We start from the raw sequence: 144,179 nt of genomic DNA on the forward strand, positions 1-144,179 counted from the left end.
CTTATAAAAAATAATTTTTCGTGATGCGCTAGCTCCACCTATATTGTACTGCGCGAACTATTTACTATCTGTACACCCCTTGTGTTATGTAGAAGTTTTTTTACTAGATGGTTTCCCCTCGTTTGTCAACACCGATCAGCTGCTTGCAGGGATGCCTGATCACAGACTAACAGACAGGACACTTAAATTAGATTCTTCAATCATTTTAACAGTCATTTCGAATATTCCCTTATTTGGGACAGTACTCACATGTGTCATGATGGCGCCACGTTACCCTATCAAAAACATCCTGTCTGTCATCTAGACTGTGTTTATTTTTTTCATTTACCAACAAAGTTGCCATTCATACAGAATTACCTGTAATGTATTGATTTGTATACGTCCATGCGAATTTCATACAGGATCCAGATTTAATCTCGGATTTAATACATATTGCCTATATTCATAACTATATACATAATTGTGCCTACTTCTCATCCTCCAACGCAATACAAAATCGAACCCGTTTTGTTACAATATTTACTTGCTTCTGGTCTGCCGCCACTTAATTTCGGGTGAAAACTACCAACACAATAAAAAATAGTCTAGATGAACAACGTTGAGTCAAATAAATGGTTACCTTCCAACATCGCGAAAAAGTTAAATGTATTATCAACGTAATCCAACAATTTATTCTAACGATTCATTTTCAAATATTTTGATGAAATCAGGCATCCCTGCAAGCAGCTGATCGGTGTTGACAAACGAGGGGAAACCAACTAGTAAAAAAAACTTTTACATAACACAAGGGGTGTACAGATAGTAAATAGTTCGCGCAGTACAATATAGGTGGAACTAGTGCATCACGAAAAATTATTTTTATAAGAATTTACTCATACTGTCATGTCTGTTAGTCTGTGGCCTGATTTCATCAAAATATTTGAAAATGAATCGTCACAATAAATTATTGGATTACGTTGATAATATATTTAACCTTTTCGCGATGTTGGAAGGTAACCATTTATTTGACTCAACGTTGTTCATCTAGACTATTTTTTATTGTGTTGGTAGTTTTCACCAGAAATTAAGTGGCTGCAGACCAGAAGCAAGTAAATATTGTAACAAAACGGGTTCGATTTTGTCTTGCGTTGGAGGATGAGAAATAGGCACAATTTATATATAGTTTTGGGAATATGTATTGAATCTGTATCCTGCATGAAATTCGCATGGACGTATACAAATCAATACATTAAAGGTAATTCTGTATGAATGGCAACTCTGTTGGTAAATGAAAAAAATAAACACAGTCTAGATGACAGACAGGATGTTTTTGATAGGGTAACGTGGCGCCATCATGACACATGTGAGAACTGTCCCAAATAAAGGAATATTCGAAATGACCGTTAAAATGATTAAAGAATCTAATTTGAGTGTCCTGTCTGTTAGTCTGTGGTTCAACGTTCATGTGAATTGAAACTGAAAATAGATAAATATTTATCATCTCTCCTTCTGTTCTGGCAACATTGGCCAAAAAACTTCTAATTCTCGGGTAATTTTTCAAAAGGGCGTATAAGCAAGTGACAGTTTCTCTTTAATCACTCTCTCTTTCGATTATTGTGATGTGATTAAAAAGATTTTCTTTGATATCACTATTCTGTTTGAAAGTCGAAAGTTTCGGGTATCATTTCATGCAAAGAGTTGAGTGATAAACGTGGAAACCGCTTGGTAATTAATAGAAGAGAGAGTAAACAAAGAGAAACTGTCACTTGCTTATACGCCCTTTTGAAAAATCAACCGGATCGAAAAAATGCTTCAATTATTGTCTTCATATTTTATTTATTTGCTAGTTGGCTTGATCAACTAACCTGCAGAACAATCAGTGAAAATGCGTGAGATACTACGACGGGAGAATGTTTCATATCATTTTTGGCCATGACAGCCGTCTTTGAATCGGTTCTGGCAGCTGTTTGGTACCCATGGTTGCAAAGGAGCCAAAACGCCATGCGGGTAGTATTAACCACACAACCGCTGAGAATAACCACACCAACACATTCACGCGTTGATTGGTCAATAGACAGCGAAAACGAGAAGATGCACAAGCAGAAAAAGGAAGATACTGGTTGTTAATGTGAGAGAGAGTACAACAAACCAGAGTATGCTGCGTTCAAATTACGTGTATCGGTTCTAAAGGTAATGATAGAACTAAGTACGAGAAATAAGTGAGATGGGCCGTAAGCGGTCTATGCTATCAAGAAGACACAACAAATAAAAAATAAATACTGGAAATAATACACCTGGCTCCTGATACAAACAGATCGCCAATATTTGATTCACCAAAAAATCAAATCTCGGTTGATTTTTCATTAGGGCGTAAAAGCAAGTGACAGTTTCTCTTTGATTACTTTCTCTTCTATTTATTACCAAGCGGGTTCCACGTTTATCACTCAGGTCTTTGCATAAAACGATACACGAAACTTTCGACTTTCAAATAGAGCAGTGAAATCAAAGAAATTTTTTTATGTCGTTTATTTATACCCGGATTTAACCAAGCTGCGGTCGTTCGCCGGATCGAAGAAAATCTTTTTAATCACATCACAATTAGAGTGCCTATAACCAGAGTGACGACTCCTCATCCGTAATGTTGGTAACAATTCAAAACATTCCGTTAGCTTTACATTGAATTGACAGGTCGTTTGCTCGTTTGGAACTGGTAGCTGTCATTCCAAACGAACAGCTGTCGTAACTATAATCACAATGATCGAAGGAGAGAGAGTGATTAAAGAGAAACTATCACTTGCTTATACGTTCTAATGAAAAACTAACCGAGAAATAGCCTATTTTTCTGTTTCCAGTGGTAACATGAACATAATGAGAAGAGAAGTTAGAAACATATAAAATAAAAAAAGACGCCAAATTGCGAAAACTTTAGTGGTTGGTTAACAGAAAATTTATTTGGACACACTGGAGTCAGTGTACTAAAAATTAGACCAGAAGAGAAATAAGTTTTTCTCTCTCTCTCTAACTCTCTCGTTTATGACACACTGGGAGCATTCGATGCGTTTCCTAGGCAAGCGAAATGCAATCAAAAGTTCGAGCCGAGCAGAGACCGTCGTTCTCGTTCGGTTTGTTGAGTTGTGTAAATATTTTCAAGATGGATGGTTGTATTTCTCCGTTGCTCCGCTGCGTGTGTTCGGTTCGGTTCATGTAAAGAACTTTAGTTGCAACTACCGATGTTGCTAAAAAATTATGTGGTTTCTATTGAGTGAAAATCTGCTGTAGAAAAAATTGATTCTGAAAGGAATTTTCAGTAATATTTATTGTGTTCTCATTTTCATTCTCGAACCTATCAGGGAATTTAATTAATTTTCTCCCTTGATTTGACACATCCGAAGAGAGTGTTGAGCAGAACTAAAAATCGTGAGAATCTCTAATAGATTCTATTCGTGTATGTGTCGCGTTTAGTGTGAAGTGGACTGTTTTGTCTTGTGGAGATCATCAAAGGTTACTAACGAAGGGGGTTGTTTTGTCACGGATGCTGTTTGTTTGATGTTTCTTTTGCTTTTAGAGTATAATCGAAACATGTTTTTAAATGATAAGTGAGTGATGCGAATTACAAACCATTGTCACAAAGCCGCGAATTGAAATAGCATAATTCAGGTGAAAACACGCAATTAACTGCCTGTTTATGAGTGAACAGTTTAGTTTTTTCATTCTATGGAACGTTGGACCTACATAGTGAAAAATACCCACTTCTCCCCTCGTTCGAAAAAAAAGGTTGCAAAACTCCAACCTGAGGGAAATCAGTAGCAGTGGGAAAATAGTGTGAGTGTCAGGAGAGAAAATTTTTCACTCTGCCGATGGGCGGTGTTGTTTTTTTAAAAATAGCTGAAAAAGAGCAGAAGATGCTTGTGCCGTTTGTTTGATTTCATTTGGGTTGACGAATTTCCACGATGCCCCAGTGAGAATTTGTGTAAAAGTTCCGGAAAGTGATCAAAAGCACAGTGTCGAATTCGGTGGAAGTATTCTGGACGTCACTAGTCTATCGAAAAGAAAGGAAACTGTCTAACCTCGGAGGTCGAAGTATTTGTCCATGGAAGGGAATACTACATAGACGGTTGTTTATCATTGGATCGAATTTCACCCAATCCCCAATCGAAAGGTAGGAGAAATTTTGTTGTTCAAACTTGTTTCTACTTACTGTGAATAAGATGTTGGTTTGTCCTGACGTTTTCTAGTATCAACAAATATTAAACTATGTTAAATCAATACTAAACTTTCTTTGGTCCTTCAAGGCTAGTTAAGATCCATTCAATTGAAATCTCTAGAACAATTTAAAATAGAGTAGCGCTTTGCGAAAATATTTTATCAGCTTAGACTATCTAACTAACGCATGTTACATGTAACAAATGGGTATATACCAATTATTCCAAAACTAAGATGAATTTCATAGCTTATTTGCCCTAAAAAAATCAGAAATTAATCAATGATTCACACCATTGTTTAGTATTTGGCACCGAAGAAAATGACAAACCTCAATCTGCCATCCCCGATGTTACGATACAAACGTGCATCACATCTGTTGCACATTCTTTTACCTCGCTTTTCCGTTCGCTTCTCTGTGCATGCTCGTAACTTCATTGTACCCATTTCAAAAACTCTACTTTTAGTTACGGAAGATGTCAATTTCAATAACATAACTTTTTAACGACATGACAAGCAAAGCAGAACGGATGAATGTTCGGTTTTGTAGAGTAGTTAGAATCAAAACTGAAAAGTTTCTACGGTTGACAGAGGCGGCTTTGCTAGCAAATGTTGGTAGTTGCGACTCTAGGAAAATCAAAATCATACTTTTCAACTGTTTGTCGATGTAAGATAGTAATGCCTCCCTATAATAGCAAGTCTTTAATGTACTATGATTTGGAATAAACACACCTCGTCGTTGTCGTTTTACCTTACGTTTTCAGCTCTCGTCGACATTCTGTCGATAAGCGCCCAGGCTAGGAATTCGCTTTATCAAACTAGTTCCATTTAAAGACATTTCTCGGTGACAAAAAGAACATCTAAGCAAATAAAGAGACGAAGAAAGACAGACAGACACACACAAAAAAAAACGCGCGGCTTGCTCTACGAAGCGGAACCGATCACTCACACGAAAGTGGATGCAAACTCTCAAAGCAACAGAACAACCCATCAGCCAAGTTCCGAACAGCGAGTTCTGTTTCAGGCCCAGCTGCTTCAACTTTAACATACCGATGGTACTGCCCGTCTTTGTCAGTTCCATCCACAGTGACATCGCTAGCTAAATATCCGGGTGCAGCAGCAACGACTTTTTGGGGAATCGGTTGTTTTATGTTGTTTTTTTTTGCCTTCGTCGGGGAAGCCGTTCATGCTCTTCGTCAGCCTGAATCAAGCAAAAGCAGCAGTAGGAGTGGGTCGACTCGTACCTCGTGCTGCTAATAGAAAAGGGTCAGTTTTATAGGGGCCATTTAAACGTGTCCAAAATGATTTTCTCCAATGTATTAACACCGTGAAAGGCAAAGTTTCGTTGCAGACAGGAAAAGAAGTGACCCACATTTTCGGAGCTTGTTAGTTGCATGGGCCCCAACTAGAAGATCGGATGCAGTTGCATCGAGGTCAATTTTAACAAGCTTATTTCCCAACCGTTGCCTCAATGGCGCTGAGCAAGATGTCAAAATTAGAAAACAAAGATGTCTATCAATGCTTTGTACAGCCTGAAACCTGCCAGAGGCTCCAAAGATTTACACTTGAAAAAGCAGGTAATCGTAAAAGGGAAACCTAATCTTCCTGGCTGCTATTCCACGCGGAATGAGATCCGAAAGAAGAGAAGAACCATTCCTGCGGGAATCTGATATGAGCAACTTGGCTCCAGATCAAAAAACTGACCAGAGACGATAAGACAATGGGGAAACGAGAAGTCCTAATACTGGCAGGTTCCGTCATCGCAAAAGTGGTTGGGTAGCGACTTGCCAAGGAGTAGTGGATTACACCCGGAAGTTTCAGCTTCTTACGCTATGAATGAGCTCGTATCGGAAAATCTTCCGTGTAGGGAAGTCCCTAATAGCTTAGATAGATTTCGATTTCAGATAAAAAATCTGTTGAATGTAACACTTATTTGACAGAACAAAAATACTTACGGTAAGATCAAACAGTTAAAAATACTGATGGCTGGAATTCCTTTAACATCTATTTTCAACCTAACGTATTTTCCTAACCTACGAAACGTCACGTCATTCGTTTTCAAAGATTATTTTCAATTGTCGGAATCGACAAAAGAAGCACTATTTTCTGTCTACAAAAAGATCTGTGACAACTAGCAATAAATGCCTCTGCCTAACGACACTCTCGAGGTACTCTCCCGAATCCTTTATCATCATCTATCACATCGAGCAAAGGAATTCGGCACATATGGATAGGCGGAATTTGTTGGAACTCGTGTCTTCTACGATTCGTCAATTACGTAAGAAACATCTGATTCAAATTCAATTTAAATCTTCCGAAAGTTCCTTAAGATAATTATAAAACAATACATCCGACAGAAAGTCAAAGCTTAACGGTTCGGATTGTTCATGAATGCATCGAATACGAAATACATGAGCTTCTAGAAATAAAATAAATAATTATACCTGCAAACAGAATCAGGAGAGTGTGTCAATAGAAAATCGTACGCATTTCTGACTCTAGACAACCGTTCGGTTGAAAACAAAACCGTCACCACACTCAACTCACCATCTCGAAAACTAAGAAAGATGCAAGTTTTGGTTACGGTTTTGAATTATTTCCTATTCGATCAGAAATGACGTAATTTTCGAAAAGTTCCTCTTTGTAGTATATTATTTACATTCTATGAATTGCTTAGTTATTTGGTTTGTTTCGGCCAAAATGGAAAAAAAACTCAAATTTTGTACGCTCGCAAGGGAAGTCCGAAAATATCTCATCTTACTTAGAGGAAAGTGCGGCAAATCTACAATTCAAACATCTCAAGAGTACTCAAATCGTTAAACGATCCGTTTACTATAGACTGTCCCAGAAAGTATGGACGCAACCAAAAACCGCTGCCATTTCGCAATGGTTCAGAATCTGTCAATTTTTATGGCTGCGTCCTGTTGTTTACACTCTTCTCTAACCACTTGTGAACTTGTTTATTCGTTTTCATTAGTTTGTTTCGAAATGCGTGGACTTTCAGCAGAACAACGCCGAAAAATTGTGTACAAATGGTACACAGAACGCGGACTGAGAAAGATAGTAAACATAAAATGAGTAAGTGAAAAAGCCGTGCGAAATGCAATCAGGAAGTTCGGTGAAGATAACACCTTTGAGCATAAACCGAAAACGGGTCGAAAAAAAGGTCCTGCTAACCTTCAGTTGGATAAACGTATACTGAAGGCGTTCGAGCAAAAGAAAGAGGTTTCAGTTCGGGATGTGGCCAAAAAAGTGGGCACTTCGAAGTCAAATGTTCTTCGTGCTAACGAACGTTTGAATCTTCGAACCTATAAGAAGCAGAAACAACCAAAACGTAGTCCGAAGCTGTACAATACGATTCATGCTGGAAATTTGAACTGCATAATCATGGACGATGAAACCTACGTGAAACTCGATTACAAATCCTTGCCGGGACCACAATATTATACGGTGCGATAAGGGCAAGTTTTAAACCAGTCCGAGACATCGATTGAAGTCGAAAAATTTGGTAAGAAAGCTATGGTCTGGCAAGCAATTTGTAGCTGCGGTAAGATTTCGAAACCCTTCATCACCACTGCTTCAATGAACAGCTAAATATACATCAAGGAATGTTTACAAAAACGACTTCTACCCATGATTCGAAGCCACAAGGATTCTGTTTTCTTCTGGGCAGATCTTGCTTCTTGCCAATACTCGAAATCAACGGTAGAATGGTATACTACCAAAAATGGCACTTTCGTACCAAAAGACATGAATCCACATAATTGCCCACAACTTCGACCAATTGAGGAATTTTGGGCATTAACGAAGGCACATCTTAGGCAACATGTCTCGGCTGCCGAAACCATTCAACAGTTCCAGGGTTGTTATGGTCGCGCGGATTTAGCGCGGTTTCTGCTCAGATTTAGATGCGATCGCGCGGATTTCGCGCGAATTTCAAGAAACAACATTTCACATTTGTGAATCATTTGTTCGAAGAAAAAAAAGTTCTTTATACATTTTTGAAGCTTGTGAGTTTTAAGAAACCCAAAAAAAAATAAAAATGAGCAATTGGTCGAGCTGGCCGAATTAAGGAATTTTCACCTTGATAAAATCAAAGTTTACGAGAAGGCGGTTCTGGAAAATGTTTTCTTCAGAGGACAAAAGTTTGAAATTATAGTTCTGGATTTTATAACACATAATTGATCTGACTACATGTCTGAGACTCAGCATGGATTCAAGCCAAATCGTTCAAATTCCACAAATTAAGTAACCTACACTTCTTTCATCATACCTTCTTCACAAGTATGACTACAAGTAGATTCTATATACCCCGATTTCGCTGCTGCGTTCGACAAAATCACTTATCACATAACAATTTCCAAGTTAAGTAGACTGGGATTCAACGGATCATTTTTGAATTGGCTTCGATCATATCTAACTAATCATGAAATGATAGTGAAAATATAAGACTGTACAACCTCATCATTTGCTGTTACCTCTGGAGTTCCTCAAGGAAGTCACCTTGGACCGTTTATAATTTTATTGTATGTCAACGATCAAAATTTTTCGATCAAGTGTATTAAAACTATCGTTCGTTCTTGATTTTAAATAAATTCATACAATCACATATGCAGCTGACTCAGAGTTTCTACAAGAACAGTTGAATAATTCAACTAATTGGTGTAACATCAACAAAATGGAAGCAAACTAAATGCCACTAAATGTTCCGTTATTTCATTTTGTCGCAAAAAGTCTATATTCAAGTTCGACTATAATATTTCACAAACTGTTCTTGAACGCACATCGTCTGCTAAGGACCTGGGTGTTCTTCTGAATTCCAAGTTAAATTTTAAGGAGCGCATAGAGTTTACTATCACCAAAGCCTCTAAGCTATTCGGATTTATTTTCCGCGTTACTTAAATATTCTCTGATGTACATGCTTAAAAGCTCCGTAATTCACTTTAGTTCGCTCTACACTTAAATATGCTGCTGTTATCTGGTCACCTTATTACCAAAAGAATATCCAACGCATTGAAGCGACTCAAAATCGTTCCTCATGTTATTGTCTCATTAGATTTAGTTACCATAGAAACACTAGATTTAAGGCAATGTATTATTCGGATGATTGTAATCTGTTGATCCAAAAGATGAGGAGGTTTTATGCCTGCTGGAGAGCACAGCTGAACAGGAGGCGATAAATAATTGAAACTAAAAAGAATTAAAAAGTGTAAATTAAAAATAATTAAAAAGAGCAAAGAAGAAAAAAATTGCCGAGCAAGAAGATGTTGAAGCAAAAAAATAGTCTTCGCTGAAATCTTTTTAACTTGTTTCAACATCACACTTGTTAGCAATTTTTTTAACTGTAACTATTTGCGTACATCTAAAAGTATAAATTAACTAAGGACATCGAACTATTCCTCAAGTAACATGTTATGTCTAGTCATGCGTAAATGTGGGGGAGGGCAACATGAATAACATAGTCAAGATTTAAATATCTTCTCTACATTTTTCCAATTATTAGTTAAAAATTGTACACATCTTTGGACTAATTCTTAACTCACACAGCAACAATTGATTACGGGCTATATATTGCTTTCCTATTCCAACGTAGTGATCGCGTTTTATTTCGCGTATTCAAGCTCCCCTCGTGCTCTCGCTTTCCCCCCTCGCGTGAAACAGGTTAGTGCAGAGGAATATAGAAAACCGGAGGGATATAATCATAAAACATGTTGATATATTGCAATGGTGATAGGAAAACCTGCTCCGAAAAGTGAAGAGGGGAAACAAACGCGATTCAAATTGGAACCTACAAAGTTTTTACCCCGAACGCGGTCAACTAGTTGTGGTTTTTTCGAGTCACGCCACTCAGCAGTTGGACCAGGAGTTAAGAGAAGCGAACATGTGGGCACTCTCGATTTAAATAAATGGGAGAAGATCTCGAAAAATGAAAAAAAAACTTTGGTCTTTTCCAAGTAAGGCGGTTCTGTCCAACAGAAACTCCGAAAACCGCAAATTCAGTTCGAGTCATGGTGGTGGCTGTCAGTCGCCCGGTACCAAAACAATAATGTCGTAATTAAGACAATGATCTTCCGCTTCGTTTTCTGCTAGAAGTGCTGACCTGATCACATCAGACCCGTCGTTGTTGTTGTTTTTGTTGTTGTGCAGCTGCAGTGGGGGAGGTCTCAATTTATTAATCGTCGTCACAGGCCAAGCATATTTATTTATGATGTGTTCGGACGTATGACGGCCGTTCGTTTGGTTCTGGATCGTTCGGGTGTGTGTGTATTTATTTCAAGGTGGCAAGAAGCTTATTAAGATTTATTGTTATTATTTCGCCGAAAGATTGAATTAGGTTGAAATTGAATTCAAAGTTATATCGGTTTCTCGACTCGATATTGTTCACGAATACAGAGGCATAAATTTTTCGGCATAATATTTTCAAACGGGAAACAATTCAGTACATTAAGTTTATTATGTAGTTATTTATTTCTAATAATTATCCGGACCAAACAAGCGAGCCGAGAAGCTTATTGATGTCTTATTGTTTTTCCTCTTAACTTCTGCACACAACAAACAGTCTTAATTCTTTTTCTCATTTCGAATACAGCTGCTAGGAAGCTTCCAAAAGAAATACTTTCGCCAAGGGCGAACGCGCATCTACAACAACAACAACAACATCTACAAACCCTCTCGCAAAGGTCCCACAGCAAGCAGTCAGTGTCATTACATAACTTTTCCCATTCGACACGCACTCGACTGCCCGTTGCACTCAGGCGGACAGAGTGAAGGATATGAATAATGGCTACCGTGGTGTATGTACTTCGTTCCGCTGTGAGCTGCTGCATTTATGCATCAGATCAGGTATGCAAATTTCGATCGTACTCCGGTGAGCCCGGTTGCAACTCTATTCTTACCGGAATTCGTTGTCTTCGTCGTCTATCAGTTCCATCAACGCACACTAACGAAGATCGGTGTCGGTTATGCGCGATGTGGCACTGCTTATTTTTGTTATTGCCGTATTATGCTTCGGTGAATGGGAGAAATGTCGGCATGTTGCGTAAAGCGATCAGCAGAATTTTACGTTCGGATTCGGTCTGATTGGACACTTCAGGCACGGCCATACGAACTGGACACCTCTTCGGTGGTGGAGACCTAATTGAAACGAGATTATAGCTTCTGCAAAGGTCGATTTGGTATTGGTTCACGATGGAAGCGAACAGTAAATAATTGGTAGCTATCATTCTGACCAGTTCCCATCCTGCTGTCATCTTCACAAATTGTCACCGAACTAGTATTATGCTAATCAGTTCTGCATTCACTTGCCTGCCTGCCTGGTCAGTATAATATAGATTCGCATGATATTCGATGTGAATGCACTTTTCGCCGACACCAGACCCGATGGTAACGATTTTTAACTACGGTCTAGTGGCGCACCCTTTTTTCCAAGAGATATCCAGGTACCCTCAGGTCTTGTCTACTTGTTTGCCTATTTGTTCACGTTGCACAATTTCTGCATGCGAAAGTGGCGACAATTTCCTTGACGACTGTTACGTGCAGAGAAGACACCGAAGCAAAGAGCCTCTCGGCATTATGGAAAGGCAGGAAGTATCGGCTCGGGCGCTTTGTAAAGAGCATTGCTCTGAGGTTGCTAGGCAAACATATGCAGCGAATTTAATAGCGCAGAGCAGAGAAACAGAGCGCTGCATGCGTTCCGTCAACAGCCGTGAGATAGGACACTTACCTTTTTCTCTGTATGCTGCCGAATGGGGGGCTGCGAAAGAGCAATCGGTGGAAAAATGTCACCATAATGAATGCTTTTGTCACGCGGAAATAGATTACTGCCTGCACCGGTGGAAATCGCTTCGGAAGGCAGAGATTTAATTATCTAGTCTTTCTCGGGGCCGTAGAAACTTCTTCCGTGCGAGGGCACCGACTACGACTACGATGTTGGTGCCGGAGGAAATAACTCTAGTATTTGGTATCAATAACCGATTTTGAAACTGTCGGTGGAAAAAATCACTTTTTCAGATCAGATAAGATCACAAGCTTTAATTTGTTTTTTTTTCTGCAGAATGGAACTTATTCGCCACATGCCACTGTGATTCGTGTGATGCTCCAGAAAGTGTGGAAAAATGAAATGCTGCAAAAGCAAGTTTGCAGTGGAATCTGCAATAACTGCAAATGAAAATTTCATTATACGTGAGTGATTTCGAAGACGGATTAAAAATACATTGCGCATTTCTCTAGAACCAGATTATTATGAAATGGAAAAAAAACTATAAAGCCTTTATAATAAGCTTTCTTCACGTTTCGCCTTCGGCTCATCAGTGCTTAAAGCAGTTCAAATTGAACTGCCATCTCCTGCTTTAAGCACTGATGAGCCGAAGGCGAAACGTGAAGAAAGCTGAAATAAAATATGAGCTTTTCTGTACAAACCAAAAAACCCCTAAATGTTCCTTTATAATCGTCGTAAGAAAATTTGATATGTTAGATTTAAGACACACAATCGATTTTTGATTCCAGAAAAACATTCAACACAACGTAGTAATTACCAGTAAGCATTTTTTGTGTCACAATAAAAAATATATAAAAATATCAAATTTAGTAAGGACTTCTTTCCAAAATTAAAAGCTTTATTGCGAAAAAGTGCTTACAGATGTATTATTCAAAGTATTGTCTGTCGCTAGCGACAACTTTCTCCCATCTTTCGGGCAATTTTCGGATCCCAGCTCGAAAAAAGGAGTCCTTATTTGACGCTATCCATGAAGCAATCCAACTCCAACTCTTCGAAGGATTGAATGTTGATCTGTCAGGCCGTGTGCCATCGAACGGAATAGGTAGAAGTCAGAAGGGGCGACATCTGGGGAATACGGCGGGTGGGGCAAGACTTGAAGCCGAGCATTGTCGTGTTGGAGGATGACTTTGTCATGTCGCTCTTGATATTGTGGCCGCTTTTCTTATAGCGCACGACTAAGGCGCATCAGTTGTGTTCGGTAGCGATCTCCTGTGATGGTTTTTTCCCGGTTTTAAGAGCTCGTAGTAAATCACACCGAGCTGATCCCACCAAATACAAATCATAACCTTGGCGCCGTAAATATTCGGTTTTGCCTTCGACGAAGTAGCATGCCCGGGCTTTCCCCATGATTTGCTGCATTTAGAATTATGGTATCGAACCCACTTTTCATCACCGGTTACGATTCGATGTAAAAACCCCTTACGATTTTGTCTTTGAAGCAGTTGGTCACATGCAAATAGACGGCGCTCAATGTCCCTCGGTTTCAACTCGTACGGCACCCAGTTTCCTTCTTTCTGAATCAGGCCCAGGGCCTAGAGACGTTTTGAAATGGCTTGCTGACTCACTCCCAACGATTCGACAAGCTCTTCTTGGGCGTTTCAGCTGCAAAAGAAACACCAAAAAGAACAGAAAAGTAAAACTTCCCGCAAATGGCGAGAATTGGGCACATAAACAGACATTTTCGAGCGTGAATAATACGAAAACAAGAACAACTGTCGCTGAAACGGCGATGACAATTCGTTAGGCACTGTACACACTCACTTTAAAGGCATTATCATCTATGTATTTTGACCAACCTCAGCCTGTACGGCCACCTATCGGAAAACGGTGGAAGCAAAGTTGTACACCTGATATATGAAACCGTGTGTGTTGGATCACATATGCTAACCGACTTACATTATCTTAAAACACAGTGATGATTGATGTAACTCGAAACTTTTTATCATATCATTTATTTATACCTTTAACTTAGGCGTTCACCGGATTAGAACTCGAAACTAGATTGATACACATAAAGGATAGAAAGGATGTAATGAAAGAAATTGTTGATACTTCACCTGCTTAACGGGAGGACAACGACTCGTCAGACGCTTCCATAAATATCGTGTAGTAAATATACTTGTTCTTATCTAATCAAGTTTGAAATTTATTGGAAAAAACGAGGAAAAACACTTTATTATATTCTGAAATTAAATATTTGCTCGATTGTTTCAAACAGATATCATTTGTAATCAACCATTCGTAGTTTTTCGAACATAAAACTCACTCAACATCGAAAAGCTGCAATACAACAAACTCGCACAACACAAACACCCCACGAATAATACCTCTAAATTACAAATGCTCCACATAGCATATTTAGTTGCAATGTAGTTTGCTCTTTAACGACCGCATGACGGGTCTAGTTTTCTACTGTGTGCTTGGGGGCGAAAGTTCTGCATCGTTCCCAACAGAAATTGTTGTTAGTTGCACAGAACGAACAAAATGCTCCAAACGCATACCACCGTTCACTGCGAGCTTGGCTCTAGTTTCTGTTTTTTTATGAAATAAAAAAAGGCAGAAGGATGAAAATAAACGGAATAAGGGCATCGTGTCAGCCACATCAGAGTCCTCGGGTCACGATGTTTCACTAAAGGTTGTTTGGATGGTACAAATAGAACAGAATGTCATCAAAAGTTTTCTTTTGTCGCCGTTTTCTATTGCACCATTATACGGAATGACAGTTACGAGCGCACTCGCCTTTTTGTGGCCGGCTCTGACAATACGGGAACATGCTGATTCATATGTAAATTGACGGAATGGCATGACCTGTCCGGTAGCACACTCTCTGCTGGAACTTCAACCGTCACGGTTATTCCTTCAGTGTTAATGGTTGTATTATTAGGAAATTTACCAACTCTATGCGTTGAATCGAACGAATTGCTTACGACGTAAACATTAGATTTTGTCTTGCTATTGTACTACTAAATTTCAAAGTCGTATCGTTATAGAAAACTCAATTTTATTTTGATTTTGTCCCCGCATCGTCGCATACGTTTAGCAGGTCTGGGATTAATCTTTTCAATTGTTCTCCTCAAAACGCTTACCATCAAAGTCCCGCTGATACGGCCAACACGTTTGTATATATATTTTAAGCTTGAAATCCCTGAATAAATAAGGGCCGATGATACGAAGCTGTGAACAGATTTTGTAGATATGACTGTTTGGTCACTTCACACAGGCACACTTCTAATGGCATAATGAAAAACCAGATAAAGTGTATGAGTTCGAATTCCGTTCGATCTATGCTGCAGCATTGATTGTGGGTTTATTGAGAGAGACTGAGCTGTAAGACAACCGCAATCCAGATCAATGCCCTTAACGAGCTGGATTCCTATTCAGTCTCGTGTTCGTAATCCTATTCACTTACCAGCCAAACGCCAAGGATTACACTTTATTTGGCCACCCTTTTGGCTGCAGATCCCGTCACACATTGTAATTAATTTACTCGGAATGGTTTGGTTGTTGCCATAGACTACCGTTTCTAAAGCTGTTTCCTCTATCTTTTTCAACCATTTCAGTATTCACTTTACCGAAACCCTACCGGTTTGCTGCATTAATTGAAGTTCAAACTGAGCATCAAGATAAATTTAATTTGCATTTTATTATCAAAGTCTACAGCCAACTCGCACTCATACTATAGCAGCAGCAATCAGCGAGAGCGTGAGCGGGTGGTCATTCAAACCTACGGCACATTTGGCATTTGGGGTTGGTCGGTCGGCCTGAATATTCTAACTCTTATTTAGCACTGTGTGCTGATCACCAAAACCCGTTGCCGCTGTTGATGTCGAAGTTAGTGGTGGATCAAAATTAGCATCTAAATATGTCCCCCCGGTTCCAACCTGGTCTGAACTGAAAATGGTAATCGGCACCTTTAGCTGATGTTATCGCCTCGGAGAGCGAGATAGACATCGACTACCGCCATAAATGATGTGTCATTTCCCGGTCTATTATGGGACTGAGTTCCGTTCAATCGTCGGCCGAACTAAACAAATCGATTAGCCCGAAAGTGACGGACGGAAGAGGTAACAGGTTGTCATATATTTTTGTCATCCTCACGTCAGTGTCCTGGGTAGGTGGATATTTTTTTCTCTCTCTCTCTCCCTCTATGATGCTGCCTGTTCATCACACTTCTTTAGTCGCGTGTTCAAATCTGTTGCGAGGATGTGTTCACACCGGATGGGTTAAAAATATACGATTCTTATTAGGCGTTTTTCTTTTTTGAAAATTAGATGAGTGACAATTGAACACCATTGGTAAATGAGCTGTCGAAACGCTCACTCAGTGTTGAGTGGAACGCTCATTAACGTGCCTCAGTTCAACTGTAGACAGGAATTTTACATATTACGGGAAGTAATTATATTTATTTTGGTTGTGTTCTACGTATAATAAATAGGTTTTATTCATAATCCTAGAAACAGTGAAAAAAAACTAAACCGGCTTAGATCCAATCACCCAGAGCGATGAACTTTAACAAATAAAACTCTTTCAAAAATTTTCCAAATCCCGATAAGTCTAGGTACTAGTTGTTTCGCACGGTAGTTCGTTACAATACACGTAGATTAAATGAAGTCGTTGAAATTCATATTTCTTCGGAGCTGGCATTAAAAGTAAAACATAAATGAAACAACGTTCGCCAAATTTTTTAAATTGAAATTACTAAGTTGCACTAGTAGTTCAACTTGAACTGCTATGCCTCGATGAGTAGAAGACGGAAAATTTTTAAAAATCAAAACATTCATGTCGAATTGGTGGAGCGGGTATTGCTTTCTAAAGTGTCTTAGTCTTATATCAAAATAGGTCAAACGAGAATCTTTACACACATTTATGCTTTACCTTTTTTGATATTGTTAAAGGGGTTAAACACCCTTTAACGCTCAAGAGAAATATGTTTCCGTTTTCTAGAAATCGTTATCAATTCTTCAATTATTATTAAATCGATGTTTTTTTACTGAATTTTAGAAAAAAAACTTATTCAAAGGCGACAAATGTGTTTCTGAACGAATAAACAAAAAAGAACTGTCAATCTTTATTGCACTAAAAAAGTTTGTGCAAAACCACGTATAGAAAATAGAACACATAATAAATGTGTTATGTGCAACGTCCACTTGTGTTAAACAAATACACGAAATCGTTTCATAGAATACCATAACTAACTATATTTATTTTACTATTCTGATAATTAAAGCAATAAACATATAACGATATAACAAACCCAACTCGTTCGTTTATTTATTTCTATGAATCATAGGGAAAAATATTTCCCATGAAATTATAGGAAACTTATGCACTCTGCTATGATTTTCTGGTGATATTCTCTTACTTTACACTCACAATAGCTAAAATATTGTGTTGTTCTGACATATTTCGTCCTGGACATCTTATGCTCGTGAAAGAGTTAATAGAAAACTAAGATTCAATAGCAAATATAGAATAAAGAAAGTATTTTCATTTAGGCCAATTTTTTTGCCGGACCTTTCCATCGAGTGTTGTGCAATCTCCTTGGACACTTTCTCTTTATTATCTTTCACGTCTTTTTGAAGTACTCGATTGGCGGTATTACTGGCGTATTAAGAGGGTACAAGTCCTTAGGCATCACCAGGGTTTTGTTCGAAACCTACCACTTCAAGACCATTTTTCCGTAATAGCAAGATACCAAATCCATTCAAAAATAAACGATTGATGGTTCCATCAATCGATCAATGGATCGCATTGTAAATTTCGCTATTCATACCACAGAACCAGATTATTTGCTGCTACATGAGCTATTTCTATGTGAATTTCAACAGCCTAATGAGTTTGAATATCCGTGGCATTTTTTCAGTTGCCGTATTGGGACATATGTCCTGGAAGTTGTTTGAAGCCTGTCAAAGATTTCGCTTTCGCGATCGTACTCTGAACGACTTGTTTAGCTCGATGCACGATTATAGATGACATTCCCATACACATTTTTGCATCTGGTTTTCAATTTCCTTCGAACCAATCTTCCTGGTATTCGATAAACGTGTTCTCCGAGTTTAATTACAGTTGGTGACAGTTTATTTGACAACGGTTTATTTGACCATTCGACAACTTGCGAAGTTTACGGTTTTTGCGTATATTACGGTTTTTCGCAATGCACGAGCAAAATTCTGACGCATTGCTGCTTCGATGTCCATTGATCATTTTTTTATCGTAGCGCTCTTGACTTCAGTTCAACGAATGTGAGTTCCTATATCTGTATAAGTTTTAATTCATTTTTTTAATTAAAAAAAATTTGAATATGAAGTATTTATTTAAATAACGAATCTTAAATCAGTTACTATCTGAGCAAAAATGATCCACTGTACATCGGGATCATTGCAATGCCATTTGACGCCAATATTAAGTTATACACCTGGTTTAACGTGAACTAATTAGCAGCTCAGACTCAACATGAGCTGCAATTTATTATCAGTCAACTTACATTATTTGTCGATAAGATCCTAGATTGAATCAAAGTTGGATCAATATAGTTTTTTTTATTTGTATTGAAATTTCTTCCTGCTTGTTTCTTTACTATATTGTATGTGTCCCAAGTTTTACTGGATTTTAATCATTTACGGATTTTGGTACCATTCAACCATTTTGGTTTGTGCCAAACGCACATGATTTTTCTTAATTAATTTACGTTTCGTCTTCGACTCATCAGTTAGCAGTTTCAACTGTTCGCAGTTCACAACACCACCAGACGTGAAGTAAATATTTTTTATGAGGTGCCAACAAGTATTTTGGAAAAAACATTTACTTTACTAAGCAGACGTAAATTTAATGCTACATGCAAAAAAAGAAGTTTATGCCGAACCTTCCAAAGGACGCAAAGATACGATCATACATCCAGCATCGTCGATAAGGTCACGTTACTCTGCATATAATGGGATTAGAAGAACTACTTCCGTATTGTAAAACCATCAGCAATTGTGTTGAATCATACCTAGTTCGTTTAAAGTGAATATTGAAGGAAAAACGGTCTAGAATTTAAGATCAGGCACAAGTTTGTAATTCTTCATCACGGCAACTCCCTGTCACGTTTCGGCTTCGGTCGAAAACTTCTGAGACAGTAAAAAACTTTAGGAAAAAAGTATAACCTGACTAAATTTTATTCGGTTTTTAGAAAAAAAAATAGCTGTTATTAGCTAAAATTTCTTTGCTCGATATTACAAAGCTTAAACACACAAACAAATAATGCATCAAAAAATCTGGTTGGCGCAGTGTTTATTTTCCGAGAAGGTATCGAGAGCTCGGTGCCAGTTTTTTTGTCATTAAAAATGCCTTACTCTTCACTATATGGGTCCGTGTGTCAACTGGTCGCGTAACCCTTTTCTGTCTTAATTCTGAACGATAATGACCTAGTAATTTGATTATGGATTGATATATTTTACCAATCGATCGAATCTTCTCACATCTAACTTAAACATGTATAGCAACATCGTTTCAATATTTCAATAGCATATCATTGACAAATTGGTTTGAATCGACCTATGTTTCCCCGAACCAATCATAGCATGCCATAATGATGTCATCCACCTATTTTTTTAGTACGGCAGATTGACGTCCTTTATGAAAAAGTACTACTCCGTTCATCACAGTACGAACCTTCACACAGAACGGAATCAATAAATATATACTGTCACAACTTCCAGTTCAGTCGGTGGCTGTCTGCAAACAAAACCAGGTATCTTGTCTAGTGAGGAGATGACAAAATAGTAACTCGCTTTTGCATTGTGTGCGGTGTGTACTGCATACAGTGTTCGCTTGAGTATTTTGAATACCAATTAGCTATTGATTTTGATTCTCATTTCCTCTCCTAATTTAAAACTATCTGCGATAGATTTTTTAAACCTAATTAGGAGCGCTTGAATTTCGGTGATATGTTAATGGAATTGTCATATTTAATTTCATTCTAAAACACTACTTCAATAGTGTACGCTTAAAAATGAATTCATGAGTAGACGGAAGCATGCAATATATTTATTGATCAATTTTACGTCTTTATAGCGGTTCATGTTGAACTGCTAAGCTACTACACAAAATCAATTTCAACTGAAGAATCGAAAACGAAACGTTAATAACATCATTCTCTTTTACCACTTGTTTGACGGCTCAATCTCGTCGTTTGAAGTTCCCTTTTTTTAAAGTTTAAAATATTTATTTTGAATTTTAAAGCTTAGGAACCACAGTGACACTGTTGTCGTGTAACGCTGCCTGTTCGAATTTAAATGATGAGAACTTGCCAAGTCAGATTGAAAAACGTGCTTAATCCACCTAGCAGTGAGATGATACCTTTTTTATCAATCCGCATGAGTTTTTTGCATGAATATTCTTCGGTGTTTTAGTTCTCATGACATTATTTTAATGCCCGTCGTTTTAAGCGGCAATTTTTGATTTTAATCACTCAATACCCTGTAATGCCGAAACTGCAAATCGGATCGAATTTGAATCTAAACGTGTTACAATCGATTAAACATTCCATGAGATGTCGAAGAAAGTTTCAGTTTAGAGTTTACGGTTATTTACGGTACTTTCAGAGCCGGTATTCAAGAGCCAGCATAACCCAAAACGATTCGTATGGCCAAAAAATAAATATGACGAAATTGCAATAGTTTTCAGTCCAACTTTGAAGTTTTTCTAGAATTGGCATCTTCTATATCGGCTTGAATTTTAACAACTCAACATCCTGTAATTCCAGAATCGTCTAAAATTCATCATTTTTGCATGGGACCATTAATCCTTTAGTTTGAATTTTTGTTTTTGAAATTCGATTTTTTGAGAAAACGATTCGATACTGGAACCGGAATTCGAAAATCAGTTCGGCTACAGTCAGTTAAATTCACCTGAGGAGTTGTATAGTTTACATTTCATTCAAAATGTTCGAAAATCAGTGCAGACTGACTAAAAAAAAACAAGATGTTTTATAGAATCTTAAGACCTTTCATTTGAATCTTAGATCGGTTCAGCCATCTATGAGAAAAATGAGTTACACTATTTTAATTTCGTTTGACATATCATCCTGTAGCTCAGGAACCAGAAGTCGGATCTAGACGTAATTCAGGAACTTTGTTTGGAAGCACTTCTCATATTAATCTGAGTTTGCCAGCATTGCTTTGTCATACAGCGCTCAAAATTCCTACTACTGGAAAAAGGGGAAAAGTCGCTTACACAAAAATATCGATATCTCCGTTAAAAATGGACGGATTTCAACAATCTATGGCTTGTTGGATAGCAATTACCGTGTGAAATCTAAGTCTAAAAACATATTTTGTTTTCAAGGTCAATTGTGACAGATATTGAGCTTGAGCTTGAGCTTGAGCGACCACCCCTGGTTGCTACTCCGTTACTGATCGGGATTAGCTAAAATTGTACAGGGAGTTTCTAGATGATCCATCCTGGGACTGGTAAATCATCCTGTACATCTTCTGGTAATCCCAGAATTAATTGATCAGTACCGGCGCCGGCCAGGCCCGAACGTAGATAGTCTAAGGAATGGGAAGGGATGTTAGTCCAACACTTGTTGTTACTAGAGGCCGTATATACACTACTGCGCACTCCACAAGTGTCACGGGAGAAGGATATTTATTAGTAAAAATTTCAGTATTGGTAGTATTCGCGCGCGACTCAGTATGTTCCGGTTTCAAGATGCTTGGATGCACCACTAAACTCACTGATTTCCCGAGTGAACGTTTCAACAATATCCTATATTGAAGTCCCGAAAAGTCTTGATTCACAGCTCTTATTCGAGTAAACTGAAGGAAGATTTGCAATACTATCGCGTAACGAATAAAAACTTACCTATTTTTTATAAATGAAATTACGTGTTACAAAATAAACGAGTGAATATGATTTAGACAAAATAGTTGATTCATTGCATTGACATATTCTAAACAGTTGTTATAAAATCATTATTTATTATTTATTATTCTTTATTATTTCCGCTTTATTATTTTAGTTACTTACTAAAATTATTAATTGGTTATATTGGTTGATCTGGACAGCCGGCTACCGAGAAAAATCTTAATTTATTGTTTGAAATATTAATATCAAGTGTTTTTTTACTATGTATCCAATATACCGATATATGTTATCTCTGTTATTAATTTTGTAATATCAAAGGATTTGCGCAATAGTTTTAGATTATTTATTTTTTTATCATTCAATTTATAATCCTGACAGACAATCAATAACATGGAAGAAGAAAACATTCCAAATAAAACTTTTTTTCGAAGTTAGACGGAAATTGACAGGTTGAATAAAGAGATAATTTAGTAAAATAGAGTAATCAGAAGTGAAACATTGAAAATATCTGATAACTGAAAGGAAAAAGAAACTTCTGCAATTGTCGCCTTTTACGACATGGAAGCAGGAAGCCAGTGGATCTATTCTTGGTTAATTTTTTTCCGCCGGATTCCACACGGCATCTAGGCTGGTACTGTCCGGGGAGAGCTTATAGGTACTATCAATCTCCTAGTGGACTCCAGCCCCTTCAAGGTCATTGGCACAAAACTGAAAATTTTGACATAAACCTTCGTATAACTCAAAAAGTAAACATGTGATCTCAAAACCATTCAATAGCGTTCAGGATGACGGGAAGACCCTTCATTTGATCAAAATCGGTCCAGCCATCCCTGAGATCTCGACCTGTTAGTTGGCAACACACATAGGGGGACACACACAACATTTGCTCAGTTCGTCGAGCTGAATCGATTGGTATATAACACTCGACCCTCCGGGCCTAGGAAAAATTTTCTAAAGTTTGAGCGAATTCTATACCTATTTTTTATATTTATAAAATAGGTAAAAAGTAGTCAATCTCACGTTGCTTAAAAAAACGCAGTTTGAAAAGTATTTTCGAAAAATTTGCTGGTCACTTTAAATGATTATTCATAGAAGCCTTAGTCTGCAGTTACAGATTGCTTTCCAAACGATGGACACCTCCAAGACATTTTTTTCTAATCCTTTAATATAAGCTCAGAAACAATCGTGTTCCATAAAGACGAACTGGTTTATCATCAGCAATTTCCTATAGAGTTTCCGGTTCTGTCTCACTGCATCACTCACCACGGATTTTGAATAATGCAACAATCCAGTCAATTGAATTCCGGCTTGCACAACATTATTCGTGTTAAACCTTTATGAATAATTATTCAAAGCCGTTCGAATTAGTCATCTTTTCTACTGAACTACTAACCACGGAATAATGTCAAATCTGCCTCAACGCTAACCTAAGCTGTAGTTATTAGTTGGATTGGAAATTGATCACTTCTAAGATAGCTTTCCTACGTCTGATTCAACAACAGTGCTATTTCTATTTCGGATTAATATGTTAAATGAATTCAAAATGTGATTGTTTCGTTAGTTTATCCCAATTCCTCAACCCTAAACTTTCGGCAAACCCGTTAGGCATCAAACAGCATTAAGCCGAAAATCAGTACCTTTCAGCAACGCAACTACTCATTTCCATTTCACCGCACCTTCGGCGGACGTGGATCTGCTTATGACGCGCTTTACGGTACTGTGAATTCACATCAGATAAAACATTTTGTTGCCGTTTGTTTTGTTGGTTTACCCCGAAAAGCTACGCACTGGGAAACCTAACAAACTAAAGGTTTCATGTTTTTTGTGGTATTTCGAAGAAAAATGTTTACCTTCTACAGGTGCTTTTATTGGCACACTCCTGCGCTCAGCTTCCCGCCTGTTGTGTAAAGATCTTTAATCGTGGACTAACGGATGCTTAGAAAGAATTGAAACCTCATTGGCTTTAGTCATTGTTTCTTTCATTAATCCATTGAAATTTTTATGTTTAAGATACTATTAACGATAGCAAACCGGGACAAAATCGGAACACAGAAACCAACTTGGAATGATATAGGAACTTAAAAAAAATCGAGTAAATAATAAGCGATGGGAAACAAATATCAATTTTAAATTTGTTAAGATGATAGTGTTTAATATTCTTTTTTTTCATAAAGTGAAATATTTAACAAATTTTGTTTCTTTTTCTTTTTTTGCAGGTATGTACTTCAATCAAACGCGTTTCAAAGAACTTTTGGAAAGTATGTCCTTAACCAAAGTCACATGTAATACTGGATAGTTATTGCACAAAAAATCTATTGCCTCCAGCAAATGAAGAGTAATTATTAAATCATCATTACTATGATTACTGAAATAATTGTCTATTGAAATAATTTCCAATCATATCAATGCGATAGCTCGTGCCAAATCAATCCAGATCATGGCCAACTGATGGGAAGAACCAAATCCGCCAGCTGCTGCTACTCGACTCGATTGCGGGTGCCTCCAACGGCTCTCGAATTGCTCAAGTTCTATTGAATACTCTTCGATCTAATTAGCGGCCATCTTCGGTGGCTGTCTGAAGAGCACGAGCTACTCTCTTCCATTTCTGTTCGGTTTACACACCATCGTAAATACAGACCATGGACTAGGCAGTAAACCAGCTAACCTGAATTTGGTTTCGAAACTTTTGCTTTTATTTTTTAAGCACTTTTTCTTTCATTCATTGTTGTGTCCAATTACAATAGGCCAGTGGGTGTGTGTGCTGCTAGGTGATTTTAATAACTGTGTGTTTCGACTCTGTGCCCCGCACTGTTAGACAGTTTTCCATTGATCGACGTTTGTACGATCTATCATACAATTAAAAAAAAACACGCGATTTGAAGCATACCGCCAAGGCCAACGAACTCCGGGAAATTAAATGCGGAAAGACGAACGGGCACTTCGGAGGCGAACAGTCACAGCCGTGGTGGGTGCACATCTACCTCAGAATTTTGCCGTCCCTTATCAGCGCATTGACGCGATGGATGATGGGATGATGCGTAGAAGGCCTTGGCAAAAACTTGTTCTCGCGAAGTCGCGGTGGCATCGCCGGCGCCACTAACGATGCTGTCACTGTGTGTGCACGAACAACAAAATGAAGAGGATGAGTGAGAAAAAAAAACCGGCACATCAGATTATAATCTTCTCCAGACGAGCTGAATCAAGTGGAAAGGTTCGTGCTTGGGTCGAAATATTGAATTCAAGTTAGGGAGAGATGAGAGCGTGCAAAATGTGATCGAATACTGGGAATACGTTGATGCAGTTATTGTCTTCCTACCAGTCAAAATTAGCATAACGGGAATTACGTATTATTTAAAATTGAAAATGACATGAATCGAGTGATGTTAATAATACAAAGTCTTAAAATAACTAATTTCGTTATTTTTACCATGCTCTTTATATGGATCCTGAAGGTGCACCCTCAGGTACACCGTATTGTATCCTGTCCTAGAAAAGTAAGATGAACACACAAATAACGTTTCTTCGTCACTGATCAAGGCGCGATTACTGCGGCTAATATGATTCGTTGTTTTGGTATGCATCGGAATGATCGGCACGCAACAGCTTGTGGTTAAAATTCTATCTGGTGGAAACGATTAATCATCGCCTCGGGAATTCTTGGCACGTTCAATTGGCCCCGTTTCGCTTACAGCACGCGGTTGCAGCAAGCAGCACCCTTAGCCGAAAGGATGCCCCGCTGATTGCGGTACAGTTTGAAGTGCGGCTACCAAAGTGCGTGCAATGATGGAGTGCATGTTACGCGAAATTCTCTCCGAGCCGAACGACTCATCAATGTACGTAATAATGGTGAAATGATAGTGGTAAGCGAAACGAAGAACAATTAGAGGTCCATAAGTGGTGGAAAATGGACATAAGCCACATCAAAAGAGCGATTACTTTAGCTAATTTAGCAGAACGATAACATCAACGGAACGGATCGGTCGGTCCGGGTCTGCGATCTGCTCAGGATAGGAGGGCATCATTGCCGCTGTGATGATGGCGTGAGTTCGTTGGCCCCGCCGACCGCGATGCAACTTGCATCGAACAGCATCACATCACAAACAATTGCACCAGTCGAACTACTGCTAGTTGTTGCTCGCCGCGTCGTCGACCATGTTCATAAAAGGCACACTGATGAATGGGTAGCCATAAAGTCTGGCACTAGACGCGATGCCGGCTGTTCTCCTCCTTACTATTCTGTGCATAGAGAAATTCGCAGATTTCAGGATATCGTGCACAGCAGCAAACAAAAGCCCGCAAACAAAATCGGGCCATTAATCAGCGAAGTACGATAAATTTTCCAAAAACAGCCATCAATTGTTTGCAAAGTTCGAATCCCAACTAAGGAATCGCTTCTTTATTCTGTGGGATTGCGAACACGTTTCAAGTAGAATCGCAAATGTCAATAAATAGTGAATCCCTGAAGACACCTCTTCGGGTCGATGATTGCATAACGAGAGTGAAGCATATCTAAAATCTTCCACAAGGTACAACCTACTATTTCCATCCCCACATTGAGTACTACCTTGAGTCCTGCTTAACTCTCCGACGCCGGCACTGCCAGAATGTGAATTTACGAACTTTCACCAATCCCTGTCGGAACCCAACAGCAGATATCACAGCGATGTGTATGCAAATCTTCTGAAACCAGCACCCTTCGGCAGCACGGCTGCTATACACTCTGGCAGAAAGGCGGTGTCCGTTATGAGATGAATCTGCAATTCCCAGTCCTGTGCAATGCCAAGAGATATGATGATGATCTTGATGAGTGTATGTGTGTGTGATGGTGGTGGTCGGAAGCACATCCGATAACTGTCTGTGGGACAGACGTTGTCGGCGACGAATATCCATCAAACTGCTGGCACACAGTTTTCGTTTTCCCGAAAAGAGCTTTCTGTTGATTGAAACCAAGAGTATCTTCTTAATCAAGACATGAGGTCGTTTGGGTGTTTGTGGTCTACTTTAGCAATCGCAACATTTCAACGTAAATTGCTGTTGTCTTAAGCAAAGACGGGATTTGTCGAGCAACAGTTTTCCCGAAGCGGATATTCAATTGAAACACACTTAATCCGTAAAGATGCAATTATCAACACGGACACCGTCTTTATTTGTAATATACGAATATACGAAAATTCAGTCGCCCCATAGTAGCAAGTCGACCGTAACTCATCATGTACAATGCTCTTTGCCGTTTATATAAAAAGTAACGCTTCGTTCCCTCGTCTCGTTACTACAGACTTCGATACCCTCGGGGCCTACAGAGCAATCCATTCAATTCTTTCTTTGCGGCTGTCTTCTTTTTCTGGCGTACTTTATGCCGAACCAGTTTGTTTTATAGACGTAAGAGGGAGAGTTGAGTTTCCGTAAATTGTGTTTCTAAGTTTTGTATTTTTTTAAATTGGGCCTAATGCTATATTTGTTGAATCGATTGCATGGAAACATTCTCTTTCGATATTCGTTACCGCAAGATAAATGATATAAACGGCCTTGATATATTTTCGACGAAAAATAAACTTTTTCCATGAATATTGGGAGATTCTCACCAAAAAATGGGTTCTAATGTCAGTTCTTTACATCCCTCATGTAACGGTTATTCTTTTGGTCTTCCATTCAAACTTTTTAGATTTACAAAATTAAAATATGTATAAAAGAAAATATTTAGAATACAAAAACGAAATGTGGAACAAACGAGACAAAGAACGAGAAAATTTAAGAAAATTGTTTAAATAACAAAATGGGCTCAGTATTTACTGTCAGAGCTTACATTTCAGGCGGTTTCTTGAGAAGAACAAAAATATTATTTATAAAAATGTATTATATACAATTGTAGTTATTTTGTTAGTTTAGTTTATTTTATTTCAACTGCATACGGAACCAAAGCTATTTCATAACGGAATTATCAGGTGTACAACTTTGCTTCCGCCGTTTTCCGATAGGTGGCTGTACCGGCTGAGGCTGGTTAAAATACATAGATGATAATGCCTTTAAAGTGAGTGTGCACAGTGCATAACGAATTGTCATTTCCGTTTCAGTGACAGTTGTTCTTGTTTTCGTATTATTCACGCTCGAAAATGTCTGTTTATGTGCCCAATTCTCGCCATTTGCGGGAAGTTTTACCTTTCTGTTACAATTCGAAAAAAAATGCAACTGAAGCGCATCGAATGCTTTCAGAAACTTACGGTGATGCTGCTCTGAGTAAAAGAACGTGTCGGGAGTGGTTTCAACGTTTTAAAAATGGTGATTTCGATGTCGAAGACAAACATGATGGTGGAAGAGAAAAAACCTTCAAAGATGAATAACAATTTACTACGAGCTCTTAAAACCGGGTGAAACCATCACAGGAGATCGCTACCGAACGCAATTGATGTGCCTTAGTTGCGCGCTAAAAGAAAAGCGGCCACAGTATCAAGAGCGACATGGCAAAGTCATCCTCCAACACGACAATCCTCGCCTCACGTCGCAAAAGCGGTCAAAAAGTACCTGAAAACGCTGAAATGGGAAGTCTTGCCCCACCCGCCGTATTCCCCAGATGTCGCCCCTTCTGACTTCCACCTATTCCGTTCGATGGCACACGGCCTGGCAGATCAACATTTTCAATCCTTCGAAAGTTTGGAAAAATGGATTGCTTCATGGATAGCGTCAAAAAAGGACTCCTTTTTTCGAGCCAGGATCCGAAAATTTTCGGAAGCACTTTCTCGCAATAAAGCTTTAAATTTTGGAAAAAAAACGGCGGAAGCAAAGTTGTACACCTAATAGTTCGTAACGGAAATGGTTTAATTTGTTTGCTTCAGTAGTGCTAAATTATAAAGTAATCAAATATCACCTGTATGTATGTGTGAAGCCACCATCAGTTCAAGGCATTACCAGTGTATGCGGGTAGACTTACAGTAGATCCGAATTTAATTATCAGATAGCTTTCATATAACTGCTGTTAAGAAGGCCAAAATGGATTTTGAGGGCCCGGCGCCTTCCAGCAAAAGCAAAACATTGTTAGAAGGGTGCGTCTTACTCATTTCAGACCTTCAGGGAGAAACACAAAGCTTCCCCCACGTGACTCAGGGTGGCAATCCACTCCATCATCCAATCATTCACTTGTAAGATACCCTGATGCACTCCCTTCCTCCTTACCCTCACCCCTCGATTGTCGATATAATTGATATAAAATATTATATAATACAATATAATACAATACAATATAACATAATATAATATAATGTAATATAATATAATATAAAACTATATAATATAATTCAATATAACATGATACAATATAATATAACTACAGAGAACAGACATCCAAGCTAGTAAAATTTTTTGAAAACCCCGTTGCACACGACTTTGCACCCATGAATGTCTGTTGGATATCTATTCTCGGTGATGTAACCAAATATAAATTAATATTATATAATATAGCACAAAATAACACAATACATATGCTTATAATATTATATAATATAATATAATACAATATAATATGATATAATGCAATGCAGTATAATATCATATAACATAATATAACATAACAAAATATAGTATAAGACGATAATATATGAAATAACATTGTATCATAATATATAACAAATAATGCAACAAACAACAGAATCACATGTTGCATTATACTATGATAAATATTGCACTTTATGATGAGCTTCAACCTACAAGCCAATTCGCACCCTCTCATTCTGCTACTAACGCAGAAGGCGATAGCACCCAGTCGACGCTGTTCTATTGACCAAATGTCATCATAGACGCTCGGGGAGGCATGAAGAAAATCAGGCATAATTATAATCACTCAAAAAGAGTATGGGGAAAATCACTACAGATATGTTCCATTGGGAGCGGGTCATTTTGCCGAAAGTCTTTTCACGTCATTTAATTTTCTCTTAGATGGCTAAACCGATTTTCACAAACTCAAGTTCAAATGAAAGGTCTAATGGTCCCATGGCTATGGCTGTTACTAAATGTTATTCTGATCTGACTTCCGGTTCCTGAGTAATACGGTGATATGCACCATAAAATGGAAAAAAATAGTCTCTCACTTTTCTCAGAGAACCGAACCGATCACAAATTTAGATTCAAATATTCAAAGGTCCTATGGTTCCATAGCCGCTATTGAATTTCATCTTTAACCAATTTCCGGTTCCACAATCATAAGGTAATATGTGCAAATTTAAGAGAAAATGCGCACTCAATTTTCTCAAAAATTAGACAATAGATTTTCACAAACTAAGATGAAAATAAAAGGTCTTAAAATGTCGATCTGGATTCGACTTCCGGTTCCGGTATAACAGCGCGATAAGTGAAAAATTTTCAATTTCATGAGTATTTTTTCAAAAGTGATAGCTGAACGAGGTGCAAATTTTTATAAAACATACTGGTAAATTCATCTAGTTTGCAGATCTTGTTAGTAGGTGTTTGAGACTACTGGTCCTCGGTTTCCGGTTCCAAAAACTCCTAGAACGGAACTCACTACGACTTCTCAGAAGCAGAACCTTCCTCGGAATTATTTATTGATTTTTATGTTTCATAGAAAATTTATGTGGCGAACCGAAACCAATATGGCACAAAGCCCCCGACCCGCCGCCTCTTGCGTGATACCCTGAAACCGACTCATTCACCTAGACTACTCAAAGCTATGTTTATTTGTCTTTGTTAGGTCCGAAACACAGACAAAAATAATGCGCCGAATTCGCATAAGTCAAACAAAGCAAATAACTTTATCCGTTATTTAGAATGAGAAACAATGCAGTTGTATGATATTGGGTCAATAAAATTGGTATGAACACCAAAAAGGTAAGCTTTGGAATTACATTTCTTTTGTGGAATTTGTTCTTCAGTTTCAACAGACTTCGCAGTCAACTCTCATAAGTGAAAAGAACAATTTTGCATGGCTGGTGCTATGATCCTACTGACACTGAAAATCTTTCCAGGCCGGGACTCGAACATACGACAACTGGCTTGAAAAAGACCAGCGCCCTATGTATTGAACCGCCAACCCAGGTGTGAACACCAACAGCTTTCATTTTTGTTTATCTGCAATTTTGGGGGTACACAATCACTATAAAGATTTTTTTTCACACTCTTTATAGGTTCACTTTATAGGTTTTACTAGTTCTACTTTTTCCAATAATTTGATGCAAATTTCTCGTTTGCATAATTTAATTTATAATTTTGTAACGTAATTCAGGAATCAAGCATATCAATTATTATCATTGAAATATTTTACCAGACGGTCTCTAAACTGGTTCTGTCCGAAAGAAAATATTAAAATAATGGTATTATCAGTTGCGGGACACTAAACAGTCTGTCCTATCAATAACCTGAACTTGAAGGATACAATCCAAACCAGCGGAAGCTATCTTATCATTTTATTTTTATTTATGTAGATAAGCATGCAGCACAAAAATCACCATTGTTGAATATCCATCAGTACAGAAAAGAATAATGAAATTTGAACGACATGTAAATCACTGATGATATTAACAAAAAGGTGACGATTTTCATATTTCATATATAATCACTGCAACTTAAATTGTTAATTTTTACTGATTTATTGATTCTTTTCGGTGAGATTTTATTTTTCACCGAAAAGAATCAATAAATCAGTAAAATTTAACAAGTGGAAATTTTTAGTTGGAATTGTATTAAATGTGACGAATTTGATTGTATTTTTTCTCTGAGCTCGCAGACACATTGAAGTAAAAATCGATGCACATACTTCTCGGTGAAATGCGTTGATACAAACTTGACTTATTCTTGCTTCTCTGTATACGGGCACCTGTATTAATAACTTGTTAGATTCTCAAAGTGATATTTAGTGGATTTTATTGTAATTATTCTGTGCTGTTTCTGCGCAATATTCGAGGACACAATAGGGCAGAACTGTATATAATGAAAACATATGAACAGTATAACGATTAATGATGAAAGCAGGGAATGAAGAAATGCAGAAAATTTCTAAATAAATTATTCAAATTTTCTCCGGAATCAAAGCATACCAAAATGGAACACATTTCGATTTCTCCGAAATTATTGAGCAAATGCCAAGCTATTGAATAATGTCCGAGCCCGGCTTCCGGTCCCAGAGTCACAAGATGATGAATCTTAGAAAAAACTTCGAATCATCTTAGAAGTGAAGATGCATCAAATCTTCTAAAAAAATTGGTTTGTAGATCTTTCTAATTGAAGACCGAACAAACTTACTTCGGAGACGGCGGTTGTCGGTTCCCGGTTTCGAAAGCACTAGAGATAATGTCCAAAATACTACAACATGTGAATCGCATCATTTTTCTCTTATAGAGAAAGGTATTATGGTAGATTAAAACAGGTTTCATATTCTGGATCTCAATGATACCCTTTTCATTTGAATGGAAAAAGCAAAGCAAGTTCTCGGTATTACATTTGATTTGTGCAATTTGACCATTTTGTTTCAACACACTTTTCAACCGACTCTTAGCGCACAGAATGATTGCATGGTTAGTTAAGAAGTGTTATCGTCAGAAGTATTGAGATTTATTTAGGACGGCGTTAAATATTATTATTATTATTCGTTTATTTAGGGCCTCGGCTTTAACCGTTTGGTTATTCGCCGAGGTGACGGCGTTAAATAGTTCCATTTCATGTAATAGTAGGTTTAGTTAGTATGTTTTTTTTACAAGGTCTACCGTATGACCAGAAGGCTTGCAGTATTGTTATGAATCTAGCTGAAACGTAAGCAAAGTCAGAGTACTGCATTCCATGGACTATTCTACTGACACTAAGAATCTTTCCGGATATGGATTCGAACATACGACTAGTGAGGTCAGCGTCTTTCACTCTGGTTCACCGATCCAGTTTAAACGTTGGTAAACCAGCAATTCATATGGAAACCGTCCGTTCCAACCGAAGATCACGTATGAGGGAATGGGTATAATCTACTCTATTTATTCCTGATCGAACCCAACATTCATGAGCTATATGTGAAATTATACCTACACTTACTAAATTAGAAGAAAAGAATTTGAATAGAAAGCGCTGTTGTTAATTCCATTTATTTTTAAGCTCCGAAATGCTCTTGTTTTCATCTTATGTTTAGTAATTTCGAATCACCAACACAGGAGTAGGAGATGGCATCCGCACTTTGAACACTAATTGAAATTCTCATTTTCTTTTCATATGTTACGGTCACATGCCAATGCACTCTGGTGGAGTAAAAGAGGCCTGTTTTCAGGGTAGCATAAACAAGTGGCACGCGGAGTTTTTATGAGTAAATTTCTGATAAAATCTCCGAGGAGTACTTTTTTTGTATATATCAAAGCGTTTATGCGATGGAAACTTCGCGTATGTCCTTACTCATGGGAAATTAAAACACCAATAAAAAGATCCAACTTTTTTTTGTTACATAATGATTGTGTGTGGGTAAAATTTTTATGTTTCAATTGTGTAATCCTTAAATTTGTGGTCATTTGCTTCTCGGGACAGACTAAATTACGGAATAAAATTAGTAAGCGTATTTTTCTATTTTTTTAATTCAATATTGAATTTAGAAAATCAACATAAAATTTTCCTAGAACTAGAAACTCTATTATTCATCCCAACAAACTAGTTTACCAGCATTGAATTGAATAATACCCCGATCGCACGTACAGGCGGTTTACACGAACTGAATTGAAATTAGAAAAGATATGTCGACAGCCATAGTGTCCAACAACTCGAAATGTAAGAAACTCGGACACTCAGTTCGGTGGTTTATTTGCGAAAGCACAGCAGAAAACAAACAATCTCCCCAGGGAAATCGATGCCCGTTCGATGTGCGTGTTCTTACGAATTTACGATTGATTCAAAAATAAACAAAATTTTCTCGTCGGGGGGCGCCCACGTCGAACATTTTCTCGACGTTTGGAACCAATTTGCCAATAGCCCGGCATCATTCGGTCGGCCGGCAAAGTGAAAGCAGCTGATGTTCGTTTTCCCAGTTTTCTCATGGAATGTCAACGAAGGCGTTGTAAAAATACCACTCAACCGTTGTACAACAAGTCGGCGACATTGCCGAATTGGACATTCGCTTCCGGTGCACGGTGATACGGTCAATTAAAACTGTTTATGCTTCGCTCACGGTTAACACCTTTACTGCTGGGACCGCACCTACCCAAACCAGGGCGAGATCGAAGAAACGAATAAATAATCTCAGCATGAGTCTGATGTCCGTACACGAAAATTGGTTATGAAACACCAGCAGTACCGAACTGCCTGCACTGTTGAAGTGATGAGGAGGTAAATCTGTTAAATAAATTTAGTCCAACTGGTGCGCGGTGTCAGTGCAAGTAGCCAACGTGCTGCTGATGCTGTTGACTTTCGTAACGCACCTCGCGGTCAACAGGTAGAAATGGGCATAACTTAGGTCATGTATTTGAATTCAGCTCTGGGTGGAGTAGCACAACACAAAACGCTCCCAGGCGCGACCGCGTGTTACGTTTTACGGTACCTCGTTTTTACGGCTACGGATTAATGAGGAACATGATTTACGACTTTCGGATGCTTTAATCTTTGTGCAAACTTGACATCAGGCTACCCAAACAAATACTGTACAAAACGGCAACTTTGAACCACCGGTTCGAGCGCAAGACCCAACTCTTGGACACCTAACGAGAAAAGGCATTGCTGTTCGACTTCTTCCAATACACAATCGATTGTTGGTGGCCGTTCGTCTCATTTGTCAGTAAACAATCGTGTATCCGTATGTCGGGGTGTGAAGGAACAAACGAGACCATTTTGATCCGCACCCGTGCTTCACAAGCTCCGGCGAATTGAAATAGTCAATTAAGTTCGCTCGGTGTGGGGTCAGCAGAAGTCAAAACAATTGAACAGATCGTGAGGCTCTTGCTACGCATGGACGTTAGCTTTTCGATTGATGTATGCGGTGCGATGTTACGCAATCGATGTATATTTCAACCTAATGGGTGATATGTTAGCCATTTGTTACCATTTCTTAAATGTTGTAATATATTTTTATTGCGGTAATGTTCAAATCCGTCTTCTCGTACTCAATCACGTTAAAATTCAATCATCAGATTCGATTTGTAGGAAGAAAATATTTCCTTATTTTCAACGCAAGCGGTCATGCAATTCTGTCTTTGATCTTCGATTTCTAAAAGAATCCGAAAATCAGACAGATCTTCTTGTGTTTTGGAACCTACTTTGAGTTATTGTAATTGATACAAAAAATTCGTTTTATTCGAAATGAAAGTCGTCACTTCGATGGCATTTGATGTAGGATCAAATGTCGATTTTATTAATACCCACCAATATTGGGCATTCGCTCATTGGGCTAACTAACATCCTCCATGCGCATCACCCCTGATAATAATCAACGGGATTTGATTGATCTGTCTTCGTGCTACAAACGCTTCCCATAGATATCTTTATCTAGCCAAGCAATGATACCTTGTTTACACACTTAAAAAAAATCCCTGTGATTTTACATCTTATTACAATATTGTGCCTAAAACTCCATGACATAAAATTCGTTGAAATAAAAAAAGAATACTGATAGCAACCGCCGCGACTTGAACCGAGAATCATTGGATCGCATGTACGTCTGTGAATCGACTGAACTACAGAAGCATACATCTGCTTGATTGGTAAAAGGTGCATTTAAATTCATACAGTCGTACCTGCTAGCAGAATGCAAGTTACAGTCGAAACCAGTAAGATTCAAGCTTATCTAACATTAAGTCAATACAAAAGAAAATTTTCCGTCATTTGACGAATTAAGTCTTTATGAATTACATCGTATGAGGAATTAAGTCACCTGTAGTATTCAAATTTTTTTGGTGTGTAGGTATCAGGAATCAGGAATCAGAACAAATTGGCTCAAATGGCACGTTCCCCTTGATATTTGGAGATTTGTGCCTTGCCATCAATTTGTTTTTAGCATCATTTTCCGGATATATAAGAGGGAAGGATTGAAAGGAAATGGTAAGGGTTGGACTAGGAGGATGGGAAAAATTGACGACACAAAAACACATAAAAGCAGAAGTAAATTCTGCACCCCTAAGGGATGCTGAACAATCTGCTGAGGATCACATTTAGTGGAAGCAGAAGGAAATTCTGAACCTCTACGAGGTCCCGAACAGTCTGCTGTTAATAAAACCTCCAACCCCCGAGAGGATTTAGAGATCTTACAAAAGCGACACCATTCTGCACTCCCGGAAGAATGCAGAACCACTCGCAGTATGTACGAGCAGAAGTAAATTCGGTACCCCCCAAAGGATGCCAAACAATCTGCTAAACCCTATTTAAGGTGAATACAGAAGGAATTCATTCATTCCAGGAAGAACGATGAACCCTTCTGACAATAGCTCCTTACCACATTGGGTGAGAAACGAGAGAATATCCTTCAATTTTAGCTCCGCATACACAGACTCAACCATGTATGGAGAACCAAAAACCCGGATACGTAGCTGCGTCAATGCGGGACAGTTACATATCAGATGATATGAAGTACCATAATCGCATTTACACAAATCACACGAATAATACTCAGCACGTTGAATAGTAGCCATGTGATAATTGAGTTTGCAATGTCCAGTCAGAGCTCTGACCAAAATACTTCAATGATACTTGGAGAAATGATGTAGACACTTTGACATTTTCAGATTTAAATCTGGTAGAAATGCTTTTGTCTGAGCGCAAGTTTGCAAGCTGCGCCAGTAGCTGGCATGTTTGGAGGCAGCCCAAAAACGTATGTTGTGCTTTATCCAACTAGTTGAAAGTGGTAAAGCTGGTTCAGGACCAACGAAATCATTCGTTGCACCAGCTCTAGCCAACTCATCAGCCCATTCATTTCCAGTAATACCAGAATGGCCGGGTACCCATAAGAAGTAAACAGCATTTGAAATGCTGAGGTCTTCAATTTGAGTTCGACATGCGATCACTAGATTCGACCGTGAGTCATTCGAACTGAGTGCTTTTAAGGCTGCCTGACTGTCGGAACAAAAATAAATTCGTTTACCACAGATCCTCTGCTGAAGTGCCGATTGTACTCCACACAGAATTGCGTAGATTTCTGCTTGGAACACAGTACAGTATCTACCAAGTGAATGAGACTGCTCCAGCCTCATTTCACGACAGTAGACACCAGCACCAGCACGACCATTCAACAGAGAACCGTCCGTAAAACAAACTATGTGTTCATCAAGTTGTCGTTCCAGACAACCAGACAACCATTCCTAACGAAGAGAATAGCTCACATTGAATGTTTTAAAAGGAAAACTGCATGTGAGAGTTAGGTCACTAGGAGCGAGTAAATACTCATCCCACGTAACCATTTGAGACCACAAGCGAGTGTGGCTGGTAGCATAATCTAATGGGTTACTGTTCCAAAGCCCTGTAACCCTAAGACGGTATGCACAAGATAATGCTTCTTGTTTTAGGTAGTAGTGGTTTAATACACAGTAGCGCCTCTAGAGCACTATTAGGAGTTGTCGTGAATGCTCCTGTCATCGCCATTAGGACCATCCTTTGGAGATGATTTAGCTTTGACTGAACTGTCGCGACTTCTCCTTTCTGCCACCATACAAGACATCCATATGCTAAAATTGGGTTTGAGTCCTCATGATTTACCAAAAGCTCGTCTGCATTGGCCGAAAGCCATGCAAGCTCTTTCAATCCTGAAGTCAATGTGAGCAGACCAATTCAGTTTTGAGTCAAGAATAACCCCGACGTATTTAACTTGATCGACCACAGTGACCTCTGAACCAAAGAACTGCAACGGACGAGCTTCTGTAATTATCGTACGATGAGTGAAAAGCACCATTGATGTTTTGCCCGGATTTACAGATAATCCAACCTGACAACACCATTGTTCAACAGATCGCAGGGCTTGCTGCATTAAATCAAAGAGAGTGTTAATGCTTATACCGGTCATCAATATATGATAATCGTCGGCAAAACCATAAGTCGGAAATCCAAGGTTATTAAGTTTCCTTAAAAAACCATCAGCGACTAGGTTCCATAAAAGTGGGGATAGTACACCACCTTGAGGAAAAACCCAAGATATTCCGTTCACGACTGCAATGTTTAACCTCCTGCAGCCATTCAGCCATCGGCACGGAAATACACCTTGACTTAAGAGTTCCTATTTTTGTGGCCTTTTACGACATGGAACAGGAAACCAGTGGATCAATTCTTGGTTAAAAAATAATTCCGCCGGATACCACACGGCTTACCTGTTTGGTGGACTTATACCACCGGTACAGGTGGACCGTAGCGTTATTCTTAGCCAGTTGGGAAACCGCTACCGACACTACACGGCTATCTAGGCTGCTCAGAGAGGATAATTAACATTGATGGTCAACTTCCATGGATGGTCGAGCAGCCGAAAACTTTGTAGGTTTCATTGCATTTTTTGAAAAACTTTCCTTGCAATATATCGTGAATTTCGATGAAATTATGCGCAATTTCTGAAATATATCGCATATTTTTTTTAATACTCTGTTCGTCAACTTTAGTAACTATTTTAACTACAATTTCTTCATCTCTGAAACATTCTAGTCACTTTTCCATTATATTATTATTTTTCTGCTTAGCATATGCCAAATATTCCTACAGGGGGTGCAATTGGTTACGTTAACTAGCTAAATCACACAAAAATTTTACTGTGTCTATGTGCGCTCTGACGAACTGTAGAATGCGTTTTTTCAAGCACCTCTTTTTGAAGAGATTTGAGTTCGTAAATTCATTCGTAATGAAAACATGAGTATTTTTATCCGCAGCTCGGAAGCGCTTGCCGAATCAGAATTTTCCCATCGAATATATCTATAAAAACTACTGCTAACACACTAATAAGTCTGAGATGAAAAGTAAATGTCATAAAAATGAATTTATTGCTGTTGGAACCATCTTCTCGACCCACGGCCACTTAAAACTTTTTCCATGGAGTTTTTCGGTTACTAAGTGTCATAATTTATGAGCCATAACAAAAATTTTATGAAAGCGGCCGGATCTTTCAATACTGGATTGAACGCGACACTATCAACGTATGGCCGATTCGTCCTGAATGTGGTCATAATTATTGAGCTTGAGCGACTACCCCTGGTTGCTATTCCGTTACTTACCTTACCTAACAGCTATAGGCCTGGGGTGTCCTTTGCTGTATCAAGCATACGTCTCCACATAACTCGGTCCCTCCACTTGATCGATCCACCTTGCTCGCTGCGCTCCTCTTCTTCTTGTACCAGTCGGATTAGATTCAAGAACCATTTTCACTGGGCTGTCGTCCGATTTTAGCTGTCCGTACGATAGGTGGTTCTCCTAGCAGCTGTTGCAATTCGTGATTCATACGCCGTCTCCACGTTCCGTCTTCCATCTGCACTCCGCCATAGATGGTCCTCAGTACCTTTCTTTCGCAAACACTGAGGGCGCGTTGGTCCTCTGCCAGCATAGTCCAGGTCTCGTGGCCATAGAGAACAACCGGTCTAATGAGCGTTTTGTAGATGGTCAGTTTCGTGCGGTTGCATACTTTTCTCGATCGGAGGGTTTTGAATTTCTCTGCTGGTGTCATTATCGGCGGTCACCAGTGAGCCCAAATACACGAACTCGTCAACCACCTCGATATCGTCACCGTCAATCAATATTCGTGGTGGGAGGCGTAGTGTTTCTTCTCTAGAGCCTCTTCCTCTCATGTATTTTGTTTTCGACGCATTTATGGCCAGTCCGATACGCCTAGCTTCAGCTTTAAGTCCGATGTAGATTTCCATCATCTTCTCAAGGTTACGTGTCACAATATCAATATCGTCAGCGAAGCCAAAAAGTTGTACGGATTCTCGGAAGATCGTGCCACTCGTGTCCATCCTCGCTCTTCGAATCACACCTTCCAGGGTAATATTGAACAAGATACAAGAAAGTCCATCATCTTGACGTAGCCCTCTCCGAGATTCGAAGAGACTGAGCGTGCACCCAGATTGATTCCTGTGCCGTTCTCTGTATACTCCGTTACTGATCGGGATTAGCTGAAATTGTACAGGAAGTTTCTAGATTATCCAACCTGGGATTGGTAAATCATCCTTCAATGTACATCTCTTGGTAACCCCCCGAATTCATCTATCAGTACCGGCGCCGGCCAGGCCCGAACGTAGATCGTCTAAGGAATGGGAAGGGATGTAAGTCCAACACTTGTTGTTACTAGAGGCTGTATATACTACTGCGCACTCCACAAGTGTCACGGGAGAAGGATATTTGTTAGTAAAAATTTTAGTATTGGTATTATGTTCGGACGCACTACTAAACTCACTGACTTCCCGAGTGAACGTTTTAGCAATATCATATATTGAAGTTCCGGGAAGTCTTGATTTACAGTTCTTATTCGTGGAAACTGAAGAAAAATTTGCAATACTATCGCGAAAAAAATGAAAACTTCCCTATTTTTCATAAATGAAATTACGTGATACAAAATAAACGAGTGAATAGGATTTAAACAAAATAGTTGATTCATTGAATTGACTAAACAGTTGTAATAAAATCATTTTAAATCACCAAATAAAGGTCAACAGATTTCACGCACGTCTTGATTCTGTATTATTTCCGCTTTATTATTTTAATTATTTATTAAGATTATTAATTGGTTATATTGGTTGATCTTTGCAGTCGGCTACCGAGAAAAATATTAATTTATTGTTTGAAATATGAATATCAAGTGTTTTTTACTATGTATTTAATATACCGATATATGTTATCTCTGTTATTAACTTTGTAATATCAACGGATTTGCACAATAGTTGATTTTTATCATTCAATTTATAATCCTGAAAGACAATCAATAACATGGTAGAAGAAAACATTACAAATAAAACTTTTCTCCGAAGCTAGACGGAAATTGATAGGTTGGATGAAGAAATAATTTAGTAAAATAGAGTAATCAGAAGTGAAACATTGAAAATATGTGATAACTGAAAGGAAAAAGAAACTCTTGCAATTGTCGCCTTTTACGACATGGAAGCCGGAACCTAGTGGATCTATTCTTGGTTCATTTTTTTCCGCCGGAGAGAGCTAATAGGTACTATCAATCTCCTAGTGGACCCCACCCCCTATAAAAGCGTTTCGTATTAAAGACAGCTTAACTAGCTTCGAACTGGAAATGTTTATTTTCGGCTCCATAACCAAAATTTCTTTTGACTTTATACAGTTTAAGATCGGATGATAACGATTTCATCAGTAGACCACAAATCTCTCTTACAACGTAACAAATTTTTTCGAGAACTTGCGTTGATCAATTTGATTGATTGTCTTTCAATTTAGCATTATTTCGATGCGGAAGAAAATCGTTGTCATTCAGGGGTTAGCCAAATTTTGCACAGTTACTTTTGTGACTTTCCTGATGGCAGCTGTCCAGTTTTTTGAACTCCTGCATGTTTTGGGACACTGTATTTTTCTTCCGAAAGTGCCGCTTGACAATTGCCCAATACCTTTCAATTTGCCGAAGATCCGGGCAGTTCGGTGGGTTAATGTCCTTTTCCACGAATTGTACATTATTTTTGACAACCACTGTAGAACGGAGTTGGCGTAGTGGGCTGAAGCCAAATCCAGCCAGAAGAGAGGAGGAGCCTTATGCTTTCTGTACATTGGCAGCATTCTCTTCTTCAAACATTCTTCCTCGTACACCTTGGCGTTAATTGTGCCCTTCGTGAAGAAAATTAACGACCGCAAACCACAGATACAAATTGCTTGCCAGACAAACACCTTCTGCCCAAACTTTTTCATCGCCACCGTGGTGTCAGCGTCGTCCAGGTCCTGATACACCTATTTCGTATAATATTGCGGTCCGGGCAGCGCTCGAGAGTCTTCCTTGGCGTAGGTTTCGTCGTCGATCAGGATGCATCCGTCTTTATTCTGTAGAATCCGGTTATACAGTTTTTGCGCTCTTGTTTTGGCCTGAACTTGCTGTACCAGGGACTTTTTCGGCACTTTCTGTTTCTTGTACGTTTTCAGGGAGTTCCGAACTTTGATCCGTTGAATCATCCCGATGCTGGTGTTGAACTGGTTGGCCAAATCCCGCATCGACGTCGATGGGTTTTTCCTGAAGTACTCAACCACTTTTAAGTCCGATCGATTGCGCAGCTGTTATTGACATGTAAACAAACATGTCACCGCAAAACACACTGCAAAAAATTAAGCCATTTCAGAGTAATAACTTTTTGAATGTTGCTAACTACCTATCGATACACTCATTATTCGCCATTCTATTAACCCCATCATTTCATATACAATCGTTTCTTGCAGGGGTTGTTTCTATTTTTTTCCTACTTTAGCCTTCCGGAAATTCTCACTTCATCATGTTCCAATAAGTTCAGGATAATTTGGTGAGTTCATGTCTTTCGGCATAAAATCCACATATTAATTTACCGCATACTTATCGTGAATTGGAGTAGTATTATAACACCAAATGGAGACAAAACAACGCTTGTTGATCGTACTATCTCATGAAACTGGTTTCTTTAAAAAATCGAAGAGAAAAATTTTTGAATAGAATACCACAATATTATATAATGAGAAAGGCATCATTACACCATTAGGTGGATTAAAACAGGTTTTTTATAAAATTCCGGTTCTGTTTTGATCATAAGGTAGATTGGCTATCCGTTCGGCGAAACTTCCTAGAGCTGTTTTCGTGGCGGATTTTTTACAATCTCGAGCTGATTGCCCCGAATTGTTACATAAACTGAACCTAGCTATTACCTCTATTTTTCAGCATTCAATCTGCTCGCATTAATTATGGCTAAAACGAACCGTAGCCGTAAAAAATTATTTCTAAATTCTTTCTCTATTTCTCAAGTGTTGTGGTTAGCAATAGGGTTGGTTTATATTATTAGTAATAAGTATGTGACAATGTATCTGTTGGATTATTGTAATCTATTGATATAAAAAGATGAGGAGGTTTTATGCCTCTTGGAGAGAGAAACCATGATATTTCAGCTACATTCAGTTTTTCTCTGCTCCTAATAAATAAATAAATACTGGTCATCCGTCATTCGTATCTGGAATCTTTAGAAAACTTGGAAAAGGCAAAAAAATGTATACACTCTAAAACGAAATCGCGCAAAATTTTGTTTAAGTGTGAAAAAAGTTACCAAATTGTAGCTAAAATAGAATCAACACAATTAATCATTTCAAATGTTTTTTTTTGTTATCTAAGATGCCTGAATATTAAATGCGACACAACTAAGCACGCGCATAAGTTTCTTTAAAATTTTCAACGTTTAGCATGAATTGCATAATTACTATTCTGCGAACTCGATCTGCTGTTTGACAGTTGTCGACATGGATGACGATCATGGCTGTAATTAATCGCGCGATTGCAATCGGTGATTCGGAACAAGCACCGATGTTGGTGTAATGTCGACTCAGCTAGCTTTACCAGCCGAACGATAATGCTGATTGTATAGCGAGGAAACCATTTTCGGATCAAGATAAGCGTAGCACGCGTTTCGGTATAATCATTTGTCCCACTTTTCACAGTCGAGATCACACTTCTACTCGGCGAACCGACATCGAGAGGTTGAGTAATGTATTTGATAGGATTTGTCTGCATAAAACTGTCTGCACAAAGCATTGTGATTAGAAGAATTAATTCCGGCCAGCCGCAGTAGACCAGATGGCTACCGGGTGCATTTGTAACGAGTTTACGTTCTAACTTGTTATTATCGAGAAGCTATATCATGAAGAAAAAACATTCACTCGATCCCGCAGCGAAACAACAGATGGTGTCAAATTACACGATATGGGAAATTGGCAGCAGTGTCGTTATGGTCGGCCCGGAATCCCAGCGTGTTCCTTCTGCTTTTTTGTACGTCATCAGCTGAGGATCAACAAGCTGGTAAATATCGTGACATATTGCATGCATATTTACTCAGCGTGATGATGATGATGATGTAGTACATGTCATTCCTCGATAATTAAAAATGTTTCCATAAAGTACCTTTTAAATGATTAAGATTAAAAAATATTCGTTTACCTGATTTGATCGTGACTGTGGAAGAATTAAGTCAACGCCACAAGTCAATGATTTCCGGTTTTCTGATATATCTCGATACTTATATCTTCGTTAAGGCACAACTAAATTCGCTTGGTTGGTTGTGCGAATCGGATCCCACAGTGGTTCACCAGCATCCATCACTCGGAGTAAAATGACGCGATCGCAACCGTCGTTGGAAAAAATTTAAAAAGAACAGTTGCATGTACGAAACGAAGCACCAGCGTTAATCTCCGTGATCATTAGCCACGATGCGGCTTTTAGTGGGACGTCTGGCTGATCTCTTGCTGCTGCTGCTGCTGGGGTGCTCGCGGTTGGCGGTTGAATAAATATTGTGAAATTTGAGACATTTCTTTTTGGCCCTTGATGGTACAGTGCCGTGCTGTTATTCATATGTGACGATCTGGTTGGGCGCGTTTTTCATGCAGTGCGGTTTCAGAACAACCACAAATACGAAAAACAAGTGTCGTTGTCACTGACGTGAGTTTACTGCGCTTTGTGGTCTGGTGAGGATTTTAGGTTAACCTCTAGATGGAGGTTGACATGGAAACCGGTTGCATCGATTGCATCGTTTATTTGCTGTATTGATTCATGGATGTGATCCGAAGGTTTTCAGAGGCTCGAGATGAAACTTGTGTCATATCATGGGCTGTCTAATTTGTCAAGCAATTGACGCTGGAAAATAGTTGAAAAATTGGGCAGTTATTCGTAGTCGATCTCTCAATTTGGTTTTTCGGAAAAAATATAATCCGTTCAACATATCTTTAATTAATTGGTGTATGCCATCGAACCTACGGAATATATAGTTAACATTGACCAGCACATAGTCATCCAAGACAAAAGCAAGCTCCTCTGTCTCTATTAGATTGATGATGTCTGAACTCAACCTGGTTCCATTTTGTATGATATCATCGTAAAACGAAATTCTTCCTCGATTTTTATGTCGCACTGGAACAGACATACTAAACCAACGTCATCATTAACGTACCGATCTTTCTTATTAACGGTTCACTTGATACCCACGAGTGGGTGGGTCGTCTTTCTGTAGCAAAACATCACTCCGATAGGCATCTGCGCACGATTCCAAACCTCAATCCTGTCCCGCCGCCTTCCGAAGGCTGACGGCATAGTAGCAGCAAAGGGTTACTCGCTGTAAAAAGTCTCGTTTTCTTTTTTCATCAACTTGTTTCGAACCTGAACAAGTAAATCGTGGCCTCGCTCGTTTCTTTTCGCGTGCTTTTTCGTTCAAAGAAAGACGGAAAGGTTTCGTTGCAAGAAACTGTGTCATTTCGTATGTCCAAAAAAAAAAAAAGCTTCGCCCGTGCCACCTTATAAGGGGCTGTCGAGCCAATCTATTACGCGCGAATCGTCGAAGTAGTCCACCAAATGGACCAGAAGCTGCGAAGTCATCGCTCGAAGAGCGGAAAAACCCCTGAGTCGAATCGCTGTAGAGTGCCGTTTGATGCCAAAGGGTTTCAGTTGTGCAATCATTCGAATTCATTTCAGGGTCTTTCCCATCGTAAATTCGAGTTTTTCGTTTATTATGATACAATCGTTGAACCACATGAGTGTTACACAAAATTATTCGATTGAGTCGACCCTTTTTTTCTGTGTGTACACATCTGCAGGCACCAGTGAGAGTAATTCTCCTCCCGCACTAGACCAGCAAAATATTAAAAGTTGCAGTTGCGAGGAAAATTCACGCGTAATGAATAGCCATGGCAGTCCGGCTGGCTCAGAGCCAAGCCTGCGCGTTTGTGGTCGTTTTCCTCCATCAATTCTGCTAATGGTGACCTCATCCGATGACCTAGTCCGGGAATTGTTATTCAACGAACGTATCGGCGATGTCGCAAGGTCGTGCGATGCTAATTTGGCTGAAAGCATTATTATCCTCCAGTTGGCTGTTAATTTGCCAACTAATATTTATAGCACAACAGCTAATGTGTCGTATCCAATCATCAATTTACTTCAATAGTCAATAAAAAAGTGTATATTTAAACTCGAATGATATGTTTAAACTAGGGAAGATATGCAACACAGAACGATTTGTTGTTGCGTGAAATTTAAAATCATGTGTTTTATTTTTTATCCTGCAAAAACGGCACAGAATTAACACTACTCTCAAAAAATAAAAACCATTTCATATCAGCTCGTCTTTTCATTAACAGTACATCAGTTACGGCTATTGGCCATATGTTCAGTACAAAAATCATTCTTCGTCCTTTAATTTGGTTCGGTTTGTTCATGAAAAGTAACTTTGTTCTCCGGAAATAAAAGTGATAAGTGTTTGGAGGAAAAATTGATTTTTGTTGGTATTGTCTCGAGTGATCATGTGATTACTGACATTGATTTTATAGATCAGATTTTCAAAGCTACACTTCGATCAGTTTCTCAAAATAACGATTTTAGTATATTATAAACAGTTAAATTTAACAATAGTTGTTTCATTTATCAAATAAAGTCACTACATTATTTCTCTGATTAGTTGGCTTGCAATCGATTGCGATAAATTAGAAACCAACACGTTTGATTCCGCTAAAAAAATTAGCATTTCAAACGTAACAATACTTCTATTTTAGTGACATGAAAATTTGAAGCGAATACACTAATTGCAAACATATTTAAAAAAAAAACAGCGTTGAACACTAGCAATAGAACTGATCCAATTATTAGTTTCAATATACAAGACGAACGGTGGAGCTGTGTTCAGATGTTCAGTTTACACCTGAATATTGACCACAGAAGAGTATTGTTTTTATTGCCATGTGAAAAAAAATGAAAACTTTTTGTGATGGTTGAAAAACGTCGACGTCTTTGTTATCAAAATTTCAAATATGGAAAATAAAACCGTACAAACAGCAGTCAGAGAAGACATGTTATATTTTCTCGGCCTTTCGAGAAAAATGTCATCATCATTGTTAAACGTCATCGTAATGTAACGAAGTTGTTCTTTTAATGACCTAGAATTGATTCCCAAAAAACAGATTAGGATTTTCTTCAATTGGAATGCATGATTTAGCAGTGAAACAATGGTTTGTATTTACTTTGTGCGCCGTTTGCTTTACATACGAAACACAACGATACAGTCAGAGTAGGCAACACCTTTCCAAAGCTCACGAAATTTGAAAAAAAAATATTTTCCGAAAGCATATTTCGAATAGGTCTCATAATCATGTGTTGATCACAAAAAGAAATGCTCCATAAATATTCGAAACAATTTGACACAGAGATTTTGACAATAGTGTTGTAGCCCTACGTCAACAGTTCGAACAACCTTATAGGTGTCCCTTGTAGTTTGGTTTTGAATATGCTCATTTCTGTATTTCTCTTCTTTTAGATAAACAAACATATGGAAAATTATTTTTCGGGGTTAAGTTTTTAAATGAAATCTGAACGATTTAGGAAAGGGTGATCCAGTTTTGTCGTGTGGCAAAAAATACAATCCGTTACGTCCTTGCCTGTACTGCTATCTTTACCTTTACTGTACACTGAGGTCGTTTTTTACGCGGTTTTTTTATGCGGTTTCTTTTTACGCGGATTTCCGAAGTTACGTGGTTTTTTTAGAAATGCACGAATCTTTGAGATCTTGTGTTATCCCGAATTTTTTTTAAGGTCAACTTTTTTACACTTAGAAAAATTTGGATTTATTTTCAAAAAAAACGGTCCGATTACACCAGATCGAGTCCTAAAATCGATTTTTACAAACAAGATTTTTTTAGATTACATCAGATCTGTACGTTTCATGCATTTCTAAAACATTTGGCACTAAAAAAATTTCTTCCATTTTGTGTTTTTTTTTCTACGTGGATTTCCGATGTTACTCTAAATCCCCAAGTCGATTTTTACAAAAAAAAATTCACGTTACACCAGATTCATCCATTTCTAAGATATTTGGCATAAAAAAAATTTGTCTTCAGTTTTGAAGTTTTTTTATGAGGATTTCCGAAGTTACGCAGTTTTTTTACGCGAATTTTCGAAGTTAAGCGGTTGTTTTGCGCGGATTTCCGAAGTTACGGAGTTTTTGTGCGCATTTTTTACGCAGTACGTATCCCCCGCATAAGAAGAGACCTCAGTGTACTGGATTCGCTAGATGGTGATGTACAGTTGCCTTTGGTTGAAGATGTCCTTTTAACAGTTTCAGTTGTGCGCAGGTTATTCACAAAACTGACATGTAATCAGATGATTCTCATAGGTAACGAGCGATATACAAGGATGCTTTTCGCCATTACCACAAATTGCATAAGATGGGATTACCTTATGCAGTCGCATACGTAACAATGGCACATTTGACCATTCCATTCCGTCATACTTTCCTTCCAAAGGAAAGTTTTTCTCCGCACTGCGACATATTTTCTCGAACGAAGTGAATATCACAACATCTTTTAGCAAGATTTCAATTTCGTTCGCTGCTGGTCGAACTGTGCAGCGCTTGAAATCAATACAAATTGAATTTGGTCTTGAAGGCCAAGTATCAGGCTTTTGTAAATCGTTTTTGCCCATTTCGTATACTCTACTGTTCACTACTCCGTATTGTATTTGTTTCTGTCGTCTCGACCGTAAGCGATTTTAGACTGTGTTAAATGAAAAATTAACACGAACTGTTAATTTGCGGTTAGTATTATGGGGTCGATTCCAGACATTTTAATTTTTCTCAAACTTTCCACCATATTCCTCCTAATCTCGCTGTGGAAAAATTGAAGCGAAAAGTAGTGTAGCTGCTGTACGATTCGAAACTGTGCTCACTGAGTCCATCAGGCATGCCACAAGCGAGCCATCTCGGTCCACTTATTTTCGTGCTATGCATGAATGATCTTCACAGATGTCTACTTTTAGTATCTTGGTAGAATCGCTTCTCATGGGACTTTCATATGGGAAAATGCTTTCAGTCATAATTTTAGTGCTAGAGTTTTGATCAAATACGATACCAGTAAGTTGTTCTTAATATTTTATTAGAATGAAAATATTCGGTTCAGCCCTCGTATTCGATGTATGTAAATGAATTCAAGAAAAATTTGTATTTTGATGATATATTTAGGTGGCGATATGTTCTCATCAGAGTCATTTTCTGTTATTCAAAACGGAAGAAAAATAAATATTACTTTCAATTCCGCTCGTTAATTGTGAAAATGATGTTCAGTCGACAACACAAGTGGATCATCTGTTTCTTTCGTTTCCTCACTCATTCATTTTCGTTTCGAGCGAAGAACAAGAATTGTACAGGATCGATAATGAGAATTGATTAGAGAGTGTATCGAAAATAAGCTATCCACAAATTTTTCTTTCAAATTATGATAAAAATCGATATTTTATTCAAATTAAAAATTGATCCTTTATTGTACGAGGTTAAACTTGAGCATAATGAAAACCGGATGAAATTTAAGTTATTCCTTTACGAATTTTCGAACTTTTGATCGAACGCTCTTCATCAAGTTCCGGACATCTACTACTTTTTTAATGTGTCGACTGTATTGAATTAGACACGAAAGTCATTCTTCAATAATTCACGTTATCTTTTTTCTGTTTCGATGCATAGTTAATAATTAAAGCAAATTACGCTAACGATGATTCAATTTCCATCACCGCTGCTTTGAGATTAAGACAGTCACAAATTATGGAACTTCAGATCGAATTAAAATAAAATTCAATAATTATTTCTAGGAACTTAGATATGAATGGTGATAAATTAAACTTCAATCGAGATATGTGCATTTCTTTGCAATATTAATTATTGTGTTTAACCTGAAACTATTCGTCAGCCATTTCTAGTAACATTCAGTAACGATCAGTATATCCTACTGCACTTTGTTTACGTAACACCAACGATGGTTACCTATCGACAAGCAAATTCGTAGTCTGATCGGTGAAGTTTTGATTCGAATACATACGAACCATTTAAATGCTCATTGGCAGTACACCTAGAAATTGAAGCAACGAAAAAATCCTGTACATACAATTATGCGGATGCTGCGTCGTAACGTTCGGCAGACAGAGGCAAGCTTTTCTCAGCCAAACCCAACCACTCATTGGCTCACGAGATTAACGCAGCTAATTGTTGACTTTCTGCCTAAAAAGCTTAAATTTTCCACTACGACTCGTAATAATTGAACATTGTAAACAGCAAACGAGGAATCGAAGGAAGAAGGCAGAAAAACGAACAAGTAGCGCAATTAATTGAAGTCCGCGTCGATTCCGCACACGATGAAGCTGTGGAGGTCCGTCCGCACAGATGGTGCGAGCACGGTCACGATCGAGTTGATTGATGCACGAATTACGCGTTCAAACCACTTTATCTGTGCTGTTGTGCGGTGCACAGCTGAGCAATTGAATAATTAATAATTTACATGACTTCATCGTAATGTTCGCAGGAAAGCGTGAACGTCAGTGACTCTATCCATTAATCTACACAACGTTCCGAACACTTGTCATCTCTAACGGTACATCGTATTAGTGTGCAACAGTACATTCGCATGTGTTCAGGTGATTATAAGGTGTACAGTTCGGAAAACCTCAGATTGTTGGGCTCAAGCACTAGGTTTAACAGTAGTTTGAGACTAAATACGATTGTTTTATAAAATCCAAATCCTTAAAAAAAAAATTTCCTTGAAAAAACAAATGCTTTGCATTGTGAAAACATAAACCTCCTTTATAATAAGAATGAATCCAGTCTATTATTCGAAGCAGTGACAAATATCTAAATATCATTTGACCAACAGCACCGTCTCCGTGCATATGTAACATAACATACACTAATTGGAATCTAGCTTCAATCACGACCATTTATCACTCACCCTTCGGCAAACATTAGTATCCATCGCACTAACGAACTTCACCCAAACCACTGTTCAGCAGTTTATCATGTAGGCGTCACCGTTGAGCAAATCCCTCCGGTGGACATGTGGCGCCTCGTCCGATTAATGCTTGAATTTGCGTGTCGAAACTCTATCAAACAAATAGCTTCGTCAACAGACAAGAAAAAGAAAACAAATACCCACTTTGCATGAATATTGATATACACAACCTCTCCCTGTTTTTTTTCTTTCTTTCGTTCGTCCAATCTACGACCGCATCGGCAATTGATTGATGGGCGAATTAAGTTCAATAAATATAACCAAGCATGTTTGATTACTCGCGAACCTGTTCGCGAGTTCTTCTAATGCCATATCATATTTGCATTGCGATCGTTCGGCCTCTGCGCGCCAGTAAGTAATGAGAAAGGATGTTTGCACAAAGCTTACAAACCGGTAGAAACGGTACACCTGGTGCTGACGATCGATCGCTGCATGAAGGGAAAGAATCAAGCGCAGATGAAAACGGTTCCACAGGTCGAGCTGTACAAGTAGATTACATAATAAATGAAAAATTTTCTAAGACTGGAGAAAAATTATGCACGTTTCGTTATAGAGTAAATCTAAGAAAAGCAAACAGCCGAGTTTTTCTTGGATGATAGAATGTAATTTATGAGCTTAAATTCATCGCTACATGTTGAAAAAAATGGACATAAAAGTAAAATTAAGTGAAATTGTAATTCATGTGACTGATGAATTCGTTTTGAGCCTAGCGATTCAAGTTGAAGCGCTATCGTGCACTGCCGGATCAAATCGGAACTGCTACTCCCTGACAAGTCGAAGACGAAAATTAAAGAAAATTGGAAATTGTTATGTGTTCCTAGCGCAAACGGCAGGGAAAAAAGTTTACTAGTCCTAATCTTAGTAACGATTTTCAGCATCAAGATTTTCTTGATACAATAAGTGAAAAGATGGAGGCCATTTTGTGTTTGAACTAGAAGTTCAGTACAAGTTTTGAAACATCTTATTGTCTCACACAGGTTCAATGGTGCACAATCTACTGAGAATGGGGCCAACAACTCATGTCTCAACGGTTTTTGTATGGGTTTGACAGCAATTTTAGACCAATAATAGCTCTCTTAGTTGTCATCAATAACAGCACAATGAATGCGAATGACAGTTTCTTTTTGTTTATTTTCTCTTCCAATTATTACGGCGTATTTCTGTATTTTCCAACATTTTTTTAACAGCAGATCGAATCAGTCGTTATTCTATACCAAGTGTAAGATAGAAAACTTGCTGATAGGACCGTAATAATCGAAAGAAAGAGTAAAGAAAGAGGAACTGCCATTTGCACTTAGGACCTTTTCTAGTGTTTGTCTTCAAATTTCAGAATAAGTATACATATTGGTAAAAGTAACATCAGGTAACATGTTTAATAAATATTTTAAGAATTCTTAGGAGCCGTGTTTTTAGTTGCCAGCTAATGATTCCCCTAATTTCACCAAAATTTGTATCAGTAATGTCAAATTGTGACACTTGTTTAGTAATCTTAGTATTGATTTCAATAGGATTCACACAATCGACAAAGCTGTCGACTTCCATTTTATCCACCGTTTGCAAGGAATATTTGATTTCCTTCTTTAACAACTAAAATGGGTTTTTCAGAGTTCTTTAAGAGCCAGTTCAGTAAATTTCTGTTTATTTTTTCGAAGATTATCAGCTATGATGAGGATATTGATGTCGATGAAGGAGCAGTCGAAGATTGTCGATGATAGGCGAATCAAATTTAGATCATCTTAGTCACTAGAGGCATAGATCGTTGTAGTTTTTCCAAAATGACAGGCGTACATTTTAAGAATTCTAGAAGAATTTTGTTCTCTCGCCAAAGCCCAACTCTGAAAGAATATCGTATATGTTGTTAGCAGTGGTGTCTCGTCCTCATGTGCACCTCGTGCACTGCACAACTGATCAAATAGGCTCTATGAAAACTTGTATGCACACATGCAGGAGAGGCTTCGGTGGCTTATGCTTATAGCAGTTGTAAACAAATTGCTGTCTCAGTTGCAACGTCGAAACGGTTCTGATATCATACCATATAAGCAGTGCACAAGCCGTAAATTTTGTCACGACACGCGAATCGGGTTTGCGGGAGGAGTGTCGTTCTTTAGTTCATTCATTTTTAATTTTTAACCTTATACTTTTTTCTATACTATACCAGGCTAAAATAGTATTGGAATACACTAGAGATGATCAGTCCGCGAACGGTCCAAAAGAACTAGTTCTTCTCGAAGATTGAGTAAATTGGAGTTTTTTATTGAAGAATGATAGCTCTCTATTCTTCTCAATAGAAATGAAAGTAATCGAGTTCTTCGAGTATGTATACAAATAAGTTGCGTATTTCGGAACGTTTGCTGGTTTGAGGAATCTGGTAGAAGTTTGCGAGCTTTGAAAATGTATACAAAAGAGAATGATTATTGGTAGAACACATGCAAAAAGTACTCACTATCATTGAATCTGTTTACTACAAAATATAATTTGAAGCTATCACATTATTTTCAAAAAAACATACAAATTTTCAGAATAACGAACGAACGGTTCAGTAGAACTAAAAAGTTTTCAACGGTTCTTTGAAATGAACGGTTTTGCCCATTTCTAGAATACACCCCTAACTTGCATAAGTTTTAAGAAGGACTGATTCTCCAGATAGACTTAAAAAGACTGATTCAGTCAGAGATGCCAGGTAAAAATTTCAAATATCTGCCTACAGGGTTTCAAAAGTCTGTAAATGTGAAAAAAAATCTGCAGTCAGCAAGCATGTCTTGCTGTTAACAATTTCTCTATTAAGTAAGTATGACACGCAAAACTGACTTGGCGAGCAAAAAAAAAAAGCAAAAAGGTCGCGCCAATTTCAAAAGTCTGTAAATTTGGACAAAAGTCTGCGATAAATTCGATTTTCAAAAGTCTGCACAACAAAAAATGTCTGCAGCACTATACCCGGAATCTGCAGATATTCAGACAAATCTGCAGATCCGGCATCTCTGGATTCTGTGATAGTCTTGAAAAAGATTGAATAGTTCGAAAAATAATTGTTTTAATTTTAATTGTAAAACTTTAAATTTAATTCTACATCATAAGGCTTTAAAATAACTGATGATATTTCTGGAACCACCATTAACCGAATATATTGTGAAAGCTGCGCTTAGGAGCATTATTGGAAAAGCAAGAAGTTTAAATAAAGTGTGTTGATTTTTTGAGAAATTACAAGAATTTTGATGCTTCATTCCTTCGTGAAATGCAAGACTGATCACTTTCATCACCGTTGGCCAGAGATGTTTCTTGTTTTGATCCTATTGTTACATCGAAGTTACTGGCGAAGACAAAATGGAATACATTGTGCTGGAAGGTACTGTCAGTTCAAAAGATGAACGTTTGGATAAACTGTGGATGAGATTTTTAACCGTAGTTCCAAGCAGATACCCGAAAATACTTATTTCTCAACTCTCGATGTTTGTTTGGACATGGGATTTCAACTTAAAGCTTGAAAGAGAGAAATATTTTAAAAAAAATTGAACATAGGCTATTTGGGCCTGTTAAAAAACCGTGAATTTTTAGTCACGCGCACCGGGAAAAACCGGGGAATTGAAATCGCTAATTCACTTGCCACCCTGAAACGGGTTAATTATAAACAAACTCCTAAATCACTTGTGATATTTAGTTATTAAAAACAACCATGTTTCAGTTTTTTATTACACATGTGGAAACTTTGAATTGCTTCGTCATTTTTCAATTAGAATGCACCAATTCATCAACAAACGACTAACGTTCAAATTGTTTGGTATATAATTATCGCCAACAAGGATCGTTAATGAGAAGGATCCATCAAACCACAACTAGGTCGAACAAGATATAATTGACAGTTTGACTTCCGCATACAAACATGTCGCAAACAATTGGGATAATTCGCTTCTTAGATTTTCGAGCATTCATATTTGATCGTACCGAAGAACCTGCGATCTCATTAAGTAGTAGAGCAACGGTTGCTAATTTGCTAATGTTCGATCCGATCCGAACCCAAGCTAAACATCAAATTCATACATCGATGGGTCGCCATCGTTCATCTTTGCATTTCCTGCAAAGCTACCTCATCCACATCACATCACCAGTTGGTGTATTCTTATGAAATTGAGGTAATTGCCGTAAATTAAGATAATCAGCCTGAATTAAAATTAATTAATTCCGTCGTAATCAGCTGGCAGTGCACTGAAGTCAAGCGGGACGTCCCTACGGCCAAACTAGTCATCACCGTAGTGGCCATTGATGGATATTTTTCTCGCCGGTACACACTACTGGTTAAACTGGTTGCGCTACTGTACTCTCGTTGGGGAGCTCAAATTGCTTTCGTTTTATACTGCGCGAATGTCCGTTCGCATGGATTACTTCCTTGAGATCGTGCGGTGACTTGGCGACCGCTACCGTAGCTTCCAGAGTAGCAATTTCGTGCGAATATCTCTGACAATCCTAAGGATGCTCTCCTTGAGCGTCGATGTTTCGTCTATAAGATCGTTGACCTCTTCCTTGTGATAGTATCAACCAGTGCGAACAGCAGACACGAATGATTGATTCAAAGGCCACCAACTCGAGCGCCATGCCAATATGCAAAAATAGAAACAAAAAGATTGTCAGGTATATTACTGTCTTGAAATCTATCCGCGAGCCACTCGCACCAACGTTTCAAGTTGTTGAAAATGCGATACACTGTCTGTTGTTGCAAATGTGATACACACTGCCAATTGCTTCCCCAAAAATAGGTGATAGGGTACGGTGCACAGTGATTCAAACCCAGGACTTAGTTGGCCTAATTTTCTCTATTAGAAAAATCAGGCTAGTTTCTGTTCATTTATTAGGAATATCAGTGAGATTGTTGAAAATGATACTGAATGATTAATTTTTAAGTTCTTAGAGTCCCGGAAGCAACGATCAAAAATTTCGAAATTGAACTTAGCTCGTTTTCTCATAGAAAAAGGGATGTTTGAAAATTGGATAAACAAGAATGTGTGTAAATCAGTCAAACTTTTTATTAAGAATTCTAATCATGTTTCTTTTTTAATTTCAATTCACTGAAAAAAAAAAACAAAGATTCGAGCTTCTTTTTCATCGAATGCGAATTTACCGTCCTTTCGAGATTGGCTTCTTTGATCAGGTTTGTACCAAATTGGATGAAGCCGATCTCGGAAGGCCGTATAATTCGCATTCTCTGAATAGGCTGCACCAGCCTCGTTGTTCATTTTCCTAGCCGCAGAACACTAGTTTGCCTCGAACTGGTGGTTTTAGCTGGGCCATACCACTTCATATTTTTTCCGTGATGGCAAGATGCCAAATTCGATCGAAAAAAATATTTTGTTTTTTCTTGCGGATAGACAACACACATTTTTTGTCCTGGAATCCCTGCATATAAAGTTTCTGATTATCGTTCCGGGAGGGACAAATGGTCTGCCACATGAGGTTTTTTCTATACGAAATGTGACTGCTTAATGAATTTAGAAACTCTATCGCCTACTCCTTCTGGTTGTTGTATAATGTTTCTGCTCTGATAGCTGTAAGGGTTGTTTCGCCAAATAATTCAACTGTCTAAAAATTGTATTGGAATTGATTTCAATTCAATAAAAATTAAACATGTTAGTGTTCACCAAAAAAAATTCAAATTGTTCACATAATGAACAAAATTAATTTCGGAGGTTTTTTTTTGTACAACAAGAATACTCTTTAAATGGAATTTTCAGGACAGCTAATTGTCATTGTTAATTACAAAGCATCTGCTTTGGTGTATCTCTCCGGGAAATTTTTGCGCTACTTTTCTGTAAACTGAGCACAAACAAAAAAAAACCTGTTTTAATCCACCTAGTGGTGTAATGATGCCTTTCTCATGTATAATATTGTGGTATTCTATTCAAAATTTTTCTTTTCGATTTTTGAAAGAAACCAAGAGATTGTTTGTGCATAATATACATAATAAAACAGTGCTTTGATTGCGTAGGTCATCCTTAAGGAAACGAAGTGGGTTCACTATTATATGCACTTCCGGCACCGGAACCCGAGAACCGGTATAATCAAAGTCGGTTCGTACGGCCACCAACTAACATGACATACAAACTCTACTAGTACGCACTCTAAATTACGATTTATATGTTTGTTGCATCCGAAAATATGCAGTAAATTTTGGTAGGACCATAAGACCTTTCAATTGACCCTAAGATTGGGAATAACGGTTTAGAGTCCAGTTTATAACATTTTGTACGGTTTTTGTTCCGCCAGTTTAAGTGACGGTGTACAATATTGAACACACTTTACCCTATAACTCCGGAACCGGAAGTCGGATCCGGATGAAATTCAGGAATTCCGTATGGGACCACGAGATCTTTCATTTGAATCTATGTTTGTGGAAATCGGTCAAGCCATCGCACAGTGGTTCAAAAGCGCAATTTCACGCTCTTAATTGATAACTCATAGGATCGTGTTTTTGAGGTACAGTATCTTAAGCAAAGTTGCTCAGAATGATAGACGCCATCTTTTGGCAAACATTATTTATGTGATTAATCCCCCTAAAAGTGAGATAAACATTTTATTTTAGCTCAGAGCCAACATAGGGGCTAAGTCACTTCGACAAAGTTGTGCAGAAAATTATTTCAAACAAGTTTGCTGAAGGTACTATTCCCGTAACTTGAGTGTAATTCAAGATATAATGTATTTTCTGAATAAGGTGTCCAAAAACCAGTTATTGTAAGAAAACATATATATTTTCAATTTATATGAGTTTTTCATGTTATACAAAGTTTTTTATCTTCCGGTTCGGACAGTAAATGGCAAACGACCTTTGCCTTTACTTTCTGACATATTGGAGACTCGGATAACTCGTATCGCTAAGATGCCTAAGTTCGACTCCTCTGGTAGAAGGTAAAAGTTTAAATACGAGAAGCCTTCTGCTTACTTAAATGACCCTTGTCACGTCTCACTTTTCCGCACTTTATTCTTCACATCCTTGCTCTTCCTTGAGTACTATGGCTCTATGATTTCATATTCTTTCTCCTCTTATAATCTCTAGTTAGTTTGATATCGTTAAAAAAACGAAAAAACTACACAACTTTCTCGAACATACTATGCTGCTATCATTTCAGTTTAATGAAATAGAGCAATTTTTCATGTTTTTTTAAATAAAATTCTACCTTGTCTATTATCAAAAGGCGCAGGAAGGTGCAGATGAGACTGCTTACATATTAAACTACTTCAAAAGAGCTTTCATACCGTGGTTGAATTACTCGTCTGCAGGCGAGATATGTTCTTTTCAAATATCCTTGTCCTTGACATTTTCAATGATAAGGTTCATTGTATTTCAGATCAGATTTCAGTATATATTCGTTACCATGGAAACTCTTACAATAAAAGGTTTTTATGGACATCGAAGTCTACAAATTGAAAAGTTTAGTAATAATTACAGACGGTTTTTTGAAAGTAACTGTCCAACGTTTTTTAAAAGTGAGATAAGAAGCCACGACTTTGAAAAAAGGCAATCATCATGTCGAATTACGTTATGTCATTTTCTGGTAAGTTTTTTCTTTAGAAAAGATCTGTGGATAAATATCTTCTATTCATCAATTAAAAAGGAGATCGATAAACGCTTGCTATATTGTACTGTTCATAATGATTAAGAAGTTTCTTTTATACAGATGTCGGGAGTATTATACACGCGAGCAATCCAGATCACTTACGAATCGGGATCCCATGAATTGGCAATTAGTTTCATTGGATCCTTTGGTTACAAATATTCGTGAATTGTCAAAACAGTCCAAGAAGAATCTGTCGAACGATGCTAAGAGTCTTTAAGCTGGCTAAGAACATTGCCAGCTATCATAAAATAAATACAAATAACTAAAAAATGAGTTTTGATCATACTTTTCTCTACCAGAAGATGACATAACTTAATTCGATTTGATGATGACTTTTTTGAAAGTCGTGACAAAACAGTTACTAAACTATTCAATTTATAGACTTCAATGTGCACAAAAAAATAATATTTTGTGGCAAGTACCATAGTAATGAATATATACTGAAATCTGATCTGAAATACAATGAACCTTATCATTGAAAATGTCAAGGACAAGGATATTTGAAAAGAACATATCTCGCCTGCAGACGATCGCAGACGAGTAATTCAACCACGATATGAAAGCTCTTTTGAAGTAGTTTAATATGTAAGTAGTCTCATCTGCACCTTCCTGCGCCTTTTGATAATTGACAAGTTAGAATTTTAATAAAAAAAACATGAAAAATTGCTCTGTTTCATTAAACTGAAATGATAGCAGCATAGTATGTTCGAAAAAGTTGTGTAGTTTTTAAAGATTGAAAACTTTGTTTAACATGAAAAACTCATATAAATTGAAAATATATATGTTTTCTTACAATAACTGGTTTTTGGACACCTTATTCAGAAAATACATTATATCTTGAATTACACTCAAGTTACGGGAATGGTACCTTCAGCAAACTTGTTTGAAATAATTTTCTGCACAACTTTGTCGAAGTGACTTAGCCCCTATGTTGGCTCTGAGCTAAAATAAAATGTTTATCTCACTTTTAGGGGGATTAATCACATAAATAAAATTTGCCAAAAAATGGCGTCTATCATTCTGAGCAACTTTGCTGAAGATACTGTACCTCAAAAACCACGAACCTATGAGTTATCAATTAAGAGCGTGAAATTGCGCTTTTGAACCACTGTGCATCACTGAGAAAAGTGAGTGAGATCCATTTTGGTATATATGACCACTATTTCCGGTGCTTCCGGAACCGGAGAACGGGAATCAGGATAGCCGGAATCGGTTTGGTTAGTTGCCTACTGATAATGACTATCGATTTGTGTTAAGAAAATTTTTTACGTTTTTTGTTTCGCCGGTTTAAGTGACGCTGTACAATATGTAACACACTTTACCCTATAACTCCGGAACCGGAAGTCGGATCCAGATGAAATTCAGGAATTCCGTATGGGACCACGAGACCTTTCATTTGAATCAAAGTTTGTTAAAATCGTTTCAGCCATCTCCGAGAAAACCTAGTGAGATTATTTGACACATACGCACACACGCACACACATACATACATACACACACACACACATACACACAGACATTGCTCAGCTCGATAAACTGAGTCGAATGGTATATGACACTAGGCCCTCCGGGCCAATTTTCATTAGTCGGTTTTTCAAGTGATTGCATAACCTTTCTATATGAGAAAGGCAAAAAGATTTATATAACTCTGCCGTATCGCTTTTATTCGTGTGCTGTCCGACCTCGCTGCCGCTCGTTCGGATCGACCTAAGAGGAAGTTATTTAACTTCACTTTCTTCGTGTTTCACCTTTGGCTCATCAAAGGTTCAAGTAATTAAAATTGAACTACCATTGCCACCTAACAGTTCAGTTTTTAAACCGCTATGCAGACGCAAAGTTTACATTATTTATCGAACGCGTTTAAGGACCACTGACTAGTCGCCACCAACTGTGAACATTTAGGGCTTTGATTACTAAGTAACCGGTAGGTGCAAAAAGTACACATTTTTCCATTTTATTCACGTTTCGCCTTCGGTTTATTAGTACTTTAAACAGTTCAAAGTCCGACACTTTGTACTTTGTTACCAAATGTCTAAACGTTCAAGAAATTTCGGTTTGTTTATACAGTGACGTCTTTTATTCGGTTTTGTATGCCATCATTTTATTCAGATTTTTAAAGTAAAGCGGTCTTTTAAAAGCAGTCCAGAAGTTTGCGGGTTTTTTTGTATGCAAATTTCCGAGGGTTTTAATGCGATTTCTTTATTCGTTTTTCTTCATGCACTGTATCCATTACATTGAATGTTCATTCGCACAAAAATCTTCCCAAAGTAATGTAAGACGTATCCGTATCAATAACAGTACATGCACCGAATAAACGAAGCTATTATAGCAAGATTTCGACGAAATGGCTAGCGATGAAGTGGCTTTCGGTAAAATGATCCGCTCCCGTCTTGGTGTAGGTTTCATAATTATGTATCACGCAATTGAACTTTGAAGGCATCATCATGCATAATCATAATTGCTTTTCGAGCACATTCATCAATTCTGCCAACTTGGCGTGCGAGTAGTTCGAAATTTCACTATGCGCAAGTAAAATTTTTACGAATTATTCCACTTGTTTTCATTTTCATAAGCGAAGAGTGAATGTGAACATCAAACAGTAGACATTTTAAAATGGAGGGTATGCAATCAATGCACGATGAAGAAAATGTGTTAAGTTGAATTTGAGATAAACTTTTCACACATAGGAGAGTTGATTCTGTATTGTTGTATTGTTTGACAGATAGAAGTTGTCAAACGTTTAAAATGCGCACTAACGATGTTCATTCTTAAAATTCAAGTTTTCATCCAATTTTCAACAAGGTTTTAGAGAGTAAAAATAAACAATTGAAGTTAGTTTTGGCTTTATTCATTTAATTTATTTCGCCTTTATTTCCGAACACGCGAACCTCATGAGCATGAACTTAGCGAGGCACCTCTTGCCGATGATAACGCAAATAGGTGAATAATTTCTTGCTAATTAATTACGGTGATTTTGAGTTTGTTGCTCAATTTTTATTTTTTTGAGTACTTTGTTGAAATCGCATGAAGGTGAACTCTTCTCCCAAACATGCTTCAAAACAAATCGAAGCCCAGTGAATATTTTGTTGCTAATTAGTTACGGTGATTTTGAATTTGTTGCTCATTTTTTTAAAGAACATCGCTAAGTTCATATGAAGATAGCGAAGCCCCACTCTCAAATATGCTTCAAAACAAACGAAGCCCAGTGAATAATTTGTTGCTAAATAGTTACGGTAATTTTGAATTTGTTGTTCAGTCTTTTATTTATATTTTTGAGTACTTCACAAAGTTCATATGAAGTTAGCGAGCCCCCTCCCAAATATGTTGGTAATTTGTTGCTAGTTAGTTACGGTAATTTTAATATTTTTGCTCAATTTTTTTATTGTTTTGAATACTTCGCTACGTTTATTATTCACCTATTTGCGTTATCATCAGCGTGAGGTGCCTCGCTAAGTTCATGCTCATGCGAACTTCGGTCTTTATTCCAGTAACTCATGTTTTCTCAATTTCTTCTACGTTCTTCACTACTTTAGCTCAGTTTAGAATGTGCTCTTTGATAATGGCCAACTATTTTTCTATTGGGAGCAGCTCCGGAGTGTTTTGGGGGCATAGATCTTTCGGCACGAAATCAACCTGTCGATTTTGTTCATGATATTTTCATACCACGTTTCGTCATCGACTAATCAGTGCATTGGCAGTTTATGTTGATCAGCTCATGACACCTCATGGTTCTGCATAAACCGCTAAGTAGTAAATACTTTTTGAAAATCAGTGGTTGAAATTTTAATCGCTACTGCACTGATGAGTCTAAGACGAAAAGTAAAACAAATAAGAACATAGTTACACTTTTTGTTACTACTCAACAACAAAAAAAAGCTTTCATGGGAATGAAATAAAATTTCATATTTCTTTGTGAGCTTCCACATAAATTTAATCTGTCTCACTGTTCCGTGTCGCGTGGATGCCTATCTCGAAAATGACGTGTTCGACTTCAAATAATATTCATGACGGCGTTTCACAGTACAACGGACCAACTATTTAGAGCTGGAAATGACAATCTGTTGTTTCGACATGCGTAAATGACGACCTGCAAGTGTAAGGAAAAGAAAATTGTTCAAATATTTAGATTTTCCGCACACAACCCGCACCAGCCCGTGGGTGTGTGAAAAAGTGAAAATAAACACTTTGCAACCGTTAAACACTACTACTCCACATGAGTCAGCTCTACACGAAAATGTTCGCGATTTCTTAAGTCTATTTTTATCGAACTCATGCAGACGGGGATCTTCCGCGCGAAATACTTACCCGGTAAGCAGAAAAAAGTGCGGATACCTGTAGCGAGCAGGCATAACCCATGCCGTTTGCGATTTATTGTTAATTAGTTTTCGGCCCATTCGACTCGACTGAATGTGCGTGTTCAATTGGCTAATTACTAGCTTTTGCGTGCCTGGGTGAACATTATTTTCGACGCCACTTCGGTTCCCTAGAGGAGTACGATAAATATAGCTGACCGGTGCTTTGGCAAATTGGAGCAATATTTTGCAACGATTTTATGACATTATTAGTGAAGTGTGCTGTACAATTTATTGATCCATAATACTAGGCTGTTCGTCTGTGAGATATCTTCAAAATCAATAAATTTACGTTATTTTGTTGTTTGTTCATTTTCAGTACTATAATTTGCCATAAACACACGTAGCAAAATTGAACAACCTCATTGCAGTATTTTGAACGAAACGGAATGGATTACATTACATAGTATCAACAGATGTCATTTCCATCAGTCCACGACCCCAGTATGTTTTCAACTCACACTTTGTTAAGCTCAATAGCGGGAAGCAAGTAATATGGGGCAAACTAATAATTGCTAGAATATAATTTACGATCGTATCTCTGCTAACTGACGGAATGATGTATTCGTTCACGTTCGATTTCACGTAGAATCCGAACGCTGTCTGCCGCTTTGATGGGCAGCAGACTTCACGGCTTCACGAGGTTCAGATGCATCATTTATTTTTGTTGATCGTAAAATCCACCATCATTCCACTGGGTTGGTAGCGTACCCGCGAAAGGATAAAACAAAAGCATTAAAGCTGTTTTTTATTGGGATTCGTTTGGGGAACATGTTCATTTTCGCGAAACTGTAGCTCTTAATTAGTGCAGCACATCCGTAGTGCTCTCTTTTAATGAAAAACAAAAAAAACTAGCTACAGTTCCATGAAATGGTTAGGTGCACAAAAAGACACTAGTGTTGTATGCTAACCGGGTAGTCCAACGAGTTAATGAAAAAAGGATGATAATCAGGTTGTAGATGAACCCGAAAAAGGTAGATGATTTCAAGCTAGAAAGAATATAATGAATGCCGTCTACACTTTTTTTTGGATAAAATGATGACTGGTAGCATAAAACAAGCCAACCTATGTAGATAGGGGAAAAAACGATAGTTTTGCTCTCAGACACCTGCTTTTCTCATGGTTCGGGCTGTTTAAAATTTCACATAAACTTCATTCAGTGATTCCTGTTACCGAAACCCAGATCCGAATAAAATTCAATAGCAGCCTCTAGAACCATAAAACCTTTCACTTGAATTGAGGTTGTGTAAATCGGTTAAGCCTGTTCTGAGAAAATAAAGTGAGTTACGTATTGGACCACTTCCACTATACTTCCGGAACAGAAATCTGGGGACCGTTAGAGTCGAAGTCGGTTCGTGTGACCAATAGCTAACAAGGCCTACAAATTAGATTAACTTCGAGCCCAATATAGATATTATTTTACGGTTCTTGAATCGTTGCTTTAAGTGGCGGTTTGAAATTTTAAACACATTTCGCCCTGTAATTCCGGATCCGGAAGTTGGATCGGGATAAAATATATCGGTCACCTATGAAATTATAAGACCGTTAATTTGAAACTTATATGAAAATCAGTTGAACCATCTGAACCAAAGTAGGAGTGAGGTCCATTTTAGAGTTTTTGAACCACTATTTCCGGTACTTTCGGAATCGATAACCGAGTGCCGGTATAATTTGGAATGACTTCGTTTCATCTCCAACAGTTGAGATCTGCAAACGAAAGTAAATCATTCAAGAATTTCGCTCTCCATTTGGTCACTTTAAAAAAAACACACTAGAAATTGAAATTTTTACGTTAATCACTTAAGAACTTTCTATAGGATCGTGAGTTCACAATTCCAAAATTTTGTTCCAATAGTCGTTATGAAGTTTTGAATTAAATTATAACAATGAATTGTATTATTTTTATACAAATTCTATTTTCTTCAATACATTATTTTGTTTTAACAATTTACCACAAAATCTAATTTATGATTTTGGATTCATTTTCCAAAAATTTTTGTCTCCAAAACAATAATGTATGGTACAACTTAGGTTATTCTATTAAGTTTGGTCACAATTCAAGAAATATTTTAAAATCATATATAAAAACACGGAACGGAAAGAAAATTGAAACCGGTAATGTGGCCTGAGGAACATAATAAGACTATCCCTAAATGACAAAACCTGAATCGATCAGTAAAAGTAAAAAAAATCCGTTTTCGACCGGCACATCAGTAACGATATTGCATCTCGGTACAAAACAATATGTGTTCTGCAAATAGCAAAACAAAATGTGTTCTGCAAATATCATAAAATATGGAAACATGGTCACGGTGATATAATATTTTTTTCTTCGAACTTCTCTCGCCGTGAAAAATAGAACTTTGATTTTAAAGTGGAAAGTAATTTTATTATATTGCAATTTGTTTTGACATGATACGAAAACCACCAAAAGAAATAAACGCATTGCTTATATCAGCTGCAAACATCGAGTGTGAAAATAGAGGAAGAAGTTATTCTTAATTTTTTTAAGATTGTAAAAGCATTGTACTCACCTAAGAGTTCAGTATTTTTCTTATATTTTCAATTCCTGTAAAAAAATGTTTCAAATGCTGAGTTCTTGCGATCACTAGTGAACCGTGAATAATTCGAACTGAGTGCTTTTAAAGCTGCCTGACTGTCTGAACAAAAATAAATTCGATTCTCTGTTGTGTCCCACACAGAATCGCGTAGATATCTGCTTGGAACACAGTACAGTATCTACCAAGAAAATTAGACTGATCTAGCCTCATTTCACGACAGTAGACACCAGCACCAGCACGACCATCCAACAGAGAACCTTCCGTATAACAAACGATTGTACTCACCTGAGAGTTTAGTATTTTTCTTATATTGTCATTTTGAAAATTATGTTATTTACCGGGTATGAGACACTGTTTAAACATTTTAATAATAGTTAGAGCGTGGATTTTCATTACTAAAGACTGTCCCAGAAAGTATGGGCGCACTTTGATTTCGCTGTAAATATTTCACAAGTGTTAGATATTCAAATTTTATTCGATATACTGATAATATTAGACTACAACAACAGCATATTATTCTCAACATTTGCTACTTAGCCATTGTAGACTAGCTGGCGCACCTTCTTGCGAACGTCCCTCATAAAATTCCGTACAGACTTCTTGGCGACAAGTTTTGACACTTTTTCAAATCTTTTTCGAACTGTTGAATAGTTTCGGCTGCCGAGACATGTTTACTAAGATGTGCCTTCGTTAATGCCCAAAATTCCTCAATTGGTCGAAGTTGTGGGAAATTTGGTGGATTCATGTCTTTTGGGACGAAAGTGACATTATTGGTAGTATACCATTCTACCGTTGATTTCGAGTAGTGGCAAGAAGCAAGATCTGGCCAGAAGACAACAGGATCCTTGTGGCTTCGAATCATAAGTAGAAGTCGTTTTTGTAAACATTCCTTGATGTATATTTCGCTGTTCATTGAAGCAGTGGTGATGAAGGGTTTCGAAATCTTACCGCAGCTACAATTGCTTGCCAGACCATAGCTTTCTTACCAAATTTTTCGACTTCGATCGATATCTCGGACTGGTTTAACACTTGCCCTTCTCGCGCCGTATAATATTGTGGTCCCGGCAAGGATTTGTAATCGAGTTTCACGTAGGTTTCGTCTTCCATGATTTCCAGCAAGAATCGTATTGTACAGCTTTCGAACCCTCGGCCTGATCGATGCTTCTTGTTTCGGACTACGTTTTGGTTGTTTCTGCTTCTTATAGGTTCGAAGATTCAAACGTTTTTTAGCACGAAGAACATTTGACTTCGAAGTGCCCACTTTTTTGGCCACATCCCGAACTGAAACCTCCTTCTTTTGCTCGAACGCATTCAGTGTATGTTTATCCAACTGAGGGTTAGCAGGACCTTTTTTCGACCCGTTTTCGGTTTATCCTCAAAGGTGTTATCCTCACCAAACTTGCTGATTGCATTTCACACGGCTTTTTCACTTACTCCTTCCATTTTTGCTATCTTTCTCAGTGACAGTCCGCGTTCTGTGCACCATTTGTACACAATTTTTCGACGTTGTTCTGCTGAAAGTCCACGCATTTCGAAACAAACTAATAAAAACGAATAAACAACTGCATAAGTGGTTAGAGAAGAGTGTAAACAGCAGGACGCGGCCATAAAAATTGACAGTTTCTGAACCATTGCGAAATGGCAGCGGTTTTTGGTTGCGTTCATACTTTCTAGGACAGTCTTTAAAACTACGTGTTTACTCATTGGAAATATGAAAAACTAAGCTCAGGTTGTTAGTAAAATTTCCTGTTTCTATATTGATAAACTCCACATTCCAATCATATGTATTAGAAATTCTAAAATAACCAATGGAATATCATGGAAAAGTGTTACTAAAAGTTCTATTGAAGCGATAAAAAACTATCGATATGGGTCAATATTTTCAAACTTAGAATTGATTTTTCTAAGTGTTTTATAGTAGGTGCCTCAGGCCCAGGTACCATTTTTTGTGCAAGAAACATTTCCTCATAATAATGTAAATAGGCACTGTTGGCTGGTTATATAGCTTTTACAGCTGTTCTAAACTTTTCGTCAATTTTACGCCAAGAAGCAAAAATGGAACAGCTGGTACCTGGGCACTTCGCTTATAATAATAAGCAGTTCGTTCATACGCTTTACGGAAGTGTTGAGGAATCTTCTTTAAATGACTAGATAATATAAGTCAGTCGCAATGAGATTAGTCTAAATAGATCGGAAGGAAAGTCGCACGTGTTTTTAATATTAGGACGTTGGCATTTCCACTCTCCCTATCTAATACGTTTATGTAAGGTGTCCTGATAGTCCCTCCCGATCCTCTGATTTTTAGTAAATGAATTTCAATAGATACAACAACATCGGAAATGTAGCTGATAAAATAAATCAAGCATTAAGATATAATTCGTGTATAGCAAATACTAACAGACATATTTCAATCTCGGGTAACGGTTTCCAAGCATAACTACCCGATTGAACACACAAGCTAATATTTCTTAAGAAAGTATTGTTCATACAATACCATAATCTAATAATCATTCCCTTAAAAGTCCGTTGAATCCAATCTTGATAAGCTCTAACATTGAAAAACCGAATTACGTGCCACTATTCCCATGATCTACAAAAGTTAAAAAGTCTAATTGTTAGCAGCAGGGGATTCAGCCGGCGGCGTGGTCATCAATCCAACCGACAGCCGTAAAATTAATGTATTCACGTTTATACGATGAGAAAGCAATTCGCATTTTACAAACATGCAATATTTATGTTTTCGCATCTCACGATTGCGCATAAAACAAACATCATCGCCATCAACTTCATCACAAACGCGCGTTTGCACACGTGTTTTTTTTTTATTCCTCTTGCTTGTCTTAATGCCGTTACTGTTTTCAGTTCAGCGCTAAATCTCGCGTCCATTTGGCGTGTGTTTTATGGATCTTCGGTTCCCTTTCGACTCCCTGCCCGCTTGGGTTGAATCGCACCGCTGAAAAAGACATTGAACTGAAGAAGCTAAACGCAACGGACTGCGATTCCCATACGAACGCTACGAAATGCAACTTTCCATTTCAACGGCCGTCCAATTCCACTTCACAAACTGCACTGCATCGAATGACCCTTCTTCAGTCAGTCAGTCAGTCGAAGCCCTGATATAGGTCAACTCGCGCATAAGTGCAACTTTCTCTCGCGTTCTGCAAAGAGCACCCGGCCCTACCCCAAAACGAGATCACGCCTCGATTCAACCAGATCAATCATTGATCAATTATGGGCTTTCGAGATCGTGAAAAATTTTCAAGTCATTTCGATTTTGATGAATTTTTCACGTGAATCAAACAGTTGAGTATTGTTTTTCTATGTCTATCTCTCTTTCTCTATCAGTATTTATATGTTGTTTATCATTTGAGAAATTTTCCGGATTGAAAACCCTTAGAAATATCTTTTCCTACGTGCAATCATTCTGCAAAGCCGGTGATTGACAGATGATTCGTCGGATCACTGACATCGTTCGTGCATTTACCAATCGAACGAATCGAATGGTCATTCAAACCGGGCGAGAGGTACTCCACCGCAGAGCTAATTTACTATTGAAAGAGAAAATTTCTCGTAGCCAATTCACCGGGACACGAGGTGCCGTTTTTTTTTTGTTGTTGTTTTCTGCTGCTACAGTACGGATCGATTGTAAATTTAAAAATGCGCCAAAGTGGAATTCAAACTGTTTATAATCGGTTCGACGAAGGAAAAGAAAAACATTTTAATTGAAGGAAAAAAAATTAATGGCCAACGTTGGTGGATGCTCGAAGATGAAAGTGGATTTACCAGCGTTGCAACAGTGCCAATGCGTAATGCGTTTGCGTCTAGAAAGTGAAAACAAACATTGCATAAACAATGCGTGGGAAATGGCTCTGGTTTTGATATACGGCCAAATGAGGCGGTTATTTGTTTGTTGTGGGATATTAATATTCCAGTCGTGTTTGCTAGAAGTCGTGTCTAGTCTTCTGCGCAAACATTAAAGCTCTAATAAAACCATATCGTAAATAAAAACCCCACGTATAAAGAATAATATATAAGCCATTATTTATTGACAAATTAGAAAAAAGTGAATTGTGATCAAATGTCTTTGACCAGTATTCAACAGTAATAACTTGCATTCACATAGACTCGTGTAGTGAAGTCCCGAAATCCAATCAACATTGGTTTTTTTCGGCCCTCCATGAAATTCTCGATTTATGAGTCGTGCATTTTTGCGATCATTTTCAATGATGTAAACACAGAAAAAATGCACAAAACAGTTGACCTAACAGCAATCGTCAGTATTCAATGTGCCAAACAGTCAAGAAAATCAAGTTCAACTAATAAGTTAGCAAGTACAATCATTTACCACGGGGTTTGTCACTGAAACCAAACCAGCTCATTTGTAATGAAACCTCAGTTACCAGGATGACACAACCTGTTTCTGCGATTTCACTTGCACGGCAAGGTTTTTCATAAATCTTCCATTTGAATCAATTTAGTCGAACGACCGAACCACCACACACCGCAAAACATACATACTTCAAGGTTGAATGTGTGCAAATGTTTTATGCTGTATGCATTTGCGGTTAGCTCGTTTGGTCACAGTTTACATTGACCGTCTAGACCTGCTCCGTTGGAATTGGAAGCACTATACTATACAACACGTATCGGGTGTTCCGCAGAGCGCGCGCTGATTTGCCCCTGACTTCCTTTCCTCAATTTGCGCAAATTGTAAACACCGAACAGAGAGACTCGCTGCGCTGGATTGTATCTGGTACAACTTTCAAATCTCATGCGTGCGTTTATTTTTGCTTTCGTGCAGTCAAGACAGCATCGCTTTCTTTGTTTTGATTAGCCGCATCCTCGAATCGACGAAAAATGTGAACTCGAGCTTACCCTCTAAAACAACCGCTACCGTGAAGCGTTTTGCGACTTACAATCAGTTTAAATTGTGTCATTCCGTGGCGTTGCTTTTGGATCGTTGGCCTCGTCGCCGATGGTTTCGACCAAAGCTACCGCAACAACAACAACAACAAAAAACAAGTAACGCCACAACCAACCGACGGTGGTGTACAATTATACAGTTAATTTCGCACCTCCCTCGGTGAATCATTGACCGTTTTTGCATTGCTAATATCGGACAATTTATCTACTCACATACGCTGATTGTTTATCTTTCGTTTCTTCTCTTTGCAGGTGAGCGAGTAGTCATCCAACAAATTTGTTTCTGGGATTCACGATCGGCCGACACCCGCTGAATATCAACAACCATTGGGACATCGAAATTGGGTCATGGCTGCCCGTAATTCATGATCGAGGTGTGTTGCAATGATTGCAGTTGTATTATTCAAGTTTTTAGTGAGCGAAGATAATTTCTGAAGATTCCATAGTTCTACTTAATCATTTTTTCACGCTGATTACGTATATTTGTTTTGTTATGGTTTTAAGTATTTTGAAAGGTAAAGAAGTAAAACTTCGTCGGATCATGTTGGGGTTGTTTCCGTGATTTTGATGGAGCCGCCTTTCCGATACCTGAACTGGTCGAACTCGTCCGAAAAGAAGACTCATATTTTTTTAGAGTAAGAAAAAAATGCCATTCTTCTCTAATTTATAAAAGCAACAGGTTTTGATGAGTGACGTGATGTTGCCTCTCTCATATAACTTATATTCTCATGAATATTCATGTAGTATTCTCTACACAATTTTGATTGAATCTTGAATAAAAACAAGAAAGCCTACAAATTGAAACAGTTTTCAGTCAAATAATTTCTGTTATTCAAAATATTTGTCGTTCCTAACTACTACTACTACTACTACTTCTATTCATTTTAGTGGTAGCACATGGATTTTTATCGGAAAAAACTGTGTTTCAGTCCAAGTATCAATCTTTTTTTACACATTTTCGTAAAACCAGACATTGAATAAACTATGTGCCATCGATCGGGCGAAGTGGTAGCCAGATGGAGCAACTTTTGGAGAGCAAGGCGGATAAGGTAATACTGTAAAATGACTTTATTGTGTTTTTACCTGGATTAAGTATGTTTTTTTTTAAATACTCGACTCAAATGAATTCGGTATCAATTTTTCCATCAAATGATTTGTTGTCGATTTGCAAACTTGGTTTTACCTGGACTGTTTGCAGTTGGGCTATTTTGTGGTCGCCTTTTCCGATTCGATATAGAAATCCCTTCAAATAATGCATTCACTAACAAAAAATCATCGTTTTACATAGTGGAATGTCGTCTAGATTGGACCACTGTTTGAATTTGCCCTGTATCTTTTGTTTATAGTGGAATATTCTCAATATTGATGTCTTATACTATGTTCACACTATGAGTTAAAACAAGTTTTAACTCTGATTTCATGTTTTAAGTGAAATAACATGTTTTCCTTTTGCGTTATTTCATATTCAGAAACGTCACATTAAAACATGTTTTCCCGAAATAACATGATATAATTGTCAGTAAAGCATAACCCTGCTAGCATTTTCCTTCACTTTTCGACTATGTCAATTGACAAGCTGTTCAACAACAGCAGTTTTCCATCAAAGTAGCCATGTAATCATAATAAAACAAAACTGAAAACTGGTACCAACGTTGCCAGGTATACCGATTTCTCGGTATTTATACAGATTTTTGACCTCTATATCACAATACAGATATGTTCTCCTAAAATACCGATAATTCACGGATCACACAGATAAGTACCGATTTTGGTTTTTAGCTTCAATAGACATGAGAAAAGGTTGTCGTGGGACCTTTTTTTTGCTCACCTCTTGGTGACATTTACTACTACTTATGTAGAAGAGACTCTGATACCGATATGGTACAGATAGATTTTTGCGGCGAATACAGATTTTTGGAAAAACGACCTGGCAACGCAGACTGGTACAACCACTTCTGTTTTTAAATTAAAAGATGACTTTTTTGGTCATTTGCTGCTCAAAAATATTCGAAACGTTAGCAATATGCGTGAAACGATATTATCCTTCATAGCTAGGAGAAGTACCTGGCTTATTTCTTAATATTCAGATGTTGTCAAAATACTTTTTCTTTCCTACCTGCGACGAAGGCATTTTTGCAGTTTGTTTATAAACAAACTCAATACCAAGTAATATCTCATGAGTATAACATAATCTTAATGTGAACAGTGCGGTTTTAACTTTATATTACTATCGTTAAAACATGTTATTTTCTGCAGGTGTGAACATAGTATTATACTATGTTCACACTGGCCGAAAATAACATGTTTTAACGATAGTAATATAAAGTTAAAACCGCACTGTTCACACTCAGAAAAATGGTTTTACCTATCTGCGTTGCCAGGTCATTTTTCCAAAAATATGTAGTCGACGCAAAAATCTATCTGTATCATATCAATATCTCTTCTACATAAGTAATAGAAAAGGTTGAGCGAAAAAAAAGGTCCCACGACAACCTTTTCTCATGTCTATTCAAGCTAAAAACCAAAATCGGTACTTATCTGTGTGATCCGTTAATTATCGGTATTTTGGGAGAACATATCTGTATTGTGATATAGAGGTCAAAAATCTGTATAAATACCGAGAAATCGGTATACCTGGCAACGTTGGTACCAGTTTTCAGTTTTGTTTTATTATGATTACATGGCTACTTTGATGGAAAACTGCTGTTGTTGAACAGCTTGTCAAATGACATAGTCGAAAAGTGAAGGAAAATGCTAGCAGGGTTGTGCTTTACTGACAATTATATCATGTTATTTCGGGAAAACATGTTTTAATGTGACGTTTATGAATATGAAATAACGGAAAAGTAAAACATATTATTTCGCTTAAAACATGAAATCGGAGTTATAACATGTTTTAACTCATAGTGTGAACATAGTATTATTTAAAAGTTTGGACCGTCATAAGAAACTTTTAATTAGTGTGAATTGCTACGCATTATACAAAAAAAAGTTAATACCAAAACGAAAAAATAAAAAAGTAGTCTAGGTTGGGCCACCTGTGATTCTGAACGAAATATGTACTAAAACAATTTCAAATGAACAAACATTGAACTATTTATTGTTATTTTAATTGTAGTTGTAATAGACTATCAATATGAATTTTTAGGTCATTTTTCTAAACAAATGATACAGAAGTTTTGATCCTCATCATCATCAGAAGAATTTTTTTTTTCGGTGGGCAACCTCGTCTAGCAGGTGTATTTGAATCGGATTTTCTCACGTCCGATATTTGACGTTTTTGATGCGTCTTCGAAGCGTCGCGGTTTTTCACGGTTATTCCGAATCTTTTAGGACTGCCAGAAACAAGACAAATGCACAAAACTTTCACAGAACATTCTTCGTGACAAACAATGCACTGAAAAGTTTGCTGTCATTGAGAATAATACTTCCATGATATAACATCGATGGCTGCACGTGCCATATAAAAGAAAAAACCAAGGCCCAATCTATACAGTGGCCCAACCCTGTCGACATTCCCCTATGTTCAAGTCCTTAATTTACTCGATTCTTAACCATTAACATGGCTTTAAGGCTAGTTGATACGACTTGTTGAGTCACTTAAGATGATTCTGCCAATTTCGCTTGAGCAATTCCAGAAATGTATAACAGGTAACCGAATACTCATATATACCGATTAAAATAAAACTTTGCACACATCTTCAATATGACAACCCATTTGTTTTGCACGAATAAAACGACAAATACGACTCAAGAGTAACTTTTGAAAACCTATTTTAATCCACCTAGAGGGGTGGTAAAGCCTTTTCTTGTCTCGCAAACAGTCTCATTATAACATACTTTTTTCATTGAGATAATTTCTGATACGAATTTGGGTTCATAATTTCTAACACAAATTTATGATCGATTCACAAAAGCGAGCTTGAGCGCGGTATCAGCAATAACACAATTGATCATTGGTCTCATTTCTAAAAAATGTAGGGATAAAAAAAACATAATTTGTCGGTTACGTCATTTACACGATTATATCTCCCGAACCGGCAATATATGCGGTTTGATCTTCGAACTTGATCAATGATCTAATAATAGCTTTCAAACGAGTTCAAAATTGTGAAAATCTGTTGAGCCACCTACGAGAAATCGAGCGAAGAGAAAAAAACAGGCTACATCACTTATACCACTGTATCTCCTGAACCAGAAGCGACAGCCAATTGTTCTACAAACTCACACACACTTATACAGACATTTTCCGATCTCATAAAGCTAAGTCGAATTGTATATAACACTATGGATATCCGAGGTTTCCTTCAAAAGACGGGTTTTCCAGCGTTTACCTTTCTATAAAGATTGGAAAAAAAACGGGCGAATTATTTTTTGTATGCACTTTTTCCATATCACTGTAACTCAGAAAGTGTTCACTGTGAAAAAAAATATGCTGAAGAAGAATTGTAGACGAAAAAATTCTACACTGCAAAAAATAGGTCAAAAACTATCAAGAATTAAAATATAACCCGAAAAATAAACAAATAAAAAAAGCGTCACCCAGTTTTTTTTTAATAATTTTATTTTTAACATATACTTAAAACACACATTTCAATAGAATAATGCTAAGGCAATAATCAGACTTTGAAAAGCAAGTAAAACACACATTTGTTGTTAATGTAGTTAGTGTGATTCAAAAAGTTAAAAAGCTACAGCTGAAACAATTTTTATGCATTCTCCAGCTTTTAGTTTCTGATAAAAAAAAAATAGGGGAGACCGGGGTAGGTTGGTCGAGTTTTCCTTTCGGAATTTCTGCTTTCTTTCTGGTTAAACTTTTTGATAAACGGTTTGTTCTATCATGAAGATAGATCTTTTGAGTACATATGTTAAATTTTTCATTCATGAATAAAAATCAGGGGTATGGTTATTAACAATCAAATGTGGAGAAAAAAATCGGTCAACCACCCCAGAGCCGGGGTAGGTTGGCCGAGTTTGAAAATATATGTGAAACACATCAAATACATCGATAGAAGCTTATCAGAGGAAAAAAGTAAGCATGCAAAATTTTGTATTATGCAGGTGCGTAAAAACTCCCCTCTTTACTTTTTAGTTCTAATTATTTCAGACTTAGTTGGGGCAGCATTAGTGAAATTTTTCAGCTTAGCTTTTACCTTTTCCTCCACCAGCGTATGCGCTTACGTTTGGTTTCATTTTTCTCCTCCAAGACCAATTTTAATTTTGTTCGGGTTTGGGTCAATCCTGGCAGGAACTCTAAATGCTGAAAACTTTGACGACATTTAATTAATAGAACATTGAAATCACATTTTTATCGACAACTAGCTGAATTACCCGGCGTTGCTCGGAATTTTTTCGTGAAGGTAAGGCCGAAGTTGTCCTGCTTCGTGAAATACTCTGATTGTAGTGAAACAAAACTTAGTCGGAAACCCGATTGAACAATACTCCGTTCATGTTCATATTGCGAATGATCAGTGTCTCATCTCAGATCTCACAATAATCATAATTTTCATGGTATTCTCGACAAATTGGGTTATTTTTTATATTTGAATCCTTTTGTTAGAAACATTTAAAACACCTTTCTCTCTATAAATATCTTCTTAGTAACCTCCGAATTTCATCTCTATATGTGCTTGTAACGTACTTCCGTACTTCCTCGTTACATTCGATCTACAATACCTTTAGCTTCCATGGCTATAAACACTTGCTACTCCCTACTCTTTATAAAAATTCAATGTAATGACATCATTAATTGCTCAAAATTGTCCATCTGATAATGTTTATTTTAAAACGAAAGGCTGTTTAACATCATAACTACATTCGTACTATAGAATGACGTTTTTATATAATTTATTTTACCAAGGCTTTAACTATTTTCGTCGTTCATCGGGGAGGAAAACCTATAGAATAATGATTCAGTTAATACAAATTTTGTTGTAATCCATCCATCACCTTGAGTCGACAGTTTTCTCAATTTACATAATAGAATGCACATTGATTGTATGATTTCGTTAATTCAGATCAATGTTGAGAATACTCATTCCCCCTCTTGTGAATATTTTTATGAACCTCGCTCAGTTGCTAGAAATATACTGTACTTGTAAAGAAGTACCAATTTTTCGTAAAACACGATCAATTTTCATTTACACTTTCCATGTTCGGCGCACTTACTCCACTCTTTCACCCTCAAAATAACCTTATAATCTTTTTTGATTTAACTTTTCTTTTGTCAGTGAACTTACTACAGATCTCCTTCATGATTACCCTGAGTAGTGTAGAAAGTATCTGTGCTTTTCAAAAAATATCGATTCCCACATTTGGTACATGTGCCAAACTTGGTAAGGATTCGTTTAGTTGTTTCGTAGTTATGCTGAGACTTAAATACACTCGCGTTCATAGGCAGATAAAGTTTATTTTCCCTTAGTTTTTTGAATTTCCCGGCAAATTTGAACCAAATCCTTTGAAATTATTCAAAGCAAAATACGACCTTGAAATTCTTGCCACTCTCTTGTTTTATAAAAAATGGGAGATTAAAATTTATTTTCAAAAACCCCTCCTTCTAGTTTAAATATCGATTCTCTTCAAATTTCGTCATTGACCCTCTCCCCCCATGTTAAGGACACTTGCTACACACTCTTCCCCCTTGAAAATGTGAGCAATGAGTATCTGTGCCAAATTTAATAGCAATCCGCTCAGTAGTTCCGGAGTTGCGCCGTTACAAACATTACATTCCCTTTTTGGAGGGACGTAATACATCCACCCCACACGAATATTCTAAGTTGCGCAAAAAGTATCTATGGTCTTCATGGTTCATGGTATCGATTCTCGTCAAATTAAATAAATTTTTTCATGGCCCCTGTTAAGGATACTTGCTTCGCTCTCTCCTCCATAAAAATACCCTTACAACTATTTCTGAAGAGCAAAAAGCAGCTATGCCAAGTGTGATAGCAATCCCTTCAGTAGTGTCGGAGTTATGCCGTTACACCCCTCTTTTTAAATGCACTTGCCACATTCACTTCCCATATATACCAAAATCATCGATTCTTGTCAAATTTTATGAATATTATTTCATGACGCCTCCTGTTAATGATACTTGGTACGCTTCCTCCCCTATAAAAAAAATATGACTATTTCTGAAGAGCAAGAAATAACTGTACCAAATTTTATAGCAATTCATGCAATAGTTCCGGAGATATGCCGTTACAAACATTACACTCCTTTCTTAAAGGCACTTGCTGCATCCATCCCCCATCAAATTTTATGTACGGTATGCAAAATGTTTCTAAGATCTTCAAAAAATATTGGTTATCATCAAGTTACATGAAATTTTTAATGACCCCTCCTTGTTAATGACACTTGTTACGTTCACTCCTCCCATAAAAATACGCTTATGACCATCTCTGAAGAGCAATAAGCATATGTGCCAAGTTTGATAGCAATCCGCTCAGTACTTCCGGAGTTATGCCATTACAAACATTACACCCCCCTTTTTAAAGGAACTTGCTACATCCACTCCCCATATTATCATATCTTATATACGCAAAATGTTTCTATGGTCTTAAAAAAGTATCGATTCTCGTCAAATTAGACAAATTTATTCATGTCCTCCCCCTGTTAAGACCACTTACTACACTCCCTCCCCCATTAAAATATCCTTACGACCATCTCTGAAGAGCAAGAAGTACATGTGCCAAGTTTGATAGCAATCCGCTAAGTATTTCCGGAGTTATGCCGTTTTAAACATTACACCCCATTTAAAGACACTTGCTACATCCACCCCCCATATAGTCATATCAAAGGTATGTAAAATGGTTCTACGGTCTTCAAAACGTATCGAGTCTTGTCAAGTTATATGAATTTTTCCATGACCCCCCTTGTTTATGACACTTGCAGCGCTCCCTCCCATATAAATATACTCCCTAAACCATCTCTGAAATACAATAAGTACCTGTGCCAAGTTTGGTGGCAATCCGTTCAGTAGTTCCGAAGTTATCGCGTTACAAACATACAAACTTACATCCATTTTTATATATATAGATTTCCAACTTTTAATTATTCAAATTTCTAAATTCTGTTTGTTGATAATTTTAACTTATTTTCTTTATGTTTTTCTCATGTATATTTTTCATTATAATCATTAATGTTAGCATAATATACAATACCGTTCTTTTTCGAACGCGAACATTTTACTAATATCAAAGTGCACATCGCTCTACGCTAACTCAACTCAACTCGGTCAACCAACCCCGCGCACAACTCGGCCAACCTACCCTAATAAATATTTTCGAAAACAATAACGATTAACAAAAATGAAAGTAAGGGTACACTGGAAACCGATATGCCACTTTGTACAGCTTTGAATATACCACGTTTTTGGAAATCGGATGTAAATTGATCCGCGTTACACGAATTATTTTGCATAAACAGAAATATACTCACCAGTGTCGAGAAAAGAACAAACGGGCTCCCGTACAAACGACAACATAAAAACATCTGATATTACATCGATACATGGGTGACATAATACTCCACCAAAATCATTATAGATGTCGCCACTGCGCATAATAGCCTTTTCAGAAAAGCGACTTGGCCAACCTACCTGTTTTTCCATTCAGTCATTGCAAAAACTGAACTTAGTTGTGGTGACTTTACATCAAACCAACTAAAATTGATAAATCGTGCTCAATCGATTTTTAGAAATTCTTTTTTGACACCATTGCTCTACCAACAACAGTTTTTGAGTTACAATAATATTCACATTTCAAATCTCATCCAAGTCAGTCGATAAAACAAAACCGCTTACGTTCGGGACGAAAGAAACCAAGTACAGTATTGTGTAGTGAACAATAGAACGACCTCGAAATGAGTGAACCAAACACGAAAGAATACAATTGTTGTTGACTTTAGGCAGTGCAAAATTCGACTTTCGATACGATAACTTGAAGGTTTGCTTAAGGAGCAAATGCATCTTGACATTAAACGTGTGCATTTACTTCAATGCAATGAGACAAATAATGTTGTTTACATCCAGTTTTTTAAAGAGTTGGATGCAATTCAATTCGCAAAAGACAATAACAATGTGCACTATGTGGAGCACGAGAACATCAAGTACAACATTCCAGTATATACGGAAGATAGTGCTATAGAAGTGCGTGTGCATGATCTTCCCTCAAGCGTCACCGATTCATATATTCGCAAAACCATGTCCCAATACGGAGAGATTCTCTCTATGGAAAAAGAAAAGTGGAAGAATTTTTCCCCGGTATTCTAAATGGCGTACGTTTATTACGCATACACTTGAAGATGCCTACCCGGGTAGGTGTAAATAACAAACAAAGGTCAAAATAATAACAAATTTTACCATCATATCTTGGCTTGATGTTTCTGTGTTGTCAGAGCGATACTTGATATTTTCGTGATATTTCATCAAGGGATCAAGACATTGTACAATATCTGTTCAACATCAAAATTAGTTATAATATCTTATTTCGTTATTGATGAGCTATTTCAAATTCATTAAGTAAATTGACCCAGTAGTTTTATCTTCAAATAAAATACCATTGAATAAACTGCATCAGAATCAGATAAGAGAAATACTTAAGATATTACTCTATTCTAAATGCTAGATTATAAAATAATTAACAAATTCATCTTCTATAAATATTTTGTTCTTGGTTTGATATTACAATGACAGAATTTTTTATTTTGTTGCTATTTTCTCATGCAAGCTTTGATATGATTTTTGATATTTTAACTCTTATTTCAAACTAAACAATGTTAATTTCTACCATTAAGATGTTTGATTTTAATGACAGAATTTGATATTGGTTTGCAAATCACTTCTACCCGGGTATACCTTTCCATGTGATTTTCGGTCAAGATACAAGAATTCCGTGCAAATCACTTGTTACCTACGACAATCAGATGGCCACATGTCAATATTGCCAAAAAGCTGTTCACTACGGTAAACCATGTGATAAACTGGACAAGGAGACAACCACACCAAAGGACAACGGTGCTCCCTTCACACCAACCCCAAGCAACCCCAGTACACCTGTGACAGCCACCAACAACAATGAAGCATCCCCTTCAACGAATCCAGCATCATCCCCTATAGAACAAAGTACACCAGCTACAGTTAACAACTTACCCTCCAACCAACCAGCAATTGCAACCAATATACAACAAGGTGCATCTACAGCAACTAGCAATGAAAAGAAGACGGAGATCGACAACAATACCATCGATGCGACAATGGATGACGAGACGAACCACGAACGAAGTGCCCCTCAATCCTCGCAGGAGGGAAATAGAAGCTCCTCTCCCTCTAGAAAAAGGGTGACAACGAGATTCAACTAAAAAAAATTAGTAAAAAACTCGGCTCAATCGGCCACGCGAAGCTTGTACGCAAATTGGCCTGAATAAAAATATCTTTCAAATATAAAAAAAAAATTTTCATGAAAAATTCATACTACCTGTTTAAAAATCAGTGTTGAGTCAAATTGGTATCTACATCCGTGCAAAACAAATGGTTTGTTATACTGACGTTATGTGTGTAAAGTTTCATACACATCGAATTACGTAATTTCTGATGACTTACTTACTTTATGGAATTGCTCGTTTAGTACCTTTAAAAAAGGGTAAGATACATACTTACGGTACATTTAAAAGTACCACAAAATTTAAGTATTGATTGTTTTGTGTTGGTGTCTAGATCCACTCAGTATGGTTTTGCACGTTCAGCACTCTATGGCATACACAAACGCAGAAAAGTGAACAGCTGTGCACTCAGCCTGTGCGCAATAGCATAAACCAGCAAGAAAAGAGAAACAACATTTCAATCGGGAAAATGTATCTCCCGTACGATAACTACGTGTTCTGCCTGTGATAGTGACTACACAGTCATTGATTATAAACTATGCAGCGCTGAGCAACGGTAGCAGTAGCATCATGTTAAGCCAACGAGAAGAAATAAATGCACAGAAACTAAAACCGAAATAGAGCATAACTGGTTGGCAGCAAAAAGAGAGAAAATATTTGCACTACCCTCATATTACTGCTTGCATCTCGCGACATCAGAACTCGTTCCACATCCGCCAAATGCAAAACAACACCATCAACAGCCTGCTGGCATTCCGAACACCGACTATAAAATAAAGTTCGAGACGTGAGTTCATTCAAATCGATTATACGACCTCCCTTTTCCTAGCCTTGCCAGGATGAAAAAAGGCAACTTATTGCATTGGGTTTATGTTCTCCCGGACTCGTTCTGTGGGTTATTTATGTCACGACGGGGTTCACACGATGGGTAATAGGAAGACAGAAACCAAACACTTCCTTGCTGCCACTAGAGTTGGGGTGTTGCACTGAGCTCCTTTTTGACAAACATATTTTATCTTGGTTCTTATTTGGGATCCGTTTTTATCGGAACAGAAAAGTCGATGGCTCATACACTATCGTAAATACGTTGACTTCGAGAAAATCAATACTTCAAGTTGCTCATATTCTGCCGAAACTTCGGAATTTTATGGACTCCAAAATAATGGATTCTAAATAAGTACAGTTAGCTTAGGCACTGTCATTTCTATAATTATTTACCCGGGCTAGCAGCGCGATGAATCACTATTTCAACGTCTACTGAACTCATAATTTAGTTTATATAAGTCAACCGACGATCGGTAAACAAAACAATGATGATGCCATAAAAGCTGTCACATCTAAATTGGCACGGTTAATTCATAAATAACAAGATTGAAATTGGGCTCCACCCAAGTCGTCGAAATCATAGGACGTGGTCAATTCTATCTTAAAAGTTGTACTGCGTTGCACGGGATAACAGAATATGGTGAATCCAAGGCTTGAAACGGGATAGTCGAATTCATTGGTCTGGCATTTTTCCGCTGACGCCATCGATGGCGTCGTTGTCATTATTGTCGAGTCATACGCGAACTGTCTCTGACCTCACTCACTGTGTGTGTGTACACTTGAAGGAATGTTCGAATAGTGGAAAATCCTTTGAGTTCCAGCCGCAGCTCTGCGACGGAATGATACGATTGTGTGCTGCCTGTGTATTTGTGTCGTCCTTCTCCGGACACAACAAGTGCCATACGGCAATGCTAGAGCAAGCTTTTTGGTGCCAAACGTGCCGACCGTTTATCCGTTATCTTGACGCCATCGACGAGAAAAACGGTTCGACTTGACTTGGTCCACTTTGCTTGCTTTAGTTGCCTGGCCGGTAGCTTTCACTCGTTCTACATGAGCGAAAGCGAAATGAGGAGTCGGTTGCTGCTTTGCACGTTCCATCCATATTAATCCAGGCCAAGCTGATGGAGGAATTCGCAAAGCACATGTCATCGTCAGACAATGTTGGGAGACATTGTTTGAATGCAAACAACAAGTAAAAAGTCAAATGCGAAAATCGATTCCTCGTACACACATTTTATTTGAAGGCTTTCTGAGTAAATGAAATCAAATTGTGACAGACTTTTGTCGACACAGAGGATTGTTTGGTATGTACATAACAAGTTTCGTCATTTAGGTCGTATTGTCCATGAAACCTCACATCCACTCTATGACTGAGTAGAGTTGTTTTGAGAAATCCTTTGAAGTTTGTTTTTTCATTTACCATAACACTAGAATGGAAGATGTTAGTCGAAGTTGAAAGTGAAAACTAATCGTAAATATGAAATAGTAAAAGAAAATCAACCTACCTTGAAACATTGTTCTATGTTTATCATTTTGCCGGGTATCTTCAGCGAGGACAACACCGTAATCTATTCGTTGCAAATATTCAAGTTAAATTTGGGACACTTTTTTTCAGTGTAGATATTGAATTATTTTACGGATCGCTGAAGCGTTTCACTTGTAAGACAACAGAAACTCTCGATTTTATTTCGTGCTACAACACGTTTACATTCTTGTTACATTCGGTAAAATGACGTCGAATAAAGTGGAAGTACGCCAAATCATTTTGTACGAACGGCTGCAATATCCGACTTTATTGGTACGTGATTTTGCCAAGAAACGGAAACTAACGAAAAGTACCGTATCATAGGACAATAGACAGCTTTCACATTCCATCCAAGTCAGTCGATAAAACAAAACCGCTTACGTTCGGGACGAAAGAAACCAAATACAGTAACAGTTCGGCTGAAAAGTTCGTATCGTTTAATAGAAACACACATTTTTTTGCCAGAATTCGTTTTTATTATTCAACATAATTGCCATCAGAGGCGATACAGCGATTATAGCGATCTTCCAACTTTTCGATACCATTTTTGTAGTACGATTTGTCCTTTGCCTCAAAATAGGCCTCAGTTTCAGCGATTACCTCTTCATTGTTTCTAATTTTTTACCAGCGAGCGTTCTCTTGAGGTCTGAGAACAGGAAAAAGTCACTGGGGGCCAAATCTGGAGAATACGGTGGATGAGGGAGCAATTCGAAGCCCAATTCGTTCAATTTCAGCATGGTTTTTATCGACTTGTGACACGGTGCATTGTCTTGATGAAACAAAAATTTTTTCTTCTTCAAATGAGGCCGTTTTTTTTTAAATTTCGTCCTTCAAACGCTCTAATAACGCTATATAATAGTCACTGTTGATGGTTTTTTCCTTATCAAGGTAGTCGATGAAAATTATACCATGCGAATCCCAAAATACTGACGCCATAACCTTACCGGCCGATTGTTGAGTCTTTCCACGCTTTGGGTTCGGTTCATCGCGTGCAGTCCACTCAGCTGACTGTCGATTGGACTCCGGAGTGAAGTTATGGAGCCATGTTTTGTCCATTGTTATATATCGACGAAAGAAATCGGTTTTATTTCGATATAACAGCTCCAAACACTGCTCAGAATCATCAATTCGTTGTTGTTTTTGATCGATTGTGAGCTTACGCGGCACCCATTTTGCACAAAGCTTTCTCATATCCAAATATTCGTGAATAATATGTCCAACACGTTCCTTTGATATCTTTAGGGTGTCAGCTATCTCGATCAACTTCACTTTACGGTAATTGAAAATCATTTTGTGGATTTTTTTCACGTTTTCATCGGTAACAGCCTCTTTTGGACGTCCACTGCGTTTATCGTCTTCGGTGCTCATATGACCAGTACGAAATTTTGCAAACCACTTACGAATTGTTGCTTCGCCCGGTGCAGAGTCTGGATAACACTCATCAAGCCATTTTTTGGTATCGGCGGCACTTTTTTTCATCAAAAAGTAGTGTTTCATCAACACACGAAATTCCTTTTATTCCATTTTTTTCACAATAACAAAAGTAGCTTCACTCAAAATGCAATATCTCACAAACTAATAATCAGACAGCTGTCAAATTTATACACGTATCTTTTGAAGGTTGGTACTAACTGAAAATGGTATGGATTTAATTCTAGTGGCGCCCTCTCATAGAAACGACACGAACTTTTCAGCCGATCTGTTATTGTGTAGTGAACAATAGAACGACCTCGAAAATAAGTGAACCAAACGAACAAAAGCTACCGCCGACACGAAAGAATACAATTATTGTTGACTTCAAGCAGTGCAAAATTCGACCTTCGATACGAGAACTTGAAGGTTTGCTTAAGGAGCAAATGCATCTTGACATTAAACCTGTGCATTTACTTCAATGCAATAAGACAAATAATGTTGTTTACATCCAGTTTTATAAAGAGTTGGATGCAATTCAATTCGCAAAAGACAATAACAATGTGCACTATGTGGAGCACGAAAACATTAAATACAACATTCCAATATATATTAAAGATAGTGCTATAGAAGTGCGTGTGCATGATCTTCCTTCAAGCGTCATCGATCCTTACATTCGTAAAACTATGTCCCAATACGGAGAGATTCTCTCTATCGAAAAAGAAAAGTGGAAGAACATTTTCCCCGGTATTCTAAATGGCGTACGTTTGTTACGCATGCGCTTGAAAAGGCCTATACCTTCTTATGTAACTTTCGGTCAGGATACAAGAATCCCGTGCAAATCACTTGTTACCTATGACAATCAGATGGCCACATGTCTATATTGCCAAAAAGCTGTTCACTACGGTAAGCCATGTGATAAACTGAACAAGGAGACAACTAAACCAAAGGACAACGGTGCTTCCTTCACACCAACCCCAAGCAACCCCAGTACACCTGTGTCAGCCACCAACAACAATGAAGCATCTCCTTCAACGAAACCATCAGTACCCGCTATAGAACAGAGTACACCAGCTGCAGTTAACAACTTATCCTCCAACCAACCAGCAACTGCAAACAATGTACAACAAGGCGCATCTACAGCAACTAGCAACGAAATCAACAACAATACCACGGCAATGGATGACGAGACGAACAAACTGCCCCTCAATCCTCGCAGGAGGGAAATGGAAGCTCCTCTCCTCATAGAAAAATGGTGACAACGAGATCCAATACAAAAAAATTATCTAAAAACTCAGTTCAATCGGCCACGTAAAGCTTGTACGCAAATAGGACTGAATAAAAATATCTTTTAAATAATAACAAAAAAAAGAGAAGGATTTCAAATTCCCGAAGAAGTTTCGTTTTTACCGCTCCTATCAATGAGGATGTGTACGAGAAGGAATGTCTGCAAAAACGGATGCTAAGCCTCTCCCCGCCTCTCCAAATCTCTACACGCCTCTCAAACTCTTTTTTGAAAGGATTTGGCATTTTGTCACTTTGTGAAATCGGTCCTGGAATGGTATAAGGTACAAGAGAGCTTTGAGTAGCTCAGCAATCGTTTATGGGCTCTTGCGTTCGAACTTGTATACAATGGTGATAGACTGCTTTTAAAAAAATCTGTGCTTGGTTGGATGTCTGTTCTCTGTGCTTAAACTTACTTTTACCGTTTTTTCATTGAGCATTGCCATCCAATCGAACAATAAATGTGCAAAAATTAAAAAAAAAATCGGGCACTCTTCAATCCATAACTCCGGAACCACATCTCAGGTCTTGCAAAAAATTCAACAGCTATCATTGAGGTAATTAGACAATGAGATTCAGATTGGTCATGATTTCAACTACTTTATTTCACTCTTTTGTATGTTGTGAATTAAAAATGTGCTACATATGCGATTATTCGTTACAAAGGACACTTTCCTGATATTTCAAGTTTCATGTAATATACAGGAAAAAAACGTGTTCCGAAATCATCGTTTCATTAATATATTCCACCTTAATGAAATGTTTGCATCAAATGGATTTGAATATGAAAATGACGGGTGGGTAATACAAGAGGTATCTCCGGATGACGTGAATTTGAATAAATCTGATACGCTTTTATCATACTTCCGACTATCGATTGCCACTATAGTTGATTTTTCAGGTTGATCTGTTATCCGTGGATGCGATACTGGTAATAAATATTGATAGCGAAATTTCTGCTAGTGATGAGAGTAATGATTACTAACTCGGTGCAAAAATTGTCGGACGAGGTATTGTACTCGTTGCAAATTACATTAATACGGACGCTAGGCACTGCAATTTTTTTAGAGCTATCCTTAAAAAAAATCAAATGTTTTGCATAATAAAAAGTATCATTCGAACGACAGTTTGTAATTTTTTCGTGGAAAAATATATAAAAATAAGCCGGTGAAGGAGTATTTTTGAGGACGCTTCATAGAAATAATGATTTACGGAGTCCGCTGTATCTCAGCGCAAACTTGTTAGAAGTCAACCAATCAAAGCAGCAGGTTTTTGTTTGATTTTTTTAATTTTTAGAATTTTTGGTGGTTGTTATAAGTCAAAGCTTCGATTTTCACGAAAAATGAGTCGTTTTTTAGCTGTAGAACCTCCCCGAAGTAACGAAAAACGAGAAAGAAAACGTGAGGTCCAGTGTTTTACATATTTTACATGTAGAAAAAGTGTGCGATATTTGAAAAAAAATGGTGAAATATTTCTTTCTACCCTTGAAAAAAAAAGTCTAGAAATGTGTTACTATAAGAAAAAACAAAGCAAAAAATAAATGATCTTTCAAAAGCATTAGACCCTAACCGTCCCTTAAAAAATCGGGTAGCACTCTTCAATCCATAACTCTGGAACCACAACTGTGGTTTTGCTGAAATTTAACAGCTATCATTGAGGTATTTAGGCAATGAGATTTTGTTTTTTTTTCAACAACTTCATTTCACCCTTTTGTATGTAGTGTCTTGCACTGGAATCACAGAAAATGGAAGGTTTAAAATAAACTTTTCTTCATTTTTGCGGTTTTTACGCGGGTTTTCACAATTACGCGTATTTCAGATTTGCGAATATTCAAGGTTGTCCGGTATCCTGGTTTTATCTTAGAAATGCATGAAACGTCGAGATTTTGTGTTATCCCGAATTTTGTTTAGTCAACTCTCTGACACTTAGAAATATGTTTCTGAGAATACACCAGATTTCGACGTTTCTTGCATTTCTGAGACATTTGGCATTAGAAAAAAATGTCAATTTTTCCATCTCAAAATTCTCACAGATCCTAATTCGATTTTTAATTTCTTTTTTTTTTTAGATTTCTCCATATCTCGACATTTCATGCAGTTCTAAGGCATTTGGCATACAAAAAAAGTCTTCTTTTTTGCGGTTTGTACGCGGATTTCCGAAGTTACGTGTTTTTTTTGCGCTTTACGCGGTACGTAAAGCGAAGAAAGAGATAAAAATGATCACCAAAAACTTGTTCTTAGTAGGATATTTTTGAAACCCTCATGGAATAAATAAACACATATTAGCTATGGCTTTGTAAAGTTTGTAAAGTTATTCAACCTTCTCACCTAGGGTGAATGCCCGCATCTTGGACTTGACCCATTGAATTCTGTGCAATACTCAAGTCATATTTCTCCCTCACGTTCATCCGCTATTGCTTGAAATCTTTGTCGTTTTTGGACACTTTCTCAGTTTTCCGAAGCTTTTCCTTCATAATCATTGGCTCCGTATCACTTGATCACCGGTTTCACGTAACGGCACGATGCCAGATCTAGACAAAACAGAGTGTCTCCCAGAGTGGAGCCGGAGGAAGGGCAACAGGTACTGGGGGAGACATGTTTCGTTATACATATTCGGCCGTTGATAGTGCTGGCCGTTATATACAGCTTGCTGAATTTACCGCATCTACAGATCGCCTGCCACACCAAGAACTTCTTGGCACTTTCTTTTTTCGAAACATCTCTGGAACATTCTGGCGGGACTAGCCGATGAGAAACTTCATACTAGGGATCTGCTTGGCGTCCGCTTTAATGTACGTCTCGTTGTCGTCCATAACGTTGCATTTCGGCTGAGCCAATCACTCGCAGTACAGCTTCCTGGCCCAAGATTAGGCCATCGTATTCTGTTTATTGGTTAGATCCCCGCGCCTTTGCCTGTTGGATGAAACAGACGAATCAAATCAAATCAAAACCTTTTCAAATGGTTCGGATTGTGCTCGAAATAAATCCATTTTTTGCAACACGGTCGAATGGTCGATTCCCAACTTTTTTACGATCCACCTGTGGGATTGGCCTGGATTTTTCACTGCTGCGTATACACTTTGTTGTTGAAGCACTTCTTACTTGGAAGCCATATCTATAATCATCTTGGCAGACTGTAACGAAATTGTTCACATGTAAATAATACACTCTAAACAAAAATTACGTCATTTTTTACGCTTCTAATAAAAAGTTTGTGTTGTATTTTTCTCGAGTACAATTCTTTAGATGATTAAAGATATCATGATAGTACACTTTTATTTAGGTTTCTTCTCTTACAACGAAGAAGAAAGAATGACAATATATATAAGTACTCTTAAGTGCTTACCAAACTTATCGTGCAAACCCATTCTTGTTATAAATCGAAAATTATCACTATGGTGCGGTAGATTATTAGAGACTTGTTCTCGACACATTACAACAAAAACGTACAAAAAGCAAAGAAAGGAGAAAGTCTCAAACACACATTTATGAATTTATATATACCCTTTCCTGTATCGGCTCGTTTTCCCGTCAGACGAGAAAAAAAATAAAAATATGTTTATAATGCCACAGCTCACGACTATTAGACGGCAACCGCCCAGTGAATGTTTTATGCTGTGCTATAAACATCCAAGCAAAAATTACTGCCCTGTGACAACCAAACGTGGCGGGTTTGGTAAGAAAAAAGCATCCTCATCATGAAAAAAAAAGTAAAACATCTTTCACTTTGGTTTTTTTTCTTACTTTAAACTTGCAGCGGACGCGACCGTGTGGGAAGTGCAGATCGCCGGTAAACGGGCGGCGGCATGATCGACGAACACCATTCAAGGCAAATTCAAAACTTTTCACCCCGACGGATTGACTTGATCATGCCACGTCCATTTTCCGCCGCGCGTCACGTCCATTCTCAACGACGACAATAGCGGTGCCGATACATAAAGTGGCCAAGATGACGACAGGCGGTGGCAGGTTGTTGTTCGTTTGTTTGAAAATCGAAAGTTAAAGGGATCACTGACTGTGAACGTGAAATCACCAATTTGCCATTATCCGCTATTTTTTTTCTACACGCCCATCCGTAGCTCGGAGAAATTGACAACGACCTTTAGTTTTTCGAATGTAATATAGAGAAAAGGAATGTCGCGCTTATTAGACATTACTTTCGAATACGGAATTAATTTTTTTTCAAAACCTGAAAAGCGTCAACGAATTTACGCGCTTTCTCGCCGGCGTTCTCACCGAGGTCACGGTCAAATCAACTAATAAAACTGTCAGAGATTTCCATCCAATCAGCGCACGCTACCCAAAATTGATGGTAACGTGACACCATAAAGCGAATCTTGCTGCGCAGATTCGTCTGTCTCTCACGGCTTTGTTTCTTCGGATTGTGTTTATTTCGAAGGCGAAACGCTGTCGGTTGCAATCAACATCAATTTGACACCATCAGACGAGTTAGTAAGACAATGTGGTCGTAATCTGCCACGTGCTGAGAATCACTCGGTACGTGATAAAACGTATAACTAGCTTCATTTATATATGTTATTTGTTCTTTAAACATTTTATTCATCTAATCAAATAATTAGACTTTTTAACTAGAACTTGCTCTGCTGCTTGCTATTTCGAACCTTGCAGGCTTGCTAAACGAAACTCAATTATGTCGAGCTTCATATAAACTGATATCTTTCGCAAATTCCTTACGATCCTACCTTTGTATCAATTTCGAGCTGTTTCCCAGCTGCAACGAAAAACGTATATTTTTCACCTGAGGTTTAATGCACATTTTTGCCACAAGCAATGCGTTTCTGAACACTAATGATTACCGCCGGTAGCACCAGCCTTCAATACAAATTCTCAAACTACACCACCAGTGCCCAACTGACTTCAGTGCGAAATTTGCATATGTATATTATTAGTAGGAAATTCCTCGACGTACATGGCTGCTGTCGCTTGAAATGCTTCTATCCTAAATACCAATTTAAAGTGATACGTGATTATTTAATTGATGGTTTATCATTTTGTCGAACCGGTTTCATGCCATTTAGTAGCTTACCATTGCAAATGAACCACCGGGCGCTATACAAATATGGATGCAATTAATTGAGTATTTAAAAATGCTGTACCACGTTCATAGTGGACTCTCGGTTTTTTTTTGTGGGAAGGTAACCAAAAAAAGTTGATGAGTGTCCGGTTCTGTCCAACTTAAGAATGAATCCATTTTCTGTGTCATCAATATATTCGTCTCGAAAATCATTTTGTCAACAACTTATGGTTCAAGTGGGTCCTTCTTCGATGAAAGCGGCTTCCGAATTGGATAACCTACAACAACGAAACTGTAACAGATAACAACAGATTACTCATTTTCAAGTACACACGGTGAGCCCTGAAGATTTACGTACGTTTCAGAGTCAATGAGAGAATAAATAAAATTCTCTCATATACAAAGCAAAACATTACAAATTTATTATAATTTTCAAATAACACAGATCTGTTGATACAGGCAAGAACGCTTCGGATGTAATGTTGTCATACAGGTCTATTCGGGAAAGGGGTTGGCAGTGTTGAAACAGTATTTACAATTTCAAGACTCGACGTAAATAAACTTAATGTTAATCAAAAGGGTTACTGTCATACCATGGATCATGAGGAGCGGAAAACGGAACTGCCCCCAGAGCGACCAGAAAAATCACTACCATTAAAGTAAATATATTCTGTCACGGTAAGTCGCTGCTCGTCATATGGGTACGGGCAGTGCGCCCAAAAAAATATGCTACGGATTTACTTTTAATGTGGAACACATTTTGGTTTCTATATAAAGGAGCAAATAAGAAACTCAAAAAAATACACGAAGAAATGTGGTCAGGTTTTGAGAAATTATAGCTCAGTCAATTTTGTATCAATTATTAATATTATGCCACCATTTCATTCGAAATATTTCTACGTATTGATTTGAATGTTTATAGCCATGTATTTTTAATTGTATATCATTGAAATGTCGATTAAATGCTAGCAGTGTCCAATTTTGTCTGCAAAAAATCTTCGGCATACCGGATTTCCCTGCCATAGTCGACGGTTTTAAAAGAGTAAGCGATATATCAAAGGGAAAGCATCGCTCTGATTGATCAATCGATGCTTAAGCGAAGCTGTTGGAAGCACGCGAATCTATAAATACAAGCAAAATTATAGCTAACGTTTCAGTCCTACTAGTACCATGCTAGAGAAAGGTTGTTGCTAGTAGGGATGTCGGGAATTTCAAATTACTCGATTATTCAATAATGGAGTAAAATTTTGAAACAAATCAATTGGAATTTATTCTATTATCTGGGTTATTAATTGATTACTCGATTATTCGTTCGATCATTACTATGGGATTTTTTTAATTATTCGATTAGCTCAATAATCGAATATTAGCTATTCGATTAAATATTACTCGATTATCTGGGTTATTAATCGATTATTCAATTAATCGATCAATATTACGACATCCCTAATTGCTAAACAGCAAGACAAAAAGCGCCATAAAACCATTTGAAGCTTAAATTGGTATGCTCTGATCTTGTGTCATGCAAGTTCGGATGAAATTCCATGTATTGTCGTTTCGCCTGAGAAATTGACAACTACCTCAGGGTAAATTTTGAGTGCATAAGATATATTTCTGATTTATATCAGATGTACTCGATTGATTATGATAAAAAGTTTATCGCTTCAACCGAAATCGCAGAATGGTAGTAATGGTAGAGGAACGCTATAAAAATAACTGCTTACATACAAAACTTGAACACAATCTTGACGAAGAGAGGCTTAAATATCGATATTCGTATCGTAAGCATGTACAGACATATAATTGCATACATTTGGGATATTGGTGTAATCTCGTTTGCTACAAAACAAATACAAATCACGACAAATAGAGTCTATATTCTGGGTTCGCGTGTTCGGTGTTGGTTCCTAATAAAGATCAATCTAAGCAGACTCTCGTGCATTTGCGGATTAAAAAATGTGACGATTATTTGAAAATGTCGATCATTAGAAATTTTGGTTGCCTTGTTCCACATCAATGGCTCGAACAACCCCTTGTAGTTTTTACTAAGAAAATTGATTCGGTATTCATGTTATTAGTCGGGTCACCACGCAATATCATCAATTCTTCGATTGTCATCAATTTCAATATCCTTTGCTTAAATCTCGTGCATAATTTATTATCCAACTTTTAGCATCAAATGAAGACAGTAAAAACAATGTAGAAATAATTTCTAGTACCCAAACGGGGGTTGAAAACACATTAACATGGTAAAATTAATTGGTGATTATGTGTGGTGTGCTCTCTTGCGGGATGATGCCACAAGGGCAAAACAGAAAATTGAGCAACCTAGCAGCAGTTCTAAATTTAACATGTACGAAGGTTCTGTTCCATTAGGATGCTTTCTGTGTTGTGTTCCACATTCGATGACTTACTTTCCTATGGGGCGCTTTTTCAGAATCGACCCTCTGAGAGAGTGATAATTAGATCAGATAGGTCTTTTTTTTACACAAATGTAGCATTTTCTTCATACATACGGATAAAATTATTCGTCACGGTTTCCAAGGAATTCTCGAATTTTTCCTGTAACACGGCTCATTAGGCGGCGCACATGTTCTTCGTCCATCGTTTTAGCTATCTTTTTCCACCAGGTCGTCATCTGATTGATGTCTTTGACAACCTTTCCCTTTGCCTTGAGTCTCCTCTTCATGATTGCCCAGTATTTCTCAATAGGCCGGAACTGGGGGCAGTTGGGTGGGTTAAGGTTTTTCGGAACAAACTGGACCCCTTTCTCTGCATACCATTCTTGAACGACTTTGCTGTAATGACAGCTTGCCAAATCTGGGCAAAACATTACGGGATGGTCGTGGGATCGAATGAACGGCAAAAATCGTTTTTGGAGACACTCTTTTTGGTATAGTTCCGATGTCATTGTCTTATTTGTAACGAAAACTTTCTTATTTTTGCCACAGCTGCAAATGCCCTGCCAAATCATAAATTTTCTTGCAAATTTGTCGGCAAAAACAAATTTAAATTTGGCTGGAAATTCCCCCCGAGCCGTTGCCAAGTAAAATTTTTGACCTGGGTTTTGCCCGAAGTCAGCCTTAACATAGGTTTCATCGTCCATCAGAAGACACCCGTCGAACTTGGTCAGCACCTGGTCATATAGTTTCCGAACACGAATTCTGACCACACTATTCTGTTTTATGGTCCGATTTGGCTGTTTGCTAGCTCGATACGACTTGATTCCTTACCGGAGTCGAGTTCTCCTCACGGTACTATGGGCAGCACCGAATTTTCTGGCCAAATCATCGTCCGACAGATTAGGGTTCCTCTTAATCGTCTTCAAAATCTTACCACGCAGTTTCCGGTCGACAGTTCCACTCCAACGATTGGCTTGAGGCTTCCGAATCGTCATCAATGTTTCCTTATACCGTTTGATAACGCGCCATGCGGTATTTCTGGGCAATTTCAGCTATTTAGCTAGCCTAGATGCAGACCATAATGGATTTTCCAAATAACTGTGCACAATTTTTTCCCTTCTTTCGACTTCCATGTTGATTGTTTACAAAGTACAGTCGATTTGCGGAATGTCAAATGATACGTGAAGCTGACATAATTCCCGACACGTGGGCGCCAAGAACTTCCAAATCCGTCCACCAGGAGCGCCACAATATGAAAAAAAGTTTGTTCCAATTCTAAATGAAGCAAGCTTTATCACCCGGTAATTCCAGATCCGGAAGTGGGAATCGAATAAAAATCAGGAGTTTAGGGGGTACAAGACCTTTCATTTGAATCTAAGTTCATAAAAATCGGTTCAGCCATCTCATAAATAAACATACACAGATACAGCATACACACCTACAGACATCTTGTGTACTCGACGAACGTCCAATGGTATATGACACTCTACACTCCGGGCCTCGATTCAATAGTCGGTTTTCACAGTGACTGCATAACCTTTCTGTATGAGTAAAAAAGTAAAAACATAAAAAAATCTTCCTCATTTGACTAATAACTAATGCCATTTGTAGTTCATGGTACTTGATAGACATACGAAACGACTATACCTGTTTCCTGATTCAGGTTCCGAAAGTACTTTAGTACCTACTTCGTTTTCTCAAAGATGACAATCAGCCTGAGAACTAATTCAATTTCAAGAAATTTTCTTTCAAGAATCAAATAAAAGTATTTTGAAGAATTGTCCCGTCTCCGGAACATGACCGAACGAATTGTACATTTCCAGGATAGTCGAAAGCCGCCGTTCTCCAATCGCTCCGTACTCTCGCTGCGTGTGCGTATTCTTCGAAAACGCACACCCAACTTCTTCCACAGCTCTACGATCCACACCAATGATATCAATGTCATCCGCAAAACCAATGAGCATGTGAGACTTATTGATGATGGTTCCGTTTCTCTGCACGCCGGATCTTCGTATCGCACCTTCGAGCGCTATTTTGAACAACAAATTTGAGAGCGCGTCGCGCTGCTTCGATCCATCTAACGTCACGAAAGTATCAGATGTCGCACGAATCAGTCTAATTAGCTTTTTCGGAAAGCCATGTTCTAACATGATCTGCCACAATTCGTTTCGTTTCATTGAGTCATACTCCGCTTTGAAATCTACAAACAGATGTTGAGTTCGCAAATTGTACTCCTAAAACTTTTCGATAACTTGTCGTAATCTGGTCCGTCGTTGAACGTCCTTTTCGAAAACCGCACTAGGTTGATTAAAACAAGTTTCATTCAGACGACATAAAATACATGAGCAGATAATGGAAATCTATAAAGTGTAGTTTCTTCAATTGTCATAAACATTTTCAATGAAAGCGAAAGTGACGCTTTTAATCTCGTTCGTCGGCTGCTTCATCTGTTAGCTGTACACACTAAGAAAAGTTTACATCTTTATAGATGCACATAAATGGAGCGTCGCGGTTCACTTACATTCACGATTCAAAACATGTAAAGATAAGTCATATCAGTAACTTCACAGTTAATGTAGCGTAAGCTTACATCGATATAGACGCGAAGTTTATTTTTAAATGTTAGTAGATGTAATATTGTGTCATCACCGAAGAAATTATGGCATGTTTGAATTTACGTCAAGCGTAAATTTCATTTTTTTTAAGAGTGTAGGTTTAGACTCGAACTGCCACACAAACTTCCTTCGCGTAGACAACACCGCACACCTGGCAACACTCCCTTGGGTGCGTTTCTGGTAAACAGTCTATTAAATATGCATTAAATCACACCGGTGTGCAAAAGCACCGAGTGGCTCAAAAATGAATCCCGGGGTGTCGGTCGCATTGCATATATGCATATGCATATACGAGTGTCGTAGCATCGAAACATTCTTCGTTGGTCGCAACGACCGTACCCTAGAGTTAGCAGTACAAACACAATCAAAGTGGAACTGGTAGATGAACAATCTGCAGGAGTTGGATTTGGTTCGGTCTTTGCCTGTAGGTGATAAAGACAGTGGCACCATCATCAAACTACGTACTTACTTCGTATTGGATTCAGCCGACCGTGAAAAAAGTAAACACCGATGCCGGAGGTTATTTAGTGGATTTACTCAATTCATGGGGCTTCGATGCATATCAGGATAGGCAGACAGACGACGAATAGATAATGCAAGAGTTCGTTCGCTTACTGATGAACCTGATTTGCAATCAGCGTGAATCGGTTTTCTCCCTCGGGCGGCTAGCTAAAAGAAGCATAGTGTTATTTTTTTTTCTTTTTCAAAATGAACAAAAGTGTTTGATTGCCTTTTGATAGTATAGCATATAGCATTCACATTACCCCTCATTCGAAGATACTTCCGGTGTTTTCGCTTATTTAGATTAAACCTGTTTCAATGTATACAAAAGACAACTTTATTTATGGGATCTTTTAATGCTTTCTCTTTGCAGAATTAAACACCAGTAAAGATGTGTCGCTTGCGAAGTGACGCAATCGGTGCCGGACATCCGCTTCACTGGAGGACAGCGGCACTGTAGCTGCGTATCGCCAGCTATTTTCCTCTGTCGAAAATAAAAATCCTTTGACCGTCAAATGACAAATCTATCAAGACGCATTCAGTGAGACACGGGACAGCCAGACAATGATGAGTCATTCCAGTAAGCACTATCAGTTTTCCGGAGCCACTGGCACCCACTCGGAAGCTGGCGGCAGCACCGGCGGTGTCATCATCAAATTATCCGAAAAGCCACGCACCGTCAGCGATAGCGAGTCGGAGATCAACTACGACATGTTCAACAGCAGCGTGACGTCCGAGTGTGGCGGTTCGTCGTCGGTGATGAACACCTCGCAGATTTCGAATGTGTCCTCCGATTCGACACACATCAAGAGTGCAAATTTGACGCGGTCGCAGAACCTGGGAGGAGTGAGTATATGTATTTTTTTTTTTGTTTCACTTGCCTGGTAGCGGTGTGAAAAGTAGACACCTCGACGCCTGTATGTTTCTTTCTGTGTTTCCGTCGTCTCAGTTCTGATTTGTTCCAAATTGATCGCTTATTATTCAGTTGAAAGAGAAACTTATTTGAAATGCAATATTGAAACTTTCAATTTCGCTGTCTGTTGGATTGCTAAGTATATTATGCACTTATGAATCTTTTTGTGATTGCATTTCGCGATTTTGATCACACGTGAACAGTGTTTATGAAAGTTATGGCACACTTTCAATATTCTATTGTGTACGTAGCAATGATGACTAATAACTAATTATCAGTTAGAGCATTTATGAATTAGAATGGAGGAAGATACAAAATGGGATATTCCAAGACAAAAATTGTTAGGATAAATTGCGAATGTTTAAAGGTATCACAATAATTATAGACAGTAAAACTGATTTATTTCTATCACGCGTCTTACATTTTCGCTCATTCGATCAATGACGATGCACAACTAAAAATCATCTACTTCTAAAGGGTGTACGGACACAAATTGCATCACCGAGTATCTCCAAACTCTCAGGGAATAAAATCAAATATATCATTTTACTTTTTCCATGTTCCATACGTTTGACTGAATTTCAATGCCATACCCAAATAAATAAGGTCTTGTACAACAATTGGATCAACATTTTTTGCGTGGAAATCCGTTCTTCCTCCGATTCTATTTCCTGAGGATGTTTCCCAAGTCCTTTTCAATTCGCCGCAGTTCCGGAGCGTTCGAAGGATTTAAATCCTTCGACACGACGCTAACCCAGGGGTCGGCAATCTGCGGGTTTTTGGATGTTAAGCTGCGGCTCTTCAGACGTGTACGCAAATGTGATTTATTTCATAAATAACCTATCTACATGAGAAGGGCAAAAAACCCTTACAAATCGATCTATATCGAATAATGAGAACTAGACACCATTTCTATCTTTCCTTCCTCTGTGACACGCGTTGTCTATGCCATTATTTCCGGTCGAAACAGTGGCGGTCATAGTTTTGTATTTAGGAATTCTTTAAAAAATTGAAACTCAATATTCACTTTGCTTTGTGCTTAAATAAAATGAATACGATTCTTAATAAAGGGGCTTCAACACCCTAAATTAGAGAAAGACTCACTTGCTAATCTTACTGAATTTCTAACAGCTTTCCGTTCGTTAATAAGTTTGATAATTGAACTCCATCGTAGTGTCAAGCAATGAGCAGATGAGCGCACGTCAAATAGTAGAACTCACTGAGAAACGGTTTGTGAGTATCAGCAATAGTACAGAATGAACTTGTTCATCGGTTACTATCTGAAAAAATAAGCACATAGAAAATAAAACGCAATTTGTCGGTTACGTGACTTATACCATTATATTTTCGGAAATGACAGCCATTGATCTTCAAACTTAATTTACAACCAAAGTGTAGCTTTAAAACGAGCCTAACATAAGTTGGTTAAAATCGGTTCAGTCAGCTCTGAGAAAATTGAGTGGAGAATTTTTTTGAAAGATGCACACGTACACACACATATAGACATTATCCGATCTAGTCGAACCGAGTCGAATTATATATAAGGGTCTCCGGAGCTCCAATCAGAAGTCGGTTTTTCCAGCAATTTTTTCAACCTAGCAAAAATTATGTTATAATGAGACTATTCAAATGGCATTATCACATTACTAGGAGGATTGAGAAGAGCTTTTTTACTTTGATTAGAAGAATACTGACTGACACATTCAGTAATAGCCGTTCAACCGAGAAGGTTGTGTATAGAAGCGTACAGTTTAACAACGCTGGTTAGTTTACACGCGTTAAATACGACAACGGTTGAACTACAGGTAGAGACCTGTTGGCAGCAGCCGTTAAAACGTATAGTCGTGCTGCATAAGAGAGCCCTAGTGCTGGGCCAAGCTGGTGAAGGAAACAACAAAGGGCGTTTCCCAAGCTCTACCCAGGCCACAATACACAGCCACAAGTGCTGAGCAAGAGAGTGCAAAGGCACATCGAAGAAGGAGAGTGCAAAGGCACATAGAAGCAGGAGAGTGCAAAGGCACACCGGTGCGAAGGCACTTCGGTGCAGAAGCATATCGGTGCGGAGCACAAGGAAGAAGGAGACAAGACAACTCGGTCTTTCCACTGCCATACAACACGCAGGTATACACCGGTGACCTGCGCTGGTTGCAGCTGGCGAAGACAAAAGTAAATCGGAAATCGAGTGGTGCTGGATGTCAGGTAGCAGTAGCATCACATCCAACAATCAGCATCCAACAAGAACATCTAGAGCAACGAGGATCTACACGGCAGTGCAACGGAGATAGACAACAATTTCAAGGTAGAAGTTTTTTCTTTTCCTTTTGATTGAGTACTGTGTAGTGTTGGTTTCATTTTTTATTTAAAGTTTGATTAAAAATTTTAATGTGATGGATGAATCCATGGACGTAAATCCTAGCATGAATCCGATACCCCCACGAACGAAAAAATATCAGGAGAGCTCTTCTGGGCCTTGGATAGTCTTTTTTAGACGTATATCAAAGCCATTGAACATTTTACAAATTAATAAAGGTTTGACATCACGATACTCTTCAATCAAAGAGATCATAAAAGTAAATAACGATAAAATTCGTGTTGTGGTAAATAATTTGAAACACGCGAATGATATTGTCTCTTCGGAACATTTCATTAAAGAGTATAAAGTTTACATACCCTCCAAAGATGTCGAAATTGACGGTGTTGTTACCGAAGCGAGTCTTTCGGTAGATGATTTACTCAAGCATGGTGTTGGTCGTTTCAAGAACTCTATGCTTGAGGGTGTGAAAATACTGGAGTGCAAACAACTGTACTCAGTAGTTTATGAAGAGGGAAAAAAAGTTTATCGCCCATCAGACTCGTTTCGAGTGACATTTGCCGGTTCTGCGTTGCCGTCCCATGTCTATGTCGATAAAATTCGCCTCCCTGTTCGGCTTTTTGTTCTAAATGTAATGAATTGTACGAACTGCAAAAAATTCGGCCACACAGCTACTTACTGTAGTAATAAACCAAAATGTATTAAGTGTGAAGGGCCTCATAAAGATAATGATTGCAACAAGGAAATTGAAAAATGTATTTATTGTGGAGAAAGTCCTCATGAGGATATTTCAGTATGCACTGCATTTAAAGTACACAAAGACAAAATTAAGCTTTCTTTAAAAGCACGGTCTAAGCGCACATATGCAGAAATGCTTAAAACGGTCATTGATGTCCCCCCTTTGGAAACCGAAAACGGGTTTTCAAATCTAGAGGAACCAGAGGACTCTGACTCTGACGAAAATAGTGAAGGTAATTCGTTTATCACTACCCAAGGGTCAGTTAAGAGAAAGAAGTCTTCTTCCAAATTACCAAAAAAGACACCTAAAATTTCATCTTCAAAAAAAGATCCCCGTGTTAAACAAAAAAAGTCAAAAACAAAGACTGTGCCTCCTGGTTTGTCAAATTCACAAACCAATCCAGGATCTAGCACAGAAAAAGGTAATAATCCTGCGGGCTCTATTTCACAGCCACCAACAGGATTACTGAAGTTTTCGGAAATTGTTGAATGGATTTTCTCAGCATTCAATATATCTGAACCCTTAAAGACCCTCATAATGGCATTCCTTCCAATAGCTAGAAATTTTTTGAAGCAGTTATCAGCTCAATGGCCAATTGTCTCAGGTTTTGTATCTTTTGATGGATAATTTATCACCCGCCGCAAATGATACAATCACTGTCCTGCAGTGGAATTGTCGAAGTATAATGCCAAAACTTGATTCATTTAAAATTTTATTGCATAGCCAAAAATGTGATGTATTTGCTTTATGCGAAACATGGCTTACTTCAAACATAGCTTTAAATTTTAATGATTTTAACATTATACGTCTCGATAGAGACTCTCCGTATGGTGGAGTGCTTTTGGGAATTAAGAAATGCTATTCCTTTTATAGATTAAACATCCCTTCAACTTCTAGTATAGAAGTTATTGCTTGCCAAATAAACATTAAAGGCAAAGATATTTGCATAGCTTCGGTTTATATTCCTCCAAAAGCACAAGTTGGACAGCGACAGCTTAATGAAATGGTTGAAGCCCTTCCTGCTCCACGATTGATTCTGGGGGATTTAAATTCGCACGGAATGATGTGGGGTTCCGTTTACAATGATAGCAGATCATCTTTAATACAAAACATTTGTGACAATTTTAGCATGACGGTATTAAATATGGGTAGCATGACACGGATCCCAAGACCTCCTGCACGCCCAAGTGCATTAGATCTATCTCTTTGCTCAACATCAATTCGACTAGATTGCACCTGGAAAACATTGCCTGATTTACACGGTAGCGATCATTTACCAATCATCATCTAAATTAGCAATAGCAATTGCATTGCTACTTCAGCTAGTATTCCATATGATTTGACAAAAAATATCGACTGGATTAAATACCAAAGTAGTATCTCTAGTATTTTGAATTCAATGGAAGAGCTCCCTCCACTTGAAGAATATGACTTCCTCATTTGTTCGATTCTGGAGGCAGCAGAACAATCCCAAACTAAACGCTTTCCTGGGCCAACGACTAACAGAAGGCCTCCCAACCCCTGGTGGGACAAAGAGTGCTCAGAGGCTAAACTCGCAAAACAAAATGCTTGCAAGACGTTTCTAAAACGGGGAGGAGGAACTCCTCAGAATTTTGAAAAACTTATGGCTTTAGAAACCAAGTACAAGAGCATACTTCGAGCCAAAAAATGTAGCTATTGGAGACATTTTGTCGAAGGTTTGTCAAGAGAAACCTCAATGAGCACTCTTTGGAACACGGCCAGACGAATGAGGAATCGTAACGTGGGCAATGAGAGTGATGAATACTCGAACCGATGGATATTTGACTTTGCTAGGAAAGTTTGCCCAGATTCTGTTCCTACGCAGAGCATTATTAGGGAATCTCCTCCAAATAATGGTTTTATTAATAACCCATTTTCAATGATGGAATTTTCTATAGCACTCTTGTCTTGTAACAATAACGCTCCTGGGTTGGACAGAATTAAATTCAACTTGGTGAAGAATCTGCCCGACCTCGCAAAAAGACGTTTGTTGGAATTGTTCAACAAGTTTCTTGAGCAAAATATTGTTCCACCTGACTGGAGACAAGTGAAAGTTATCGCCATTCAAAAGCCGGGGAAACCAGCTTCCAATCACAACTCATATAGACCCATTGCGATGTTGTCCTGCATCAGAAAATTGTTCGAAAAAATTATTCTACGACGTCTCGACACTTGGGTCGAGACGAACGGTTTGTTGTCAGATACTCAGTTTGGCTTCCGTAGAAATAAAGGGACGAATGATTGCCTTGCATTACTTTCGTCTGACATCCAAATCGCCTTCGCTCAAAAGCAACAAATGGCATCTGTATTTTTAGACATTAAAGGAGCATTTGATTCAGTTTCCATTGATGTTCTTTCAGACAAGCTCCACCAACATGGACTCCCAGCGGTTATAAATAATTATTTGCACAACCTTTTGTCAGAGAAACGCATGCATTTTTCATATGGCGATTTGACAACATTCAGAATTAGCTACATGGGTCTACCGCAAGGCTCATGCCTCAGTCCGCTCCTTTATAATTTTTACGTGAATGACATTGACAGCTGTCTCGTAACCCCATGTACACTAAGACAATTGGCAGATGATGGCGTGGTTTCAGTTACTGGACCCAAAGCTATTGATCTGCATAAACCATTGCAAGATACCTTAGATAACTTGTCCGTTTGGGCTGTTCATCTTGGTATCGAATTCTCTGCGGAGAAAACAGAGTTAGTAGTCTTTTCAAGAAAGCATGATCCCGCGCAGCTTCAGCTCCATATGATGGGAAGAATGATCCAACAGGTTTTAACTTTTAAATACCTCGGGGTGTGGTTCGATTCCAAATGCAAGTGGGGAGGACACATTAGGTATCTGATAACGAAATGCCAACAAAGAGTAAATTTTCTTCGAACAATAACAGGATCTTGGTGGGGTGCTCATCCGCAAGATCTAATAAAATTGTATCAAACAACGATACTTTCAGTGATGGAATATGGATGCGTTTGTTTTCGTTCCGCTGCAAACTCTCATATTATCAAACTTGAGCGAATTCAGTACCGTTGTTTGCGAATTGCCTTAGGCTGCATGCATTCAACACATACAATGAGTCTTGAAGTTCTGGCGGGAGTTCTTCCATTAAAAGATCGATTTTGGGAGCTTTCATCACGCCTGCTAATAAGATGTGAGGTGCTGAATTCCATGGTAATTAATAATTTCGAACGACTAGTCGAGCTTCGATCTCAAACAAAATTCATGACAGTATATTTTAACCATATGTCACAGGAAATCAACCCTTCAAGATATATTCCTATCCATGTCAGCCTCCTAAATGTCCCTGACTCAACTTTATTTTTCGACACATCCATGCAGCGCGAAGTGCGTGGAATCCCGGATCACCTACGCTCGACGGAAATCCCAAAAATATTTTCAAGTAAGTTCAGGCATATTGACTCTGAGAAAATGTTTTACACGGACGGATCGCGAATTGAAGAAGCGACAGGGTTTGGTATGTTCAACAATAATGTTTCGGCCTCATTTAGGCTTCAAGAACCTGCATCTGTTTATATAGCAGAGCTAGCAGCAGTTCATTATAGTTTGAGTGTAATCGTCACATTATCTCCAAACCATTATTTCCTCTTCACAGATAGTCTGAGTGCAATTGAAGCCATTCGCTCAAACATGACTGGCAAGACTGAACCGTTTTTCCTGGGCAAAATAAAACAGTGCCTGAACGACATATTGAACAATAATTATCTAATCACTATAGTCTGGGTCCCGGCTCATTGCTCCATTCCTGGCAATGAAAGAGCCGATATTTTAGCCAAACGTGGTGCTATTGAGGGTGAAATTTATGAGCGACCGATTGCTTTCAACGAATTCTATAGCTCGTCTCGCCAAAGAACACTTGCCAGCTGGCAAGCTTCTTGGGATAGAGATGATCTGGGTCGGTGGATGCACTCAATTATTCCGAATATATCGACAAAGGCATGGTTCAGGGGACTGGATGTGAGTAGGGATTTCATTCGTGTGATGTCCAGACTCATGTCCAATCACTACACGTTAGATGCACATCTCCTTCGAATTGGGCTCTCCGAGACTAATCATTGTGCTTGCGGAGAAGGTTATCGGGATATTGATCATGTCGTTTGGACATGCGTGGAGTATCGTGATGTCAGATCTCAACTAATAAATTCTTTGCGTACCCAAGGTAGACTATCCAATATCCCAGTTCGAGACATTCTTGCTTGTCGTGACCTTTCATACATGAAACTTATTTATCATTTCATAAAGAAAATTGGAGTTTCAATTTAATAAAGGCCCCTTTTAAGACTTAGCTCTGATCCCAGCTGCGTCCATGAGTTCAACCAATAGCTAAATTAGAATAAAAATAATGTAATGATACAAACAAACTCGAAACAGTGTATGAAATTATCAACAAAAGTTCTGAAAATAACAGCTTATTTTATAATTTATAGAAGTTAATCATTTGGTTCAAATAATATTTCCGAGTAGATTTCATATTTAATGACGAGTTACCTAAGATGATATTTAAGCTATAAGAGAATATGTTTTAATAAATTCAAAACGTTGTGACTATGTTAGAATTAAATTAGGATAAGAATATTATGTAAAAGTGATGCTACGGCGAAGAAAAACTTATGTAAACTGCCTTAAGAAATAAACGTATTTATGAAAAAAAAAAAATACTGACTGACAGAAAAATTGCGCAAGCAAATCAAAGTACATACCACGATCGTCAGCTGGTTTGAAAGAAATCGAGTTGCTTTGAATCTCAACCAACCTTTTTGGCTAATAAACTGTAAAAGCACAATTCGAGAAGAGTACAAAAACAAATTGTTATCAAAATTGTTTTCGTTGACAAGCAAGATAAAAACTAAAGACTGTTCCAGAAAGTATGGACGCACTTTGATTTCGCTGTAAATTATTCACAAGTGTTAGATATTCAAATTTTATTCGATATGCTGATAATATTAGACTACAACAACAGAATATTATTCTCAACATTTGCTACTTAGCCATTGTAGACTAGCTGGCGCACCTTCTTGCGAACGTTCATCATTAAATTCCGTACAGACTTCTTGGCGACAAGTTTTGACACTTTTTTCCAATCTTTTTCGAACTGTTGAATGGTTTCGGCTGCCGAGACATGTTTCCTAAGATGTGCCTTCGTTAATGCCCAAAATTCCTCAATTGGTCGAAGTTGTGAGCAATTTGGTGGATTCATGTCTTTTGGGACGAAAGTGGAATTTTTGGTAGTATACCATTCTACCGTTGATTTCGAGTAGTGGCAAAAAGTAAGATCATGCCAGAAGACAACAGGATCCTTGTGGCTTCGAATCATGGGTAGAAGTCGTTTTTGTAAACATTCCTTGATGTATATTTCGCTGTCCATTGAAGCAGTGGTGATGAAGGGTTTCGAAATCTTACCGCAGCTACAAATTGCTTGCCTGACCATAGCTTTCTTACCAAATTTTTCGACTTCAATTGATGTCTAGGACTGGTTTATCACTTGCCCTTCTCGCACCGTATAATATTGTGGTCCCAGCAAAGATTTGTAATCGAGTTTCACGTAGGTTTCGTCGTCCATGATTATGCGGTTCAAATTTCCAGCAAGAATCGTATTGTACTTGCTTTCGAACTCTCGGCCTGATCGATGCTTCTTGTTTCGGACTACGTTTTGGTTGTTTCTGCTTCTTATAGGTTCGAAGATTCAAAGTTCTTCAGCACGAAGAACATTTGACTTGGAAGTGCCAACTTTTTTGGCCACATCCCGAACTGAAACCTCCTTCTTTTGCTCGAATGCCTTCAGTATACGTTTATCCAATTGAGGGTTAGCAGGACCTTTTTTTCGACCCGTTTCCGGTTTATCCTCCTCACCGAACTTCCTGATTGCATTTCGCACGGCTTTTTCACTTACTTCTTCCATTTTTGCTATCTTTCTCAGCGACAGTCCGCGTTCTGTGCACCATTTGAACACAATTTTTCGACGTTGTTCTGATGAAAGTCCACGCATTTCGAAACAAACTAATGAAAACGAATAAACAACTGCACAAGTGGTTAGAGAAGAGTGTAAACAATAGGACGCAGCCATTTTTAATTGACAGATTCTGAACCATTGCGAAATGGCAGCGGTTTTTGGTTGCGTCCATACTTTCTGAGACTTTCTGAGTCTTTACTGATAGAACAAGGAATTCGTAGCTGAGATTTGAAGCAACATTGTTTGGTGGGAAAAAATGCATCAAAGAATGTGGGAATAATGGATCAAAAAATGTCCAAAAATTCAAAATCCTGTGGTCCACCTTGTGGTGTTTTGGTGCGTTTTCTCATTAACATTTCACGAGAAATCGATGCAAGTTTCATGTTGGACATTTTGAATAACTGTTTCCGTAACCGGAATCATGCCCTGCTTTGTCTCAACCTCAACATCGTGTTCAACCAATATCACAAACCAGTAACAGACATTCGTGCCTGTGCCGTGATTCTGTTTTCTTCAAAATGGTTGAAAACTCGTGCTCATGTGTGCTCGGTGCCAATGGTCTGGCTTGTGTTTTCAAAATCGAGCTGCGGTGTTTGTTTTCGTTTTTATACCGCCTGTATGAAATCAATAACCGCACACAGCATGTACGTACCGGTGCGCTTTGTAAGACGGTTTGAAATTTTGTACACTACACTCACCTTGTAAATCTGGAAATTCAGAAATTATGTGTGGAATCATAAGACCTTTCATTTGAACCTAAGTTTGTAAAAATCGGTCAAGCCATCGTTCAGAAAAATGAGCTCGTTCCATTTTAGAGTGTTCGACCCTTATTTCCGGTGCTTAAGGAACCGGAATCCAAGGACTGGTATACTCGGAATGGGTACGTTTAGCCGTCAACTGGGAAGGCGTATTGATTGGAACTAATTTGAGTTCCCAGCAACACGATTTTTCCGTGTTTTGCATAACTGCTCTGTATGACTACTTGACATACTCTCTTCACATTTACTTTTAGCTCTTTACCCTGTAATTCCGGACTTTCTTCCGCATTTCGAAGGGAGGCTGGTTGCGATTAATTAAGGGGGGAGAAAGGGATAATTTGAATTAAAAAACTGTTTTTTTTTGTAATGTTTACAAAGAAACAGCTTAAGAAAATATACTCAAACTTTTTTTACACTATAAAGCATCATTTAAAGAATATGTAGTTAAATTTCCGTCTATTAATTTAGAAAATAAGGCGGTGGAATGCTGCTTCCAAGAAACCTCTTTTGAGAATCACGTTGCGCGGGGATCACGATAACTCAGCATAGAATTCTCTGAAATAAATTTTTTTCTTAAATTCACTTAAAGTACGTATTATTTCTCCCCTCCACCGTCGTTCTCAATTGTTCGTGGCGTATTTAAGCAAAAAACGCGATCTTACGTAACTTTTCCGCCAATTTTGAGGTGAAAAACTATCATAATATCATTTTATACCAAGAAAGTATGTTCCAAGTTTGAAAAGAATCGGTTCAGTAAATTTTGCAAAATCGTGTTCACGTGTTTGTTCGTTAAAATTGTTTTTTTCTCAAAAAGTGAGCAAAGAAATATTTTTGGTAACTTACACTGAATCATCGATCCCAGGTCCTACACTTACAAACTACAAGAAAATGTAAAAAAATATTTCTTACGTAAATCGGGTTAGACGAGCTCCTACTGTAAGTACTCGGATCGCATGAGTTTTCTACGCAAAATTGGCCAATTTTGATAGGTCGTATTGGACCTGCTTGGAAGATCAATATTCGTCTTGGAACTCAGTTATTGGAAAATTTGTAGTAATACGGAATACTACCTTGATTAAAAAGTTCCCGGAATTTATTCAGAAAATTAAAAATGCAAGATTATTCATCAATATCGATATTGTCCCCTTCAAAATACTCCCCATCGACTGCAGCACACTTATGCCAGCGCTTGATCCAATCCTAGAAACATTTTTTATATTCAGTGTTCGGCATGGCCATCAGAGCCATCTGCGTATTTTTTTCCCATAATCTCATCTCGGGTTCCACGAAGCGGTTTCGTGAGTCGACCGAATAGAAAAAAAAGTCGCAGAGTGCCAAATCAGGTCATTTCGGTGATTGGTGAATGCTATTCGTTTCGTTTTTAGCCAAATGTTCAAGGATAACGATGGCATAGTGTGACGGTGCGTTATCGAGGTGCAAGATCCACGAGTTGTTTGCCCGGAAATCTGGTATTTTTCGGCGAATTGCTTCACATAAACATCTCATAACGCCCAAATAATACTCCTTGTTGACGATTCGGCCTTGTGGAAGGAACTTATGATACACAACACACTTGTAATCAATGAAAACTGTGAGCATCATTTACCGCTTCTCTCATCATCATTCACAGATTCACGGCAGCTTCTGAAACATTCATGCCACCCCTTTTTTTTTAAGAGTATCGTTGCCGAGACACTCTTCTAACATGTGCAACGTCGTCGCACCATTGAAAGCAAAATTTAATGCAAACTCGTGGTTGCAAATTCAATTCCATTTTGAAAATTGTGCAAAATTCAGGACATGCACAATCGCAGATGTACTCAATACAGCGTAACTTTTACAAATGTCCAGGTATCAAGCTGAAAATTTGATAGAATATCAATGACAATTGTGGCAAACCAAAAAGAAAATAACAAATCTAACCGGGAACTTTTTGATCAAGATAGTAACATGATTCGTGCGTTCATTGAAACGTTCTGTAATATTATTTGTGGAGGTTTATACAAAACATGGAATAGTTCTGGACAACTAACCTTTATCGGCCTTGAACCTCTTTTAGTAGAATATTTATTTTCTGAAAATTTTTTCGAGAAGATATTTTGAAGTAAAACAGGATAGTGTTATTCACGGGTATGTTAATTAGCAGTACTCTGTTCATTGAAGTTATTCACATGTCTGCAATACCAAGAAGCGTTTCTGATCCTTTTTCCCCACCATGTTGAACCTTTTCTCTAATACTTGTAGAGACACAAAAAAATATAATAACGTACACTGTTCCCTGCGTTGGGTTGCACAACAGTAATTGGTTTCTAATTATTGGTAAAAACCCCTCTTTTCAAACCAAAAAAAATGCGTTTCATAACTTCACGACACCGTCGCGACAGTCAGTCGACATTGAAAACCTCATCACAAAATAGTAGTACCGTACAGGGGAAAAAACATGCAACCGGACACCACCCACAAGTGGTGAACGCGGCTCTACCAACGCGAAGTGCAGATACTTACCATGTCGCATCGGAGAAGAGGAGAACGACGTTCATAATTAAGTTGCAAATCGAATTATGATTTACTCCATGCCATATACACGCGAAATTTTTTTTGCGTGTATTCAGTATATGTATTATACACTTGAGCTTTTTTTCTTGTTTAACCTGTAAAGCTGATCACAACTCACTTCAATTGCTATATTTATATATTATGTTTTCCTTACTTAAGTGAGAAGTGAAGCGTTATCTTCGTAGTTTTTTTTTGTGTGTAGCCTATCGCATGCAGATACAGTATGTCAGGGCTGCCTTTATAATATTCGAAACCTTGAAAATGGTGCGATTTACTCGATTTACTCGGGCTGTCCCAGCTGACTTCGATTGATTTTCATAGCAAAAGCACGTTTTCTAATTTTGTAATCAAGTGTTAGTGTGATTTCTGGCAACGATTACGATTCGTCCTCTGCACAGTTAAAAAGCACAATGGAATTTGAAGGTTTATTTTTTATTTTGTGAGATGTTTTGCAAACGTTTGTTATCAAAGCCCAAAGTAGTACATCAAGAAGTGAAACCATACTGCACATTGTAACCTAGATTATTTGGTAACAAATCACACAAACATTCACTCACTCGCGCAATTTTCACCGCTAGTTTAACAGCATCCAATTCCTTTGTTTACTTGCAGTCCTGCCGTTTCCCGAAGCTAGAAGAATGTGCCCACTTCCACTACGAGCGCGTCCAGCTGGGCAAACTCACTGTCCGGTTGGTGGCGGATGAGAAGAATGACTCCCAGCTCGGTCCGCAGAGTGGTCAAAGCTCCCTGCTTGCTAGTACCGATCTGAGTAGCTCCCAAACAGCCGGCAACGGCGGTAGAAACAACTGGTTCATTATCCGCATCACGGCTGGCCGATCTGATTCTTTCATGATAAAGCGATCCTTTGAGAACATGTGTTTCCTGGACGAGATGCTTCATCGGTGCGTGTACGATCGGAGGGTAAGCGAGTTAGAAAATTTGAAAGAGATGGATATGTCGGATAAGAGCGACGAAGAGCTGGAATCGTTGGTGGGATTGTATTTGAGTCGGCTATCGGTAATCGCATCGGATGCTATGACGTGTGGACCCGTGCTGACCTGGTTGCAGATCGACAACAAAGGTCGTAGACTGCCGGTGGCAGATGAACAGACGATGAAGTGCATCAATACACCAGCCGTTGGGGCAGCTTACGGAGTCCGAAGGTATGTGGCACAGGCGTGTGATGAAATTTCGATCGAAGTAGGAGATATGATTTCGGTTATCGATATGCCAAGCCCGGCGGAATCGATTTGGTGGCGCGGTAAAAAGAGTCATTTGCAGAAAAATCAATATGAAGTGGGATTCTTTCCACAGAGCTGTGTGGCCACCATCGGCGATAAGGTTCCTCGGCACATGCCATTCCCTGCTCCACTGGTAGGATCGCTGGCTGTGTCACCGACGAAACCAGTACTTCGGAAGCACGGAAAATTGATAGCTTTCTTCCGAAGTTTTATCCTATCAAGGCCTTCCAGACGACGACTGAAGCAAAGCGGAATTTATAAAGAGCGAGTGTTTTCCTGCGACTTGGGAGAACATCTGCTCAACAGTGGCCAAGACATTCCAATGGTTTTGAAATGTTGTGCGGAGTTTATCGAAGAGTACGGGATAGTGGACGGAATCTATCGACTGTCCGGAATTACCTCCAATATACAGAAACTAAGGCGTGCCTTCGACGAAGAACGCATTCCAGACTTAACACATCCCGAGATTAAGCAGGACATTCATGCCGTTAGTTCCTTACTGAAGATGTACTTTCGCGAACTGCCAAATCCACTATGTACCTATCAACTGTACGACCACTTTGTGGACGCAATCCAGACTCGATTGGACGCTCCTACCGATCTCAAACTTCGGCTGATTCGACAGACCGTGCAGAAACTGCCACCACCTCATTATCGGACCCTGAAGTATCTGGCGACACATTTGTTCAAAATTTCTCGAGCTTCAGCTAGCACTGGTATGACTGAGCGTAACATTGCCATCGTGTGGGCACCAAATCTACTTCGTTCGCCGGCGCTGGAGTCAGGTGGTGTAGCCGCTCTCCGAGGTGTTGGTGTTCAAGCTGTAGTCACCGAATACTTGATCAGCAACTGTGAGCGAATCTTCGACGATAGCGCAGATGATTTCGGTAGTCATTACGTGGAATCTCAACCGAACTCGTTGAGTGACTCTAACAGCGTTCAAAATCATGGTGGACTAGACCAGGATCTGTCGATATCGATGGAAAGACCGAAAAGCTTGAGTGTGGGTGGCGCCAAACTGTTGAGTCTCGAGGAGGCCCGCATCAGACGTAATTGCATGGAGAACAGCGAGAAAACTATCCCCATCAACATCACAAACACTTCCACGCACATTGGTTCATACATCGAAGTCGGTGGAGGTCCCTCCAGTCTGCCGGACAAGTACCACACGGTGTTACCAGTGCCAAGGTAATAACAAAGCTGATAGTTGTTTTTGTTTTTTCCGAAAATTTACTAATTTGAGTTCTATATTTTCACCTAGAAGCTGGAATAAACGAAAATCGCACTCGTCGTGGAAGTCTATTTTCACGAGGCAACCACGACAGTCCAACAGCAACCAGGACATCAAAGAATACAGCAATGCGTCAACTCCCACATCGAAGGAACCACCGCTGATTGTCGCCAATGGGAGAACCGTTATCGAGGAACGTGTGAAACCAGAGCCGAACGGTGACTTGAAGAAAAGTAACAGCGGCTTGCTGCAGGATAAGATGACAAAGAGTAAGTATTTTTGCTATGAATTATGAAGTCGTAATTAACGTTCGTTGTTTTAGGTGTAGATCTTTTCGACGGCAAATCACTCACCATTGAATCTTGCGCTCGCTCCAACTCGGTCGATAGTTTACGAACGGCAGGCCATAGTCGTTCGGTTTCGCACGATTCGTACTTCGATCTGCTGCAGTCGCCGTTGCGAGGGAATGTGGTAACCTGCCCTAGCCGGGAGTTGTCCGAACTGGGGTTAAATTTTGACCGGGAAGAACCTGAAATGCGCATTTTCTCTGAGAGTGAGAGTTTAGTCAGTAGCCCAAAGGTAGCCAAAGAGGTGAGTTCTCTTGTTTGTTTTTGAAAAACTAAATAAATCGTTTAACAATGCACGGTTTCAGTCAATTCGTCGAACGCTACGAGCACGCCCGGAAGAATACACCAGTGGAGGTAACAGTGTTAATCCCAGTCCCAAAAAGCAACCTCGTTTGAACATTCATAGTCCAACCGAAGCAGCCAAGCAGCAGTGGATGGTGGCAAAAACTGATTCCGAAGTGCTAAGTCACGATGAGAGTCTCTGCAAGCGCTACAAACTAGAAGATCAACTCAGTGACATTCAGTATATCGATTGTAACACTCCGGAACACAACGTGTCCAGTGCGGGATCGTCTCTGAATAATAACACAATCTTCACCAGTGCACAGGTGCACAAACCTCCACTACAGGAGGATTCTGACGGAGAAAATGAACTGATTGGAGTTAGAAACTCATACCCTGGTTCCCAGTACAGTTACGTGAAGTATGACTCCCCGATTAAGGAGACTCGGTTTAGCTATCCGGGATCTAGTGCCAAAAATAAGGATAAACATAATAAGGAAGCCAAGGAGCAAGCAATGAATATTGATGAGCAGCAGCTACTGGTACACAAGAATGGATCATCATTGTACGAGAGGTATTTATGGATGGAAATATTCGTCTTAAATTTGTTGAAAACTTTAGCTTAGTGTTGTCCTTTGAATGGATATTTCATCGTTCCACTTTTTCCCGAATAGTTTAGCCTTTCTCATCATGCATGAGTAAAATCATTCTCTTCCAACGTTTGCGGTCAGCTACACGGCAGTGAACAACATTCGACAGTCGAACAACACATAAATTGAAATTTGAACTTTGCCATAGCCGGCCGCAATCGCATCCTCGTTCATCTCGCTGTTACTCGATCACCTTTCTTTATCTTCCCCCTTTCTCCATCAGTTTTATTCTATGCAGCCAGGCATCGAAACCACCCAAGTACCCGGGGCGTTACAGTTACTATCAACCCAGCGGCAGCGGAGATGGCGGCGGTGATGACAACATAGCTAACGGAACCGGTACCACCATCACCGGTGAGAGCCGTGATGAAGGTTTGCAGGTGGTTCCTCGGAGCTGCTCGGAAAACGTTCTACGGAAAAGTGATACTCAGAAGAGTAAACTGAGTGCCGTTACACCCCAGTCGCCAGTGCAGAGTCCCTGCTACTCACTGCTACTAGGATCGACCACCAGTTCGGACAACAGTAGTAATCTGAATACTCCGGTATATGATATTGACGTGTCGGCATTGCTAGCTCAGCAAACGCAGCCATTAGAGAAAACCAAAGATGACTCGGACCAAAGGGATATCAAGGCACTGAAAAGAGAACTCTCGTTAGATCTCAGCGAAGCGGGGGTGAAGATTGCTGGCGGGAAGCTTACGTCGGCAAAGAAAATGTCTTCACCGAGCACTCCGTTGAATTTTGCATCGGATAATACGACAACCAACACAACTACAACCACCAGTCAATCGATGACGCCCAGTGAGTACTGCTATCAAAACTTAAACCCCGAGCTCTCGCCGGGGGAGTTGGCTTCGTTTGCGCCGAAAGTAGCTCCCAACACGAACAATAAGCCTGGAACACCGATTAAAGCCACTATCAACATAACGTACAACGTACGATCACCTGTAAAAAAGGAACAGGAAGGTAATATATTCCGGTCTCCCGTCCATTCCGTTGATTCGATAACTCCCACCACTCCGAGCAAAACTGACCATGAAAAAGTCCGACCAAAGGTTGACGATGATTTGCTGGAAGAGGAAGAGTACCAACGGGAAAGGAGGAGTATATATGAGAATGTCCTGGTGACCGAGCCACTGCCCGGCAAAGATGCGTCTGCTGTCAAGCGACTATTGGAAACTAATTTCGACGAAACCATGGTTTATGAACAAGTGAAATTTTACAAAAACGCAGTCTCTGAAGTGAATCACTTGTTAGATGATGAAGTGGTGGAGCAACCGAAACAACTGCCAGAGCTGGAAGCCTCTTCCCGATTGTTGGATCTATCCATCAACGAAGAGAAAGTGAGAGTACCTGAACTAGTCTCATTTGAGGAAAAGTCAAAGGTGAAACTTAAAATACAGGAAGACGAACATGAAGAGGTGGATGAGGAGGAGGAAGAGGACGAAGAGAACACAGACGGCATCAACAACAACAAACAGGATTCGAAACTTGGTACAGACTCATCCCATTCGGAGTTGAAGGAAAAATTAGATTTCGTGTTGACAAGCAAAAGTGAAGAGGAAAGCGACGACGTTCCCATGTCGGATGTGAATGACGACAGTCTCGAGTTTGATAACACGGACATATCTCTCTACGAGAATGTTGAATTACGGAAGAAACCTTCTGTTCCGGTTTATGAGAACATGATCCCCGGTCCAATGACGCCAACTTGCTCTACGTTGAAATCCATCACAGATGACGAATTCTCTTCGTTCTGTGCCGATCGCAGTGATATGGACAACGAGATGGAATATCGGATTGAAATTCCTCCTAAAATAGAACTGAAACATCCGACCAACAACATCAGCGTGAAACTGTTGGCAACCAAGTTCGAAACTAGTCCTGTTGATGCACATCCACCTTTCGACTTTCAGCAGCAATCTAAACTGAACAACAATAGGGGGAGTGCGGGTCCGGTGGTAACGATACGAAACAAATCGGCTAAGGATTATCAAAACCTCACCAACATAACGCGCAGTTTGGACGAAAATGCGTTTATTCGTGAGTTTGGCAGTGCCCGAAAGCTCGAAAGTTTCAACAAAAGTATTCAGCAGATCCCCGAAATTGACAACATTCTCAACGAGAACAATCCTAACCGGCGCAAATCGCTGGACTTTACCAGACCAAAGAGCCTAAATCCACCGAAAAAGCTACCCTCGCTGGTCGGGAAAGGTATCGAGAATCTCAAAGACGGTGGACCTGCCCCACACGATTGCTGTCGACAGCAGCACCAACAGCAGCAGCAGCAGCAGCAGCATAAATCATCCCCTCCCAACGATCTGAAGTTGGACTTATCCACCAAGATCGAAGACACCAAAGAAGCTAGAGCATACAATGTGCGCATCACGCCAACCACCGAGAACCGAATTTCCTTAGTTCAGTATAATTACGACAACCGACTCAACCGACGTGATTCGCAGCACCAGCAACAACTACAACAAGACGAAGACCGTAATAGCATAACGAGTATCTCGAGCCTGAAAATGCTTGGTAGTTGTAAGCTGGATCGCAGTCGAATCGAAAAAATCAAAGAAGAACGACGACATCAGCTGAGCGAAAAGTATCGCTCTGAGTCGTTCAAAGGCGAACGCACATCCGACTACAGTAAACTGAAATCCAAATCAAAGTCCGAGCTACGCGATTTCAAGGATGGTGAAACGATCGATCCGGGGAAGAAGTTCGACTCCCTACGATTTCGTTCAAAGTCCCGCGTGGAACTGTCGGACCAGCAGTACAATAGCATGGATAGCAGCAACGGGCTATGCTCGGCAGTTTCGCTCAATACGGTTGCACCGGTTGGTGGGCGAACTCGACGAATCAGTGACGAAAAGAATCAGAACGACTGTATCGCCTCATCTAGTCCACCACGGGTGCTTACCGGCATCGCAAACATTCCACAGGATGCCAGCATATCGCAGGTGTGTGATAGTAAGTTTGAATTCAAAACCAGGCAAAAGTTCGACAAAAGGGGTAGCACCAGCAGCGGCGATTATCCGTCGTCGTTGGGCATTTCGGTTGGGGGTGTCGGACGAGAACGAGACAGTTTCAACGGTGGAACCAAGAGCTTCGTCCGGAGCGGCTCCGGAACACAGTGAGTAAATTTCTTGATTTTGCCTCCTTCTCACTTTTGTAGACTAGTTTGTAAGTTTACTTAGAGCCCCACTGGTAACAGTAGAATAAGTAAAACGCACTCAAAAGGTATTATTCAACAGGTTGCTTACGGCCGGTAGTTACTGTGCACATTCTCAAGCTTAACCACTAATATTCAAGTTATATAACATCACAAGCACCATTTGACCATCACATTTTAAATGAATATTTTCAGTCAGTAGTAGTTTTTCTAACAATCACGTCTCACCTTCTAGTAAAACTTCTAATTTGTACGGTGTCATTCACCAGCATTAGCTTGCTCACAACATTGCACGCAAGTACGATGCTTTTAGTACAAAACGATCGACGGTATTCTATAAATAGAAAACTGGATGCTTTCACAATTACCGACGGATTCATTCGCATATCGACGTTATTCTTAAATTATAAAAATAATACTTTAACTGCACCACGCTTTTATATGTACAATTTTTTCTAAATCAACTATAGATTAATCATAATTTTCATGTTTCAGACGGGATCGCTTTTCGCCACAGATTTCAATCAAAGATGTCGCAGCAATGTTCGAGTCACGATCACAAAATCAGTCGTAAGAAATGGAGCAAATTGTTTTTTAGCCAGTGACGATGTGTGGCTTGCGGAAGTTGCCGTCTTCCAAACAAAATCTGAGATGTTGCATAATTTTCCCTCAACAGAACAAATCGCAGCTAATAGCTTGTCTGCTATTGTGCTATTTATTTTAAAAAAATTGATGACAAAAAAGCCCAGTCGTGCAGTCAAACAAATGCAGTGAATGAGTCAAATACAAGCCATTGATATTAATTCTTACGATTACTATGCATAAATAATTGTAGCTAATTTACAAAACACACTGTTAAAATATGAACCGACCTTCACAATTTACACAATCAATACGATTATTTATTTTGTCAAATCCATAGTTGCTATAATCGATTCCCACTTGAAGGTTATACTTTTCCGTCTCCTCCTGTACTACAATATAATAAATAAAATACTCAAACTAGAGGTCCATTAGATATGAATAGATGCTTAACTATGAACTACGAATGCTAACAGTTGCATTTAATGACTGCAATGATTAACAGAAGATTCAATTCAATCGGTTGAAAAATGTTTGGTAACGCCAGACATTGTTTGTTTGTTTGGTACTCAACAATATGAAAAAATTTGACTATTCAGAATTGATAGAATATGAAGGTGGTAGGTTGTCAAACGATGATTACGCATGACCTTAATGGAATGTAAATCGTACATAGAAAGCATAACTTTTGTTACAATTTTTATACACACGTATAAAGATTTTGGCTACTTTCGAGGCCAGTTTTGTAGATATTCTGACGCGTTTTCAAGTGTATTATCAATCAGGCGTAAAATAGGCTTATGATGAGCGGTACTCCTGTGGATGCTTTATCACCTGGAAAGTTATAAAAAGGAACATCACATTCTTAGGTAAGAATTTTAGGTTGTAATGTTTCCGTCATTTTTTTTCTGTTTGAGAATTAGCACGACATAAAGTAGATTGTTAAAATTATGTTTATTCGTTTTAAAAACGAATTGTATTTTTGATTGTTTGTTTGCTGCACACATCAGTTGTTTATTTATCGATAATCAGTAGAGGAGGAAAATTTAAGGTAACTTTTTTGTTTGCATAGGTACACAGATAACATCCTACGTGTAATTGCGAGATTTCAAATGAGTCTATTGATGATTGCATTGATAGGTGGAATGTAGAGCATCAACTAAGAAAATAGAGAAAGTGACAATAATTTCCCATTTCCGTGCTAAAGGACTATAAAATAATAATGCATACAAAATATTACAGATGATCAATCACCGGTGTCCTAGAAACAGGGGTAGTAGGTGTCTGGCATTTTATTTTCCTTCAACTTTCCTCTAAATGCTCGAATTCAATGATTTCAATGCGGCTTTGTTCAATTTTTTGTATATATTTATTAATGCCTATTTCTGAGATGATAGAATGAAACGAAGGCCAACAAACAAGTAAATGGATGCTTTAGTCAGTTTTTGTAAATATGGCTAGAATAGGTTCATCCGAACGTGAGTTCGAATGAGTTTTACACATTCGGAAGAAAAACATGACTAACAAGCTGGAGCAAAACTGATATAAATAATAATAGCATCAGAATTTATAACGCTACACTACACTACACTCGAAACTACTTGTGAACACTGATATTAATATTGCCTAGTATTGAATATGAAATATGCAAATTTCGCTGACCATTACAGAATGTTTGAAACAAGAAACCTATGAAAATAAAACTTCCTTGAAACAGTTGAAATCATATTCATTCTTAACCCCATAGTCCGAAACTCCTACGCTTTGTAGTGGAAACTGCGTCGGTAATGTAGAGTATGAAGTATATAAATATCAATGTAATATTGTTCATACTTTTGAATCATTTCTTACATATTTTATCGTGTGGTATTTTATATTTCTAATCAAATGACAAAATATATGTGTCATAAATTCAATAAGTGTTATACATCTTAGCAGTAAAAATTGAAATTCCTAAAATAGTGACAGCCAACCCAATCGATAATGTAGAGCACACAGCCGTTGTTTATTTTTGGATACATTCTCCGATTGACTACCGTGTGTTATTCTGTATGTTAAGTTGAACCATAAATCAAATAAACATAGATTTCTCACTGTACGGTGACATTAACAGCACCTCTAGTGACAAACGGGTGTACTTTTTTCCATTAGCTACTGTGGTTGTGTTAAATGCGCAGGCAACTTTTTGCATGCATTTTAGGAGCATTTACGCACCCATTCTCCACCAGACGGTGCTTTTGGTGTCACGGGTTGCTCAACTACATTAGTATTACACTGGGAAATCTATGTTTATTTGATTTATGGTTGAACAGCAGTCTACATGTTCTGTTGAAACGATAAGTAATCTGATGCTGAAATAAATGATTCTAAAATAATAATTTCAATAAATCGATCTATCCAAACGTCTAATGTCGTTTTCGTTTTTAAATTGCACTACACCGGTGTAGCGAAAGTTGCACCTAAACCGTTCGTTTTTACCAATTGCACTACACCAGTGCTACACTTTTTCAGCACCGATACCACTGGTGTAGCACTCATCAAAAGTTTGGTGTAGCTCTGTGCAATGGAATCGTTTATTGTAGTCAATGGTTACTGTTTATGTTTTCGTCATTTTTGTTCGTTTATTCATGCCTCAGTGTAGCACTGCACCGGTGTAGTGCAAATTAAAAACGAAAACGCCATAAAACGGTTCTGTATTGCGTGTGTATAAATAGAAGTTATGCGCATGCGTATTTATTTTTAGTACAATTTGATACTGTTTTTCTATTTATAGAGAGCATGCCGTCATTCATATTATAAAAATATATATGTGTATGTAAATGTAATAGAATATGTTGTATCAACACTACTAGAATTCTGTATGAACTGGAAGGAGCAATGATCTTCTTACGTGGCTTTGTCTATAACCTGATGTAGAATCCTGATGTTCAGGAAGATTGCTTTCAAATGGCGAAAATCATTACTACAAAACACCGTCAATTGCTACAAAATACTCTAAGAATTAGTCCAGTGGATATACGGGACCGTGGAGTGGGTGGAAAAAAGAATGGACGGTGCGCGCTCAGACACGCTTAGTCGCGAATAAAAACGGTTTTTTTTTCTCGAAACCACGTTTTTTCAACTGGATGACACTCGTATTCTAAAACGTAATGCACGTATCAACATGAACATTTTTTTTACTCGTTAGTTGTCTCTCTTTGGTGGGAACTACAACCAACATTATTCATTGTTATTTAAAAAAGTTATTAACAATTAAAAGTGCAAAATAGAGTCGAAATTTTTACAGAATAAGTGGAATTAAAAAACAACACGTTTATGGAGGAGCCTTTCCTTAAGCATATTTAATGTCGTTTTCGCTTGATGCCAAACCTAACCCAGTTTCCACCCTAATTGCTGTCAAATCGAAGCTTGTTTGAAGCTAGTTTCGAACCTAGTTTCAACGTTGTTGAACTGAAAATCGAGTCAGTTTCGAACCTGGTTTTTATGTCAGGTTTGCTCAAAGTGCGGAACCAACACAGTTTCGTGAAAAGTGCTTGTTTGATGAAATTACCCTGGGTCAGTTTTGGGCCGTTTTTCATTGCAAAACTCTAGTAGTGTGGATTGCTCTGGTTTTGCCTGTTTCGAGCAGAAGTGAAATTTTTTTGACGGTGTTTCATTGTCATTGTCAAAATGTCATTAGTTTTCTCTAGCGAAAACGACATTGAAAACTTACGCGTGATTTAAGATTGCCTATGAGCGAAAATCCGCCTAGCACCATCTGAGAAATAGATCGATATTTTTTAAACTTCTGTAATTCCGGAACCCGATTTTTTATAGTAGTTGGTTAGTTTGTGAAAATGGGTTGAAAATCAAATGTCCGAGACAATTGATTGACATTTTGCACTTCCGGCGACGTGATTCGAATGGCCTTCATCCAAAAGAAGATTCTCATAATCATAGCAAAGCTTTTCTACAAGAGAAAGGGAAAATTGGAAAGCTTTATTTATTTTTTTCAGTAGATATTTTTCCTGTTTCATTTACTGTTCATATTCGCATATCAGTCTCAAACGGAATATCGCATATCTTTTCTCAACATGCGATTCAAATCTTGTATTTAATTGTTTTTTTTTTATTTGATGTGCTACAATACGAAAAATGTTTGTACTGATACACGAAATATTTGCAATGAGATATTTAAATTTTACGTTAATGCAATGTGTAACAAATGCGGAACTTTGCATATGGGACAGACAAAAGCTAATATTTTTTTTATCTACATTTTACGGAACAAATCAACACTGATTTTTGCAATTTCTGAAAGTGTACACACTAAGATTCGATTCCGTTGTTCGGTAATTTTTTTGACGAAAACATTCGGTAATCAATATAAATTACCGATATTTCGGTACATGAACTCCATTTTACAACAATTATGCAAATTTTTACCGGACGATCAGTTTTACGCATGTTTTCATTACAGAATTCTGTGAATAGATATACAATTCATACGGTAAATCTGAATAGTCGCCGAGTACGGTAAAAACCATACTGTCCGTATGGTAAAATTATCCTCCAATAACCGAACTTTTGTGAAAATTGATTGTCGTGAAACTAACTGTCAAACAGTTATTAAAATTTTCGGTGTCTTTTTTTAACCAAACGAAAAAAATCTTGAAGAGTTCATCGAATGGAGTGAGATACAGGTGCTAAAATTTTTAAAACATTTGAACCACTAAAAGCTTTTTGTTTACTTATAGGCAGAAAAAAAATTAAATTTTGTATCACTTGTCCACTTGCTTCCTACACAAATCGTTCGAGGGCAATTTCTGGTGGACTCGACGGATTGTGCAGTGTTTTGGAAGGCGCTCATAATTCCGGTCAGCAGGAACATTTGACCGTTTTTTTCGTGGAATAAAACCATAGCCACAACTGGTTGGAATTTACTTCATTCGTTTTTGTGAATTCGTGTTGTTTTTTAAAATCCGAAAATTTAGAATTTTAACCAAAGGAAAACAAACAAACAAAAAATTACCGAACAATCAGTTAGATTAATTTGGTTTACAGTTTACGGTAGTTGTTTTACAGTTCAGCAATAACCGAACGATCGGTAAACAATTTAATTACCGAACGTTCAGCTGTTGAAAATTCGGTAAAAAATAACCGAATTCTGCGAAATGTGTGTAGTAAGGATAGTCTTCGTTCGTCAAGATTTCAAAAATTGTGAAAATCCATATGGATCTGATATGCTAGTTTAGGCCTTATTTTTTTTTTGTTCGTTTTGATTCAATATACAGAAACGGACTTTTTACAAAGAACAGATCTGGGACCCGCGATGAAAACTTTCCTTCCTTTCTTAGAAGCCACTGTTATCCTCAAGCGAATCCGAAGCGAAAACTTTGCTTTCAAATCATTTCCACTACTGTGCGAGCGTTTGGCAAGAATTATCAGAAAACTCAGTCTCCAATGGAACGTCTTCGAAGGTTGTGAAACTTCCGTTCATATGAACGATAGTCAACGAACAAAACATCTTTCTGGAGTCTCAATATTTTTTTTCTAACGAAAAAAATAATAATCAAAAGATGCTCATTCAGTTAATCTTGTGAGGTTATATCATGTTCGTGCAAAACTTCCCACATTATCAGATCCGAATCGATTCCGAATCAATTCCGAATCGGCGAGAAATTTTCGTTCGGAATTCCATGTGGAAATCATGTGGAATTCCGAATCAATTCCAACTCCAGTGCAACAGCCGATTCCGAATGAATTTCGCCTACAACCGGTTGATTCGGAAATCTGTCGGAATTGAGTGAGAAGATGCGGACTGAATTGTCAATTTGTCTTCTTCTTCTTTCCCGAATTTGCACGTTTTTGTGCTGATTTTCATTTTATTTTTAAATGAAAACATTACATAACTGAATATACACATTTAAATCTTCATGTTTTTTCGGATAAGCAAAACTAGTAAATAACCAGTTCTTCTTAGAATTCCAACATAAACTGTTAAAATTCGCTTTAAATTAATAAAACGGCCTACCTTAGTCAGCATCATCCATTCATCTAGCTGGAGTGTAGTGAAATGGCTTAAGTCGCCTAAATTTTACACTAACACATTCATAAAATGAGCGAATATTCAATGACATTTATAATGTCACTGTCAATCGGGTTGATCGAGTACACTGAAAGAAAACGCTAGCCGCATTTTGAATGAAATTTCATTCAGTGCGATAAATAACTGAGAATTCCGACTATTGAATGATAGAACAATCTGCATGATCATATGATCAATATTCAGTGAGTTTTACTTCTTATATGTGTGATTACCATTCATATATTAAATGACTGTCAGTTACGTTTGAAATGTTAGTGAACTGTGTGTTAATCATCATGAATCAGACTGAATGTATGTTACCCATTGTTATTTTAATCCCTGAGAAGAGTTTATTCCTAATCATGAATTATAGAACAGTTCGAATAATTTTATGATAAGCGAAAAATGAGTTTCACACTCATTTCTTCTGATTTTCTTCCATCATTTATATGATTGGCATAAATATATGGAATTGTGTTACAATTGTATGTAAAATTGATAAAATCGAAATGAATTTGTTATATGATATTCCCGTAACAAAAATCTTTCCATGCATGTATTATTTTCATTTTGCAGTGTTTTACAATCGAACACAGAAGAATTTCTTCTTTCGAAATTTGAATGAAACTTTGATGAATGTTGAAGGAAAAATAAAATAGCATGATTTTATTATTAATTGTCAGAAAAGTCAATGACAGAATGTAAACAAAACGCGTTTTTAACGATTAAGGTTTTTATTTAAAACGTATTGTGGTGGTAATACGAAATCAGTTATTAAGAATGGTGCTCGATGGAAATATTGGAAAACCTGGTGTCAGAGTACTTTGGTGAGTATTCAGTGAAGTAAGAGTCTGTAGTATACTTAGAATTCACGTAATGTAAGGGCAATTTCTGCTTTAGACAAACAATTATTTTGGCCAATTCTATTTTTCTAGGATTGTATATTGCCCCCTTAATTTAATAAATTCAAAACCTTTTCGAATCCGTATATCGGATCAATTATATTTAATTGTATCTACTACCTTAAACAATCAGTTTAATAAGAGGAGACTTGCTCCGACCTCCGACCCTCATGTTTAAAAGAAAATCGAGCCAAAGAACTGAATCGAAATGAATGACGACGTTTTTTGAAGAAAAAAAAAATCAGATTTAATCAGTAGAATGAAACATGCTCAAAATTTGACAAGAAAGTTTTCATTTTACCATAGATCTACTGCGTACTCTTGGAATGGATCAAATCTGAGTTTTTTTCTTTTTACAAGCGTATTTTTCCAGGATTGCTATGGAGATGGAAACTAACAAATCTCTGTAACTATATTGCAATACAGAACTTGATCATCTGCTTACTTTGCTGCAGATTTTTAGTGTACAAGTCAATCATGTTCTTACTATCAATCAATTTTATTGTAAATAAAAATATTATTTTAAATAATCGAGGAAATTTATTTTAAATCATTACTTTTACAGATAATAAATAACAAAAATAAATCGAAGCGCTGGACGTGTTTACTTTATCCAAATTTAACTTTTCTGGCTGCTTAAATGAATTTAGTGTGAAATCGTTTGGAAAGGTTATAACGGTTTTCAACAGTAATATAATTTGCATTTGAATGGAAACGGAAAAGTCGTGTATCTCACAACAAACGATATTTTATATGAAATTGATACTTTCAACTTTAAAGTTTTCTTACATTTTCTTATATTAATAAACCATTATATTTTTCATTTGACCAACCAATTCCACAGCGGAAATAAGTGATTCTCGATCGGAAGTATTCGGTTAAATACAATTTATTGTATTTTGATGACAAAATATATTTTTCACTGTGCAGTATGTTTTTCTTATTTTGGTTTCTGCTGCTAAATGGTGAATATATTCAAACTGTACACTTGATTCATTTCCGAAAAATTGTTGAGGGGAAAAATTAAGCTTTTAATTGTAACGATACTTAACAACCTACACACTTCATTGTTAAAAGTTTGTGTCCATTGAATACCCTGACGAAAATTAGTACGATAACTCAACCGACTCCAGCATAGTTTATACAGAATATTGAAATGTTTACTTATTTTAAATGGGAAAGTTTCAATGAATATGTAACAATAAATTTTATGGTTCTCTGGAACATTGTCTCAGGTGTCTAAGTGGTATATGTGAAAACCTTGCTCTCGGCCCTCACTAAATATATTATTTTTCAACTATTCAACCAATTATCTTTCAGTTAATTTAGTCAAGGGCAAGAAGCCAGAAGAAACTATCTATGATCCGCATACTTACGACCAATGTTGCGACATGTTTTGCAGTTCGGAATTTATTTCAAAGAAAAATAGCACGCTCGGTAATTTCTGGTGTAATCAGTGTAAGTGGATTTACATAAATTCGGCAATAAATCAGTCGATTATTATGAACCGTTTTATCAACAATAAAAATACGACCAACTTCAAAAAGCAGATCAAAACTTGAAAAAACTGTCGTCGTAATGGTTAGAAGCAAAGCCTTCCAGATGAATCGGGTAATAGTGCTGATCGGTTTAAAATATATTAATTATAATTATAATAACACGTATGCGAAAATAAACCAAATTTAAATTTGAACAAATATATTTTTATTTTTGTTAAATAAATGATTTTTATCTTCAGTGTTATTTGTATCTTCTTCTTTCAATGTTATTGTTTTTATTAATTCAGTGAAAATGTTGAAAAAAATCTAAATCCATTAAAGGAAAACAAATTGCAGCTTCAACCAATTCTATTCATTAAATTAACTTTTTTATGACTTTGTTACTATTTCAATAAAATAAATTGAAATTTCCCAAACTTTATTATTCGTACAATATTTCATAGTTGTATTAGGCATCCTGCGGTTCCAGCCCAAAACACTCTTGCGAATAATCTTATCAATTTTTGTAAACTATAGTATACGCCAAAATCCGTTCCAACATCTTAGTTGACGAAAGTGTGTGGGCATTCTTCGTCATATTTTTCTTATCAAATCTGATCATTTCCACCTTTGTTAGGAGCACTTACATATCAGTTCATCGATTTTGAAAAATATCCATATACTGTGATACATTTTTGACACTTTGACCAGTTCTTATTCATACTCATTGAACTCCAATGCAATTGTAAAAAAATCAACTGTCATAGAAATGTTTGAAAATGGAAGTGGAGAATAATTAAAACTTTGTTTTTTCCAGCTGTATAATTTCAATATTAATTCATCTTAATATCATCCGCATCATAAGGACTCCGTAATACATAAAACTACATGAAAATCTCCTTAATATCATCCGACGATTGGTGTAGATCAGTCACGTACCCAGAGGGGGGGCCCGAGGGGCCCTGGCCCCTCCCGAAATCGAAAACATATAATTATTTAGAATGTCTTCGGCATGTGTTACAGAAATAATAACACAGTAAACATAATGAAATGTAATACAATATCAGTTCCAGTGAAAAAGTTTAAAGTGTATGTTAAAAACCGCCGTAAAAGGCACACCGAGAATTAGGTACATTATTTTTTTTTATCTTTGGGCCCCTCCCGAAATGAAATCCTGGGTACGGGCTTGGTGTAGATTAAATTCATTCGGTTTATGGTATGCGATTATATGTACGAACATCATACGCACTAAAAAATGAATAGTATTTCCTATATGGCTGCTGTGATGATTAATTTTTAAACGAAAATCATCTACATTTTGGATTCATTCAATTTATAAGTGTATGTGCTTCAAACAAATTTTCAATGATATTCATACAAAACAATTTGTTTTTGACAGAGGGGAAATTGAATGGCCGACTTATTAAAACCATCTGAGAATCGTTATGGGGATCGGATGAAGCAAAAACCATTCAGCTTGTGGCCGGTTAATTCTTTCAGTGTAGCCAATTCAGGCGAAAATTCTAGCACTGAATCGATCGAGCACTGAAAAATCATGCAGTGCATTTCGATAATGTGGGTTGATGAGGTCTTGACATCTGGCGGTAGTTTGTTTGAATGTTCATTCTAATTTGAATTAGATTTTTTATCGTGACGTCAAAAATGAACATGCGTTCATCTTTGACAGTTCAGCAGTACCACAAATGAATTTCCAGACATGACAGTCACGATATTTTTTGGCGCACATCTACGGTCCTCCATGAAACTTGCAACAATGGTGATAAACTGGTTGCACTGTTGAGTTCCCATCATCACATTTATAACACAAATGTCAAACCGTGATAACCTTTCGATTCGTTAGCCCATTTGTATATATTGAAATTTTATGGTACACTTAATATTTTGTTTGTTTAGATGTAATCAGCTAACACCATGATCTCTCATGTATTTAAATTAATAGCGAGAGGACAGTTTACAGCAGATATGAATTATAGCAGTTAAATGGGAGTTACAATGTATACTTTTCGCGTTGGAAGTAAAGGTAGCTTGGAAAGCTCGGAATTCCTAGTGCTAACACAGTAGATTTCCGACATTCCATTATGTACCACGAACAAGTCAGAGTAGATGGCATAAATGTAAAAAAATCAAAATCTACGGTTGACGAGTATATGGAAGAAATGAGCATGATGACCTGGCTTTGGATGTCCATTTTTCGTGCTTTTCCGTTTTTTTTTTCGTTTTGCTTATCTTGTTGGTTATTTTTAACAATTGTCAAAATCAAAGGTATTTCACTGTACTTCAAGAAAAAATATCAATATCTCTTCTTTTCTAGTAAAAATTCTCACTTTCTTCTAGATTCCTTCCAACAAACGCTGCACACTTCCGGAGTCAACTTCCTTGTCCCATTTGTTGCACATTTTGGTCATCTGTGTCGCGTCCCGAGCCGTTTTTCCACTTTTCTTCAGCTTTCGCGTGATTATTACCCCAAATCTCTCGATGGGACGGAACTGCTTACAGTTGGGTGGTTTTATGTTTTAAACGATGAAATCTACGTTATTATCACGCTACCATTGGATAACTTCCCGGTTATAGTGAAAACTCGCCATATCTTGCTAAAACTTCACGGAACCTTTATGGACTTTAATGAAAGGTAGTACGCCGTTGTTAAGGCATTCTTCCTTGTACAGCTTTAAATCCATTGTCTTATTCGTCACGAACGCTTTGGTCTTTGCTCCGCAGCTGCATATCCCTTGCCAAATCATGAGTTTTTTTTGGCAAATTTGACAATATAAGCAAACTCAAACTTGTTTAATTGCTCGTTTTTAGCATATTCATACTTTGCCCGATCGTAGTTTTAGCCGTAGTCGTGTATCAGAAGCAAGTATTAATTGGAATTTCCATCGAAATTTTAATAGAAACTACATATAGTGAATAGATAAATCTTTGCTCTATTTTTTTTTTTTTGCTTTCGATTATTCCATAGATGCCGAAGTTTAATTGTAATGTCTATTTTACGCGGGGATACTAATCGCGTGAAAAAACCGTGTAACTTCGGAAATCCGCATGAAAAAAACCGCAAAAAAAATTTTTTTTTTTCCTATGCCGAATATCTTTGAAATGTATGAAACGTCTAGTTTTGGTGAAATCTCAAAAAAAAGCGACTTTGGAAAAAAAATGGAGGTTTCTGAGGTAGAAAAAATTTTTTTCATGCTATATGCCTTAGAAATGCATGAACGTTGAGATATGGTGTAATCTCAAATAAAAATTTTCGGAAAAAGACGACTTTGAGAATTTGGAAATATCAGACCGTGCAACTTCGGAAATCCGCGTAGAACAAAACTGCGAAACTGAAGAAATTTATTTTTTATTCCAAATGTCTTAGAAATGCAAACGTCCAGATTAAAAAAAAACCCGTTTTAATCCACCTAGTGGTGTAATGATGCCTTTCTCATATCAATCATACTATCATATATAATACTGTGGTATTCTTCAAAATAATTCTCTGCGATTCTTGAAAGAATAACCGAAGTCGGTTTGTTTTGGAAAAGATTTGAGGTCGATTTAGAATTTTTTTAAAGGTTTTTCCCCATTTTCAGTTATGGTATTCAATTTTTAACACACTTCACCCTATATTCCCGGATCCGGAAGTCGGATCCGCATGAAATTCAGGAATTACGCATGGGACCACAGGACCTTTTGGATAGACAGTATTACATTTTGGATAGACTACCACAGTATTATATGTGATAATATGATTGATATGAGAAAGGCATCATTACACCACTAGATGGATTAAAACATTTGTGGAATTTTGTGGAAAAAAAATCAAGTTTTAAGAATTTTTTTTAACACGACTTTGGGACTGGAAAATTTGAGACGCGTTCAGAAATTCGCGTAGAAAAATACCGAAAAACTAAAGAATTTTGTTTATGAAACGTTGAGATCTGGTGTAATATAAGAAACAAATTTTGTGTCAGTTTTGACCTAAAAAAAATTTCGGAATAACACCAGATCTCGACGTTTCATGCATTTCTAAGACAAAACAAAAAAAACCGCATAAGTTTGAAAATTCGTGAATAAATCCGCGTAACTTCGGAAATTCGCGTAACTTTGGACATCCGCGTGAAAAAAATCGCGTAACTTAGGAAATCCGTGTTAAAATAGCTGCGTAAGAAACCGCATAAAAAATCGCGTATAAAAAGACCTCAGTGTAATTTCTTCTAAAATTCACTTAAACTTCTCAGGATAGCAAAGTGTGCAATTTTCTCACAAACTGTTACATTGTAAAGTTGTTGACGGAAAAAAAACTTTTGTTTGTGATCCTAAGCTGACTTCCGCAAAAAAATCATCCTTCTCATGAAACGGATGGAAGACAAAAAACTGCTTCATGGCAGGAAATTCAATAGCCCGAATGGTTCCTGATTCGTCCTAACCAGTATCCGCTCATTTCGAGACTCGTGCCGCTACTTAACGGAAATTTGACACTCTGCTCTGAGATTTTTTATTCATCATCACAACTAACTTCCTCCACCAGTCAAGGGAACATTTACGGGCAGAATAAGCTCAGCAGGCACCGACGCGTCACTGCTCAGCCTAATTTCCCAGCAGGAGTTCGTGTGATTTCCTACGGTTGGACCACTCACTGCTAGCTGCTGGCAAACTGCGGCCAAATCAAGGCAGGTTGTGTCATGTAAACATACTAATTGCTGCAAACCAACCTCATGTCCCGTGTAAGGAACGAGCCACGTGGCGCAACTTGAGAGCGCGTGACGCGTGCTTGTCGCATCGCACTTGAATTTGGGTTATTCTTGCCGTCAAACTGACGCAACGTCACTCAACAGGATAATCATAACCTGTCCAAGTTCGATTGCTTCGCCCGTATATGGGTCGTTTCAGACGAATAAAAGTCACCTTGTGCAAACAAACCCGATGATTAGTACTGGTAATTGATTTAATCTTTATTTTTTTGGTTGAGATTTCCCAAAGCATCGCATGATGTTCGACGATGGAACAGAGGGGAATCGATGAACCTCGGATAATGTTATTATCCTCCATTAACAGACGCGTGTACCGTTGGACAATGTAAAAGTGAAAGAGTAAATTGATTTACCTATTGATGGAAGAGAATAAACCTTCACAAATTACGGGTTAACGTTAGGGGGGTTAATATTTGTCGCTGTTTGATTGTTCCATGGTGCTCTAAAACGTGACCTTCTGGCTGGTGACGCCCTTAATTCCGAACTACTTCAAATAGAAACGGTTGCAATTTAATAAAATTTTGATAAAATCTCGACAAATGAACGGCTGTTTCAGCACATGGTCCTGATTTAATAAGCATTCTTATTAATTTGCTATTTTGCAGAGGGCGTAGCATGAAGTTAAATCAAGCTTGTCAAACGTGCGGAATAAGTGCTTGCAGATCGAAGTGATAAGCATGGCTTGCTGCCTTCTAATTAGGTGTAGTAACCGTAGTAAATTGTTCCAACTTTTGTTTGCATCGTGAATTCGCGATGCAGACGCGAGAAAGATTGGACACAAAAAAAAAAATCTATACTGGGGAGAATCTACTTCGAGTTGGTAAATCAGACTCTACATATCAACATTCCACGTCATATAAAAAGACATCTGTTTTTCCTGCTTCGACCGAAAAACAACGGGGCACCCGGTTTGTTATGGTGACATTTCGAACTCAAAAATGCCATAAAAATAACAGCAATAGCTTGGCATATGCCTCATTTTCGCCATTGAACGAAACAACAATAAATAGGAGAAGTCACAACCCCATGTATGACATAAAAGTTAGGGCTTTAAGTCGAATTAAGGGGCTTATTATGATGATGTAATTGAATTTAAGAGACAACGCTCGATTTCTCGCGTAATACACGTGCGTCATTCTCTGGTTTGCTGTCAAATACTATAATAAATGAATAGAAATAAAAAGCTTGTCTGTTCTAGATAATTAGATCTCAAGACAGTGTAGGTGTACAAAAGTGAGAAGCTGGCAATTTACTTGGAACAGCGACAACTGTTCGGTATCTCTCTTATCTACTCACATTTTGTCAAACCAAAAACGTGCTAACTTGATCTTCAATTCCTTCTTGCCTTCTTGACTATTCAAAGTCATTTCCATGAATCATACATTTCTTTCAAAACCATATTGCAATTTTCTTTCACATGAAGAAAACACAAAATATTGATGCTATAGGCTAGACCGATTTTGATCAAATTAGTCGCAAATGAAAGGTCTCCTCGTGAACCTAAATGCTATTGTATGGTATTGAAATCGGATGTTTACTTCTACAGCAATTCGAAGGTTTATGTCAAAATTTGTCAATATCTGTCACAATTGCCCTGGTACACAAATTATGTTTCGAGTCTTAGATTTCACACGGTAATAGCTAAGCCAATTTTAACAAGCCATAGATTGTTCAAATCCGTTCATTTTTAAGGGAGATATCGATATTTTCGTGTAAGCGACTTTTCCCCGTATGACAGCAGTAGGACTTTTTAACTTGAGAGCAAAGTAAAACAAGATTTTCAATATTGCTGTATGCACCAAATAGAATGTGTAAAGCATTCTTTCTCATTACATTTTGGCTCACATCGATTTTAGCACGGTTCGTTTTAGGCAAAAAAATCGTTCAAATATGATATATGCATTAGAAAGATGGCAGTATTTTGAAATTCGAAACAATTAAGTTTTACGTCTGCTTAGCGATTCAACTTTAACTGACTGTACAATTTAAACTACAAGACACTGAAGAGTCTAAGACGAATCTTGAATAAGGATATTTTTCGCATTTACCATAAATACCTTTTCCAAATATATTATATATCAATTTGGACACTCTTGCGATTCACGAGGGACATCATAATTACATTTCTGTGAGTCCTTTTGTGGTCCTAGGTTTGGAATCATCCAACAAAGCTGGAGTAATCTGAAAATACGTGTTACCTATACAAATGCAAAAGTGGAACGAGGTCAAGTTAGCTTGAGTATCGCCTACTACGATTCAATAATGCACGTGGTACCACCATGGATACAAACACCACAATATCATCAATCCCGTATCCACGATTTCGTTTCGGGAGAGGCCCTCAGATAAAAAAAATAATTTTACTGAAGATAAGTTATGTATCTAATTCTCAGTATGCCTTTTACACGCGTTATACAAGATACTTTAAAACTTAAAACTTTTTTTCAGAGATAAATTAACGTTTGAGCACAGATAAGAGTACGAAGAATCCAAATCTGGTGAACGAGAGCGATGCCCAAGTAATTGAAATCTAAACCATTGATTTTAACCATGTTAGTAATGCTCTTGTGCTTCATGTAAGGACATTTCACAGCGAATTCGGTCTTCAATCGCTTCATTAACGCACGCTGTTTTTTCTGATTTAGGGTAGTCCTCCATAACTATACTATGCCGGTCCCAGAAAACCGACATTGTGATCTTTCAGTCCCATTGAGACGCCCTTCGAGGCACTCGTGCCGCTTCGAAACACTCGTTCTAACTTCAGTCTATTGTCGGATAATCATTCTGTTCTATGGCGTATAATAACGGATTTATCCAAACATGTACTCGAAGTGCGCTTGCGTTCGTCTTTTTAGCACTATATAGGTATGTGCGAGATCCAGGGGCAGGATACCTTTCTCATCCGTAGAATATCACGTTTCGTAACGCTTCGTTACTCCTGTTACTTACAAAAGGCAACGATTCGTAACGCCTATAACTTACTAAAAAGTAACTAATAGAAAAGACGTTTATATCATACTCAAAAAAATATCACATGTTAAGCTTTGTAATGCCTAAAACATATTTGAAGTAACGAATGTAACGCTTCGTATCGCCTCTGACTTACAATAGAGTTATTCGTGTGACTCTTCGCAACGCCTGTAATTCACAAAAGAGTAACGCACGTAACGCCTACAACTCACAAAAAAACTAACCCATTTAATTCTTCGTGACACCAAAAACTTATACAGAGTAACACATATCACGTTCCGTAACGCCCGCAACTTACAAAAGTAACGCTTCGTTACTTCTGTTACTCACAAAAGGCAACGATTCGTAACGCCTATCGCTTATCAAAATGTAACGCATGTAACACATCGTTACGCTTGCAACTTACAAAAGAATAACGCTACGTAACGCATATAACTTACTTAAAAGTAACGCATGCATCCCTTCGTAACACTTATGATTCACAAAAAATTGACGCCTATAACTTACGTAAAAAGGCATGTAACGCTTCGTAATACCTTAAGGTTTAAACCTATAAACAGACCAAAAAGAAAACAAATTCCATAGTACCATTACTCAGGCGTTGACTCAGATAAGTCTAAAAAAACCTCGTACAGTACATAGCTTCAATAACTAAACTGATTATTTTATGTATCATTATTGTCATTTATTTTGTCCCGGTTTCATCCTCCATTTTATGACCTGCCGCTGCATGCTTTATCGGCAGTGGAGTTTTGACCATCACGTAACTTTCGAAACCTTTATCTCACGGTGCAATCTACAGGATCAACAGTACCATAATATTTCTCAAGCCATTTTACCTTTTTTATATATATATAAAAAATACTTGCCCTTGAAAACAGAATATGTTTCCAGGCTTAGATTGCGTACGGTAATAGCTATCCAACAAGCTATAGATTGTTAAAATCCGTCCTTTTTTAACGGAGATATCGACATTTTTGTGTAAGCGACTTTTCCCCCTATTCCAGCAGTAGAAGTTTTGTGCATTGTATGACAAAGCAATGCTTGGGAGCAAAGTGAAACACGATTTTTCATACTGTTACATACAATTGTTTCTAAGTATCAAAAAGACTGTACATCATCCTTTTTCGTGACATTTTGCTTCGGACCGTTTTAGTACCGTTCTTTTTTAGCAACATAATCGTTCGAATATGACATATGTAAGCCAGATAATCGAGTTGAAAGCAATTCCATAATTATATTGGTTTAAACTACTTACAGCAATAAATGCTGGAAGAACATAACACCCATATACCATTTGAATCAGTTCGTCGAGATCAGCAAATGCGGAGTTTTCTACAAACTCAGATTCATTTGAAAAGTCGTATACTCCCAAACAATGTTCCTGAATTATGTTTGATTCCGACCTCTGGTTCCGGAACTACAGGATGATATGTGAAACGAAATTAAAATTGTGTAACTAATTTTCTCGTAGATGGCTGAACCGATCTAAGAATCATCTAAGATTCAAATTAAAAGTTTTAAGATTCTATTAAACATCTTGCTTTTCAGTCAGATCCAACTTCCGGTTTCGGAGGTACAGGGTGATTAATATAAAAAGTCTATTTCACATAAATTAATCAGGTTTATCGGGTTAGCAAATTTGGATAGTCGATAACCAAATAAACGCCCAAAAATTTAATTCGCACTACGATTCCTCAAAGATGTCTACATTGATTTTCAAACATTTTGAAACAAATGTAAACTATACAGCTACTCAGGTGAATTTGTCTGACTTCGGCTACACCGAATTTCGAATTCCGGTTCCAATATCGAATCGTTTCTCAAAACTCAATTGATTTCTCAAAAAAAGCCAAATCGAATTTCAGAAACAAAAGTTCAAATTAAAATAAATCCAATTTGATCTAATTCTGACTTCCGATTCTGGAATTGTAGGATGATGAAATTATAAAATTCAAAGCGATATAGAAGATGACAATCCCGAAAAGCTTTAAAGTTGGATTCAAAAATATTACAATTTATTCGCCATATGGCCATACGAATCGGTTTGGGTTATGCTGGTTCCTGAATACCGGCTCTAAACACATGCGGATTGATAAAAACAGGTATCATCTCACTGCTAGGTGGATTAAGCACGTTTTTTTATCGTTTCTGTTTCTGATTTCGGGAGGGACCAGGGACTCTCGGCCCCCTCCTATGGGTAAGTGACTGTATAGATACAATTTCATGTTGTTTCTAGGGCTGTATTGTACGCTTCGTGACGCATGTAACTAACACAAAAGTAACGTATGTAACGCTTCGTGACGTCTATAACATACAAAAAAGTAACGCATGTAACGCTTCGAGACACCAATAACTTACAAGAAAGTAACGCTTCGTATCGTTTATAACATAGTAACACATGTAACACTTTGTAATGCTTATAACTTACAAAAGAGCGACGTATATAACACTTCGTAACACCTATAACTTCCTTAAAAGTAACGCATCGTAACTCGTTTACCGCAAAAATCTAACTCTAATAACGGTTTTTAACATTCATATTTTCCACAAAATAACTCATGATTTGTAACGCTTCCCATTTCGCGATACTATCGAGTGAAACGCTTCGTCAAATAGAACATTTTACCATATTGGGGACGGATACAACAAAGTGGATAAGTCGATGCCTTTCACGCAATCCGCCTGAGTCCGATTCTCCGCACATAGTTTTTCTAGCCCGAAGAGGCGAATACCTTAAGGTTAAAACCTCTATAATCAGAACAAAAAAAATCTATAGTACCTTTACTCAGGCGTTGACAACAATGGTCACAAATAAGCCTAAAAAATTTCGCACGAACGATTTTCTTTATACATATGACAGCTTTTCCAATCAGTACACTGAATTATATTTTTTTGATTTAAGAAATCAATCCAATTGTATTCGGTTTTATGATGATGATGATGATGATGATATCCAATTCCAGTGGTATAAATAAACAATATCACGTCGTTTTATTTTCAGGAACTATGCACGATTTGTTATTTTGATTGTCGTATTGTTCATTGGCAATATTTTTTTTCATCAGAAAAAAACAACTCTAAAAAATAAAAGTTCCCACCTCGAAGTGGGCATCAATTAGTTTTGACATTTCACATGGTGGTGCATGCTAAACGCAAACTATTAAACGATATTGAATTAGTAACCTTTTCCGTCACGAGATGGTGTAACTGTGGTGTCTTTTTCGATTTGTATTGCATTCCTTATAAATTTATTTATTTATTTATTTATTTATTTATTTATTTAATTTTTTTTTAAGAGACATTTAACTATTTACACTATGCAAGAACTCCCAGTGGAATGTAGAATTCCTTTTAAGGGGCTCTTACTAATATTTCAAAGCTTACAAGCTTATTTACATGTAATCAACAGACAATGTGTAATCCCAATGATTAAAAACTATTCCTAATTCTAAGTATGTTTAAAAAATTCGTTTGAATTCTGCTACGCGTAATGTGAAAATCGAATCCGGCAGGTACTCCATTGAAAGTTCGTTGTAGACCAATAATAGCACCGTTATATCCATAATTCGTATGGCTAAGAGGCAATCGAAGAAAGACGTTATTCCGAAGAGCTCTACTGCGTACATTTAAAGAAATTTCGCTGAGGAGTGCAGGGCAGTCTATTTTGTTGTTCAACATGTCGGCGATCAACATAGCACGGGACAAATCACGTCGAATGCCAAGGGTGTCGAGTCCAATCAATAATCCACGACTTTCGTAGCTAGGCAGCTCGTAAGGGTTATTTCAAGGTAGCTGTCGAAGAGCAAAACGGACGAATCTGCGCTGTATTGATTCTATTCGGTAGGAGTTGTTAAGGTAATATGGGTTCCATATCGTAGAGCAGTACTCGAGCGTTGTACGAATGAGTTAGCAATATAGAGACTTTAAACAGTAAATGTCTGTGAAATGTTCTGCTATTCTCATTACAAATCCTAAACTACGAGATGCCCTCGCTACAATAAAGTTGATATGCTGCTTGAAAGACAATTGCTCGTCTAGAATTACACCGAGATCCTTAACACACGTGGTTCTGTTGATCACTACTTCATCAAGGCAGTAGTTGTATCTTATAGGAACTTTTTTGCATGTGAGCGTGATGATTGAGCATTTATCAATGTTCAAAGCCATTCGATTTACCTCACACCACTTTGAAAAAATTTCAAGTTGGTGTTGGAGGAAAACAGCATCCTCGTTACTTCGAACTATTTGGAATAGCTTGAGATCATCAGCGAAAGATAAACGTGGACAATTTAGAGAAAGATTTACATCGTTAAAATACAGGAGGAAGATCAGAGGTCCGAGATGGCTGCCTTATGGAATCATAGAAGAAGCGATGAACTCTTTGGATTCGTTTCTTTTCGTTGGTCGTTTACGTACTTCCAAAAAGATTTAAGTTCAGACTTCAATTTGTTCTGAACATTCCGAAGGTAACGTGCGTAGCACCGTTTTGATGTCCTTTTATATAAAGAGTTTCAATTCAGTAGTTTGCCATGGAGCGTGTCTGAAAGCATTACTTAGTCGTTTCGGCACATAATGATCTATAGCATACGTCAAAATATTGGAAAAAGTCTGAACAGCAAGATTTGCATCGTCTTTGTCGAGAACTTCACTCCAATCAATATTCGACAAAAAGTCGATAATTTTTCTATAGTGATCAATATTGTTCTAAAATATATTTGCCTTTTATTAATGACATTACCAGAAAAAGAACTGGGTACTGCAAATCCCAATTTACAGATACTCGATTCATTGAACCCTGTTGTTTTGTAACCCTTTAACCAGAAGACGTCTGAGATGAATTACTCTTCGGTAGAGAGTGCGATATAGTTATTATTCCTTTCTAAATGCTCCAATAAAGTGCAGCTACTCTTCGCTGTCGCAAAGGACGGCACCCTGTAATCACACCTATATTGATCGTATCTAAATTTAATTATAATGTTTGTATGTGCCTTTTCCTTTCCTGCCCGTCAGTTAACAATAGATACCAGCGGTAGTTGTACAGCTCTAATAAATCAAATCAATTTCACAATTCAACGGCATTTGAGGTACAAACGAACACTCTTTTCAACTCCACTCAGTCAATATGCGCTTTATCGCCTGCACAAAATCTCCGGTACCGCCTTTCCCCTTGGCATTTTAAAAGGATAATAATAACAACCCTGCCGAACGATGAACTGTATGAAGTACAGGTTGAAAGGGACTCCAACAACCGTCACGTACTTAATTTAGTTACCTAGTTTCGCCGTTCTAATGCAAATATAAACATTCTTGGAAAATCACCACGGCATGAAATAACCGTCACTTGTTCTGAAAGGCCATCATCCTATTCGATCGACGAACGACAAAGACACGGTTAACACTTGACAACAACGGTCACCATCAGTAACAATCGAACATAATAAGACCGATAATCAAAAAAGGAACTCTGCGGGTGTCGGGTTCTACTGAAACTGGCGAGCCCCGACTACGTGAAAGTTCATCTCGGTATTTCTCTCGACGGAGATCATTGTTCGTCATTTAATTAAGCTGTTGTTAATAATTTGCACACCCTTTTGGTACAAAATTACACGAGAACTGACAACCCTTTGTTCATGTTCAATTGAAAGCGTTATTTTCTTATTTGACTCATTATAATGGTTGAGTCTATCTCACTCATTTTTATTGGAATACAAAATAAAATGAGAGTTCAATAATTAAATAAATATTTCTTGACCAAGTCTTCAAAATCATTAAAAGATGTACGAGTACAGCATCCACTGGAAACTATCAACTACTTTTCAAGTAGAAGAATGAGAGGGTGATTTATATGTCATAGCCCCTTTGAAATTGCGAAATTAATAATATATCCTTTATATACGTCAAGCTGTTTGGCTTGTCGCCGTATCGCATAAGTGTATTTAATTGAACCAAATTAACGCAGATTTTTCGTCAACTTGTTGATTCTGTTGGGTATAATGTGCAATATCATACCTTATCTAGAATTGGTAGATGAAGACTGGAAGTTTGAATACTATTGGTAAGAAATAGGAAATTGCAAACTGTAGTGTTGGTAAGATCCTCAAATGCCATGCACAAGAGATCGAAAGTCTCACAGTAAGGTTTGAATCCATTCGATACAAACATTGCATGGAGGTGGGGCTGATTAACGAAACGGCGACTTTTTTCACGTAACTCTTTTTACGATCCAAATTCCAAATAACGTAACCTTTTTTTACGAACCAAATACCAAATTACACAAACATTTTTACGAACCTGCTTCGTAAAATGAGATTTTTGCACAAAATGAAAATTAATTCCTGGTACTTGTTATTCCACGGAAACCTCTACAATATTGGTATTTTTGGAACGGATTCGATCTGTAGGTACCTGAGAACGATGTTTGAAATCGTTTCAAAATTCAAGATGGCGAATTCCGCTTTATTGGTATTTTGTAAAAACCCTTACAATATGGCTAATTTCGGAACGAATTTAATGTGTAGGTATCGGAAAACGATGTTTGAGGTTGATCCGAAATCCAAGATGGCGACTTCCGGTATATTGATATTCCTTGAAAACCCCTCACAACACTGGTATTTTCGGAAGGGATTTAATGAACAGATGCCGGAAAACGATGTTTGATGTCGTTTCGAATTCCAAGATGGCGACTTCAGGTTTATTAATATTCCTTGAAAACTCTTATAATATGAGTATTTCTGAACAGGTTTGAACAGAAGATTCTGGAAAGCTTAGTTTGAAGTCGTTTCGAAATCTAAGATGGTGACTTCCAGTTCATTGACATTTCTTGAAACCCCTTACGATATGTGTAAGAGTTTTCAAGAAATATCGATAAACTGGAAGTCATCATATTGAATTTTGTAACGAGCTCAAGCATCGTTTTCTGATATAATTAGCTTCAAAGAGTTCTTACACTAGGATTTGGGTCTTCATTCACAGAACTGTTCGAAATTTTTATAATAAATCACCCCGATAATTGCGAAAATCCGTTTTGGAGTTTATTTTGACCCAAATCAAAAGATTATTGGTCAATTGATTTCCCGTCAAAACATTTATTTTTCGTTAACGGCCAACGTTTCGAAGGTTATACCTTCATCTTCAGGGCAGAAGTCGAGAAAAAGCAATCTTTTGATTTGAAACAACATTAATTGGTTACAAATCGCATCAAATTCTTTCGACCACTACTTTTGGTTCTTTCGAAAACGGAATCGAGTCACCGATATAGCCGAAGTTGGTTCGTATGGCTAGCCACTAACATGACCTACAAATTAGTACATTTTTGAGCTATAATTAGATTGGGGTGCAACTTCGGCTTATCGGTGACCGGTTTCTGGTTCTGGAAGAATCGGAAATACTGGACAAAATAAACTTCAAGCTGGCATTTTGGAATTAACGGGGTGATGAGCGTTGAAAATTATAAACAGTTATGTGAATGAAGGCTCAATTCCTAGCCTAAGAACTCTTTAAAACTGGTCTTCATATTATTCGATTTACTGGTTTTGTATGTTGTAGCCGAATAAACTTTTTTGTTTTATTTAATAAAGGTATTTTTCCCATAGTAATATAGTATGTGAGAATATGAGCAATATCAGGTGCACCACTAAGTGATTTAAAAGTGTTTTTATTTATAAATTATCATTTGTTTCTTCTTATTTTCAAGCAGCAAATAACGTTATCGCGTTTTTGGACTTCCCATGCTAATTTGAAACTATCGCTTGGATGTAATAGTGCTATCTATTGCTATACAATTTTCAAAAAACGTAGTTAAAAATATTACGAACTCAGGAGAAAAGTAATACACGTCTAAAACTTCAATCACCAATGGATCAAACAAGTTTTCATTCGAATTGTTGAACATAGTGTTTCGTGCACAAACTCGATGTTTAAACATATGTTCAAACTTACATACTAAGATTTGATTTCTTTATTCAGTAATTTTTTTGACGAAAACTTTCGGTAAACAACCAATATTTAGGTACATGAATTTTATTTTACAAACATTATGCAAATTTTTACCGGTCGATCAGTACGGTAAAAATCCTACTGTCCATTTGGCAAAATTATCTTCCAATAATCGTACTTCTGTAAATACTGTAAATTGTCCTGAAAACTAACTGTCAAACAGTTATTAAAGTCTTCAGTATGTGTCTTTTTATTAACCAAATGAAAAAAGTCTTGAAGGGTTCGTCGAATGGATTGAGGTACAGATGCACAAGTTTTTAAAACATTAGAACTAACTTTTTGTTTACTAATAGACAGAAAATAATTTCGTATCACTTGTACATTTGCAGTCAACACATATCGTTCGACGGTAGTTTCAGGTGGACATGACTTATTTTTTGCACTGTATGTTGCAATAAACTCATAGCCACAACTGGTTCAAATTTCCTTCTTTCATTTCTGGGCCAAAAAAAAACAAATCCGTAAAACCTAATCGTAAGTTGAGAATTTAGTGTTGTTTTTTGAAATCCGAAATTCCATTGAAATCCAGCATTTTAACCAAAAGAAAACAACACACAAAATTACCGAACCATTCGTTAGATCCATTTGGTTTACAGTTTACGGTAGTTATTTGACAATTCAGCAAAAACCGAACGATCGGTAATCAATTCAATTACCTAACTCATTACAGAGCGTTCAGCTGTTGAAAAATTCGGTGAAAAATTACCGAATTCAGCGAAATTTTTTAAGTGTGTATGCTATCGCAATTGTTTACAACTACTGTGCACGATGTTCAGGTTTGTAGCAAACCTGGAAACAAGCTCATGTACAAGTTTAAAACGAGCTTGCGTACGTGAAATCGAAGGCAAGTTCAACGCGGTGCATGTTTTATTGAAGACTGGTGTGCACTACTACGTTCGCTGGATAGCAATGAGAGCGCTTCTCCCTCAAGATAAATAGAGGTTTATACATCAAACTTACGCAGCAAATGGGACAAGTAGAGTTTCTGTGACTTAACACATTCAGATTTGTGTGTGGGCGATTTGAAATAAAACGTTAATAATTGACGAAAGATAGTGAGGGGATGTAGTAGTTTAACATTTTGTCATCGGAAATATTTGAGTTGTCTTGTATAAATTTGACTTACCTAAACAAAAACTAATCATACGATATGCGTCAAAATTTGACAGAATGTGAATAAAAGTGTTGCCAACGTTGAGAGAATAAAAGTTTACCGATTGGAAAAGCGCGGAAATTTTAAAATGAAAATTCCGGTTCTTTTTTTATCATAAGGTATATCTATTTTCGTTAGTGTAGGTCTCTCTTGATCATTGATTATAACCTTTGCTGTTAGCTTCCTCACACTGATGGAAAATTTCCGTCGTACTCACCCTTTGTAATTTATTCACGTGTAGTTTGTCTTAATCTATGCATGTCGTTCTTTGAATGGAAATGAGAAGCAGGAACCACAGGAGGACCAAGAATCTTGTACAACCACGCAGCACAACACAATAAATTTTGAACAATTTCAACTGCACATGAAATTTAAAAGGTTGAAGGTGGCTATTATTTCTAACTTCATAGGTGCTCAGTGAGATAAAAAAAAAACTTAGTATCTGAATCCCTAAGGACCTCGTTCTCATTAGTTTTTCATTTATTGTTTCACTGCTTCATATGCTAATGGTCGTAACCACCGTACAGCCATGTCTGTCATAAAAATCATATTCTCATCACCCCTCACAGGAAACAATTTACAAAGAAATACCTTCCGCACTTATAAAAGACAGTTTCCCCCTATTTTTTTTATAACGACCTCTGTCAGTTCTTTTGTTCCCTTTGTATTGAGTACAGACTCGGAAATACTAGATACCTGCTAGCATCAAAAGATCATTGTTTGATCTTAGTTTTTTTTTACCACTACGACATGTCAGAAACCGGCTAAGTGGTCCTGGCTTTTTGTCCCAATTTGCCCTGACTCCGGGTCAGGATCAGATTATATCGGCGGAAGTCGAGAGAGAAGTGTTATAACAACACGCTCTTCTCGTTGTTTTTGTTCCGCATTCAGTCACAATGTGGCATAGGATATTCATGTCATGGGAAAAGCACTAGAACGTATCAAAAACTCATCCCGATGAAGCAAGCAAAACGGGGGAACACATGGTCACCGTTTTCAGGATAGCATGATGAGAATTGTCTCATTAGAGACGGAATGATGCAGAATAATGGAAGGCGAAACACTTGACGACTACGTGTCTGATTATCTTTCGCATATACGAGATAACGTTGTGACATTTTAGTTCACACGATCAGTAATTTAGAAGATTTTACACTGGAGATTGGATTACTTTCCTTTGTCATGAAAATATTTTTTTTATGGAATGTAACATAATCAATTTTTATACTGAAACAAAGAACATTTAATGAAACAACAAATGATGAACTAAACATTTTTCAAATAAACAAATGACTAATTTTAGTATGTACGCATTAGATCCAAACAGAGCTTAAAAACTTCAATTATTCCCTGTTAGCTTCTTTCAAAATTGCAAAAAATCAACTTAAAATTTTCGGACATTCCCTATTCCTGGATAGCTTCGTAAATCGATAGAACATAACAGCTCCAACGTATCCCGAAAAACATCCGCTTCCACAATATATCTTCATCAAACATAATTGGATCTAATGAGCAACATCATGCCGTCTCATACACGACCTTTCCGTGGTTGGTAAGGACTGGCGGCGAAAAAAAAACGACATGACTTGACGACACTGATTGCTTGGTAAACGGTTGTGTGCTGATTTTACTTCCTCTAGAGAGCCACGAGCTTGTAATGTTAATCCTCTTTGGGGTGCTTTTTCCAACTTCCCCCGTTCACCCTCACGTGTACTATGTACATACACATTGGCTAGAGAAAGGAAAACTTACTTCGGTGTGTTGGTTTTCCGGTCTCGAACGGTGTTAGTGTGCCATGAAAAGTTGCACATAAGGGAGAACCACTGCATTTGCTCGCATATATGTATTCGACAGGCTCCGCCTCTAACATCGCAGGGTGGTGGGTTCCTTGGATATGGGTAGACTTTCCGCTGCCTTGGTGCTATTTTCGTGGTCGAGAGCGAGAAAATTGTTTCTCCATGGTGA

At 37.8% G+C, this 144,179-nt stretch overlaps 1 protein-coding gene across 4 annotated transcripts; it reads left to right on the forward strand.

Annotated features, from left to right (window-relative positions):
* The first annotated feature begins 3,075 nt into the window (after positions 1-3,075).
* On the forward strand, positions 3,076-118,612 carry LOC131431375 (GTPase-activating protein CdGAPr). 4 transcript variants are annotated; one of them, XM_058597054.1, is made up of 9 exons: positions 3,076-4,138; positions 70,388-70,509; positions 96,482-96,954; positions 109,997-111,813; positions 111,887-112,125; positions 112,179-112,447; positions 112,509-113,059; positions 113,359-116,268; positions 116,803-118,612. In XM_058597054.1, the coding sequence occupies exons 3-9, from the start codon at positions 96,673-96,675 to the stop codon at positions 116,879-116,881; spliced, it is 6,147 nt and encodes a 2,048-aa protein (XP_058453037.1). In that variant the 5' UTR covers positions 3,076-4,138; positions 70,388-70,509; positions 96,482-96,672; the 3' UTR covers positions 116,882-118,612. The 4 variants fall into 4 exon arrangements, with proteins under 4 accessions (XP_058453037.1, XP_058453036.1, XP_058453039.1 ...); XM_058597053.1 differs by lacking the exon at positions 70,388-70,509; XM_058597056.1 differs by lacking the exon at positions 70,388-70,509 and having other exon boundaries at positions 113,374-116,268.
* Positions 118,613-144,179: the final 25,567 nt, after the last annotated feature.

Source organism: Malaya genurostris, chromosome 2 (genome assembly GCF_030247185.1).
Source record: "Malaya genurostris strain Urasoe2022 chromosome 2, Malgen_1.1, whole genome shotgun sequence".
NCBI classification, from domain to species: Eukaryota; Metazoa; Arthropoda; class Insecta; order Diptera; family Culicidae; genus Malaya; species Malaya genurostris.

Bases quoted from the DNA above. Each gene is read 5' to 3' on its own strand.
- LOC131431375 (XM_058597054.1), top strand. From the start codon at position 96,673: ATGATGAGTCATTCCAGTAAGCACTATCAGTTTTCCGGAGCCACTGGC. The intron at 113,060-113,358 runs GTATTTATGGAT...TTTCTCCATCAG, and splicing joins GGATCATCATTGTACGAGAG to TTTTATTCTATGCAGCCAGG. The intron at 116,269-116,802 runs GTGAGTAAATTT...TTCATGTTTCAG, and splicing joins CGGAGCGGCTCCGGAACACA to ACGGGATCGCTTTTCGCCAC.